Consider the following 117,109-nt stretch of genomic DNA (forward strand, 5'->3'; position numbering starts at 1 on the left):
AGAACTGTGACTGGCCCAAGGTCACCCAACAGGAATGTAGGAGTCTGGCTCACCACATAAGCCTCCACCACTCAGGTGGAAGAGTGGGGCATCAAACCCAGTTCTCCAGATTAGAATCCACCTGCTCTTAACCACTACACTACTCTGGCTCTCAAAAATGGCAACGCTTCCCTTGTTTATTTCCATAACAACTGGCAAGGACAGAACGTTCATCATGTTCCTTCTCAAGCTAAGAGACGGGGTTTCAGGCAACCACAGACCCGGAGCATCGTCCTTGCGAGACCAGCCGGGATGTCGCACCTCCCTCTGAGTCAGATGTTCCTTCACCCCTGATAATGGGCAAAGCTCGTGTTTTCGGAGCAGGTTGGCCAGGTTTGCGCTGGTGCTCAGGAATCCCTGACCGGCCAGTTGGTTCTCATTCTTTATAGCCCCTCCTCACCTGCCTGGTCATTCCTTGATTCACCCTCTGGTCTGGTCCCTCTGCAGTCCATCACTTCCGCACGGCTCTCACTGCAGGCCCATGTGCTCTTGGGTGGTCTCCATCCTCTTTCTCAGAGCTTGCCTTTACAAGGGTGCAAGTCTTAGTTTGGCCCTCCCCCCTCCCCAAATGGGAACAGAAGGCGTAGATGAACAAACCACTGATATCGACAGCAGCGTTTTGCCTGTGTTTTATTTCACAAAAAGTGAAGCAATAAATAAGAAATATTCCGAAATCTTACAAAGGGTCACAAACACAGCACATCACACCTGGATCACACACACCGATCTGGAATGGGCAGCAAATCAACAACTGTAGGTCAGGAGGGCCAACGTGGGGGTCGTACGCCGCGGGAAAGAGGCGTCATGCAACGATTGACCAGTATCAACATTTTTACCATAAAATAGATTTTGCTACCCCGTTAATTCACAAAATTTCAGGTGAAGGAAAATATATAGATTTCTGATACTTCTTGAAAAGACGACATTGAAGCACAAAAATATATGAGCCAAAGGCTCTGGGACATGCAGAGAGGTTTGGTCTGTGAGATGCTGACAGGGAATGTTTCACCGTTCGAAAGCTGCGTTCACCCAATGTCAGAACAGTCACACTCCAATCAATGGGCCCATCCTCACGCAACGGCGGGCCCAAACTGACAGGATGTCAAGTTGAAATCCCCCCCGCCCCAAGCCCCAATGACACAAAACTGTTGAAAAAGCCCTTTTCTAACTGTGGTATTATTGCCTGCCCAAAATGTCACATTAATTTTATATGGATCTTTCAAAATCCTGGCGCATAATTACACACTTTCACATTTCAATGATATAGACCACAGCAGGATCTCCTTCCAGACAGAACAGTGAGGCTGGTTCCGCACGGGCCAAAAACAACAGTGTGAAAATGGTGTGAAAACGGTATAAACCCTTTTACACTGTTTTAAAACCTTTTACACGATTTTCATAGGGGCCACGTGGCATAGTGGTTAAGTGCTTGCGCTGCCACTCACACAGTCAGGAGTTCGAGCCCCCTGTGGGTCAGATATCCTGGCAGCTGGCTCATGGTCAACTCAGCCATCCATCCATTCCTTGGTCGGTAAATGAGTACCTAGCTCATAACTAGGGGGTAAAGAATAGCCGGGGGAAGCAATGGCAAACTACCCCACAAAAACGGCTTGCCTATGAAATCACTGCTCGCAGTGGTACCCCAGGGTCAGACACGACTGAAGGGGAAACTTTACTTTACTTTACACCGTTTTCACACCATTTTCACCCCGCTGTTTTTGGCCCCTGCGGAACCAGCCTGAGACACAGACTATGGAAGAGTGTCACAATTTATACAAATGTAAACATCACGGCTTGTAATTTGGGAAATGCTGTGATTTGTGTTACAAACCCCTAGCCTTCTACAGGCCCCTTCCGCACCTGCAGAATAATGCACTTTCAATCCACTTTCACAATTGTTTGCAAGTGGCTTTTGCTGTTCCGCACAGTAAAATGCAGCTGCAAAGTGCATTGGGAATGCATTATTCTTCATGTGCAGAAAGAGCCTCAGAGAAGTGCAGGTTGAGTGGCTCCCAAAGGAAAGAGAACAATTCTCAAACCAATGTGCATATAAAGTGTGAGGGCAGAATGTGGTCACCTTGAGAAGAAGCCACTCACACAGTGCTAGAAAAACAGGCAGACACCAAGCGACAAAATGGCATTAATTGGTCACATAACACACCTGCTGAAGGACATTTACGTTACCATGGAACAATAAAGCATTGCAAAGGATTCTCGGAAAGGCTGGGGATAACCAGGAAAAAACCATCCCTTGTATGGTGGTTTGCTGGAGAAATACAGCAAAGAACCCTAATAATTTCCCAAGGAACTCAGAATTTACAGCCAGGCTGTGAAGATGCCAATCTTAGAAAACCACCATGACTAGTTGGACCGATGGAGGTCAGCAGAGAAGCTAGGAGGAGACAAAGTCCTTTACTGCAGAAGCAGATGGGATTTGTCCACAAACTAAGCAAGGGAAAGCACGTCTTAGGTCGTTTCCCCACTCACCATTCGTTGCGTGCTACTCACGGCAAATAATCCGTGGGCTTGCTGCATTCCCCACTACCTCAGTGGCGACAACGCAGCGCCCCCAATTCTGCCTCTCTCCTTCCCCTTCATTTCTGCTCCTGGATGGTTGAGCACCTTTTTGAAAACCCCGAGCCAAGTGCAGGGGAGTGGGGAAGCCCGGGGGGTGACTCCGGGTTTGAGTTTCCCGCCACTGCTGGTGACGTAGAGCCATCCGGCCAATTAGGCCACGGTGGGGTGTGCGCAATGCGCGCGCAGCCTGTTTATCTTTTATTTTTAACGCTAGAAATCCACGTCTGTATGTCGTTTTGAGCACACATGGGCATAGACGCATATTGTGTGTGCTCAAATAGATGTGGATTCCTCGGCAAAGCATGGAGACGTTGATTTGTCCTTTCGAAGATTTTTTTAAAAAATCCCGCCCCAGCACAACGCAGCAGCCAATCAGGACACCCCCTGAGCCGATTGTGGGGAGTCCTGCCTGGTTGCTGTGCGGCTGCCGCATTAGTTGGACAAGGGGGCAGAAGCTGTGGTGGGGACCATGAACCCGCGCTCAAAAAGTCCCGCAGCAAACCAAACCGGTACGTATCGACCTCCATTTTAGAAGTGGGGAAACAACCTTATATTTCCAGAGCAATCCCAGTTTCTCACAGTCTGACTTCAGCATTTAAAGTTGTTGCTTCTTACAAACAAAGTCCAGCCAGTGGAATGGATGCGATCGCATTTGGAAAATGGAAACGGTCCAAGGCAGTTTTCACAACAGCCAGGCGTTGCGTTGAAGCAGCAAAACCAGAAAGCGCTGGAACAAGTCGCGGTTTACGCATCCTGAGAGTAAATTGGGCTGGCTTCCACCAAGGCTTCTGGCAACTCTGCTTTGGCCGGGCTACCGATGGCGCCCTCTTCCTGCTCACTAAAGTGCGAGGTTAATGTTGAAATATCCAAACTTTGACCGCGGACTTCACAGGTGGAAGGCTCAGCGTACAGGTGAACAGCACTTCAATGAACAGAGAGGCAGGATCCAGGTCTCTGCAAGTGAGGCAATTCTACTCAGGAAAATGTGCAAAGTGGTCCATATTTAGTGCAGGCAGCGCATGGAGAACATCTCCACAGGTCTGAGGACTATATAGTAATTAAAAAAAACTGGTCATCAAAACAAACCCTGTGCCCGACCCAAACTGCTCCAGTTTCTGTGGCTCTGGTCTTCCATATCAGCCCCTTTCAGATTTCACCGGCAACGGAGCTACTCCACAGCACGCCTCTGCACCAAGTCAAGACTGCCAAAGCTGAGAATGGGCTAACGTCCCGATTTTAAAAGCACAAGACAATCTGGGTGATGAAAGGGCTGCAGAAGCTTGCTCACGCCACAGGGGGGGAAAACGTGATTCTTATAAATTCTATGTGCAAGATCCAAGCATTAGCTTTCAGAATACTTGGGCTGCAACTCTTTTTGGCAAAGATTAAGATTTCAGGAGAAAATAACGCAAGAGCAAAAAGTATCCATGCAAAGCCAGAAGAGAAGGGCTGAATGGCTTGTGGAAATTCCACATGACCTTTGGAACATGGCCCCTGTGCAATTTAATACTCTCTTCTAACCACGAGGACTAGACCCTTTAGTTTTTTATTTAATTGAAGCCAGAACACTGCGCCACTGTTTCTCTGCCCAAAGGAGAGGTTCTGTGCATCGTGACCAGGTACCAGCCAGGGTTCTTCAAAGTACCAACCAGGATCCAAAGAACACTGAAATTAATCCAGGAGTTAATGTTGGAAAAGGCAGGCAGAACATCCCGAAACCTCGGTTTGGTACGTGTCCATTTAACTTCCAAAAGTTCATCCTAAAATCTTATAAATAAAAAGCAGTTTGCTTTTTCAAACGCATCATGAAACAAGTTGCCACCACAATGCCTTAGAAAAATACTATTGTTAAAAAAGGTCTGCGGTGGGTGAGATTGCCGGACTGATAAAAAAATTTCTACTCTTTTTTGTTTCAAGCTTCCCTAAAAATATAAATTAACTCCCTTTGATTTAGAATTGGCAATAAAATGCTTCTGAAAGGCCGAGTGAGGACAGAGGTTAGCTGTCCTGGGGAGAAACGGTGGAAGAAACAGAAGGACGATCCTCCCAGCTCTCTGGTCCAACCCACTCGTTCCCTCTTTTGCTCTCCAAGAGAGCACGGTCCATCCAACTTCACACCCCTCATCATCCCAGGAAGAAAAGACGGAGAGAGTTGATCAGAGGTTTCCCTCCGGCAGGTAGCAAGGAACCCGACTTCTCCAACCCTTGTTGCTTGTTCTACCTACACTAGACCTGACCCACCATCAGGTGAGTCACAGCACCAACGTCACATCACAACTGCGCTGCGTAAACTTCCACACTCAGTGACTAGGGCATGCCGGTGTGAGAAAGGTGAGTTTGAAAACCCGTCAGGCACAGCAGCCCGAGTCTGGCCTAGGAGCATCTTCCAGGGTCGATTCTGAGGAAGGCTGGGGCTACAAACAAAGACGGGGGGTCGGCACCGGGTGTGGTCTGGTGAAAAGGGGCGACTTTGCGAAAACATGCAGGGGGCTCCCAGGGTCTCACTCCAAGGCCCACTCCGCCAACCACTGCTCACACACGGCCCGCTGCTCTTCCGTTTCCAAGCGCCTGGTCTGGCACGGGAGCCCAGGGCCTGGCTTTTCCAGCAAGCCGTCCTGCCTTTCTTCCTCCACCGCACGGACGCTGGATTCTTTCAGCTCTTCAATCACCTCGTCCAGCTGACGCGTCACCCGCTGAGGGACCCAGTTGCTGTCCAGGCTGGGGACGAAAGGGTCCGGGGCGGTCACCTCGATGAGCTCTTTGCCGGTGGGGATTCGCAAATAATAGGCGTGCAGCATCATCCGGTAAGGGCCCCCGTCTTGCTTAAGGCTGTAGGTGAAGTCGCCGACGATCGCATGCCCGATGGCGCTGCAGTGGACACGCAGCTGGTGTGTCCTGCCTGCAGAGGAAGAAGAAGAGTAAGAAGAAGAAAAGAACAGTTTGGATTTATATCCCCCCTTTCTCTCCTGTAGGAGACTCGAAGGGGCTTACAATCTCCTTGCCCTTCCCCCCCCCCCACACCGAACACCCTGTGAGGTGGGTAGGGCTGAGAGAGCTCCAAAGAACTGTGACTAGCCCAAGGTCACCCAGCTGGCCTGTGTTGGAGTGAACAAGCTAATCTGGTTCACCCGATAAGCCTCCACAGCTCAAGTGGCAGAGCTGGGAATCAAACCCGGTTCTCCAGATTAGAGTGCACCTGCTCTTAACCACTATGCCACGCTGGAAGAGAACACCAGCTCAGGAGCAAAGCCAAGGGATGCCCACCGGATGCAGAATCACAGCAGATGAAATGTTTTGTTTGTTTTGCAATGTACAGCAGGGCTATGAGCATGATGCCCTCTGGCACCCGGGCACCTACGAGCCCTGCTCTTTGTGCCGACTGAGCGTTCTTCGAAAGTGGACACGGTTCGGTGAAGCTTTTGCCCACCAGGGTTCTGACTGGCCACTAGAGATCTCACTTACTATTATTGGATTATTGAAATGAAAAAGGGATTCCCCTTGCAGGCCCAGGACAGCTTACAAAATACAATTTAAAATACCCAAAGCAGGTGTGTGATCTTTACCAGTAAGGGGCTGCAGAATCACTTTGGTCACGGGGTCTCCGCTGTACAGGCCATACTCCAGCACAATCATCTCCGACTGGCACGGTTTGGGGTTTTCACAACCTGTTCGAACAAATAGAGAAAGGGAAAATGCTCAGCAGGAAGTCAGTCGTTTCCCCCAAATATTTCTAAGCCATTCACAGGCGTTTTGCAAAGCCACTGAGTCTCTGCGCTCAGATCCCGCCTTTTGCTCAGTTGTCTTCTGGCACTGCTTGCAGACAGTTTCACTGCAAGACCACTCAGAAGAGGGGCACGGAGAACTGGGGTTTTACACAGCATACCACAAAAAGGGGTCAGGCCCACAACTGGAGACACGGCTTTCTGCACAAAACCCCCTCTGGTGACTGAGAACCCCCAAGCTGTTCCCCCACCTACCCACCTTCAGCCAACCAACGCTGCAAATTCCATCCCATGTGCTATCTCTGGCCTATATCGCATCTGAATGTTATTAATTCATGAACATGAACGTGAAACGTCTGTATTCAGCCAGAATTTACACTCTTCTCTGCACTGTAAAAATGCAATTCTCCGTGTGAAGCAAAGTTTTGATAACACAATATATCGACAGCTTCATAGGACCACCGCATTGGTCCGCAGAGGATCAGCTAGGTTCGAATCCAGAAGGACCTTAGATCAAAGATTCTGGGGGTGTAAACTTTCGAGAGGCAAAACTCCCTGCATCAGACAGATGAAGACAAGATTTGACTTCTGAGCTCAAATCCCAAAAATCTTATTGGTCGCTAAGATGCTTCAGGTCTCAAGTCTAACAATATGTTGGTACCCGCCTAGAAAAGAACCCAGGAAGGCCCCAGGGGGGTGGGGGAGGGAGCAGCAGTGGCGGGGGAGGTTAAGAGCTCGTGTATCTAATCTGGAGGAACCGGGTTTGATTCCCAGCTCTGCCGCCTGAGCTATGGAGGCTTCTCTGGGGAATTCAGATTAGCCTGTACACTCCCACACACGCCAGCTGGGTGACCTTGGGCTAGTCACAGCTCTACGGAGCTCTCTCAGCCCCACCTACAGGGTGTTTGTTGTGAGGGGGGAAGGGCAAGGAGATTATGAGCTCTTTCGAGTCTCCTGCAGGAGAGAAAGGGGGGATATAAATCCAAACTCTTCTTCTTCTTCTTCTTCTTACCCTCTGTCCCCTCGATGCACATCATGTGGGTGAGCCCCTCCGTTGTATTCTTCCCGATGGCGTAGCGGATTGTCGTCTTCAGCTCTTGAACATGACCCCTCACCTGCCGAGCACAGGAGAAAATTTCTGCAGGAGCAGCCGGAAGCACGACCCAAAATACCAACCACCTTTTCTCATTTGTACAACGGGAACAATCAACGTGATGCACGTCCCGTGCATCTGAAAAAACACTACCTAAATATGCAAACCAGCACATGTTTCAACCTCCCAAGTGACACATTTTTTAAAAAGCTTCACTCGAGGCACGTTCCTAGGCCTCGTGGAGGTTTCCAGGAGACAGAGCCTGCAAAGGAAGGATGGACCACAGTCCTTCAAAGACTCCAGTGCTCAGCAAATAAGATTTCCAGCCCAGGCTGCAGAGCAGGGTGGCTCCTCAGAACCAGGCTGGATGAATCCTCTGACTTCCACAGAGGCTGGGAAAATCCGCTTCATGTTTGGGTCTGGAAAGATTGCATCTGCTAGGCCTGTCTTCCGGAGAGATTCTGCATCTGCCAAGTTCTTTCCGCCTTCATTTTGGAAGAAGAGTTTGCATTTATACTCGCTTAGAAGAGGAAGAGTTTGCATTTATACAGGACTTACCAGGGCGAGGTAGGCCTTGGTCACCAGACGTTCCTTGAAACACTTGTAGGCGCTGCCGGCGGCGGCTTTGTTGAGTGCCACACAAAGGGCCCCGCTGGTGGAGAAGTCCAGCTGGTGGCAGAATCTGGAAGCGAGAAAAGAGCGATTCTGTTGCTGTTTCAGGACCACTAACAGCAACGCACGTCTCTGCCTGTTCTCCGAGGCCCCTTCCGCACATGCAGAATAATCCACTTTCAATGCACTTTGAAGTTGGATTTTACTGTGCTGAATAGCAAAATCCACTTGCAAACAATTGTGCAGGTGGATTCAATGTGCATTATTCTGCGTGTGCAGAAGGGGTTTACAACTCTCTACAGTAAATAAAAGCACAAAACTCCCTGACCTATCTGGACTCTATCCCACACGACTTCCTTTTGTTAAAATCACAGTAATTTTCCGCTGTTGGGTTTTCCCCTCATTGCTTGGTTTAAATTGCAAACCACTTTGCATTCTTCAGCTTATGAGTTCCCACAACGCCCCTGTGAGGTAGGCCATTAGAATCACCATGTGACAGGCACACGCACGTCTGAAAGTTGAAGCGATGCCTCACGGTGGTCTCAGCTAAGCCAGGATGATATCTGGGATCTCCCCAGATTCTTATAAAAGACTTCCTTGTTATTGTCACTCACCGGAAGCCGTAGTAGGTGTCCGGGTCAGCGAGTTCTGGGAAACGGTACCTGAGCTGGCTCTGCAGGGTGAGCTTTTCATACCACATCTTGCTGTCGATGCGGACATCCCAGTGTTTGTTGACTACAATGAAGTCTGAACTTTGGTACAGAATGGACAGGTTGTCGAGGCTGACCGGCTCCATAGCGGCAAACCTTTTGAGAAAGGAGACACGTGGGGATTCGTTTTCCAAAGGATAAGGCCCAGGCGGGATTCACACTCGCCTCTGCTATAGGGGCAGGCTGGTTGGGGCGATTCTGTGGGATCTGAAAAGAACTCTACACATGTTCAGTGGTACAGTAATTACTTCACAAAGCCAGGGCTCAGCTTGGTCATGGAAAAGGAGTGTTCCAGCCACGAAGGGAAGGGGGCAGGCAGAAATTTGTTTTCAAGAAACAAATAAATATTAGACCACTGAGGACCAGTCAAACGGCAGACACATTTTAAGTGAGGACAGATGGGTGTGGCAGCTCAGAGACTCAGCTAAGAAGCTCGGAGTCCTCGGTTCAAATCTGACTTCAACCACAAACTCATTAGAAGTGCTAGATTTGAGTTCACCTTGGAGAAAAAAAATGATATTCAGAGTAGGAGCCTTTTAGAGTCAAGCTGTCTGGGTATTTGACCAAGGTGGTTTTGACTCTCAAAAGCTGATACTCTGAAAATCTTGTCAGTTTCTACAGTGCGGTACCGGATTCAAATCTAGGTCCTCTACTGCAGACCAACATAGCTACCCTGTGAAACTATATCAATGAACTCGATAGGGAGTCTTTAGCAAATCATTTCTCTGTCCCCTTTGGTATAATATGCTGGCCTACCTCAGATGGCTGTCGTAATCATGTTTTCGTGAACCCACTAAGGTAGACTAGTGTATTGTGAAGAAGGGACTATGGCTAACCATAATTTGTGCCAAGAGTTTTGGATGCCCGGGGTAAATGTGGGGAAAACCGGCTGTGTGATCCTTCACAGTCGCCATTCCGAATGATTCCATCACAAGCAGAGAGGTGAGAAACCATTTGCCCAAACTGCTAGGCTTCAGGGCCACAAACTCACTTCACCAACTAGCAAAACGCAATATTGCTTGGGAAGACTGAGGTCCGGGAAGGTAAACTTTGTTCAGTTCAGGTGTGCTCCCAGGATCTGATGCTGGCGACGGCCAGACCCGGGAGGGATGCTGAGTCCGGACTTCCTGGCTTCTGATTGGCCAGTCTGGAACCAGGATGCTGAAGTGGCTGGACCATCACCCGATGCTCTGATCCACAATCCGGTTGGAGCAGAAAGCATCCAAGCAGCCACTTGCGAGCCAAGGGAGACTCACCGGGGCGCAGAGATTGGGACCACCAACCCCCCACCCCTGATTATTTCCCTCCCAGCTAGCGGCCAAGCAAAAGGCGGACAGTCCCCTCTAACCTCCATCCCAGGGCGTGACTCTTCCTCGTGCCCCCGCGCCGGATCATGCCCCTCCAAGTCAGCAAGCGCCTTGCTAAAAGGGGTCCCCAAAAGTGCCAGGCAACCCCACCCACGCCCCGCCCCCTATTTCTGCAGGATTTCCCAGGGCCCTGCAAATTTGCAGCCAGCCATGCACGCATGCATGATACACGCTCCGCTCCCAGCCTGCCCCCCCCCCCCCCCCCTGCAAGAAATACGCCGAGCCGGACGGACGGACCCACCCACCTTCCACTTTTTGCGAGGGCTCGGCGGAGCCATGGAAAGGTGCGCGCGTGCCCGCCGCGGAGCGCGACCCCGGGCAGCCAATCAGGGCCCGGCAGGGAGCGAGCGCTCAACCCGGAACAGCAACGGGGGCGCGCGCGCGCACGCCCTTTTAGCGCGCGTTGATTTGCAAACCGGGCAAGGAAGGGGGCGGGCCGGGCAGTCCTGCGCGGTGGTTGCAATTGTGCAAAGTTGCATGTGAACATTTCTTTTGCAAAACAAACTGTGCAAGGAAGAGGCTCTTATTTTTATTTATTTTATTTTATTTATTTATTGTTTAGGCTTATATACCGCCCTATCCCCAAAGGGATCACCGTTGTTGCAATAATAGAGCCAGAAGAGGGTCGCTTATGGGGGACGAGGAGCCCGAGCTGCACGGCATCGAGGATGAATTCGACCAGCAGTTTGCAGACGAGTTGGATGTCCTGGCTGAGCTGGAAGGTAGGGATGCCAATCTCCGGGAGGGGCAGGGAGACCTCCCGGAATTACAGGAGACGGCGGAGAACGTGGCTGCTCTGGAAGGCGGACTGCAGGTCTTCCCTCCCCCGGCCAAACCTCTTGGTGCCACCCCAAAAATCTCCAGACTGGAACCCCTGGTGACCTTGTCAGGTTGGGCACTGACACCCTGTTTCTGCAGGATTAAGCCTCCCCAGCACCATTCAGCAAAAGTGGCGATTGCAAAAAGTAGGGAGTTTCCCGAGATCTTTTATTTTACAGTATTGTTAATTATTTGTAATAATGCCCTGGTAGATCTACTTCACTCAGGACAGTGTTAGGCCTCTGGAACTCACTGCCACTAGATGCACGGGTGGCCATTAGCAGGTCGCCTTTGGAAACGTGGCTGGATAAAACCACGGAGGGAAAAGACTACCAGGGGCTATTGATTATGATCTCAGAATGAAAACTGCAGAGGCAGCGTACCTTTGAAAACCCAAGTTTAAGGGCAACCGCAAAAGCAAGGTTTTGGGGCTCTGAGCCTTACTTGTAGCCCTTTGAGGGGTATTGGGCTGATCAGTCTGGAGATGACATTTTTGTTCCGCAGTCGGTTTGCAACTCTTCCCCCACCCCTGCCCCTCACAACAACTCCTCCTTTCTTGCAGGAAAACAGCCTCCGGCTCCATCCCATAAATTATCTTCATTTCGAAACCAAAAGAAGAGGACTTTTGAAGAGGCTCTCGCAGCTGGGGATCTGGGGAAGGACTCCGTGGCTCCAGTCCGCCGGCCGCGCTTGAAAAAGGAGTCTTGCAGCCAGACCTTCCCCAAGGAGACCTGTGACGATGCTCCCCTGGAACCCGAAGATGTCCCCACGTTCAACAGGGTTGAGGACGATTTGGGGGCTCTGCTCCTCCAGGAGGCTGAGGGGGCTCAGAGTAGGTCTTCAATCCATGCATTTCTCTTTGGGAGGTTGAAAGCAAGCAGCATCGACTCACGGGGCGCTTTCCCCCAACAATCCTGCGTCCTCTGAATGCGCTATATAAAGACTTGTGTGGGTTTTTTTCTAATCAGCATCACACGTTTGGTTTGGTTTGCAAGAGAGAAAGCTGCCTCAAGTTCCCGGTTTTAAGTTCCCACTTGGGCCTTCGGTATCCGTGCTTTCTGGGGCTATTCACCAGATGCAGTGGGATTCTCTACCCTCTTGGCCAGAGTTGGCTACCCTTCGGACGCCTCCGGGGGTCCCTTCCTCCAGAAGAAAGTGCTGGATCGAAGTCCCAGCATCTTGCTGTGGGCGGCTTGCTTCCCTTCTCTCAGGTGGCCCAGGGGTCCCTTCCGCACGTGCAGAATAATGCATTTTCAATCCATTTTCAATGCACTTTGCAGCTGTGCAGAATAGCCAAACCCACTTGCAAACAGCTGTGAAAGAGGACTGGAAGTGCGTTATTCTGCATGTGCGGAAGGGGCCTGGAATGTGTCCAAATGAGTCTAGTTCTCTTGGTACCTGAAGGGCAAAATGTTTATTGTGGCAGGTGCTCTTCTGAGTACAGCTGTGTCTGGGGCAGAAAAGGGAGAGCAGCCATGGCGTAGTGGTTAAGAGCTCTTGTATCTAATCTGGAGGAACCGGGTTTGATTCCCAGCTCTGCCGCTTGAGCTGTGGAGGCTTATCTGGGGAATTCAGATTAGCCTGTGCACACCCACACACGCCAGCTGGGTGACCTTGGGCTAGTCCAGGGGTCTGCAACCTGCGGCTCTCCAGATGTTCATGGACTACAAATCTCATCAGCCCCTGCCAGCATGGCTAGTCACAGTTCTTCGAAGCTCTCTCAGCCCCACCTACCTCACAGGGTGTTTGTTGTGAGGGCGGAAGGGAAAGGAGTTTGTAAGCCCCCTTGAGTTTCCTACAGGAGAGGAAGGGGGGGATATAAATCCTCTTCTTCCTCCTCCTCCTCCTCCTCCTTCCTCTTCTTCATTTGTGGAGGCAGCAGATAGTTGAGCAGAAACAGTGCCTCTCTGTTTTCTTTCTCCTTCACCAATATTTTATATGGTTTTTCAGCCTTGCCCAAGGCACCAAAGTAGCACCCTGGGAAATGTAGTTTTTAGAGGGCCTGCTGCGCAGACTTCTTTTTTCAGAGTGCACCGTTGCTGTGCTCAGAAAGAAAAGCTCAAGATTCTGTCTGGGATAAAAATCCAAGCTGTAATGCTTGCTTTCGTGTCAAAGGTCAGCATTCTGCACTTTCGACACCTATGCTCTGAGTCCAGGAGTGGTAATGAAAGGATTCCTTGAAGGTGGGCAGTTTGGGGCTTGACTTCCTGTTGTGCTGCTTAAGAACTTTCCCCTGTGCTCCGGCAGCTCCCAGGCCAAAGCGACGTTGTCTCGAAGCGGTAAAGAAGCTGGACTTTGGAGTGAAAGAGAAGACAGCCCTTGAAGTCCGTCCAAAGGATGGAATTGCCTCGCCTTCAGGAGCCTGTTCTGAAAGCCAAGAATCCAGGTGATGAGAACACATGTTGCTGTTCTTTAGTTCTCTCAAAATTTCAGGATTAGCCATGCTGGCATTCTTGAGCAGCATTTATATAGCTAAGGACCTAAAAACAAAGAAGGCATGGTTCAAAACTCACAGCGTCGTCTGGAATCGCAGCAGACCGAAGGGGCTTTATCAGCACTTAGGCAGGGGTTGGGCAAACTGGAGAGGGTCTCCCCACCCCCACCCCCACCCCTGCGCAGTTCTGAGGGCTTTCCACAAATCTTGGGTTGGGCTCAATCCCGTGGGGCAGGGACAGACTATAGCAGCAGTGCCAATACATCTGTGAGTGTTTCTTGCCTGCTGATGGGCAAAGCATGTCCAAAATGTTTTAGGAATCAGGGTTGTGCTTTTGGGTTTCTTTTGAAGGACTCCGAGGCGTGTGGTCCTAGATAGCTTGGGGGAGAGCGACATGCTTCTGCTACAGGCCACACCGCCAGAGGAGGGCGCCCCAAGAAAAGTGCTGAAGCGCCCGCCCATCCTGGAGGACTACATCAACGTGACTTCAACCGACGGGACTCGAGTCTTCATGGTTGTGAGGGAGAATTGCTCTTGGACAGGGGTGCAGGTAGAGTATGCAGAGGGGTGGAAGCTCTGCTCTCCAAAAGAAGAGTTGGATTTATATCCCCCTTTCCTCTCCTGTAAGGAGACTCAAAGGGGCTGGCAATCTCCTTTCCCTCCCCCCCAACAAACACCCTGTGAGGAGGGTGGGGCTGAGAAAGCTCTGAAGAACTGTGACCAGCCCAAGGTCACCCAGCTGGCCTGTGTCGGAGTGCACAAACTAATCTAGTTCACCAGATAATCCTCCACAGTTCAAGTGGCAGAGCTGGGAATTAAACCTGGTCCTCCAGATTAGAGTGCACCTGCTCTTAACCACTACGCCACGCTGGCTCTCTAAAAAAACTTGCTAGGGTGTTTCTTTTGGAGGTCTCTTCTTACCCCAGCCTGGCTGAAAGGCACCCTGATATCCGTGCAACCAGCATCTCAAAAGTGGGTTTTCTTTCTGGTTTCTGCAGCCCTCCAGTTCTCTAGGATGGAACAGACAGAGACCCCTTTATTTATTGGGGATGCCTTTCTCCTACCTCAAAGAACAGGTGGCTGAGGAGGTAGGTCTCTTTCCCCTTCCTTGCTCAGCATCCGGTCCTCTCTCTGACGTAGTGGGGGTGGGGCGGTATGAGTGACCTCATCCATGTCTTTTTGAGCTTTTTGTTCTTGGCTTCGCTCTGTTTTTATATTCCAGCGCCGGAGGCGGATTCGTGAATCTTCACGGCGACTGACGGAGATTCTGGACAGGTGGGCCTCTCGATATTTTGCAATTGGAAGGGACTTCTAGGCCACTGAGCGTTCCTTTACCTGAGTCCGGGTGGGGGGTGGGGGATCTGGCAGCCAGTGGGCAAACTCTAGCCCAGGGAAGATGCTGGATAGTCCTCCGTTCAACCGCATGTTTAACCAGAAAATGCTCTGATGCTGGGGGCATGCTGTGATCCCACAGGTGTGGCGAAAACTGACAGGTTCTGAGAATCCACTAGGTGCCTCGTGACCATTCTCGCGGGGGGCTTTTGGGTTTCTGCTACGATCGATCTGTGAAAGGCACCGTCAGATCCTCTTCCTGTTCAGCGCAAGACTGACTCTTTGGCCACTGAGCAAACTGACAACATCTGAGGCTTTTTTTGCAGCTGTCTTGAAGATGAGAGAATCGAAACCGAGGCCACAGAGCCCGGGGAAGAAGGCGGCAGCGGTGGTGCAGTGAAAGAGGACGAGTCGGCCACGGGGTCCCTGTGGGTTGACCGTTTTGCTCCCAAGGACTACGTGGAATTGCTCAGTGATGTGGTAAGAACCACGTCACTTTGGCCTGCGGTCATTTCTGTGTGTAGCCGGCCATCACTGGGCACAACTGCGTCCGCTTCCGCACATGCAGAATAATGCGCTTCCAATCCACTTTCAAGGCACTTTGCAGCTGTGCGGAATGGCAAAATCCACTTGCAAACAATTGTGAAAGTGGATCGGAAGTGCATTATTCTGCATGTGTGGAAGGGGCCTCAGAGGGGAATCTTGGTTTCTTCGTAAAATTTAGGGTCCATTTGGCCACCAAAATAGTTTCAAAATTATTTTCCCAGGGGCAGAAGCAGCAGTTCTGTCAAACTGTGCTGGTTTTCTGTCCGGATAGCAGCAAAACCAAATGTGACAATTATTGAAAGTACCAGGAATTGGGAGGGGAAATTCCCTGTGGTCAAAAAGAAGGGAAGGCGGATAATGTATTATCAAAGGCTCTCACTGCCTGACTCAACTGGTCATTGTGGGCTTTCCGGGCTGCGTGGCCGTAGTCTGGTAGATCTTATCCCCACCCTGGGACATGGACAATACATACCCCCTAGACATTCCCTTCTCACTGGACAACAGGGTGCAACACACTTCTCTCTGTGATACCCCTCCGAAGATGCCAGCCACAGATGCAGGCGAAACGTTAGGAACAAGATCCACCAGACCACGGCCGCACAGCCCAGAAAACCCACCACAACTGGAAGGCAGATAGTTTGCTTCCTTTTCCCAAGAGGCAGGTGAATCTCTCTTCCAAACAGCACCTGTAATACAATTTGGCACATAACCAGTTGAGTTCAGTCAACTGGAAATCTGCACATGAAATAATTAAATGGATTGATTTTAAGTCGGGAAAAGATATTCAGAATGTACTGTCAAAGGCTTTCACAGGCAGACTCAACTAGCTGTTGTGGGTTTTCCAGGCTGTGTGGCTGTGGTCTGGTAGTTTTAGCTCAAACCACCAGACCTTTGGCCACACAGTCTGAGACAGGAGTCTGCAACCTGTGGCTCTCCAGATGTTCGTGGACTACAATTCCCATCAGCCCCTGCCAGCATTTCCACTCTGGGAAAATCCACGACAGCCAAGTGCTCAGAATGTTGCCAAGTCACTTCCTGTTGCCAAGTTACTTCGCCTTCCTCTCTGGCTCTCAGTACACGAACCGCTGCCTTCTGAAATGGCTGAAACTGTGGGATGTCGTCGTGTTCGGGAAGGACAAGCCCGCCAAGAAGGCCAAGCCGAGCGCGGAGGCCCAGCCGCCCTCCAAGCGGCCCAAAGATTGGCCGGGCACGTGGAAGACCAAGGCCCAGCTGACGGAGGAGTCCCTGGAGGCAGAACTGGACCAGCACAACCGACCCAAATTCAAGGTGACGGAAATGGCTCTAAAGGGCTAGCGTGGGCTTCACTTTGCTGGGTTCTAGCCTAACGTACTTCACGGTGTAGTTGTGTGGATAAAATGGGGAAGGGAAAACCTTGTATGCCATCTGGCTCTCCTTGGAGGTTGGGCGGTGGGGTGGGACGGATATGTAACATGGTTGTTCAAGAACATTCAAAGGTGTGCCTGTGCTATTGTGGCAAGCCTTACAACAACCCTTTGAGGCAGGCTGGTATTATCCCTGCTTTGCAGAGGTTGCTGCCCTGAATGTGCTTTGGTGAGGTGCCAGCAGCAGAAATAGATTCTGCAGAGTTGTGCGGGGAGTTTCTTCCCCACTAAGCATGTACTGCCTTCCACGCTGCAGAGGAAACAGCAATTCTGTCCATGCCTGAAAGAGGTGGTAAAAGACTGCCTGTCTGCAAGTAAAAGACTGCCTGTTTGCAAGGGCCTTGGGAGTTTTCCTTTCTGTCGTCCTGCCTCCAGGTTGCCCTCCTGTGCGGCCCCCCTGGCTTGGGCAAGACCACCCTGGCGCACATCATCGCAAAGCACGCTGGATACAACGCAGTGGAGATGAATGCCAGGTGAGCTGCCGGGAAGAGCTGTCAGTCTTTCTCTTGGTTCATTTTCCTCTGCAATTCCAGCTCAGTACTCGGCCATTGGGTTTAACAGCTGTAGAGAAGGCCCTGTGGGCTGCCCCCACCCCCTCGAACTCTGAAGGGGTCGCCCTTGCATGCCACCCCTCTGATCTCAGTGCCCAGGCAGGGATTTCTACCTTTCCCTGCACACACGCACACCCACACGCAAAAACCTTCCCTAAATCTAGTATTTTTGTTTCAGTGATGACCGCAGCCCAGACATCTTTAAAACTCGGATAGAAGCTGCTACCCAAATGAGGTCTGTGCTGGGAGCCCACGAGAGGCCGAACTGCCTGATTATCGATGAGATCGACGGCGCCCCCGTGGTAAGAGGGATCTCTCGGGTGGATGGCAAATGCTCCCTGTCTTCTTTGCACAAAGTAGGCAGGAAAGCCTGAGACTTTAGGGGGGCTCTTTTGGGACCCCTCCTCCCCAGCTGGCTCCCCTTCTGTTTCCCAGGCCTCTGTCAACGTGCTGCTGAACATCGTGAACTGGAAGGGCACGGAGGCAGAAGGCGCTGCCGGTGCGGCAAGTGGGCGGAAGAGGAAGCAGGAAGGCGGCGTCCTTCTGCGTCCGATTATTTGCATTTGCAATGACCAGTAAGTCTTGTGGGCGTGTTTGTGTGTGTTCACGGGCCCCTTCCAGCTTTTGTGAAGCTCCTCCTAGCATCGCCCCAAAAGACTGTCGCTGACACCCTCCCTAGGCCCGTATTTCTCGTGGTCTCTGGCTCACCTGACCTCTCTCCATTCTCAAGGTACGTCCCTTCCCTGCGGCAGCTACGGCAACAATCTTTTCTTCTTCACTTCCCCTCGACGGATCCATCCAGGTTGGCCCAGAGACTGCATGAGGTCAGCGTGAACCCAAAACGTTTGGCCCTCCATGAGGAATTTCTCTGTTGCATAAAGATTGCATTCAATCTCTCCTGGCTGGTCAGAACCAAAGAAATAATTTAGGTGTTAGTTAATCTACCTTTTTTCTGTCAGAGGTAGCCTTATAAGGACCGAAGGAGAAGCCTGTTGAAGTTTTACGTAATAAGGATAAGTTTATTAAGTATCCTTTTGTGTCAAGATGAATTTATGATGCAATAAGAACATGTTACAAACACTCTCAACTAAAATCGGAAATTTTCATGGATGTATTCAAATCCATTAAGTTCATTTTCTGACTGTATTTTAACTGTCTTTTCAATAAAATATATTTAAAAAATTTTAACAAAAGAACCATAGAAATGATCCCAACATCTCAGAAAATAATTTTCTGGGGATCAGGATATTGGCAGTTAAATTGGTGTTTAAAATTACATTGAGAGATAGATTATCTGGTCAAAACTTTTGCCTTATAAGGGCGTCACCATAAGTTTGCTGTCACCTGATGTAACTTTCTACCACCAGTATGGTGTAGTGGTTAAGAACAGGTGCATTCTAATCTGGAGAACCAGGTTTGATTCCCCACTCCTCCACCTGAGTGGCAGAGGCTTATCTGGTGAACCAGATGTGTTTCTGCACTCCTACATTCCTGCTGGGTGATCTTGGGAAAGTCACAGTTCTCTCAGAATTCCCTCAGTCCCACCTACCTCAAAAGGTGTCTGTTGTGGGGAGAGGAAGGGAAAGTAGCTTGTAAGCCACCTTGAGTCTCCTTACAGGAGAGAAAGGTGGGGTATAAATCCAAAATCATTATCTTCTAGATGCTTGCTGTTGCAGGAGAGGACCAGTTATTGCTGGGTGTCCAGAGAAAGGAAGTTTGGCCAAAGTTAGCTCTTTTATTCCACTAGGTTACCAGGGGCTAATTTGGCAGTAACACCTGTAGGCTTCTGCATTTCAGATTGCTGTCCAACAAGGCATGAAAGCCGACACAGGAGCACTTCTGGCTTTGTGCGAAAAGACTGAGAACGACATTCGCTCCTGCGTTAACACCCTGCAGGTACGTCGGAGCCTTGGCAGGGTGGAAAATGCTGTTCTTCCCTCATCTCGGGGTCCTGGTGAACGTGCGCATCATTAGAGGGATCCCATCCCCTTCCAATTTGCCATCACCCCCAGTCCATAAGACAGACTCAGATTCCCCGCTGCTGTCTCACCAGTTTCTACACAGTCGGGGCCAGAAAGAGGTGACTGTGCGGACGGTGCAGACCACAAACGTTGGCATGAAAGACCAGAACAAAGGGCTGTTCTTCATCTGGCAGGAAATTTTCCAGCTCCCAAAGATTCAAAGGTGAGAGCAGTGGCGCGTTCGGGAATCCCTTTCCAAGTTGGCCGAGTGGAGCTGATTTCAAGCCGTCTCTGCAAACAGAATTTCAGCACATCTGGCCCAGGGCAGCCCAGTGAATCAGTTTTAGTATCCCAATTTCTAATCCAGAGCAAATAATGCAACCTCAGTCCTATTTGCAGAAAAAGCGCTCTCCGCGTGAGCAGACCATAATGAACAACACAGCAACGGCTACCTGATACAGCTCTGCATGATTTACTCCTTTGGCTTCCAGCCACCAGTTCCAATGCATCTGTTACACAACACGTAGCAGAATAGTCTGCTGTCTTTTGGGGAGGCTGCCTGCCGTGATTCTGCATGAGTTACTGCTCTGGTTACCTCCTTTGCTTGGAATAGCAGCTTATGCAGAGATGCCCAGTTCATGTCAGTCGCTGTCACTCTCCCACGCTTGATAAGTAGAGCTCTTTGGAAGAAGACGACAAGTTTGCTTTTATATCCTTCTTTTCTCTACCTTTGAGGACTCTCAAAGTGGCCTTCCCTTCTCCGCCCCACAAGAGATGCCTTGTGAGGTTGGTGGGGCTGAGTGAGTTCTGAGAAAACTACAATTGGCCCAAGATCACCTGGCAGGCTTCTTGAGGAAGAATGGGGCATCAAAGTACAAGTGTGCCCCCTTAAATTCTTCTTAAATTCAGGATTTGGGGGGAGCACAATAGGACGGAAGAAGAGAGTCATTTTGTCGATAAGCCACTGTCATTTGGGATTTCCTTTTGAGGCGAGGTAGTCTAGAGGTTTGCTGTGAACGTTCCAGCCAGCCCCGTTGATTTCCCCCTCGTGTTCTTGATTGCTGTTCCGCTTCCCTCTGTTTGCCCGTTCCATCCTTCTCGACCTCTGAGCTGAGTGCTTCCTGTTCTTCTCCCAAGGCACCGGATAGGGATGGACGCTTCAAATCCAGTCTCCGTTCTTGTGAGCAGTGGGGATGTCCCGTTTGGCTCGGCCACCGTCCAAACCTCCCTGAACGCCACTGCGCAGAGATTCCACCGCATCTTGCATCTCGGCTCGTCCTCCGGAGAACATGAAAAACTTACCCAGGTATTCATTTCAGGGGCAGGCCCCCACTGCAGACGCCTGCTCAATTCTGGTACCTTTCCTTTGCCTTCCAGTCCTCGAGCTCGTTGTCGCAAATCTCTCCTGCTAACAATGAAGAAGAAGAAGAGTTTGGATGTATATCCCCCTCCTTTCTCTCCTGTAAGGAGGCTCAAAGGGGCTGACAATCTCCTTTCCCTCCCCCCCCCCCACAACAAACACCCTGTGAGGTGGGTGGGGCTGAGAGAGCTCAGAAGAGCTGTGACTAGCCCAAGGTCACCCAGCTGGCGTGTGTGGGAGTGCCCAGGCTTTGTTTGAGTGGGTCTCTCCAACCGTCCCTTAAACAGTTAATAATGACCCGTTGCTTCCGTTTCCTTCCCAGGGCTTGTTCGACAACTTCCTGAACATGAAGGTGAAGGACTCCAGTCTCGGCTCGGTCTGCCTGGCCTTGGAGTGGCTGGGCTTCTCCGATATGTCGCTCAGAGTCGTGCTGCACCGGCAGAACTTCCAGCTGATGAGATACCAGCCCTTTCTCCCAGTGGCCTTCCACATGCTTTTCGCTGCGTCCAGCATACCCAGGCTGGCGTACCCAAACAGCCAGAATGAGGCATGTATCAGGAGTGGCCCTGCGGGGGGTGGGAGGGGACTTGTGTCAGAATCCCAAAAACACACAAAAACTCTTGTTGTAGAACAGCAGCTTTATTGGTTCGGGATCTTCCCTGGCCAAAGCCAAGACTGAGAAAAGCCCGCGCAGACTCCCATAGTTAAAAGAACTGGCAGCCCCCCCCCCCCGGGAAAAGCCTGAGAAAGTGCGCCTAAAAGTAAGTGTAAGGAGATAACAGAAGATGGGCAAGCAACGACCTTGACACCACCTGGTGTTACTCCACATTCTACAGCAACAGGGAAAAGACAGTTAGAAATGCAGTTAACCCCCCCCAACCCCCCCCCCCCCAGTGCAATGAAACAGCAGCATAAGCACAATCCCAAAATACAGCCCTCCTGACAATTTGCCTGATCCTTTTTTTGTGGTCCACCACGTGGCAAACGGTGTTCTGAGGTGGCTGTTCATTGGAGACCTGCCCTCTTCCTCCCTGTGTTGCTGACCTTTGCCTCACTATCTGGTCTCTGTACCTATAAGACACTCCATCTTGCTCACTCCAGACTCTACAGAGCCTTGGAGAGAGAGAGGTCTTTCCCGTCTTCTACTTTCTGAGGAATTGTAGAATCATAGAGTTGGAAGAGACCCCATCAAGTCCAACCCCCTGCAATGCAGGAACACACAATCAAACGACATTTAACTAAGGTTTTCAGGGACTGAACCAGGCACTTGCAGCCTTCAAGGCACAAAGCAACAGTTGTCTCTGTCTGCCCGCTCACTTAGTGCCCACTTGTAAGGGGTTATTAGTTAAACTGACCTCTCACACGTCTGGCAGAAGTTGTGCTGTTTGTTGAAATTCCGTAGCATTGTCATAAAAAGGCTGCTGGATCACGCAGCTCGCCAGCTCTAACGCGCTTTTCTTTTCCACACAGGCTCTGGCTAAACTGACTCAGGTGCAGAACCTTGTGGCTTCGATGATCTCTGGGATCACGCCAAACTTCCGCAGCCGCGTGGGGTCCCAGTCTCTCGTTCTTGAGGCTCTTTGCCTCCTCTTGGACATCATCTCTCCAAAACTCAGACCGGTAAGCAAGTCTCCTCAGTTTCTCCTTCGTCCTGCTCTGATTTCTTATTGGGAGAAGGGACTGGGCACTTTACAGGGTGGTGGATAGCATGCCAAGTGACTCCCGGTTGCCAAGGAAATGTAAAAAGCCATCTATACCGTGTTTCTCCGAAAGTAAGACAGTGTCTTATATTAATTTTTGCTCCCAAAGATGTGCTACGTCTTTTTTTCAGGAGATGTCTTATTTTTCCGCTCCACAGCTGCATGCTCTGGTGTTCTGTTCGACGGGCATGCTCCCAAACAAAAACTTTGCTAAGTCTTACTTTCGGGGGATGCTTTATATTTAGCACTTCAGCAAAACCTCTACTATGTCTTATTCTCAGGGGATGTCTTATTTTCGGAGAAACAGGGTATATACACTCTTGGAAACACTTGTTCTCTATAGGGTCTAGCCAAGGGGCCAGGAAAACTATGTTGACTTCCAGAGCGATGAGACCGAGGCCCCTTCCGCACATGCAGAATAATTCACTTTCAGTCCACTTTCACAACTGTTTGCAAGTGGATTTTGCTATTCTGCACAGCTGCGAAGTGCCTTGAAAGTGGATCGAAAGTGCATTATTCTGCATCTGCGGAAGGTGCCAGAGAGAAGAAATCCCTGCCAGTTCTCCACACTGTTTGTAACTTCAGGTGAACACCCAGCTGTACAGCCGGAAGGAGAAGCAGCAGTTGTCTGAGCTGATCAGCACCATGCTGGCATACAATCTCACTTACCACCAGGAGCGGACCCCTGACGGGCAGTATGTCTACAAACTGGACCCGTGAGTATGGTTCTCTTGCATTTCTGTTCTGCCTTCCTTCCAAGGACAAGAAGAAGAAGAGTTTGGATTTATACACCCCTTTCTCTCCTGTAAGGAGACTCCAGGTGGTTTGAAAACTCCTTTCCCTTCCCCGCCGCCACAACAAACACCCTGTGAGGGAGGTGGGGCTGAGAGAGCTCTGACGAACTGTGACTAGCCCAAGGTCACCCAGCAGGAATGTAGGAATGCACAGGCTAATCAAGTTCCCCAGGGCTCTTCTCGTGCTTGCATGAGCAAAGAGAGCGTAGGTCAGACCTGGGCATTATATGGCCCACGGGCCACATACGGCCCGCCGGATGACCCTGACTGGCCCCCCTGCCGTGCTGGGGAGCGAGGAGTCTTTGAGAGCCCCGCAGAAGACTGTTGCCTTGGCTGCCGGCTTCTGCGGGGCTTTCAAAAGCGCCTTGCCCCCCTGCCTTTTGGCCCGGCCCTCCACAATATTTTCTGTTTCTTATGCGGCCCCATGGAAAAAATAATTGCCCACCCCTGGCGTAGGTGGTGTGTGATCTTTTCTGGGCTTGCAAAAGGTCTGTCTAAAACTGCTATTCAGCTTGCGTGCTGTATTTTTGAAAAGGACCACCCTCAGACTTTCAAGCAGATCTTCACGTTCAGAAGGGACTAGAAAATTTAAGTTTAAAGAGAGAGAGAAAATGCTAAGGTTCTGGCTGTTGTGGGTTTTGTGGGAAAATGATGATATCACTTGGAGAATTCTGTGCCTTCCTTGGAGAATTCTGTGCCTTCAAGTACATTGTGCTTACCTGTTTCAGGTTGTGGCACAACCCACGCGCACAATCCTGCTCACTGCCAGATCTTCTTATTCCAGAGCTTGGTGGTTTGTAAAACACACACACACACATTGTGGAGGTAGAGATATGCAAGTGACTTTTAATTTTTTGAACTTGGGCAGTTTTGGAAGTTAGCCCCCATTCCTGAAGGTTGCACCTCCCATTCGCTCTTTGAAAAAGCTGGAAGCTGGGGAAAACAGCATCCTTAGGGGTTGGAGGAAGCCTTGCATGATGGCTGATAATCAGGGCAGAAAAGAAACGTGAGGATTCAGCTAAGCTGTTTTATCTCTTGGTCAGTGTTTTCTGGAAAGGCACGAGATCTCTTTGGCCACCCTCACCCCTAGCAGATGGCGAACTGACAGCGAAAGTACCCAATTCGTGACTATACCGACATTAAACGCACCATTTTCCTCTTTCCATCAGTGATCTGCCTGCCCGGTTCCCGACCCGGTTGTCTAATCGGGTTTGATCCTCTTATGCCAATCTGTCTTGACTCTTCCCGTGTGTACGTGTGTGCATTTCAGATTCATTTTTTAGAACTTATAGTCACTTCAAGGCATACACCCATTCCCGTTCTTCTATTCTTACCTCTGCCAAAGAGTTTAACAAATGGAGGAGGCCGACCACGTCAGACACAGAAGCCACTGTTCACCTCTGGCAATTCAAAAAATCTGGCAATTCAAAAAATCGCCTTTAGGCGACCAGGAAGGGGGAATCACAGGTCAGCCGGTCTCCAAATGACTCTTATAGGAATGGGAGGTCTGGCAGGATATCAAAACCGTGGTGGAGAAACTCACAATGTGGAAGGGACTCCTATCTGGGGAGCCAGGTTTGTTTCCCCACTCCTACGCGTGAAACCAGCTGGGTGACCTTGGGCTAGTCACAGTTCCCCCAGAACTCTCTCAGCCCCACCTGCCTCACAAGGGGTCTCTTGTGGGGAAAGGAAAGGAGTTTGTAAGCCACTTTGTAAGGGGTTTGTAAGGGCATAAATCTGTCAGGAGTTTGTAAAGGCATAAATCCAAACTGTTCTTCTTCTAATGGGAGCATGGAAGAAAAGTGGCACGTGGATTACGTAATTTTAAGAGTTCCATGTTTTGCAAAAACTTAAGTCTCTTTTTAAATTTTAAAAACAAGTGTTTTGCGCTATTGTTATCCACCTAGTGAGGTACAGGGGTTAGAGCACAGGTGTCAAACATGCGGCCTTCCAGATGTTATGGACCACAGTTCCCATCATCCCCTGCCAGCATGATGCTGGCAGGGGATGATGGGAACTGTAGTCCATAACATCTGGAGGGCCGCGAGTTTGATGCCTGTGGGTTAGAGCTTCAGACAAGGAGCTGAGACTCCCAAATTCAAATCCCTGCCCTGTCATGGATGCTTCCTGACCTTGGTCCAGCCACACCCTCTCAGTTTAATTTACCTCACAGGGTTGTTGTGTGGATAAGATGGAGGAAATAAGAATGCTATCAGGCACTGTAGGTCCTTACTGTCTAGGCATAACTGAAGTAAACAAAGGAAAGGGGAAATATAAGTTACTAACATTTATACAACAGGTTACAATTCATTTGACGTCCCCAGAGCAGTATATTTTGTTTTGAAACATGCTGTTGGAATACTATATCTTTAGACTGGAGCGCATGAGTTGTTCAGAGTGTAGCTGGTGATCTTTTTGTCACTCTTTTGGCCCCGCAAACCCTAGAAACGTGGAAGAAATCTGTCGATTCCCAGACCTCCCTGCTCGGAAGCAGCTGACCTACCAGGCCAAGCAACTCATCGCGAGGGAAATCGAGCTGGAAAAGATGAGGCGGACGGAAGCCGCACTCCAGGCGCGCAACTCCAGCCAGGTAGCCATTCTGGCTTCAATTGCAGAGGCTCGAGACGGACGCGGTAGCTGGTCACCTCTGGAGTCAATCTCCCAGGCAGCATAGCAGCGAGCTGTCTGGTTGGAGGTGTCGGGCATTGAACCTGCGGCCTTCAGGGTGCCAAGCACGCTCTCTGAACTAGAGTCCCTTCGAGCAAGGCTCTCTGTTTAGCCTGGGGCTGGAATACTACCTGTTCCTGGGCCTCATGTAGGCTGGGCTTGACTTAGCCGTGATCCTTCAAAGCCTTATATACACTGAGACAATGATCTTGCTCAATCACCCCTGCTAGGTAGGCCCACAGCAAAACTGACTTTGCTCTACAAGCTTCTGCTCAGTTGATCTTGCCACAGAATTGGGCTATTTTTTCTGATGATTCCCTCGCCAGCTGGCCTGTTTTAAGCTGATTAAAGCTTCAATTCTCGGCCTACTTAACGTGGACACGAGGGGAACGAACTTCCCAGAAAAGCAGCAGGCTATATAAAACCACCCCCCCCCCCCCCCCCCCCCCCCCAAAAGAATCACTGACCTAATATTGTGTAGTTTAAAAGATCTGGTGTCGAGCTGGGAAAGGCTGTCCTCTTGTGAACAGCAGAGATTTTGCTTTCTGCACTGTTAATGTCACAAACCTGTCCCATACAAAATGTGTCCATACATCTTAGCAAGCCTGGGATCCAGTGTCTGGCCCAGAATTCAGACTGCTGGGGACAAGGGTCTCCCTGTAAGGCACATGTGTGGGAGGGGGTATATCTCTAGCAGTGGGGAAACTCTCTTGCTGGAGAATTCACCTGACGTTATTGATTACACTTCATAGATAGGGTCCCGTCCCACCCCGCAAGCCATGACTGTAAAGATTCTATTGCAGCAGTCTGGGGGAAGATTGTTATGTTATAATTGAGGGAAGATTGCGGGTTTTGTTGCTGAGTTGTTCAGTTTTAAACAGAAGATCTGTTTGCTTAACTGTGTGGATGAATCTTGATAACGCCCACATTTCTAGTTCTTGTCTTGTGTTGGAAGACCCCCACTTTCTCCCTTCTCTTAGGAGCTGGCAGGGAGCCCAGTGGCCAAAGAAGCGAGCCAGAAGGCTAGCTCCCTGTCCCAGGCGCGGAACCACGAGCAAAGGCTGGACAAGATTGTGAAGAGAGCCACGTTTGCGGAGAAGGTGATGAACTGTGGGCATCTGACTGGACTGGGGTCTTCAATGTGGTGCCACCAGATGGGTCCCGCAGCGCTTCTGATTGGCCACGGGAGAGCTGCCAGATGAGTTTCTCTGCTAGCTCAATGTGTACACTTGTGTGTAGGCAAAAAGATATCTTTAAACAATGAGTTTATTTTAAAAAGCACTGTTAAGCCGCTCTTCTGCCTGAAATGCTGAAGAATGGCAGTCACACATGACCTCACTCTCTGAAATTGTGTGGCTGGCTCCGCCTCCTGCGACAGCCATTTTGTGATGGGGCCCACCACAGTGTCCAAATCCTAAGACCCTCACTTGCTCAAAATATTTGGGGACCCCCGGGCTAGGCCAACGGATTTCACGTTGTGCTTTTTCCTCTTACAATGCAGACTGTGTGCTATTAGTGGCACTTTTCTACCGTGCCGGTCTAAACACATGGGTAGTTCCCCCCTTTTTGGGGAGAAGGGCGTTCCTTAAGGACTTTGGGGGTCACAGCAGACGTAGAAGGGCAGCTCTTCGTGTGCCAGAGAAGGCTCAAAATTAATCAGCTCTTTTCCGAGCCGCAGAACAACTGCTAGGTTCCTGCTTGCAGCTTCGCTGTCCCAAACATTGGCTCTTGCAATTGACAGAAACGGCTCCGACGCCAGCTGGGCCTCTGCACCCATAATCCTCTCCGAGGGAAATCATTTTAATGGGGAAAGGGGGGTGGGGAGAGAGAGAGCATGCTGGCAGCATTGACAGATGCAGGATAAAAACTTGCAGATCTAAGATACATCTGGACTTCATTTCAATCAGATTTTCCCCCTAATAAAAAGGTGCATTAAAACCCGAATGATACGAACTCACTCGTCCGTGATCTAATTTTTTGACCTGTTCTAGGTGAAACATAAAAGGGGCGTGTGTGTGTTTTTTTTTTGCCCAAAGTCCATGTTCTCAGATGCTCAAAGGATCCGTTCACCCTGAGTTCACATGGTGCGGCTAAGCTCGAGAAATGTCCAAAGGGATGGCAGGACTTGCAAAAGGAACCAAGCGGCGCCTCCTTAAACCATGCGGGGAGAAAACGTCACGTCCTTGTAGTGGTTTCTGCTGACTTTTTAGTACGCAAATAGAAACCCACAAAACTAGCTGGAGACCCAGCTGCAGCCAAAAATAAAATGGCTCACCCCTTCGCCACCCCTTCTTCATGCCTTTTGTTCCTTTCCACAGCCAGAAACCGATTTCTTTGGCCGTGTAATTGTCAAGAAGAATGTGTCTCCTTCAACAGGTAGGTGTGTTTGGGAAAGGGGTGCCCCGAACCATCCTACTGAAAAAAAAAAAAGAATCTGTAGAGGATGGACTCTCCTTTTGTGTGTAGCCAATTTTAAGGGGCCCCCTTTTACTGGGAATAAATTTCAGGGTTCTTTCTAGACAGGATTGGGGAATCCCCAACGGGAAACAGATAAATTAGGAATTCCATATTCCCATCAGCCCCTACTAGCATGGCCAATTGGCCATGCTGACAGAGGCTGATGGGAATTGTAGTTCCTGAACATCTGGAGAGCCGCAGGTTCCCTACCCCTGCTCTAGACCTTTCCCAAGATTCTTGTTGGCTGGAGCCGGCACAGTTACGCAGACTAGTTACCAATAGTCTGGCTGTTGTACAGAGAATCTTAGACCTTTTGGCACTGGATTAGTTAACTGAATATAGCACTGCTACCTTATGATAGATGAACAGATTACAAATACAGTGATCGGGTCACCTGCTTTGCAGTTTGGAATCTTGGGCTCATTCTGCACATGCAGAATAATGCACTTTCAAACTGCTTTCAATGCTCTTTGAAGCTGTGCGGAATAGCAAAAGCCACTTGCAAACAGTTGTGAAAGTGGTTTGAAAACGCATTATTTTGCGTGTGCGGAAGGGGCCTTGTTGTGCATCAATTGAGAAAAGATCCTGTACTGCTTGGTTACAAATCTCGATACCTGCTAACAGATCTGCCCGTATCCTGATGGACTGGGCTGGCAGCCCTGAGCCGTTCTTTCTCCCTGGTTCTTATTCTGTACTACAGAAAACCCCCATTAAAAAAAAAATTTTCTCCTTCTTCCAGCAGACAACCAAAGACCTGAAAAAAACACAAACGAAAAACGAGTCGGGAGGGCCGTTGGAGCGAGCGACGTCTGGTTCCGGTTTAATGAAGGTGTCTCCAACGCCGTCCGGAGGAATATTTACATTAAGGATTTGATCTAGCGATAAAACCTTTAAGATTCGTATATGCAGCCTGTTTGGCCCTGCGCAATGCAACTGGACACAAATCTTACTCTTGTTTGTATCTATATTTTTGTTTGTAAAAAGTAATAAATCCGAAACGTGCATTTAGTATTGCTTTCTTTATTTAATTTATAAACGTGTCTCCTTGCCTTGGCTTGTTTTTTAAACTGCAAAATTGTATATCCTACAAGATACAAAAAAGTATTGAAAAATCACTGAAATGTTTTATAAAAGTCTTGAGTTCCTTTACAAGTTTTCCTTCAAAGAAAGAGACAGACAGACAGATTAGTTTTAACGGAAAGAGAACAATTTTGCAACAACCAGGTTCATGGGGACTCACATAATTCTGCTTATTGTTGCTGGTTCCTCCATCACAACAGACAACCACACCAAGGAAGAATGCTCTCCTCAAATTGGTTCCACCTCCTTGGGCAAGCGATGTAGGGTAGAGGGAAGGTTTAGAGGAGGGTGCATTTTCCTTTCTCCACCCAGGGGTTGCTCTTCATCAGTTCTGGATTCAGGAAAGGGTCATTTGGAATTCCGTCTTCTATCCATTTGAGGAATCTAGAAGGGAAGGAAAATTGAAACAGGCTTTGCTTACGACAAGGTTTTAAGTGTTTATATTTTTAAAAAACACCTTTGGGAGTCCCAAGCACTGGAAGGAAGTCTGGAGTTCCTTGAAGGGAGGCTGGGATATTTAAGAGTGATAGATGTGTATGTGTGTTTGCATTTTCAAGGTGAGAGAAATTCAAAGCCTTTGACAATATATTCAGAGATTGTTTGCTACTGCCTGCCTCTGCATAGGATTTCCTTGGTGGTCCCCATCCAAATATTAACCACGGCCACCCCTGCCTAGCAGATGAAACCAGAATATCCTGGGACATTCAGGTCCATCTCTAGTTTTTGCAGACATTAATCAGGCCTTGCCCCACTGCATGGCAAAGTGATCTTTGCCACCTTGAGGGCTAGAAACTTGCTGAGAGCTTACAGCTAACGACAGCGGAACTGTTCTCCAGGAGCTACAATGATGTATCTTAAATAACTGTGCCCCATGATTTTTCTCCCTTGCTTGTGCGGAATGTAATGGGCCACATGAATAAAAGAAAGGGGAGTATTCCCCAAGGAGGGGGCTTGTGGGAACACTCACTCAGGGATGGTTTTGGAGGATAATTCCCGCTTGAAAGCCAGCTGGTACTTAAGGCTTTCGATTTCCTTCTTCCACTGGGGGGCTTCCCATTCATCCATCGAGGCGTCTCTGGGGGGCTCCTCTTGCCAAGCGCAGAGTGGGTGTGGAGGTCAACCTGGATCTGAAACGAAACTGGAACCATGAGCACAGCCAGAACCTTGAACTCGCATCTCGTACGTTTTTATCCTGACTATAATGTTTGCAATCCTCGGAAACTAAACAGGAGGTGTTGAAATCTGGATGCAACAGCTGGTGCAGAGAGGAATTGGGGTGGGTGGCCCTTTGGGATCTCATGGACGTCCTGACCACGGTCAGCCAAGACATCGGTTGGTTGATACAATCCCCAAACGCCTGCTGTCTCTTCCCCTGCAGCCTCTAAGCTACAAGCCCCACAAAGTCCATTTCCCCTCTGAGGCCTGTTGGAATGCCTTTTCCTCACCTGCATTCTTGTCCCAGTAGAAAAAGCTTTGGAAATCCAGGTGAGGTTCCCTTTCCTATTGTGTATGAGACACAATTTGATTCCCCGCTCCGCCACTTGAGCTGTGGAGACTTATCTGGTGAACCAGATTAGCCTGTGCACTCCAACACATGCCAACCTTGGGCTAGTCACTGTTCTTCAGAGCTCTCTCAGCCCTGCCCACCTCACAGGGTGTTTGTTGTGGAGGGGGGGAAGGGAAAGGAGACTGTAAGCCCCTTTGAGTCTCTTTACAGGAGAGAAAGGGGAGGATATAAATCCAAAACTCTTCTCTTCAAGAGGAACCGATTTCTGTCACCTGGGGTTCATTTGTAACAGTGGCAGGTCTCCAGGCGGCAGCTGGAGGTTGGCAGCCTTGCCTCCACCCAATGTGGCCTCTCCATCTGCAAAGCTTCTCTGAAGCGTTGGGCTTCTGGGTCAGCCGGGCTCTAATTTGCCTAGTTTCTCCGGAGGCTTTAGCATTTGACTATCAAATCCCTCTAAACGCTGCCAGAGGGGAGGCGAGGTGGGGAGAGGCGGCGGCCGCTCTTGACTTTATGGAAATGAAAGATTAAATCTCGATGCACGTTGCTCTTCGGGAGTTTGGACTGGAGCCCGGGTGCCTGCGGGCTCCGCAATCGGATGAAGGGTTCTGGCATCCTCCAAGGGTGGTTTTGGGCCAGCGAGCTGCACTCATTGCCTGGGATCGGGGCAACGCTGCTCAGGTGGTGCTTGGAAGTCACCTGGGAGGGCAAGTATCCTCCGCCAGTCTGGCATCTCCAAACCCAAGCTGTCTCAATGCCCAGCTCTCCCAGAGGACACCAGAGGCGTATCTAGGGAAAATCCAGGGCAAAATCTGAGTTTTCGGGCCCCCCTGCCCCCGTACGAGCAGCCGCTCTCCCCCACTACGAACAGACCTCTTTTTTTTTTCACCTTCCCAGGGGGAAGGAGGATGGGTGTGAGGGCGATTTTCGCCCCCCACGTAACTAAATGGCCACAGCCCAGGGACATTTGACCCTATATGTCCCCCTAGGCGGTACGCCCGGTATTTGGGCTTCAATGGCTTAGAGAGCAGGTCAGTTTCAGAGTGACTGAGTTTTCTGTCATAAACAAAAGTCCGCGCAGAGTCCTAAACCACCTGCTTCACATGGGTCTCTGGCAGGGACAGTAAGTCGTGGGAATTAGTGGCAGGGTGTGCGTCTGTTAGTGGGACAGCAAGCAAGGGAAGGACAGAGAAGGACGTTCTGGCACAATCACACGCCCAAAATCCCTTCCCCAGGAAGAGATGGGTTTCAGGAGCATTCGATCACGGCCCTGGGAACACAGATAGACACTCTTGTGTGAAGCACCCAATGTTAAATGACCGGTCCTTAGCAGAGAAAAGTCTCTCCCCGTCTCTAAGGTGCTGCTAAGTGGAGATGCTGGGATGTGTCCCAAGGACCAGGGCTCTTTCGTAACCCATCGTGCACAGTCTCCTCCACAAAGTTGTTCACGTGGCACTTCAGGCAAGGGAGGAAGCGAGGGCGTGCGGCTGGAATGTCAGCACTGAATCGCCTCCAAGACTGAACCTGTTCAGGGTTTGTACACTAAAGCCACACATCAAGCGGCACAGACATGAGGGGTGGGGGGGTGGGAGGGAGTTTTGTTCTCTTACTTACCTTAGAGCTGCTCTTTGTTCTTTCTGTTTGCCTTTTACCTGAAAAAGAAAGAAGTCAGTTGGGTTCCTCAGCTCAAAAGATCTTGCTAACCTTGGAGGGGTTCTAAAGACCTGGCGGGGGGCAGCAGTGAGAGGGTCAGACCAGGATCTGGGAGAACCAGGTTCAAATCCCGCCCTCTGCTGTAAAAGCTGCCTGGTGATCTGGGGCCACTCACCCGCAGGGTTGTTGTCGAGATACAATGGAAGACAGGAGAATGGGGAATAAATTCATAAATAAATATAGTGCTCTTGGGAGACCAGGAGAGAGTCCAACAGCGTCAACATAAACACCTGTGTTACAATTGGGCTCATTCCGCACATGCAGAATAATGCACTTTCAAACTGCTTTCAGTGCTCTTTGAAGCTGTGCGGAATAGCAAAATCCACTTGCAAACAGTTGTGAAAGTGGTTTGAAAATGCATTATTTTGCCTGTGCGGAAGGGGCCTTGGTTTATTAAATTAATTTGTACCCTGTCTTTCTCACAACAGAGATCCAGAATGGCTTGCAGCATTCTCCTCAATCTGATCCCGACAACAACCCTGCCAGGTAAGTCAGGCTGAGAGGGCGTGACTGGCCCCCGGCCCTCCACTTGCCTTCCGTGGGTTCTGTTGGCTGCTACCGTGTCCAAGCCGAGGGGCAGCCAGGCTGTTTGTCTAACCCCGTATGACGCTTCTCAGTCTCACCTGAGCGGTCAAGATCTTGCCCCCTGGAAAAGGATGCTGGCATTTCAGCCTGGCAGCAAAGGGATTTAACTTTGGCAGGGTGGGTGGACCCTGGCATTCAAAGAAGCAATCACGGGCACGATTTGGTTGTAATTTGCATGGTGCCAGCGCTCTCCAGTTCAGGGCAGGAAGGTGGCATTGTTTTGACACGGCCGGGTTCTGCTCCTCCATTTCATTTCTTGTTATTTCTTGATTCTCTTCTGCCATTTCTCCCCCATTCTCTTCTCCCCCGCCCCCTCTCCTTTGCTTAGGACTAAGGAAGAGTGCGGGTTTAGGAGTGGGAAATGTTTCACATCGTATATTAAAAGTAATAAACTTTAAGAAAAGATCGTTTTGCATTGGCAGGCGCTTGTCACCTGCTGATATTTTTTTGGTGATGTTTCATCGTGGCCTGATGAGAACCCCTCAATATTCTCTTCCCTCAGATTCGACAACCTTCTCAAACCCAGCTCCACCTCGCAATGTGTGAGCTACTTATGACTTTTTAAAAACATATATATCTTTTGTGGTTCCTCAGTTCATCTCCCAGGTCTTGGCTGAGAATTCAGAGAAAGAAAGAAGTCTGTTTATGAGGGGAGTCTCCACAGCCCAGGGGTGGCGAACCTATGGCACTCCAGATGTTCATGGGCTACAATTCCCACCAACCAATTGGCCATGCTGGCAGCTGATGGCAATTGTAGTCCATGAACATCTGGAGTGCCATAGGTTCACCACCACGACCATAGCCAGAGGTCTTCAGGCAGCGGCTAGACAGCTGTCTCTCAGGCCCCTTCCACACGTGCAGAATAATGCATTTTCAATAGCCTGCAAGTGGCTTTTGCTATTCCGCACAGTAAAGTCCAGCTTCAATGTGCACTGAAAGTGGATTGAAAGTGGATTATTCTGCACGTGCGGAAGGGGCTCAGAGATGCCCAAGCTTTGAAATTCCTGCTTTGCGTCGGGAGTTGGACTCACTAGCCTCAGAGGTCTGCTTCCTGCTTCCAACTTTAGGATCCTTCAGAGGGAAGCCGAGAGAGAACAGCAAATGAGCACAGTACAGTTTTCTGGGATGACTTTTCCACACACTCCGTACCTAACTAGTAGCCCTGTTTAGAGTGGCTGGTAACTCTGGGGGGATTGTTGCCCTGCACGACACATTGCTGGAACTAGAGCTTTCCGTTCTTCCCCTTGCTCCCAACACAAGGTCTGGGCCGCCTGGTCAACAGATGAACATAAGAACAAGCCATCTGGATCAGACCAGAGTCCATTAGTCCAGAACTCTGCTCCTCGCTCACCAGATGCCTTTGGGAGCTCACATGCAGGAGGTGAAAGCAAGGGGCTGCTGCTGCTGCTGCTGCTCCCGAGCACCTGGTCTGCTCAGGCATTTGGAATCTCAGATCAAGGAGGGACAAGATAGGTAGCCAGAGATCGACTTCTCCTCCATCAATCTGTCCAAGCCCCTTTTAAAGCTATCCAGGTTAGTGGCCATCACCACCTCCTGTGGCAGCATATTCCAAACACCAATCACACGTTGCGTGAAGAAGTGTTTCCTTTTATTAGTCCTAATTCTTCCCCCCAGCATTTTCAATGGATGCCCCCTGGTTCTAGTTATTGTGAGAAAGAGAGAAAAATTTCTCTCTGTCAACATTTTCTACCCCATGCATAATTTTATAGACTTCAATCATATCCCCGCTCAGACGTCTCCTCTCCAAACTAAAGAGTCCCAAATGCTGCAGCCTAAGGAAGGAGACCAACCGATCTTGAGGCAGATCCTGGGATGTCTGACTCCCTGACTTTAGCAGTTAAGCTGGCGTAGATCCCAGGTACTCTGCGTTCACTCAACCCTTTCCTTCGAGATTGCTCTCAGCTGACTGGCCGCTTCTTATCTCCAGTTAGGCCCCTTCCGCACATGCAGAATAATGCACTTTCAATCCACTTTCACAATTGTTTGCCTGAGGATTTTGCTATTCCGCACAGTTGCAAAGTGCATTGAACGTGGATTGAAAGTGCATTCTTCTGCATGCGCGGAAGGGGCCTCAGTCCCTCTACTAACTTCGATGCGGTTGGATCAGAAGGTGCCTGCACAGAGACAAACTGTGGAAGGGAGAACGGATCTGATGGCCAATTTTGGCAGTTGTCCTGGGTCACTTACAGCTCGAAAACACTCACGCCAAAAGGACAAAATGACGAGGAGGGCGGGGGGAAGGGGGGGAAGGGCTCCAATATTTGTTCACTTCCAACATTAATCCACAAAGACACTGAGGGCTTACACCCGATTAACATTGACGCAAGCGGGATCAGAAATCGGGCCTGCTGCATCAGAGATAACCATGAATTGACTTAGCGCCCGTTTCGGACCGTGGGCTTGTGACCTCGCTGGAAGCACCTGATTGGGCGCAATTCTGTCTACCCGTCGTCGGCCAAAAGCTAAACAGGTTTCTAGCGGTTGCTTTTGGCAGCATCTAATCTCCTCCATAAAAAGGGGGTGCTTAACGCAGAACTTATATTGCTCGAATGGTGGAAGCAGAGACACGCCCACCTCTCTCCTACCCTGGGAATTCATGTTTCCAAATGATTTCTCTCCAATTGTGTCCAAGCGGGTGCAACACGACCAGGAGTGATTGGCCACCGACGATTCCATAGACAAGCATGTTCTAGCTCTCCACAATACAGAAACAAAGAGATATCTGCCCTGGGCTTGGGCTGTGTCATGCTTGTAACCCACCATTCTAAACAGGAGTGATCGATTCAAAACTACATTTCTGCCTAAACTGATATTTCACAATGAATGCCTGACAGTAATCTGGCTATCTGTTTTGGGGAAATGATTGACAGGAGGGCAAAGATAAGTTTGGAAATTTGGGTGCCAGTTATGCACAAACTGTGAAACCTTCCCTGGATCAGTTCTGCCCTTCCAGCTCTCAAAGTGTCTCAATCGCAAACAGCGGACTTTAACAAGAGCCAATTATTATTATTTCTTTAAGAATTCAAGGGTAAAACTGTCTGAATAAGAAAAAGCCAGAGTCGATAAACCCTGTTCATCATCTCCACTAGAGTCCATGAAAATTATATGCAAATTCATAATAAACAACTTCAGATATGAAAACCAGACGCCCATTGATGGTGCTTGAGAGGAATTAACTTCCAGCCCCAGTGGCTTTGACTTCTGATTTTCATACATCACAGAGGATGACGTTAATTTTGATGGTTCTGGGTAGACAGGGGTCTCAAGAGGACAGACTTAGTTGAAGGGCTGCACATACACAGGGCCGCAAAGATAATGCAAATAATTAATAATAATTAGTGCCCATTCATTCCGAGGGACAGACGTCCGTCTCGCACTGAGATCAACAAAACTTCAATCAGGATGAGTTTGATTTTGCCACATTAATAGTTAATAGCACTGTCACAATGAATGCCTTTAATCTACATTATCCTGCACCACTCAGATACAGTGGTTAGAATTTCAGGCTAGATTGGGGAGACCTCCGGCCAGACCCCTCCTCGGCATGGAGCTTGCTGAATAAACTTGGGTTGGTCACACAGCCTCAGCTTGGCCTGCCCCACAGGGCTGTTGTTATGAAAAAATGGAAGAACAATATCTTCAGTCCTACGGAGGAAAGGCTGGATTAAAAAGCTGCTAAATAACAAAACATAGGCTATATACTACTAAAAAGATATTGACAGATGCCAACCGCCACAAATTCCACTGAATGTGTGTTTATACTCGTAGCCGAATCAGTGTTATTTACTGTCCAAGAACCCAGCTGCAGAAAATGAGACAGATAAAAATCCACTTTTATTTTCTGATGTCCTTTTTCCTTCTGCTTGTCCTGCCCTCCTCATCTCAACCTCCTTTCTAAGTAAAAAATTCTGGGTCTCACGGCCTCTCCTGGCATATTTCACCTTCCCACAATTTGAAGCTCTTGGTTCTATTCTGTCCTATCTGTCAGCGTCCTCTGTGAACTTCTGAAATCCCAAAGGGAAAGCTGGGTTTTGCTTGATTGCTGATTAGATGCCTCTCCACCACAACATCCCTGAGCACCAAACATGGCCGCACACAATTAGTATACCTAATCTGACGCGTTCCTCTGGGAACACGCACGGCTGAAAACAAACAGCCTTTCGAATCCCAGATGGACAAACATTGGATGGTGGATTCAAGCTTTCCCCCCAGCCTCGCGGAGAACGCTTTGGAGAACGCTTTCCACACTGCCTTTTTTGCCAAGGAAAGCTTAAGTGAGACAGACAACTCTGGGAACATATCCCAAAGCTGCATCCTCAGGTTGGGTCAGTGAAATTCGAGGAACAGGACTGGCCAGTGGTACCAATCTCACAACTCAAGACCCCTCCAAAGAAACCTCCAAAGAACTGCCAGTTCCCCCAGAATGTACTGACAAATAAAAATGGTTACAAACCAGTTGTCCTCGATTGGCAAAAGTTTCTTAAGATTCCTCTACCCACCTTTTTCTCACCTGCTTCTTAAACACAAACTTCTGTCAGATCAGGAATTTAAATTCCCAGTCTGCATTTATCTGGACTACAAATGAGTGAACGTGAAAAATAAATGCCTTTCCTTAAAAATAAATGCCTTTCCTTAAATGCAATGGAAAAAATATCCAATTTTACCACTTCAGTTTTCCCCAGCCTAAGTTGCTGCATTTCAAGCTGGCCTACCTTCACTGTGTCAGGATTTGTGCAAAAATAAGCCAGCATTGGAATCAAAACCTAATACCTCTACGAGGTTTTCCTCCAGATCTTCCCCTTGAGACCCGTCATCTACCCACGTTTCACCTTCCTCTCTCACACCTCTGCCTCCTCACATGAAGGTAACCTTATATCAAAGTCAGCCTTGTCTAATTTGACCAGCAGTGGTCCTCTATAGTCCCCAGAAGAGACCTTTCATATCATCCATCGTGCAGTTGGCAGATGCTGGGAAATGAACCGGAGACCGTGTGTACGCCAAGAAGATGCTCTTTCGCCGAGCCAGTCCCTTCTCCATGAACCATTTCTTCAGGTTTCCCAACCCCTTGGAAACATTTCCCTCCGGAAATGATCTATTGACTATTACAGTACTTAACAAGCCACTGTGAATGTCTGTGAACATTCCGTGACGTCACAGTAGTTCAGGGCAGGAGGACTGGAAAACAACAAGGTGAGGCCAAAGTCGGTTTTAGACTGGGAACATATCCGCATAATGAGCGAATGTCAGAAGCGTGTGGTTCGACTCAGCCTGCTTTTGCAAAAACCTCAACAAGCGGTTGTTCGGGAAATTGTTGCCTAGGACTGCCACAGATGAAATGGACAGAATACAAACAAGACCACTGCTTTGGAGGCTCTGACCTCATAAGCCTAAAACCAAAATGATGGCAACAAGTAGTTGACGGGCAGTAGATTCAGGCTGGACAAAGAAAATACATTTTCATACTGTGTGGAACTGCCACAGATGTTATGATGCTCACTAGCCCAGATGGTTTTTACAAGAGGATTAGAAAAATTCACCGAGGAGAGGCCCATCCGTGGTTATTCGCCATGATGTCCAAATGGGGCCTCCATGTTTAGAAACTGTATAGCATTAAATGTCTGGGGACGGACAACAAGAGGGAAGTTTTGTGGCCCTGCCACGGACCTTGTGAGGCATCTGCTTGGCCACGGTGTGATACGGGGTGTTGAATTGTAGGCAGGGTCCTGGACTCAGCCAGCAAGAATCTTCTGATGTTCTCAGCGCCATGCTTCCATTTAATAATAATTGCAGCAATTGAAAGCCAGGCTGATGGTTTTACTCCTTAAAAAATAAACCCTGGGGGCTGCCATATGAAACAGCTGGATCGCTGGTCCATGAAGTCCAATGCTATTGAGCTTGGCTGTTGTGACTTTTCCAGGCTGTGTGGCCGTAGTCTGGTTATTTTAGCTCCTAACGTTTCTCCTGCATCTATGGCTGGTATCTTCAGAAGCACGATATACCTTGGAAGATGCCAGCCACAGATGCCGGGGAAGTGTCAGGTGCTAAACTACCAGACCACGGCCACACAGACCGGAAAACACACAACAGCTGTGAAAGCCTTCAGCTATCTAGACTGAGTGGCAGCCACTGCCCAAGGTCTCTGGACGGGCTTCTCTCAGCCCTGCTTTGTTTATCTCAAGTGAAAGTGCTGAAAAGGTGGTTCAAAAAACCTCAGCCTCCAACATACCGTTTAAAAAAACGACAGCCGTTTATGTTTGTGAATTTAATAACCCCGTGATGTAGCCGATCTCCACTTTCCCAAGCATTTAAAAGAGCTTTCACAAACAGAAAGCCCAGGTCCTCTTTTCAGAAACGACAGGCTCCAACACCACACAGGCAAGCTGGATGCATCCCTTTTCTCTCTCATCAAGATGCAAGATTTGTCTGGGTGGATTAAACCAAAAATGATCTTAGGGCCGTGTTCTGCTTCCACTGGTGCAAAGACAATAAGCAACAGCCGCTTCTTGTATGACCCCCCTCTTCCCCAATGCATTTTGGTTCTCAAAGGTATACAATTTCTGTCCATGGAGGTTCCATTTTCACATCGCCCTTAGCAGCATTTCCTGCTCCTTTGACCTCACCGGCAGAAGGAATTACGGTCTCTCAATTCACAGAGGTCGCTTTGAAAACAAATAAAACCAAATCTAGAGCCTTACCTTGGAAGAAGAGGTATTGACTAAAGGTCACCCAGGACACAGATTTTTGGTGGCGGCGGCTGCTTCTCAAAGTGGGTGTTGTTTTCCCTCACAGGTTGTCTCCGCTGCAAAGAAAAAAAAACCCGACAGCTCCCAGCCAGCTCCCCGGCACTTTCCCAGAAGACTGGAGCTCTCGCGCTGTTAACAATCTGAAATCCTGAATGTAATCTATTAATGTACGGCCTGTCCAGCTGCCGGCACCACGGCAGAGAACAGGGATAATGAGAAATCCGCCTCCCCCCCTTTCCCCAGATGCTGCGTTCTGTTTAACGGTTTGGAGTCAAGATAAGCTGGAAGAGAGCAAACCAGAGAACACCCTTTTCTCTCTGGCTCCAGCGATCTCGCCACACACCCGGCAATAGCCAGGTTCTGCAGAAACAGATCCCGGGATCATTAGCCTCATTAAGAGAATCCCAGGGTGGGGGCTGCTGACGTTTGGGCGCCATAGATACCTATTCCCCCACCACCACCCCTGCCAAGGACGGCACCTTCATCGTATCCCTGGGGTTTGGAGGGGAAAAAAACCCCAAGAGGTATCCTGCAAGCAATAACAACGGTAATCACCACTGGTGCGCTCCTCACTGCATTGACTCAGGCCCAATATCGGCTTTTCAAACAAAATAACCACAGGCTGGAGGGGTACAACTCCCACACACGATGCAATTTGTCCGTGGGATCTACAACACACAGGTGAGCAAACATGGAAACTGTGCTCTGGATAGACCCATGAAGCTGTGATTCTCCACACGTGCAGAATAACGCACTTTCGATCCACTTTCACAACTGTTTGCCAGTGGATTTTGCTATTCCGCACAGTCAAATCCAGCTGCAAAGTGCATTGGAAGTGGATTGAAAGTGCATTGTTCTGCATGTGCGGAAGGGGCCTAAGGTTCTTTTGTGGACCACCGTCCTTTCCCTGAAGGAAAGCAGTTTGAAATCCACCCTGTTAGATCCAAGATGGATTCAGAGGTGGACCCAAGAACCCAAGAAAGCCAAACCCGTGTGCACAGGGACAAGACCTCCCCCCCACACACACACACACACACACAGACCCGAGCTCTGTGCCCCTTGGCCAGATGGTGCTCATAGCATCAACCGGCTGCTCCAGCACGGGACCTCAATTTCAGAACGGCCCCCTCCCCCAGCAGCCAAACCTTCGCCTTTCACAAAGGGCCTCATCAATTAGCCAGTCCATTAAAAGGGTGGGTGAGAGCAGAGCCCCAGAAACCGGATTAGCGAGCTGTTTTGACATCAAATGTAACCCCCAAGTGCCGCTCTTCCAAACAATTATCAGAAAGGATTATTCGGGGTTGGGGGCGGAAGGAAGGAAGGAAAGCAACGTTGGATGTGATTTTAGTTGGTTTTCAGAGGCCTGTTAGCAGGGCAGGTAAATGACATGAGTGGGACAGAGAAAACCTGCCCAGGAACCAAAGATAATTCAGGACTTCCTGAGTGACAGCCTAGTAGTTCATTTGCTACTAATTCATCTGGTACCATCTGGTCCTTGCTCATTCTGTATTTATGTATTTAATGTATATACCGCCCTCCCCCGAAAGGGTTATAGAGCAGTGCACACAGTAAACATAAAATCAATAACATAACATCATAAAACATCATAAGCACAACATCATAGACATAGCATCATAAACATAACATTGTAAACCACAATAAAACAGCATTATAAAACATGGCGAGCATCAGATTTTTAACACAAGGCTGGCGTGGTGTCGTGATCAAGAACAGGCAGACCCTAATCTGGAGAACCAGGTTTGATTCCCCGCTCCTCCACACGAAGCCTGCTGGGTGACCTTGGGGCAGTCACAGTTCTCTCAGAACTCTCTCAGCCCCACCTGCCTCACAAGGAGAGGAAGGGAAAGGAGTTTGTAAGCCACCTTGAATCTTTTTTACAGGAGAGAAAAGCAGGGCATAAATCCAAGCTCCTTCTGCAATAGGGCTGTTCAAACTGGCAGAACCTGATTATTATTAAAACTGTGATGCAAAGTTAGATTCACAAACATGCAACCATTAGATAGTTTCAGAGACCGGCCACGTTGTTCTGGAGAAGAGCTAGGTTGTGCAGTGCAGTGATTAGGAGCACTGAATGAGGAACTGGAAGACCTGGGTTCAAATTCCCAGTCGAGCCATAGGAGCTCATTGGGAGACCTTGGGTCAATCACACACTCTCAGCCTAACCTACCTCACAGGGCTCCATGTTCCATATCGGACACCCTTTGAAGAACGCTTGAGAGCAGAATTCAGGGACCCATTGATTTCTGGAGGAACCGGTCTGGCTGTCATGGACTATCAGCTACCTGGAAGAAGAGAAGGAGGGTAAAGATCAGACTTAGGCAAAAACCAGGAACGGCAAAAGCCTCAGAGTGGGCAGGCCTTTCCCCCTCTGAAGGCCCCCAAGCAGAGGTCACCCAGGGACTCCCAGGACCTGAATTTCCTGCCCTGGGCACAGGGCTGATTAGATTACCTTGAGGGCTGTTCGAACATCCAGCTCTACCATTCAAGGGTTCAAGAAATTAAACGCGAACAGAACTGTCATTTCCACACAATGCTGTTTATGTCAATTTTTTCCCTAGCAGCAGGGATGAACCACTGAAAGCCCAGCCAAGAAATTTCTCAAGGACCCAGACAGTTGCCCGCAAAGCTGGTTAACTGGGAAACGAACTTCCATGATTATTATATAAGTGTGGATCACGCGTGGCTAATTAACCTCTATCTGACATATTTCCTCCCTCAGTTAACTCCGGCGCATCTCTACATGAAGAAATGCTCAGCGGTGGCTGTTTTCTAGAGCGACCTACAAATTGGCATCCCAGAGGTCAGCGTGAGCAGAGCTGAAACCACCCAGCGGCTCTGCCTGCTAAACAGAAAAACCGAGTCACAAAGGAAAGCACAGCTGTCGGCGGCCACAGAACATGATACTCACATGCGTCCGTTTGCCATGATGGTGGACCTGCTCCCTTTCTGCTGTGTGAGAGTTGGGATGGAGACAAGAGAAAGTGGTTATCACCTGTTTTTTTGTTTTATTTGACTTTCTCCGCAAGACTTAGGCCAATACCAAAGGGGGATCAAAAAGTAATCCTATAGCACAAGACATCCAATGAACAATGCAATCCAAAAAACTCAAAGACAATCACAGCTACAAAACTACTCCCATGTTTTTCCGGGCTGTTCGAACTTACTACAGTTCTGATCCCGATGTCAGAATGCACCCCCCCCCCTCCACGCCCCGAACTGTCTTGTTTTGCACAGTTTGCTAAATCAAAGCAAAGCAAAGCAGGAATCTCTTGCACTACTTAAAAGACTAACCGGGAGCTTTGGGGAGCGCATAATTTCTCATCGGCATCTGTGCTGCACCGTTAATATCTGTGGGGGGCAAACAGGCAATTTATGAGCGTTGTCTTATTATGTGCCCTGTGCTGCCTTTGTTAAGTGGTTTCCTAATTTTGTAATCCAGGAGCGTTGCACTTTTTGTGGTATATGCAGTCCAGTTTTTCATGGGGCTCAAATCAAATCAAAGAACCTTTATTGGCATAACAATATCGTGGTATTATATACACAGGTCCACTTAACTAAATAAAATACAAAGAAAAAAGAGGGGTATTGTCATGGAATGATGCTATCGCCGTGGTGGTGAACCTTTGGCACTCCAGATGTTATGGACTACAATTCCCATCAGCCCCTGCCAGCATGGCCAATTGGCCAATTGGCCATGCTGGCAGGGGCTGATGGGAATTGTAGTCCATAACATCTGGAGTGCCAAAGGTTCGCCACCACTGTAGCTATCACTACAGCAAAGGGAAGTCACATATGACTGTGAAAAGTATCTTTCCATGACAAGGGGAAAGTTCAGATTTTGCTCCTAGAGCACTGTTTCATATAAGAATCCAAGTATTTGGCAACTGCATCATTTGCGTCACTATTGGGGTTGTCCAACAGAAAGGAAACCTTTTGCAAGTCAGATGCATATTCTTTTTTGAGTAGCAGGGATGACAAATATTTATCTCTGGGTACAGCATAAAGTGGACAATAAAGTAAAATGTGGTCTATAGAATCTACACAATTCCCATTGCATATGCATAGCCTTTAGTGGTAAGGGGTTTTGATAAATCTCCCTGTTGGTGCAGCTGATGGAAGGGCACTACAACAGGCAGTCCAGCTTTTCATGGTGCTGTTTCATAATCTGCCCTGAATCTCTGCAAGAAAGGCAGGCTACAAAGGGAGCTGATAAAACAACACAGTCTACCCAAACTCTTCTCTTTTGTTTGACTTTTGTTTGTTTTTCAGCAACAATTCCTAGAGGTTTGCAGCAGTGTAACTGTTAGGACTGTTAGTTACGGCTTGCGTGCTGCTGTGCAGATTAAGATAGTAAATATTTTGGTTTTCTAAACCAAAGGGAAGGAGTTGTTGCTAGGGAAGAGCAAGGGCGCCATCAAGGGCTGGTTCCTGCAGTTGCAAACCAACATTAAATGCAGCCAGGAGAGAAGGGCCATTTCCACAAAGATCCCTGAAAACATTTGCAAAATGTTTTCTATCCCCCTCCCCTATTTGTCTGCACTCCCCCCGCCCTCAAAACGATTCCTGGCCAACATTTTGTGATCATTCCATTTTTTAAAAAATTATTCATGAAATTGATGCTATGTTGCTTCAAAGCCTCGTGCTGCAATTCTCATCTGTTGCGTGCACAAGAAATATGTGAAATTGCAGCCATGATGCCAAAGAAGAGCGGAAGAAGAAAGCCCTTCATGCTGGATATCTGCCATACGCTGAAGGGTTTTTTGGGGACGTAGAACACCCTCAAGCAGAAGCAGTCTATCCGAGCAGCAAGCTCTTGCAGGAGTCATCCACAATACGTCCACAAGGATCCCTAACTGGCGTTCCTGCTAAGTCGCAGGACAGGCTGGGGTACAGAGATGCCAGGGGAACGGATCTAGCTCAGCCGGATGTAAAAGAAGAGCCGGCTGCCTCCACTTTCTGAGCAAAGTCCTGAATTTCTCTCCCTGCAACTAACACGGCAAAGGGCCACCTCTCTACGTCACACCAGCCATTATTCCAATCAATTGTTTTAATCAGTTGTGTGGGTTAATCTGACGTTTGGTTTGTGCTTTGTGTTTTGGACGGGTCTATTGACTGCAAAGTTCTTGATTAAATTACCCCAATCATATTGGTTCTCGTCTATCCCTTCCACAGGGGCCTCTTCTACCCAGCCAGCCTTCCCCGATTGGATGGCTCCATTCCCCACAAACACACACAGACACACAGTCTTTGGAGAGGCAGGTTTAGTGGTATAAACAGGGCAAGTGGCTGTCGGGTGAAGGCTAATGGGTTTGCTGAAATTGGGTACCATCGAGACCGACTGTCAAGTGTCATTCGTTAATGGCAGACAGAAGCTTTGCAGATGAACCAGAGACCGAGGGGGGAGACTGCAGGAAAGAGCAGTAAGAGCTGGCAAATTGGGGGTGGGGGGTGGGGGAGAATAGAGCGGATGCTGACTTTTAATCTCATCTGTAACCATTCAGAAGTCCGGGTGCCTGGCCAGGCGGGCTGGGTCGCCCGACAAACAACATTCCCCCCCACAACGCGATTTGATTTCCGCCCATAACGCAGATCCATTTTAGTACATTTCCATCCTCTCCTCCTTCTGCACAGAATCTGTGGAGCAGCAGTGGCGTAGGAGGTTAAGAGCTCGTGTATCTAATCTGGAGGAACCGGGTTTGATTCCCAGCTCTGCCGCCTGAGCTGTGGAGGCTTATCTGGGGAATTCAGATTAGCCTGTACACTCCCACACACGCCAGCTGGGTGACCTTGGGCTAGTCACAGCTTCTCAGAGCTCTCTCAGCCCTACCCACCTCACAGGGTGTTTGTTGTGAGGGGGGAAGGGCAAGGAGATTGTCAGCCCCTTTGAGTCTCCTGCAGGAGAGAAAGGGGGGATATAAATCCAAACTCTTCTTTTTCTTCTTCTTCCTCTGTCTTATATTTACGACCCTGCGAGGTAGGCTAGGCCAAGGGCGGGAACAGTCGGTCCCAGTGCATTTCACAGCGAGAAGGGAAAAGGAACGAAGTGCGGAAAAGCATCACAGTCACGGCACTTACGGCTGAAGCGTCTGGGCTTTTTTAGTTCGTTTCACGAGAGATTGATGCTGGATGGTGAAAACAAAACTGGGAATAGAGAAACTTTCCTCCCCTCTTGGAACTTGGGGTCACCCTATAAAACTGCTTGGCAGGGGACTCAGCACAGACCACGCGTGGCCACTTCACCCAGTGGGCACCTGACTTGCGGAAGAAACTGCCACAAAGTATGTTTCTGCCCTTCTCCACCCCTCTTTCACACGGGCACCCCTCTATCCCTAGTGCTCTTGAACAGAGTGGGTTATCACGGGTATGCAGATAACACACAGTTGAAGATCTGAGAGCCAGCATGGTGTAGTGGTTAAGAGCAGGTGCACTCTAATCTGGAGAACCAGGTTTGATTTCCAACTCTACCTCCTGAGCTGTGGAGGATGGTGAATCAGATTAGCTTGTGCACTCCAACACATGCCAGATGGGTGACCTTGGGCTAGTCACAGCTCTTCGGAGCTCTCAGCCCCACACACCCTCACCTTTGGGGGGGGGCAGCAAACCATTTTTCCAACCCCAGCCAATTTATTTCCAACCTCAGAACTGAATGGCAGACGCCTTTATTTGCCCACCTCACAGAGCACGGCAGTGTTTGCTTCTTACGTTTGTGTGTTTTACGCATCCACCTCCCGCAAGCACCCGCCACGCTGAGAAACCGAGCCCAGATTCTTCCGCTTCCTCGATTCGGCGGTCCAAGCCTCCCGGCGTTGCGAGAGGAACAGTCTCTGTTTCGATCTGCGCCTTCGTCCCAAGCACCAACAAACTGGGTTTTGGCAGCTGAGCCAGGCCCAGAGGAGCCGTTACAGGCCCGTGTCTCGGCGGGTGGGAGACGCGTGCAGGTGGCAAACAGCCCTGGGCTGGGGCCCACCCTGCAGGAGGGAGCAAAACCACTCGTGCAGCTGAGACCTAGTCTAGAGGGAGCCATCAGATACATCTCCGGCCCAGATGCTGCTCTTAGCGACAGGTCTCTCTGGTTTCTGACGGGGGGGAGGAGAGTGCAGGCCAGGGGCAGCCGATTCCTGGCCATTCCGCAGGGTTTTCAAGGCAAGAGACATTCAGGTATAGTTTGCTGTTGCCTGCCTCTGCAAAACAGTGCCGAGCGATCCCGCTAAGCTTCTGAGATCTGACAAGGTCAGGTTGGCTCGGCCTGGCCAGGTCAAGGCAAGAAAAGTTCAGAAGTGGGTTTTCGTTGCCTTCCTCTGCACAGTGACCCCGGAATTCCTGCGTGGTCTCCCATCCAAGTAGAAGAATCAGAGAAGAAGAGTTTTGGATTTATATCCCCCCTTTCTCTTCTGTAAGGAGACTCAAAGGGGCTGACAATCTCCTTGCCCTTCCCTCCCCTCCCCACAGCAAACACCCTGTGAGGTGGGTGGGGCTGAGAGAGCTCTGAAGAACTGTCACCCAGCTGGCATGTGCTGGAGTGCACAAGCTAATCTGGTTCACCAGATAAGCCTCCACCGCTCAAGTGGCAGAGCGGGGGATCAAACCCGGTTCTCCAGATTAGAGTGCACCTGCTCTTAACCAAGACACCACGGAGGCTCCATGTATCTATCACGGCTCATCGTCCCCAACAGCCTCCCTCAACTTTATAATATTAGAAAACACAGCATCCCCTTGGTTTAAATCTTGTTTTTAATGAGTACAGCATCCCAGAAATGAAACAAAAAGGGCTCGGCGTCGTTATCGCACAGAAGCTGTTCTAGGATCAGGAGCGGCAAATGGTCATCGAGATGCCTCTTCCATGCTCCCCAACCCTAGCTGTGAACACGAACTTGTCTGGGAAACAAGAGGGATCCCGGGAGCCACCAGCCGGAGAAAGGGGATCAAAGAGCTGGGGGCCACGATCCTTCGATCAGAAGAGAACAGGCAGCCTGGAGTCACCTAAGGAAATTCTGTACAGTCACGACTTGGTGCAAAGAAGTGTTCTGAAATCTTTCCACTCCTGAGTACAAGAAACAACTTCTGCATCTCTTCGCTGGCACCCTGCAGTCAGTTCTGTTGGCCGGGCACCTCGTTCCATCAGAGGTCAGATCTCGGGCTTGAAAACCCTGTGGAGACGCAAAAGAAAAACCCGTGTCTCTTCAAAAGTCACTGTGAACATTTCCTGCCTTTTACCCACACGGGGATTTCTCCTTTTCGGGGTGTGCCGGGCTCCCTGCCCAAGTGCTTGACCCTGCTTTGAGATCTCAGGCCAAACTCACCTACCTTCGCTCCCCCCAAACCAGACTAGAAACTTTTACACAAGAACCCACCTTTGGGATTCCTCTTTAGCATGCTGGACTGCGGTGTGGGACAGAGACGGCCATGCTCTCTAGGATCTGACTCAATCTTAGGCACCCCAGGAAACTGATCTTCTGGCCAGGAGCTCTTTGGTCCCTTGGAGTCCCAGAAGGCTGAACAGTCACTGTGCCTGTCTTGTGCACTTTTAAAACATTTGCAGTGAGGTTTCCTGTTCTGCCTCTTGCGCTTGATGGCCTTTGAGCGCTACAGTTTGCTGTTTATTTCTCCCTCTGCGCCTCTCTGCCAACTGGGATTTCGCATCATGCATTTAACATAGAGACGGGGAAGAGGGAAAATGCTTCCGCTTTTATTAATCTGTGAAGTACCTTAAGACTCCCCCTTTTCTAAGCCCAGCTATCTCGGGGAAAGAGATCGCTGACTGTGTGCCATTTACCTGCTTTCCCGAGAAGTTCCTGGTTGTTCTTTCTTCTGTGCCACCCTCTCCGAGAGCCCTGGGAACAGGGTGGCTTTTTGCCGGGATGCCGGAGTTCTTCCTTGGTGCTGAAGGACACCCAGGAGGGTCCTGACGGCTCGGGTTCTCAGAGAGGCCTGCGGCAGGAAGGCTCTCTTGCCGGCTTTCCTCTTCTCAGGTGGCCCCTGGGACGCCAGGTGAGGTTGCTTCAGCGCAGTCCACGTTTCAGCCTCTGCTGGGTATTGCTGCAACCTCAGCCACGGAGCAGCCACCCTGTTGGTGGGCAGGTAGGGGCCCGCATCCGGGCTCTGCTCCAGCTCCTCCGCCAATGCCCGGCGCCACAGGTAAGGGGACCGTCCGACCCCCATCAGGAGCCCTGAAGCTCGCCCCACGGTGTGGTATCTCGGGCTGGCCACGTGCTTGTACCAAGCCCCCACGGGGCCGAGGACCAAGATCAAGCCCAGGAAGTGGAAGGACCTCCAAGGCCTTAAGATCATCATGGAAAGAAGGACAGCAGCAGCTCCTGCAGGCGCTCGAAGCCCAAGATCGAGAGGACGGGAGAAGACCCCCAAACAAACGCAAAAAGTCTGCAGCCAGGCGGCTCGGGAGACGGCAGAGGGGTCTCTCACTCTCTGCCTCGCTTCCCCATGTCTATATAAACACAGTGAGGGAGGAGCAGCAGCCCTCTTCTCTCTTGCCCCCCCCCCCCAGCTTTGTGGCTCCGCCTTTTTCCCAGCTGGGGTGTCAAGAGCTGAAATCACCAGCAAGCCAGCAAAGACTCACCCCTACCCCCCCCAACACAGGTCCCACCCACCCTACATAGTCATAGGCTAAATGTTTTGTGCATTCCCAGTGGCTTCGGGAGCTCCCTGGCATAGGCAGAGATTCCACAGTTGCAGTGCTTTCCTAGCAACATGTGCTGGGAAGAGATGCCCCTGTTGAATTTCTGCCTGTCGGCCAGCAAGGCTACACAAGCTTCCTTGGAAGACAGCGCAACACACAGCATTGAGTGTATTCACCTGAAAGGAATACAGGTGAATGTAAGATGTTCCCTCCCCGAATTTTACACCCAAAAAGATTTTTATTATTGGAGGTAGCTGTCACTTCTTTGCACATTTAAGAAAACCTCCTTCGCGGGGGGTAGCATATCTGAGGGACAAAAAACAATCTTGCAATTGAGAAAATGTAGTGCCTCACGGAACGGGCACTTAAAGATGACAACCTCCAGGACAGATGCAACCATCTGGGAGACTTTTTTTGTGAGCTCCAAAACCACTAAAGGGCATTTGAACTTGGGCAAGCAACAGGGGAGGTATTAAGGGGGTGGCAGGTTGCCAACTTCAGCACGGGAACTTCCTGTAGATTTGAGGGCCGGGTATAATGCCATAGAGTCGGTCCTCCAAAGCAGTCAAGTTCTCTACAGGAACTGACCTCTGTTGTCTGGAGACCCACCTGGATTTCGGGAGGTCTCCAGGACTCACCTGGAGGTTGGCAAGCCTATCAGAGCCACCCCGTGCAGTCAGAGCCTTTCTTGGAAAAGCAGCCTTCCCAAGAGGAGTGAGGCTCGCTGGCACCCCGGCCCATTCGTCAGGTGCCCCCCACGGAGAAGAGGAGGCACCCAAGGAGACAGCTCACCAAACGCGAGGATGACAATCGCCACCCCAGGGCGAGGGATCAGCCCCTACTCATGAGCGCAGAGGAACGGCAATGCCCGGCCTATAAAACAAGGGGAAGGCTGTGGGACTGTGACTCAGCCCCAGCCGGTTTTCATCTCCCATCGCGGTCCTGATGGAATCGGAAAGCACGGATAAATTGCAGTGATTCAAAGCCAGACGAGCCCCAAGTGAGATCTGGAGGGAGTTGGTTTTATGTGGCTGAAAGACTCCCTCCTCCCTTGTCTGTATGCAGAGAAATGATGTTAACAACTGCACAACGCGGAAGACTGCTCTGCCGGATTGTTCCCACGCTGCTTGTAATCAAACAGGGCCTATCCCCAATACTCCCCAATACTGCAAACTGAGAAATGTCAGACAGAGGTTGTGCTGTACTTTGAATTAGGATCAGACACAAATAGCACAAATCCAGATGCATGGCAGAAGTGGTGGAACCACAAGGCCCAAGAGGCATGCCCACGGATCCTCCACAGCCTCACAGAGAACGCTGCGTCACAACTCTTAGCCGCCCCGAGTCCTTCGGAAGAATTGGCGGGGTATCAATGCAATAAAAAAATAAAATTAAAGGATCTGTGGACTTCCCATCTTGGAACAACACTAAAGGTTATGCCGTCCCCCAAACAGCCACCACAGTTACCTGCAAAGCTGGGCTGGGTACAACTGCATCTTGTTGCAGTGAGTTCCACAAGTTAATCATGCATTGTGTGAAGACAGCCGTTCTTTTCTAGAACTGCCCGTCAGCCTTATCTGGTATTAGAAGAGACAAAAGTTTCTTCTTTCTGACCTCCTCGGAATTTTCCCTTCCAGGGCAAGAAATGAATAAAATAAATAAAGTAAGATGAATGAGGTGTAAGCTACTAGGAAAAGGTGTATGTATATGATAGGAAGGAAAGAATAAGTTGCAAACTGCAGGTTTAGAAGTCTAGGACATACAATAAGCACAAGATAAAACCAGGGAGGGGGGCCTTCACCTGATTTTCAGGAAGTCTTGGAAGACTTTTTTCATTTTGGACCGCATTTGACTAATTTTACTTTCTAATTTATTTCCGGTCCTCATTGAGCTTTGAGATTGCAGCCTTTATAAATAATAATTGTGATTTTGTTTACTTTGTAATGCTTTAATAAGTAAATAAGTCAAATTTAAACGTCATCATGTAAACGGATCATTTCCAAGAGCAAGGCAATTATCAGGCAACTTTTCCAAAGCTAGTTAAAACTCAGCACAGGCAAGGAAACCCAAATCTTTGTTGAGTCCTTGACACAACTTCCGGCAACCGCGACATCCTTTTTGAGATGGGCCAAGCAGAACTCTCCTGCTTTGAATCTCCAGTGAAAACCCAGTTTCACCATTGAAAGAATGTGGGAGAGGATAACTGGGTATTGATCGTTCAAAGGAAATTGATCTGTGAGATTCTCGGGCGGGCCTCTTTCAGAGTATAATCTCAGTCTTCACAGAAGGAAGATCCGTTTGTCATGAAGCATTAATTGTCTGCGAGATTCTTTGATGCCTAACGATCCACAGGCTAATGAGCCAATTATTGACGCAGCGAGTACGAGACAGACACCGTTGTCATAATAATGCTTGTGTGATTAAACACGATGGATGAGTCGGCGTTGGCTCACACAGTGACAACCTGGTGCTTCACTGTCCCCTGTTCATTAGGAAAGGGAAAACAAGTCAGCAAACCAAGGGAGCCACTCATTCTGGTGATCACGCCAGTGTGGGCAAAGAAAGGCCTGAGGGAATGCAAAGAGTGACTGCAGAAGAATCCTGTGAAACTCAAAAGCTTGCCTGCTCCCACACCAAACTGGGCGGTCAAAATATACATAACATAATCCAATGCACAGACTAAAGCATTTTGGGGCATCTGTAGCCTGCCACCCGCAATGTTTCTGCATCATTTCCCCCTTCCCTATCTTCTACCACCAGATGAACGGGCTGGACCTCCAGAGGAACGGGTTGGGTGATATGACAGCCACATCTGTTCCTCAAAAAGAGTGATCTACCTAGACGGCTTGAAGGTCCATCTCCTCCCCTACTGTCCAGATCCGCCTCACTAACCCTGTGTTTGGTTTCCTCACTTTCAGAGGTGACATTGGGTGGTTATTAGAAACAGGGCATTTTGGGTGGTAGCCCCTCACCTTTGGAACACTCTGTCCCTGAGAGTGGCCTAGCTTATACTTTACTTTCTTTTAGGTGCCAGGCCAAGATCTCTCTCTTTACTTTCTAGCTTTTCAATGATCTATTTTATTAGCAATTTCATCCTGTGTCTATGTCCCATGGCACATTTTAATGGCTTACTATTTTTATATTAATAATTTATTATTTTAATGGTCAGTTGCCTCTGAAGAGGGGAGGCACAGAACTCTAAATAAATAAAATATATTCAGAGCGCCGTCCCAGTGAACAATCTCACATATTTCAAACCCGTTAAAATTTCCAAAATAGTCTTTGGGGCAGCCCCACATGGAATGCAGAGCAGTAGTCTAGCCTCAGCGGTTCCAACAAGTGGAAAACTGTCCTCTTTTTACAGGACTGCATCATGACACAGTCCCATTGCTCAGAATTTTGGATTCTGTATTCACAAGTCACGGAAGATGTTTCATTGCTTGGCTGAATGAAAGAATATAAGCAAATCACTGGCGTAATGCCCATTGGGCAAGGTGGGCAGCTGCCCAGGGCATCACCTTGTGGGGGGCATCAAAATGCTGGGTTCGTTTTGGGGTTTTTTAGTGGTTTTCCATTTTTGGCCTGCAGGGGGCATGGTTTTTAGGCTAGCAGCACCAAAATTTCAGTGTATCATCAGGAGACTGTCCTTATTCTACCCCCCCAAGTTTGAGTGAGGGTTTGGGTTCAGGGGAGTCCAAAGTTATGGACTTCCAAAAGGGGTGCCCCTATACCCCATTGTTTCCAATGGGAGCTAATAGGAGATGGGGCTACAGTTTTGAGGGTCCATAACTTCGGCCCCCTAAACCACACTGCACCAATTAGTCTTTGCAGGGGAATTCAGTTAGGGGCAGTCTCCCTGAGTGAGACCCTGAAATTTTGAGTGCCAATACATCAAAAAAAATGCGCCCCTGCAGGACACATCCCAGAAATTTTGCCCAAGAATCTTTGTTTTGGGCCATTGAGTTTTCTGCATTGCTGTCAATGGGGGTTGCAGGCTGGGGGGGCACATTTTGAAGGCACAGTCTCAAAACTTTCAGGGTCTCATCAGGAGACTGCCCTAATGATTCCCCCCAAGTTTGGTGCAGTTTGGTTCAGGGGGGCCAAAGTTATGGACCCTCAAAACTGTAGCCCCCATCTCCTATTAGCTCCCATTGGAAACAATGGGGGATGGGGCACCTCCTTTGGGAGTCCATAACTTTGGACTCCTTGAACCAAACCTCACCAAACCTGGGGGGTAGCATAAGGACAGTCTCCCGATGATATGCTGAAATTTTGGTGCTGATATGTCTAAAAACTTCACCCCCTGCAGGCACCAATGTCCTGGTGCAAAACATTTTTTGGTCTTGGTGGAGTGGCCGCCCACGGTGTGTGGCGGGGGGCGGGGGCATCCAACTCAGGTTTTGCCCAGGGCTACAGTTTGCCCAGGGCTGCCTCGTTACGCCCCTGGAGCAAATGGTGTCTTTTTCTTGATCTCCTTGGCAAGCAAGACCCCTTTCATTGGCTTCCTGGATCCTCAGGGATCAAGCAGTTACAAGATAGCCTCCTCAGCACAGTCCCTCTCAATAAAGCCATTTCTGTTCAATCGCGCCGCTGTAAACAAACATCTAATCTTTCCTCCGCTTAAAAGACACAGACTGCTTTGTTTGAAACTCCATCATTCCCAAAGTGGATGTTTCAGTAACAGGCACTGCAGAATGATCAATCTCCCCAAATTACCCTGCTAAGATTGGATAAATGTCATATACTCAATAGTACAAGCTCACCAGCAACCACTTCCAAAGCAACAGCGCCCGATAATGCTGTGTTAAAAATACATGAACAGTGTCTGACGGCATAACAGCCCTGCGCAAACAGATTGCAAGCACACAACTACACAGGCAGTAGTTATACACATTTATTTTGAGAACTTCGTGCAACACAAGCAATGAAACAGTTGAATGCAAAGAAATCCATTTTTTTTTCTAATCATGGTTTGCCATTTGCCACAGCTAGAAATCAACCCTGGAAGATGAGCTGAAAGAATCCCTATTTTGGGGAGAGGAATACAAAATTTCAGGTTGGGGGTTTCCCACCGACTCTCCAGCCAAGTAAATCTGATCCAATCAAGTAAACTGATTCCTATGAACTGTGTACTGGTATGTAGTACCATTCCAGAATATTTTTCTATCTGTGGCCCCAAGGTGTGAAAGTTTCCAAGATCTTTAGCAGTTTACTGCTGAGGGGCAAAAGGCTCAGGGAAACATAGATGCAGCTTAGCAAAACAAAACAAAAAAATTGAATGCCTGTTGCTTTATTTTCACAGCGCACCGGCGTGCATTAAACATGCATAAGAGTTACTGATGACTGCATTCATCACACCTCTACATCCATCCAAATTTCTGTGCTTTTTTAGTAAAGGAATAAAAACACACGCATCTTACGGGTTATGAATGAAGAATGAATGAGTCAATCCCTGAAGAGATGCTCAAAGGGACCCTTTATGGCTTCCACAACACAATTAAGTCTGAACCTGGCATGAGTCACAACCGGTAATGAAAACATGCTGTACTACCAGGATGATCATAGTTTAGAGGGCTCTGGAGAGAAGGTAAGAAGGACTTTTAACTAGTGGTGACTTCCAGTCTCTCTGCAGATTTTTCAGCGCTCTCTGCCACACTGCCTTCTCAACCGTCTTCGGCAATCTCCTCAAAATGAATTTCTAGCATGCAATGAAGAAGAAACACGTCCAATAACTTGATCACTGCAACCACAAAGCACCTCACTCTAATCAGGGGTGCATCTGCTGCTCTGATCTAACAATCATTTGCACAACGGCTGCAGTTTAACCATTCTATCCCATCCTATACAATAGCTCAGCAGAGTTATATACTCTCTGAGGATTACTGTTGAGCCTCTGGATGAATAACTGTTCCTTGCTTTCCCTCTTTTTTCCAGTCAGAGAAGACTCACGCTGAACAGCCATTCATCGAGAAGTTGGGAGGCTCCCCAGAAGGGCAAATCTTTCCAGAGGCTAGAGCAAACTGCACCTCCCATTTTTAATTCACATTTTTTAAAAAGCTCCCCAGTCCAGGAACTAGTTGAGAAAAACCAGTGGATGAGTTGTAGCTGTTCAAAACCACTCTACTGTGACCATTCGTTACGGACACTGAGAGAAAACACTAGGAAGACATAGTTCGGCTCAAATTGCTTTGCTTGCGCAAGTGCGACAATGAACAATGCCACTTGTGTGCGTTTGTGTGAAAAGCTTAATTACGAAGGCATATTGACAACCATGCATCTGGCGGCCTGATCACTGCCTGTAGGATTTTTTGTGTAGTTCCGCAGACAAGTGACACTTCAGGCCAGCCATTAAAGTCAGCAGCTGCCATCTCATTTCGGGCTAATTGCGCTGCCAAATTGGACCGACGCTCTTTTGACATGGAAAAAAAATATTGCAAAAGTATAATTAATCTGGGGGGAAGATTGAAAGAGGTGGTTAATTATGACTGTGAAGTGTTTTATGAAATAATTACCACCAACTCTCCCAGACATTTGTAAGCACCTCTCTTCCCTACAAACTCCACCTCGATTGCACGAAAGGCCTGACTAGTTTTTTCCTCTGCCTAAAACATTCTCAGAGGGAATATTATAGTTTTGTGTCCTGAAATAGTCCCTAGTTGCTAAAATGTTTATTTTTCCACTTTTATGAAAAAATTTCCTTCCTCCTGTAGCTTCTAGTCCCTTTGTGTTTCGAGATGCTTTTTCACAGGGAAACATATCCCATAGCCCTATGGCCTGTGCCTGGACACGTGAATCTGCTTTATGCTGACTCAGATCATGGGTCCATCAAGGCCAGTATTGTTTGACACAGTTGACAGCAGTTCTCCGAGGTCCCAGATAGGACTTCTTCCACACATGCAGAATAATGCACTTTGCAGAATAATGCAGAATAATCTACTTGGCAGCTGGATTTGACTGTGTGGAATAGCAAAATCCACTTGCAAACAATTGTGAAAGTGGATTGAAAGTGCATTATTCTGCATGGGCGGAAGGGGTTGTAGTAGAGAGTCATTCACATCACCTTCTCCGTGGCTCTTTTAACAGGACAGACAGACTAGGTAGGTAGGTAGGTAGGTAGGTAGGTAGGTAGGTAGGTAGGTAGGTAGGTAGTAGATAGATAGATAGATAGATAGATAGATAGATAGATAGATAGATAGATAGATAGATAGATAGATAGATAGATAGATAGATAGATAGATAGATATTTTTTCCATGATTTTGCACCCCCCCTCCCCCCACATTACCAGATCAGCTGCACTGGGGAATCTGTAAGTAGGGTTTATTTTTGTAGGGCTTATATTTCAAGCATCCTCCAAAAAATCCCAAAAAATCATGCAAGGGCTTATTTTCGGGGTAGGTCTTATTTTTGGGGAAACAGGGTACATATACAGTATATGGGGGTACCATGATCTGTTCAGTGCTTAGGGCTTCTAAAGGTCTTGTTATTATTTTTAATTTATTTTATCATTTTCATTTTATGTTATTATTTTACCAGAGTTGCAAGCCGCCTTGAGCTCCATAAGGAGGCAAAAGCGGCTCATAAATGTTTTAGATAAATAAACAAGGCACACCCGTTGCCAGCTCCCGTCCTGGCAATTCCTGGAGATTTGGGGGTGGAGCTTGGGCAGGGTTAGCAGCCCACTTCAGACAGGTCCCCCACCCCCCCCAAAGACCCCTCGTGAGTATTTGTTCAGGTCAATCACCCCCTGCAAAAACACACCTCCCACTATTAGAGCGCCGCCGCTTGCCTGTGGCCCGGCGGAACTACAACTCCCAGCGCCCTTTGCGAGGGGACGCGCCGGCCGCACCTGGGCGCCACGCCACGAGGCCGGTGGGTGGGCGGGGCGTTCCGGGCAGCGGGCGAGCGAGGCGGGCGGTCCTAGAGCGGCCCGGCGCGGCTCCAGGTGGGCGTCGCCGCTCTAGGCCGCCGTCTCTGCGCGGTTGCTAGGCGGCGCTCGGGGCCTACTAGGCCGCAGCCGGCGGGGGCCGAGGTCGGGCGGCCATGGCGGCGTCGCCTCCTGCTCCCCCGGCGTCGCGGGGCTCGGAGGGCCCGAGCTGCGTGCTGTGCTGCGGCGAGCTGGAGGTGGTGGCGCTGGGCCGCTGCGAGCACCCGATCTGCTACCGCTGCTCCGTGCGGATGAGGGCGCTCTGCGGGGTGCGCTACTGCGCCGTCTGCCGGGAGGAGCTGGCCCAGGTGAGGGGGGGGGGGCGGGGTGTGTGTGTGTGTGAACAGATCCCGCTCAGCCAGGGGATCCGGGAGGAACCCCGCCCCCGCCGGGAGGTTGGCAACTCCAGGAGGAGGCGGGGGAGGTCCCACGGTTTCGATTCCTGCCCGGGGCCTCCTCTGCAGGGCTGGCTGCGGCAAAACGAAACGGAAACCCATATACAGGTGTCAAACTCGCGGCCCTCCAGATGTTCATGGACTACATCATCCCCTGCCACCGTCATGCTGGCAGGGGGTGATGGGAGCTGTAGTCCACAACATCTGGAGGCCGCGCGTTTGACACCTGAGATAAAGGCAGACCCTGAATGGAAGACATAGGCCAGGGATCTGCAACCTGCGGATCTCCAGATGTTCGTGGACTACAGTTCCCATCATCCCCTGCCACCATCATGCTGGCAGGGGGTGATGGGAGCTGTAGTACACAACATCTGGAGGGGCGCAAGTTGGACACCTGTGCTAGACTGTCAAAGGCAGTCCCTGAATGGAAGACATGGACCCACCCATGATCTTATTATTATTCTTGGTGGACATAACTGCCCCAAATCTTCTTTTTGAGGACAGCTCTCGAGGTGGGTATGGGGAGGGGGCTTGCATTTGAGAAAATGCAAGTTTTTTCCCAGGTATGCCCCTCCCCAAAATAAGATGGGGTGTCTTACATACAGAGTTATGTGCATATATAACATAAGAGGGTTTATCTTGCATTCAGGATCGTGTTGCTTTTGAAAAGGTTGAAACCTTTTAAGATGCGGGGTGTGTGCTTTGAATATTGCTGACATAATTCCCATATTATTGTTTCAAACTTGCTTGGGAGCCCATATCTCTCTTTGGCCCCTGCCCCAGGTCTGTATTAAGATGCACTCAGGATAGCTAAGGTCTCCCTACGGCTGTCAGCTGAGTAGAGCCTCCCATGTCCCGAGGCAGTCTACCTCCAAGTGCTGACTGGCGACTGGCGAGGTGGAGAATAACATGCTGCTCGGGTGGGGCTTCTCTTTGTCCAGCATTCTTTCCCACCCACCCCTGGCAGCAGGCTATGTATGTATCTGTGCGCCTAGAAAGGAACTTAGCGGGATTATTTCTGAATAAATGCACGCAAGGGCAGGCTGAGGTTGTGGCCAGGCATCGGTCAGGAAGGATGGCTGGAGGGGAGACAGCCCAGAAAGGGTCAGTATCCCTACTGGGGTCTTGCTGTTCTCTCACCCCCCACCCTGTTCTCTATTGAACTCAATAGATTGAACTCAATCCCTACTGGAAACATGGACCTGTGGCTCACAACACTTCCTGTGCCTGTCTTGTGTCTGTGAGCACTCCTGAAACAGGGACTGCTGGGGAAGGCTTGAAACCCGGCCTCTTCTTGTCAGAGCTAAATAGGGCGTTGGCTGCGTGTGCAGAGGCGGAGGCGTGCCCGGAATTGCCTTGAATCGACACCTTCCGATGTAGGGCAAACTCCTCTCTGCAGCACAAGTGTGTTTGTTTTGCTTTCCCCATTGAGTTCCCTGCATAATGAGCGGGGTGCAGTGCGTAGCCCCTGCTCTCTTTCAGGTGACAAAACGGAGTTGGGGATAGGAAAGGTTGCCCCTCTGCTTGGGTGCCTGAAATAGGAAGCATTTCTTCTGTCGGCTCTCGTGGCCTTTTCAAGCAGCAGCCGGGCAAACGCTTGTTTGGGATGATCTAGGCCAGGGGTAGAGAACCTTTAACACTCAAAGAGCCATTTGGACCCATTTTCCACGGGAAAAGAAAACACTTGGAGCCACAAATAATTTTTGACATTTAAAATAAAGATAACACTGTATATATTGGGGTTTTTTACCTTTTACTTTGCTCATTCTGAGAAGCGCATGGATGCGTCCGCCCTGCTGCCTGCAGGGCAGGCCAGGATGGGGCCAGCGGCTCGACCTCACTGGCCGCCGGGAAAGCACCCGCCCCGCTCCAACGGGGCAGGCGAGAGGGGAAGCCCACGGCGCGGCGCTGCCGGCCGCAGGCAGTTGGTGCACCCGCCCTGCTGCCTGCAGAGCGGGCAAGGATGGGGCCAGCGGCTCGGCTCGTGGAGCCGCAGTGCAAGAGCAGAAGAGCCGCATGCGGCTCTTGAGCCGCAGGTTCTCTACCCCTGATCTAGGCTGATCCTGCATTGAGCAGGGGGTTGGACTAGATGGCCGCTGTGGCGCCTTCCAACTCTGTGGTTCTATCATTCTTCTCCAAGCAACTGTGTTCTGGTTCCCCAGCCATCTTCCTTCAACAGAAGATCTCTGTTGTGTGTTTGCGCACAGAGAAAACTGTCAATCCAAACAGAAGTTTGGTGTGTCGACTACTGTTTTGTGTTTGTGTGCAGAGAAAACTGTCAATCCAAACAGAAGTTTGGTGTGGTCAGCTAATCCCACAAACGTTTCCTCCAGCTTTCGGCCCTGAACTAACCAGGCCGGTTCTGGCTCCTTTTCTGGCAGTGCTGTGAGGTCAAACTGCTATCCTTTCTCTGATACGATTTCCACTTTTCTGCACTGTGTCTGAGTGACCACTTCTTTGTGTGAGGAGAGGTGGGAGAAGGAAGGCCTGTGACTTTGGCTGTTGTGTACTGAGTCGTCTCAGCTGCTTCAAATCCACCCTCTGTTTGAGGAAGCGCTGAAACCAGGTGTGCGTTCCTTCAGCGCACCCTCCTCCTGTCCCCTTTAGCGATGAGCCGGCAAATATAAAGGATGTTCGGTTCAGAAAATCTCCCGACCGTCGGATTGCCCAACATCTGGGAATTCAGGACAGAGTGCTGATGTGTGAACCCAGCTGCTTCCGGCAGGCGTGCCGACAGGGAAGTTCCAGCCCGGGCATGCCCAGAAGGTGCCCTTTGCCCTTCTTGGCCTCCGCCTCAAACCACATGATGTCATCCTTGTTCAGGAAGCAAGGGCACTCTGCCCTTTCCTTATCTGAGTGAAGGTTGGGAAAGCAGGTTGCATGGGGGGCAGTGTGTGTGTGTTCATTCCTGCCTTGCCTGAGTTCCTTTCTCAGTCCAGAGTCTTCGGTGTGGTGCTCGGGTGTTGCTGTCTTGCAGGAATGCAAGAGGTCACCAGTTGTGGGAGGCCATGGTGCGTTTGTTGTTCAAAACGGGACTTTTTGTTCCCGAGTCCAGCAGCAGGAAACTCCAGCTCATGAAACCCTTCTGTGTGTGCGTCTTTTAAACACACACACTGCATTTCCATCAGTGGGTAGCCTGAATCATCACACACGCTCGCACACGTCTTCTTTCCAAGGCTGTGACGGTTTCCATCTTTGGTACATAGCAGGGAAGGAGCATTTTTTATTGCATGCAGCGTCCTTTGCTAACCACACTCGGCATACGAGCGGCAAAGTGTGTGGAAGCAGGTGGTTCAGGATAGCATACTCAGTGGTCATAAAGAGACAGGAAGAAGGAGAGTTTGGATTTATACCCCACCTTTCTCTCCTGTGAGGAGACAAGCTCCTTTCCCTTCCTCTCCCCACAACAGATCCCTTGTGAGGTAGACAGGGCTGAGAGAGTGCAGAGAGAACTGTCACTAGTCCACGGTCACCCAGCAGGAATGCAGAAACACATCTGGTTCACCAGATAAGCCTGTGCCACTCAGGTGGAGGAGTGGGGAACCAAACCCGGTTCTCCAGATTAGGATCCCCCTGCTCTTAACCACTACACCACGCTGGCTCATCTGACTGGGAGCTAGAAGTGTGTGTGGAGCAGCCCACCAGAGCAAAGGGCCTGGCCCCTGCTGGTTCAAGGTGGCCCCTGGCGAGCAGGCCCTGGTTGTGGAGCTAACCAAGGCCCCTGCTGTTATAACTAGTCCCCTTTTGGGTCTCTGGATCAGCTTCTTTGGTTGTGTGTTCCTGCACGGCAGGGGGTTGGACTTGATGGCCCTTGGGGTCTCTTCCAGCTCCATGGTTCTTTGATTCTTCTGGCTTCCTGCAGTCTTCCCTCTCCGTCCCCTCCTTGTTTGGGAACCACCAGAGAAGAAATGGCTCTCTGAACAGGAAGGAGACCGTCAGAAAGAGCAGGAAGGGCTGGAACCTATTGAGCGATGCCGATCGCCTCGTCATCCTTGGCCGCCAGTAACTGTTATCAGCTCAGGGCGTGTGGGGCATTGCCTGCAAGACCTTTCTGAGCCGCAATGTCCTGCCTCAGCCCTCTTAGTCCGCTGGGCCGCAGCTGTAGCCGATAAAACAGCCTGGAATGTGTTGGATGAGACAGTTTTGGAAATATTTCGGGAAGGCCCCAGCAAATCCGGAGCCTGCATTTGCTTGGCCTGCTTTTAGGCATCTGGTTTTAGGAACCACACTTTTCTGGTAACAAGGGGGGATTTCGGTAAGTGCCGGGCCTCAGACCCACAGGCAGGAGAGCACCCCCGTGCTGCGCTCAGTTCAACTGGGGGTTCCCTCCCTCGGTACTTCGGCTTGCCCCCCTCCCCCCCCCGCTCTTCCTTTGGTGGAAGGCAAGAATTTCCACCGTCTTGCTGCATGACTGACTCGCTCCTTTGGGTGTTTCCCCCCCCTTCCCATCCAAGTTAAGTGACATCCTCCGTTTATTCTTGGAGCAGGGTGTCACTAGCCAGAGGCTCAAACCAGTGGCGGCTGTTTTGCGTGTGCGGGGCACCTTGGGGGGGGGCAGGGGGGAGAACTGCACCTCCCATTAATGCCAGCTGACCTTGTGTGGCACAAGTGCCCGGGGCAGGGGGTGTGGCTGGACCCCCACATTTTTTAATTGTTGCAAATGACGGGGATGCCCAGGCCAGCCGCTGCCCTCCCGAAACCCCTGCAGCTCTGGCCACGAAGCGAGATGGAAGAGAATGAGATTTGAGGGGGTCAGTCGCTTGATTTGTGTCTGGTTCAGCCTCCCCCCTCCTGCCAGCCAGCCAGCCAGCCAGCCAGCCAGCCAGCCAGCCAGCCAGCCGGCAGACCTTTGCCTTCCCCTGCGAGGACAGGCAACCGCCTACTTGCCTGGCTGGGGAGCGTTCCCAGCGGAGGCCACTTCTGTCCTCGTGAGCCGCCCTCTCACTCCCCTCGCTGTCTCTTCCACAGGTGGTCTTTGGCAGGAAGCTGACGTCCTTTTCGACGATCGCCCTCCATCAACTGCAGCACGAGAAGAAATACGACATTTATTTTACTGATGAAAAAGTTTACGCTCTATATAGGTGAAAACCTCCTTTGGCTGCTGCCCTCGGGGAATCTGGGCCAGGGTTTGGGTTGCAGGAGGAAAAGCTGGGATTTGCGTTGGACTTCCTTGTGAGCCAGCTCTGTGGCCCACGACTGGTCCGTAGGATTGTAGTGTTTACTCCATTTGGCCTTGTGTGAGCAGCACCCAGAAGGTGACTCCTGTGTGGTGATTGAACTGGGCCTGTGGTGCCCTAAATGGGAGTTTGTGAGCGTCCTGTGATGTAGACTCGAAGGGGCTCACAAACTCTAAGCCAGCCACAAAGCAGGAGGGAAACAGTGCGAAGTTGGAGCTTCAGAGCCCTACCGATGAATAAGCAGCCGCAAAACGTATAAATGGGTGCACGTTTGCATAATACCCAGGTTCCGGAATACCCGCTTTGCATGATCCAAAGCCCAGCAACTGATTGAGCGTCACGTCCTTCTCCTGGATCGGCACTCAGGATAGTTTCCCAAAGAAAATAAGATGCAGCTGGCAGGCCAAACATAGGACAGCACAGTCCAGCCACTGGCTGGGTGGGTGGGAGGCCACTCTCCTGGTATGCCCCCTTCCAGTGTGGTGTAGTGGTTAAGAGCAGGTGCACTCTAATCTGGGGAACCAGGTTTGATTCCCCGCTCTGCCACTTGAGCTGTGGAGGCTTATCTGGGAACTAGATTAGCTTGTGCACTCCCACATATGCCAACTGAGTGACCTTGGGCTAGTCCCAGTTCTTGGGAGCTCTCTCAGCCACACCCACCTCTCAGGGTGTTTGTTGTGGAGGGGGGGCAGGAGAGAGGAGTTTGTAACCCCCTTTGAATCTCCTTACAGGAGAGAAAGGGGGGATATAAATCCAAACTACTCCTCTTCTTCCCCTTCCCAGGGAGAATAGAAACATCGCAGCAAAAGTTGCTGAGAAAGGGAAGCCGGATTCTAACAGGGGACTGAAGTTGTGTGTGTGGCCGTGCCAACCTCCGTCCTCTTTTTCTCTCCCAGGAAACTCTTGCAGCATGAATGCCCGCTGTGCCCGGATGCCAGGCCCTTCGCCACTGTTGTGGAGCTGGAGCAGCACATGAGGAAGCAGCATGAGCTCTTCTGCTGCAAACTGTGCGTGAAGCACCTGAAGGCAAGTGGCCGGGAGCCTTTCCAGGCGTGGGCCTCCGTCACGGGGGCCTCCCGAGTCGTCTGTCCCCCCCGTGTGTCCCCCCCCGGCACTAAGAGGGTTGTCTTCTCTTTCAGATCTTCACCTACGAGCGCAAGTGGTATTCGCGCAAGGACCTTGCCCGGCACAGGATCCACGGGGACCCGGACGACACGTCTCACCGGGGACACCCCCTGTGCAAATTTTGTGACGAGCGCTTCTTGGACAACGATGAGTTACTGAAGCACTTGCGAACACACCACTATTTCTGCCACTTCTGTGATTCCGAGGGGGCCCAGGAGTATTACAGGTGGGTGGCTGGGAGAGTCACTTTGGAGAGGGCCATCCCCCGTACGGACATGGGAGGATCAGATTCGGTTCCTGACTGTGCTCAGCTGTCTGTCGAGTGCCAGAATCCCCAGGGTACCACTCATGCGCTTTAAACAAATCAAAGAAAATGGCGGGGGTACAAATTGATATCCAGATCTTGTTGAAGAGGAGAGGGAGTCATGGCCAGACCCCAGTTTCGTGGGGTTTTTTCCAGAAAGGCCAGCAAGGAGCCAGGGGTCCCCAACGTGGCACCATAGCACCTACTGACACCTTTCCTTGTGCCTGACAATTGTAGCATTATGGGGGGTGGGGGTGTGAGGTGGAGGTTTTGCCCAGCAGGGCTTTTGTCTGACCATGCAGTTTTTTGCTGCCACCGCAGTATAAGGCTCTTTATTGTGTAAGCTGCGTCAGCCATTTTGTGGCTGGCGCCGCCTCCCACTGCAGCCATTTTGTGACTTCACCCACCGCCATGCTCACAGTCTCCGAAAGGTTGAGGGCCCTTGGGGTGGAGCCGCCAGAGGCTCTCTGCAGTCAGAATATCTCTGGTTTTAAGCCTGCCATTTTGACACAGCGAGCACCTGTGTCCTTCAAAAAAAGCTTGCTTTTTCAAATCAGCCAACCCCTCTCTGCCTCCCTCCCCGCACTCTTCTGCCCTTCCTGCAGCGACTACGAGTACCTGCGGGAACATTTCCGTGAGAAGCATTTCCTCTGCGAAGAAGGCCAGTGCAGCACGGAGCAGTTCACGCACGCCTTCCGGACCGAAATCGACTACAAAGCGCACAAGATGGCCTGCCACAGCAAGAACCGGGCGGAGGCCAGGCAGAACCGGCAGATCGACCTGCAGTTCAGCTATGCACCCAGGCACCCGCGGAGGAACGAGAGTACGTGGGCCTGGGAATTGTAGGGTGGGAGTTAAACCCCTCTGTGTGGGTCGGCCCCTTAGCTCAGAATACGTTCCCCTTGGGGCAAGCTGACCAATCCCCTTCCAGCTGTAGGATTTTTGCTTTTGGAAGACCGGGAGGAGGAGAAGAAGAAGAGTTTGGATTTAAATCCCCACTTTCTCTCCTGTAAGGAGACTCAAAGGGGCTGACGATCTCCTTTCCCTCTCCCCCCCCCCAATAAACACCCTGTGAGGTGGGTGGGGCTGAGAGAGCTCCCAAGAGCTGTGACTACCCCAAAATCACCCAGCTGGCGTGTGTTGGAGTGCACAAGCTAATCTGGTTCACCAGATAAGCCTCCACAACTCAAGAGGGAGAGCAGGGAATCAAACCCGGTTCTCCAGATTAGAATGCACCTGCTTTTACCCACTACGTGGCTGGGGTGGGGTTGATTGTCCTTGACGATGTCAGAAAAGCTCAGAAGGCAGAGAAATTAGATTTGGGTTTCTGGAGCCGCTTCCAAAACGGCCGGTCCCACAGTCTCCCCGGGCGGACTGTTCTCACTGGCACGTGTCACTTCATCTGAGTCCTGCCCTGTCCAGCTCTTGGACTGATTGTGGCTGCCGTAGTGGGGAGGAAGGAGGGTGGATTGAGGCCACCAACCAGCCGCGTGTCTTCTCCTCCTAGGTGTTGTCGGCGGGGAAGATTACGAAGAAGTTGACAGGTACAACCGGCACGGGAGAGGAGGCCGGGCGGGACCGCGCAGCGGGCAGCAGAACAGGAGAGGAAGCTGGAGGTATAAGAGGTAAGGAGCAAGGGGTGTCTCTGCAGGTCAGGAAGCCTCTTGGCAGCGGAGTCCGAGAAGCGGCCTTTGTCGCCCGGCTGGTCAGCTGAACACGCTTGTCTGGCTGTTGTCTGACTTCGCATGTCCTGCAGTGCCCTCTCCCCTCGCCTTTGCTCATGACTGCTTTGAAGAAGATTTTTTTGGATGTATATCCCCCCCCCCCATTTCTCTCCTGTGAGGAGACTCAAGGGGGCTTACAAACTCCTTTCCCTTCCTCTCCCCAAAACAGACCCTTCTGAGGCAAGTGGGGCTGGAAGAGTCCTGAGAGAACTGTGACTAGTCCAAGGTCACCCAGCAGGAATGTAGGAGTGCGGAAATACATCTGGTTCACCAGATAAGCCTCTGCCACTCAGATGGAGGAGTGGGGAATCAAATCCGGTTCTCCAGATTAGAACCCACCTGCTCTTAACCACGACACCACGCTGGCTTTGATCCAGAAAGGTGTCACATTAGATAAGGCGAAGGGACTTAGTTTGCCAGGCTGCAGCCCAGAAGCTGCCTCGCCCCTTCTTCCGGGAGTCCCAGATGCCCTGGCTGCCCCTCTCAGCAACAGGAGGGCGTGCCAGAGAGAGCACAGGTGTGGACAGGTAAGGGAGAAAACAGCCCTCGTTTCACCGAGCTTTTCTTTGTTGTGATCGAAACGTCCGCAGGGAGGAAGAAGACCGAGACATCGCTGCGGCCGTCCGGGCATCAGTAGCCGCCAAACGGCAGGAAGAGAAAAAACGGGGGGAGGAGAAAGAGGATGGGCCCCGGGCCAAAAAGGAGGAGCTGAAAGATGCGGAGGCGAGCGCCTCAAAGAGGGGGCTGAACCCCCCCTTGGAAGCCCCAGGTAAGCAAGAAGGTCTGCGGCAGGCCTGGTGGGAGGCGGGCACCTTGTCCCCTGGGAGGATGCTTGCTTTTTCTGCAAGGAAGCACTTTGAGCCGGGCCTGCAACTCTCTTTTCCACCCCAGCGCCCAAAGAAGCGGCGGCAAAGGCCGTGCTGAGCCAGGAGGATTTCCCCGCCTTCAGCTTGCCTGTAGCTGGCGCCACACAGAGGTGAGTCCTTCTGCTCCGAGCTGCAAAATGCACTGTTGCTTCATACCCTTGAGGCAGGGGTGGCCAACCTCTGGCACTCCAGGTGTTCACAGACTACAATTCCCATCGGCCATGCTGGCAGGGGCTAATGGGAATTGTATTTATTTATTTATTATTGGGTTTTGTATACCGCCCTACCCCCAAAGGGCTCTGGGCGGTGCACAACATTGTAGTCCATGAACATCTGGAGCGCCATAGGTTGGCCACCCCTGGCTAAGGCATAACTTGGACCCCCCCCCCCCCCCCCAAAAAAAAAAATCTGGTAGCTGTGTCCTTCCTTCTGCCAGGACCGGTTTGCTGTTTGGCTTACAAAAGCCTTGTGAGCGAATGGCACGAACCCTCCTTGCCGATCTGGCCTCCAAATCAAGTTCCTTCCGTAACATTTGAATTGTCACGTGTGGGAGACTTTCTCGGCAGCTGACGCTCGGTGGGCGTGGTGTGAATTTCTCTTTGCGGCTTCTCTTTTCCTCGCAGCTCTGCCCAGCCGGCTCCGGTCAAGCTGAAGGATGAAGACTTCCCCAGCCTGTGTTCCTCCACGACCATCCCGGTCCCGTCTACCTTGTCCTTGACATACACGGCGACCGCCAAGAAGACATCCTTCCAAGAGGAAGACTTCCCTGCCCTGGTGTCCAAAGTCCGGCCAAACAACAAGACTCTGTCGACCCTCTCTTCCGCCTGGAGCAACGGCTCCGGCAAAAATGTGGTCAGGGCTGCTGTCCCTCACGCAGCGGCGGTGGCCGGTCAGTCAGCCAGGAAGCTGGGGCCCAGCGGCAGAGGCAGCAAGAAGACCAAGGCCACCGGCTCCCTCGACGACGAGGATGACGGTGGGGTCACCAGCCAGGAGATCCGCAGCGCTCCGACGATGGTTGATGTGTCCTCCTTGCTGGTGGCCCCGAACGCCCAGACTTTTGTGAAAGTGGGCAAGAAGAAGAAAGTCGGGGCTGAGAAGCAGAGGGCGTCGCCACCCCCTGCACCCCCGCAGCCGGTGCCGTCCCCCATCCCTTCTGGAGAGGGTGCCCCAGAGGCCGAGCCCCCAGCAAGTGCCCCCGTGAGCACTTCTGCAGCAGAGAGAGCCGCAGCGGTCATGAACGGTCACTCGGAAAAGCCTGCCCCGTGCCCAGCTTCCAAGGAGCCGCCCGGCCTGAAGAAGCCCCTTGCGACCAGCCAGCCCCTCTTGCCTCAAGAGGACTTCCCAGCTCTCGGCAGCTCCCGAACGCCTCCTCCACCAGGTAAGGGGGCCAAGGCCTGTCCTCGCCTGTTTAGAATGTCACCTGCGTTCAGTGGTGCTAGACCAGACCAGGGGTCCACCCAGTCCAGCAGTATGCCACAGGGAACCCCGCAATTAGGATCAAAGACATTTTGCCTCAGAATCTGGAGTGACCACTGGACTCCTGTGGCCTGAGACAATTGTACATCTGTCCTCCCTAAGTCTGTCTGACCCCCTTTTAAGGCCATCGGAGCCAGCAGCTCTCGCAGCTTGTGGCAGTGAGTTCCACAGGTGTGCAGTCTGACTTCCTTTTGCTTTCAGCCCTAATAATGGCCCTGCTTCAAACCTGGGACTTGGTGCACGCAAAACACGTCCTCTGCCCCCAAGCTGTGTTGAATTCGGCTGGCCCGTGGTGACCTGAACCACAACCTTTGCAGCAGACGTTCCCTGCCAAAAGAATCACAACTAAACTTCAAGCGGCAACCCCGCTGCGCTCTGGTATTCACGGCTTGCCTTCCTCCCCAGGTTTCAATCCCCCTGCGTGTGCTTTCTGAACAGTCCGGGCCTCAGCCTGCTGGCTGTGCCTCTCGGCAAACCACCTCCTGGCTTCACCCCAATTCTCCCTGCCGGAGTCTCGGAACTGGCCCCTGCAAAAGAGTGAGTAGATCCCTCTCGGAAGACAAGCAGCCCTTGTGGATCCAGGCTCGGGCGGCTCCCACGCAATGAGAAGGGCCAGGACATTTCATTCACCCTCAGAGGGGGGCGCGCGCGCGCACACACACACACACACAGGAGTGACGGAATAATGCAGGTGTTGCTGAAGTAAGGAGGCAGGTGCAGAGCTGGAGCATGCAGAGCTGCAGCAGGGAATTTCTTTCCTGTGTAGATACTTAGACTTGGTGGAATTAAAAGTATTTTTAATAAACGCATTTCCTGTAGCACGGTGGCTGTTTCCCCCTTTGTCTAGGGCGCCAGCGGGGGTGGGAGACAGGGGATGGGAAGCCCCAGGGAGACAGGATGTAGTTCAGAAGACCATACTTAACAGACTCACCTGCACGCACGCGCACACGCGCACACACACACACATATACACCAAGCATCCTCAGGTTAGTTCCTCCACCCACCCCAGGGAACTCTCCAAGGTACTGAAGACCCCCCCCCCCCCCCCTTTCCTCCCCTCCAGGGCCAAGCCGTGTCTGGGAACCTACTTGATCCTGGAGAACTTCCAGCAGCGGAACACGCAGCTCATCCAGTCGATCAAGGAGTTTCTCCACAACGACGAGTCGCAGTTCAACGAATTCAAGACCTACTCGGGACAGTTCAGGCAGGTGAGAGCCCCCCCGTCTGTCTCTTGGGGAACCCGGCTGAATCAGCCTCCACGTGGTTTTTTCCCACCCTTCCCAGAATACTTCTCAGAAGGGGGTAGAGCAGCCAACCCAGGTTAGGAAACTGAGAGGCTGAAAGCCAGAACATGTGACCCCCACTGAGTCAGCAGACAGGGTAGAAGTGACGATCTCAAGTTGCCCCACCAGCTTAAACTTGGTCCCTTCAGATCGGGCACTCCAGGAAACCCTGTGACAAGCAATAGAGCTGGCTAGTCTCTTTCACAGAACAGCTTGTATGTTTTGCTCCGATGAACTATTCAGCTCTCCCAGGACCCGGCAGAAACAACCAGAAGAGACGGATTTATACCTCCTCTTTCTCTCCTGTAGGAAACTCAAAAGGGCTTCCAAACTCCTTTCCCATCCCCGCCTCACAACAAACACCCTGTGAGGTGGATTGGGCTGAGAGAGCTCCCAAGAACTGTGACTCGCCCAGCTAGCGTGTGCCAGAGTGCACAAGCTAATCTAGTTCACCAGATAAGCCTCCACACCTCAAGTGGCAGAGCGGGGAATCAAACCTGGTTGTCCAGATTAGAGTGCACCTGCTCTTAACCACTGCGCCACCCTGGCTCTCCTGACCCCACCCCACCCAGGCGCTTGGGGACCACGACGTATTGGAGTTGAGAGGGACTGGTTCTCAAGGGGGTCCCATCTCTGTCCCACAGTGCAGGGGTGCCAATGAGGGAATGTGGGAGGCACTTATCGTTCCGGCTTCCCACTTCGCCGATCGGCGGAGCAGCCCAAGTGCGCCTCGTCCTTCTCTGAATATCTCACCCCTTTCCTCTTCTCTTTCCTCCCGGCAAGGGTCTGATTTCCGCCGCTCAGTATTACCGCAGCTGCCAGGACCTCCTGGGGGAGAACTTCCGGAAGATCTTCAACGAACTCCTGGTGCTCCTGCCAGACACGGCCAAGCAGCAGGAACTGCTGGCCGCCCACACCGACTTGAAGGCCAAGGAGAGGCCCGGCGGCCACAGCGGCTGCCCGCCCTTCAGCAAGTCCAAGAAGAACCGGAAGAACGCTTGGCAGGCCGACTCATGCCCCGACCTCCTCGACTACTGCGTCTGCCCCCAGTGCCAGCAGGTGCTGACCCCGCAGGATCTGGTGGCCCACAAGGCCCTCCACCTGGAGGACGAGGAGTTCCCCTCCCTGCAGGCTATCAGCCGGATCATCAGCTAGCCGTTCCGGGCGACCAATAAACCCAGTCTCCGTCTGACCACTCGCGCGTCTCGGGAGGCGGGGCCAGGGCTGAGTGGGGGGGAGAGAGCAGCCAGAACCACGTGGGCTGAAAGGGGGTGGTTGTGAGGCCAGAAGACACGTGGCAGGCTCGAGGAGTGGTTAGTGGCTTGGGATTGTTGTGGCGGCTGGTGTGAGCCCGACGGGCTCGCTCAGCCTCCTGGGACTGCAGGGAAGTGCAGCAGAGTATCTCTGCTGCCTTAACTTGGTTCTGACTTTTGGCACCAATAGGGTGGGTGGGTGGGTGGGTTGGTTGGCCCTTTTTTTTTAGCCTGGGAAAGTTTCACAGTGGAGGAACCCGTGGAAACAGCGGCTGAGCTGCAGGAGGGAGTCGGAGGGAGGCTGCAAAGAGTGAAGGGATCTGGGAACATGGAGCTGGACAGAGAAGGAAGGTGCTGCTTTCTGTACCCTTCCATCCTTCTTGTTCTGTCTCCGCACAGGATTGGAACCTCTTCACACGGGGGGGTGGGGGGGCAAGGGTCCACGATCTGGCTTTCTCGAGCCCTTAACGTAGCCCTCGAGCAGCTCAACAGTTTGTCTGGAGCTTTGGGTTGCTAGCTGTTAATGAGTAGGGAGGAAGGCAACATGTAGACCTCTGCCCTCTTGGCCAGGCTAGCCCCAGCCAGAGCCCTCCAAAGCAGGCTGGCCCCAGGTGAAGCCCTCTGGCCAAGAAACTTGCCCACCCCCCGCTCCAAAAGAGGTTTTGCGCCTACCATTTAAACCTGTTTTTCTGTAAAACCCAGATTTGTTTTCTGTTAGAACTGCACATAGGGGGACACCCCACCCGAAGGCGTTAGAACTGCACATAGGGGGACACCCCACCCCGAAGGCGTTCAGCACTTTCCCCGTCTTCTTACTGTAACTGTTTGTTGATGTAAGTTGGGTTGTTTCCAGTTCTCTGGAGAAATTGGTGCTGGCTGAGAACCACAGGCGGACGGCTCATTAAAACCCGCTCCCCACGCTCACCCTCTCGGTCTGCCGCCTGATGCCTTGAAGCGTTTTCTCCTGTGGGGGCTTTACTGGAGGGAGGCAGAAGTGTGGGCCTGCTTGCTCCCAGAACGTTCAGTGGCCGCCGTCTTGACCCCAGTTGTCCGGCATGCATGTCCACCCAAGGGCCGGCGAGAGGCTCTCTCTTTAAAGCCTCGCGTGCAGCGGAGGCTCTGCTAGACAGGGCCCCCGGAGAGGCCAACTCTTCTGCACCAGTCGACGTATTTAAAACCTTTTGTTAACGTTCTGCTTCTGCTCGGCTGCACAGCTGTGTGCTGCAGGGGTGGCGTTGTTGCCCGTTTTGGTTTTCAGCCTGGAAGTGGCCGCTTCCTCAAATCTGCACCTAGAAACCTAGCCCTTCAAGAGCAAAGCTGAGTTAGATCTCTCGCCTGGTACTTTTTTTCCGTGTTCAAGACGGTGTAGGGTCTTTTTGAGGGCGGGGGTATACCTTTGTCCCTTTACCTGGCAGTAAATGCTGCCATCTGGGAGAGTTTCGCCATTGTAAGGAGCCAGTAGAGAAGGTGGCTGTGAGTTTCTTGTACAAATTTGGATGAAGGGAGTCGGGCAGCCGCTGTTGGGTGGGGGTGGTCCACGGCCTTCTGCTTTCTCCCCTGAGGCCTGGGTTCCTTTGCTCTCAGACAGCCACCTCAGGCTGTGAGTCTTCCACGCGTCGTCCTCTGCTAAGGTCCCTGGTCTGGCCAAGCTTTTAAGCAGGCTGGTTGTTTCTTATCTGTTAGAACGGCTCAAACCGTTGTGGTTCCTCCTCCAGTGTCCCTTCTCCCCACCAAATCCACAGACAGTATCTACCGAAGGTTCCAGATAGTTTTGTTTTAAAATGTTTATTGGAAAATAATGTTGCAGTTGGCACACAAGACAATTAAAGGAACACAATTACAGATCAGTTGAGAGTTCTCACTCTGAAAGGTTATCAGGTGGCGTCCCTCTTGGAGTTGTCCCATTCAGCGCAGTGCTCTCCTCCAGAGCAAGGAAGGCAGAGGAAAGCACTCCGCAGGATCCAGTATACTGGACCTGGCTCTACCGTTTATGTACATACAAAAATTTGTAAAACGTCTTTAAAAACTAACTTTTGCACAATCCACTTTTCTACAACGACACACAGGGCTAACTCACAACTGCAAACCCCCCCCCCCCCCCGTTCCATTTTTGTGAAGTAAGTTGCGTTTGAAGAGAGGTATCTGCATGTTTGGTATCTTATTCAAAAAAATACGAAAAGAAGGCGAGACGAAATGCAAATTGCGGCCGATGTCAGGTTGCGAGGACCGGGCCTTTCCCCTTTTTGGTCTGCAACCAGTCTTATTGATGCGGTGTGAGAACGAGGACAGGTTCCCCCGTCTGTCTATTGCAGGGAAAGGTCCCCTCCTCTGAATTAAAAAGAAGCTGTATTGGAATAACTGAAGGGAGGCAGAGCTGGACTTCCTCCGAGGAGGAAGTTAACCTGTTTCTACTCCGGAGAGATTTGACAAAAGACACACGGGGGGAGTATTGCCTTTCTGGAGTGGCAGTCTGGAGGACGTGACAGGGGTCAAAGGAGTTAAAAGACGCTTTAGAGGTCACCTAGTCTAACACACGTAAGCCAGAAGGACGGCACCCCAAACGGCCTCTGCTCGAAGACACACACACACACACCCCCAGCCTTGAGGTAATTGGTTTCATCCTCGACCTGCTGTCCTTGGGAGCAAATCTCTCCCAACATTCAGACAAAAACCTCTTCTTGAATTTGGCTAACTAGTCTTGCTTCCTGGAACAGCAGAGGCCGAAAGAGGGGGGGGGGGCGTGAAGCGCTGCGTGGAAAGCCAGTGTGGTGTAGCCTTTTTAGTGTTGGAGTAGGATCTGGGAGGTCTGGGTTCGAAACCCTGTACTGCCACTGGAGCTTGCTGGGCGACTGGGCCAGTCAGCCCGACCCGTCGCACAGGGTTGTGATGAGGCACAGTGGAAAAGCAGGGGAAGAGCTGAAGAGCTCTGAGTTCCCGCTGGGAAAAAGGATATAACTGAAGCAAGTAAATAAATAATGACCGCGATGATCTGAGAGAGGGGATAGAGGGAAACCGTCGTGGCTGCTCGCTTTTTGAAACGGGAAACTGCATTTGACTACCAAGCCTTATTTCCTGACTTCTCTTACTGGCAGCTGCTGCATTTTCTCTGGCCAGCTGATGAGGGCTTTCCCGATCACTGATGAGGGCTTTCCCACAACCGAAGGTCACCCTTCTATGCAGGCAAGAAGTTCAGATGGCGGCGTGAGGCTCTGGAGTGATCTCATGCCTGCTTTTAGCAGATTCCCGTAGACAACGGCTAAAGGAGTTGCTATTTTTTTTTTCTGAATTAAAATTGGAGACACATCTTCTGGCTTAAAAGGGGTTAAGTTTTGCACTGTGCAAGAGAAAGGATCATACCGCATTTGGAGGAGCCCATGCCTTCTGAAATGCTAGCAAACCTAGAACAGTAACTCAGGCAGAGCTGCCACAGGAGCTCATCTCCAAGGAGGGGCAAATAAATGGGCAGTGACTCTACAGTGGGGATTTCACAGTCACCAAACTCCCTGGAAACCGAGGTAAACACAGCGAATCTGCCTTTCTGGTGGGTAGATGCTTTAAACTCATAAGAAGTTTGCATTATGAGATTAATTTATCTTCTGTGCTAAAACCAGCCCCTCTCTTTTCCTGTGCCCCCCCAAATTTGGGTACTACTGCTCTAAAAGACATTGAGATGTGCTGGTAAGAAGGTTAAATGAGTTGCCGCTCATAATTTTGTGCGTGAACAAGGAAGTCATTGTTTCCTGGAGGCTTGGAGGTACAGGCAACACTGTGGTTCAATCCCAGCTAAATAAGTGTTACAAAAATCCCACCTAACAGGTAACTCTGTTTGTTCCCTCTGGGCAGACAGCTACTGAGTGCCGGCCAGCATGAATCGAAAGAGACAGGCGCTGTTAGTCCCAGCCTAGCTGCTCGCAGAGTTGTCATAAGGATGACACAAAGGAAGGAGAAATGTGTCCACTGTCCTCAGGGAAGGTAGTTGGCCGTCGTGTCTCCTGCTTTGGACACACCACCAAAAAAGGATCAAATGTCTGAGCAGGGAGCTTGTCTCTGGCTAAGCCACCAGGCTCTGGAGTGCTACAAACGGGGCAGAGGTCTGCCCTCAAGGTACAATCCACCGGAGTGGTCCCCTCTGCCGGCTGAACTGCAAAAAAAGGACTCTTCTGGCGCTCCCAACTCCGCTCACCAAAATGCCTGCAGGGCTTTTCAGAAAGCGTTAATTCCAACAGTGTGCCATCAAGTCTAGGAAGGGGTGGGATCGGTTTGGGGGTGGGGGGGATAAGAATAACTATGTAGGCATGAGCAGTGCGTACATTCAGAATTGTAATATAATAGCACGGTAACACCACTGACCAAGACATTTTTTAAAAACCAGTTAGACAAATGCAGCCTTTCCCCTCCCCGCCCCACATTGTTTTTCTTTATACAGTTAGTACAAGGATATTTTGGAATGGATTTCTTTATAGTTAGAAAAAATACACTGTACCGAACAGACATTTATTTCACATATACAATCAATTTAAGGAAACACTTAAAATTTAATGATAGGATTCCATCCCTCTCCCCAAGAATATTGAAACACAATTTTATTTTAGTTTGTGCTGCTAAGAGGCCAGTGTTCCCTCTAAGGAAAAATATTGCTACAGTTCTGCTTTTACCCTGTATTAAATCCGTCCTCTGGCCGGGACCGGGCATTTCGGGGGGGGGGGGGGCAGTGGCGGCGGTGCCAGGTTTACTTCAGCACGATCCGCGGTTATATTTGAAATGCAGCTGAAGGAAGATTATCTCTGTCAGTCAGTTTAACCGTCTCTGAAAATATTTTGTAGGCATCAAACCAATGTAGCGTATCTGACTCTTCAAAGGACTCTGTTCACGGGCAGCTGTCTGAGCTCGGAATAACAGACTGATTTGCAGCAGAGAACTCTAAAGACAAGACTGGTTGATTTTAAGTTAGTTGCTGCCTGTGAGAAAAGATGGTTTAAAACTTTAAATTTAGCAAGCATTTTCTTCCCCTGCCCCTGCGGAGGAGCTCCGATTGCCTGGAGAGGCTTATGCCCGGGGGGGACAGGGATGTGCACACTCATCGCTGGCTGGATAAGGTGGGTATAAATCTGTGCGTATCAGTGGAAGGATGCCATCCGCCTGCACTGAACAGTTTTAAATAGGGTGCACAGTCAGAAGTGAGTCCCCTGTGCTATTTTAGGCCTATGGATTTAAGCCAGCGTTTAGGCCTATGGATTTAAGCCAACGTTCAAAGACTTTCAAGTACACCCCACTGGTTAGGGCAGGGCTCCCCAATAAAGTGTCTCTGGGCACCGTTCCTAGCACCCACCAAGTAATTTTTAAAAAATGGATGGGGCCAAGTGGGGGTTTTGCACAGCTCAACTTCTGATTGGATATGCAGATTAAAAGACATCCTGTTAAACGAGCCATCTGTTCTATTTGAGTTGTGCACAACCTCACTCCCTGCCATTTGGTGGTTGGCTCCACCTCCTATGGCAGCTACTTTTGAAGTTGTGTACACCACACTTGTCTGGATCCCAAAGGTCTTCTCGCAGGCACAAGGTGAAAATGCAGGTGCTCAGGGGAGCCAGATGGGGGCAGCATCAGATAGCTGGTCACTATAGGGCACCTGGGTTGCCCCACGGGACTCTCCATTCGGCCAGCGCTTCAGGTGAGCGTTGCAGAATGCGTGGGGACACACCCTGCCACTGAATCAGGACCCGTTTTCTGAGATTTAGCCTTTGGGTTTGTTTCTGATCTTTACTGGCCACCAGTATGAAATGCTAATTTTACTGGAACGTCCTTTACCATAACAGGAAGCGATGCCCAAACAGGGTGAAGTATGATGAGTTTTTTGGGTGTGTATACGTGTGTGTGTGTTTTTTTTTCCAGATTATAGGGCTGAAAGGCAGACATAAAAAAAATCTTTAAAACTAGAACAGGAATAACATCCAGCCGCCGTAGACTCAGGAATGTCCGCATTAGGCTAATTTAGTTTTTTAAAAAATATATCGATGTTCCTAACTGCTGTTTTAAATTGCGGTCTTTTGCGTATTTTTTAATCGTTTGCATGGTAAGCCGCCTTGAGTGCTGCAAGGTAGAAAGGTGACTAATACAAATATTTTAAATAAAAGGGGAGCATTCTTGAGCACTTTGAAGTGATAGTCTACCCCTTATGGAAATGAGGTAGGCAGGGACATCTAAATTCCTGCTGCGTTCTCTCTGTTCCACTCAGCCCCATTTCCTGACACACATACATACTTCTTCACTTATGCGGCCAAATGGATTCAAAACTACACCTTTCAGAAGGCAAGTGGATATTTGCTTTTTTTTCTTAACCCAAGTCTCCTCTGCCACAATTGTGACAGGGCTTTTCACCCACCGTCACCCGGTCCCTTTTCAGACAGCAACAACTTTGTTCGACTCTAAAGTCGCACGAACCTGTTTCCACTTCAAAGCGCTCTGAATAAGCCCTTCGGCCCAAACGGCTACCGCAAAGCTAGCCTGCGGACCCTTTCCTAAGGGTTACCTACAAACATGTGCGCAACGGCATGAAAATAAAACAGCCCTGATTTTTGGCAGTAAAATTTGGCACGTTGCTCGGAATGCCCTTTCGCAGGGGAGGAAGTAAAAAACAGAAAACGGACCGGGTGGGGAACGAAAACTCATGTAAGCCGCATTCTGGGCTAGCTCTGGAAGCACAAGGTGAGCTTTTTGCTCGCCCAGCTAGCCAGCCTGTGGCCAGTTCTTGTTTGTGGCAAAGCACCCGCCCCGCCGGCCTAAGCTCACGAGTAGGCAGGAGTAGCAACCTTCCTAGCGTTTTGCACTTAAAGAGAACACTGTGGGCTGTCTGGGCTCCTTTCTTTTTTTTTAGTTTGTTTTGTTTTATATATATCTATATATATAAAAATACCCTTGGACAGGTAAAGACGAGAACCAATTCACTGTACAGAGTTCACTGCACAACTAGCTAAGAGTAAGTTTAACTCAGCACATTTAACTTGCCACGTTTGGGGGAGGGAGGAAAGAAACGGTACTCTTGAATACATTTGCAACCAACCAGTGGTCCTATGCTGCCTCACAGAAGAGGACGCGGCCGGTTTCCCCAAGAGGGGTCAGGGGTGTTCATTCCTGCTTTCGGTACGGCCTCCTGGGAGCCTCTGCCCTTTAGTATGCCGGCACCTGGTAGCCTTTCGGACTGGTGTTCAGGGTCTCAGCGAACGGCGGACTCTGGTAGGTTTCTGTGCTTTCCACACCACTCCCTGTGGGGTATCCGGGATACCCCGCGTTGGGGTCAGTGGGAAACTGATCCGTGGCAAAGAGAGACATGTCAGTCCCCAGGCGGTATCTTTGGAGGGCCTTGATGGTCAGGGCGACCTGGAAGGAAAAAAGGAGAAGGAGATATTGTGACGGATTTGCAACTGCTTGTCTCGAAACAGCTGGGCTGCCAACCGAACGGAGTGGCCCTCGTTTTCTGCCCGGCTTCTCGTCTGCCTGCTGCTACTGTGGCCTTTTGCAGGGGAATCAGGGCCCGGCTTGGGGCGGAGGATGTACAGGAACAGTGGGGGGGGGGGAAACGAGCCCTCCTGCCCAGCATGGCTTACAGAACAGCAGTCTGGGCTAGCTGCTCCCAGGAAGTGCAAGGAAACCACATCTAATATTCTGGCCGTAGCTTTAGAAATATCCACCCTGTTCCTACTTCAACACCTCTTTCAGAAGAAGAGGAGGAGGAGTTTGGATCTATACCCTCCTTTTCTCTCCTATAAAGAGACTCAAAGGGACACCACCTTCTCACTTAGACACAGTGTGCAACAGACTTTTCTCTGTGATACGCCTCTGAAGATGCCAGCCACAGGTGCAGGTGAAATGTTAGGAACAAGATCTACCAGACCACGGCCACACAGCCCGGAAAACCCACCAGAACCAGTTGAATCCGGCCGTGAAAGCCTTCGACGATACATTAGACTCAAAGGGGCTTACAAACTCCTTTCCCTTCCCCCCTCCCCACAACAAACACCCTTTGAGGTGGGTGGGGCTGAGAGAACTCCGAAGAACTGTGACTAGCCCAAGGTGACCCAGCTGGCATGTGTTGGAGTGCACAAGCTAATCTGGTTCACCAGATAAGCCTCCACAGCTCAAGTGGCAAAGGGAGGGAATCAAGCCCGGTTCTCCAGATTAGAGTGCACCTCCTCTTAACCATGACACTACGCTGGCTCTCACACCAGTTAAAGAATACCAAGACTTTAGAGCCACATGCAGACAGCTATGGGGTTGAGCGGGTGCATCCCAGAAGACACCTGGGGAAGAATCAGGGTTTGCCTTGGATCAAAATGATCCCCCAAGCAATGCTCTTAGCAGAGAGAATCCCTTCCTTCCTCTTGCAGCGCCGAGGCCATTTTGAGAGCTGGACGGGCCAGAATCACTAAGGGAGGGGCGACCTAAAAGCTCCTCCAGGGGTTGGTCAGAATGTTTCAGACTAACAAAAAGGCAGCCTGCCATTGGTGGGCACAGGTGCAGGCGCCCCTTTGGATCCCCAGTCCGGGCAACTGATGACGTCAGAGCATTGGGAAAGGGCGGGGCAGCCCACCCTCTGGCAGCGATCCTTCCCTGCACCTCAAAGAGACGGCAGCAGCCACGTGACATGATTACAGGAAACATAGAAGAGGGAAGTGATGCTTACCCAGGAGATGATGGAGAAGAAGGAGAAGGCAATGGCTGCCCGGGCTGCGTCCCCCGCTTGCTTCGCCCCTTTGCTTTGCGGTGTTCGTTGCCACTGGTTAGCCAGGAAGCAGAAAGCCACAAACCACATGAAGGACCAGAAACCTGAAAGGCACCAAAGCCTGTTAGCACTGCGGGGGGGGGGGGGGGGCTCACGCAACCAGGTTCACCCTGTCCTTTGGGGCATCTGTTCATGCATGGAACTGCTCTGATGCAGCAGGGCGCCTGCATCTAAAGGGGGAAACGGGACAGGCGGCACTCCTGTGAAAGGCACTGTGTGTTTCCCACACAGAAGGCCCCCGGTCCAATTCATGGCATCGCCAGTTAAAGGATCTCAGACGGGGGGGGGGGGGGGGGGCAGAAAAGACCTTTCTCTGTCTAGGACCCTGGACAGCTCCACAGCAGCCGGCATGCAAGCAACTCCGCTGTGTTTGATTTTATGTCCTATATTTATAGTCTGCATTTCTCACGGTGACTCAGAGCAGACTATTAAGTCCAAGCAGTCCTGCCGCATTGATTATTGAGGGCCGGTCTGTCCGACCAAATTGTTGTTTAAGATTTTGCTGTCTGCCTTGAGTCTCGTCAAGGAGGGTGTGTTCTAAAGGAAGCCCGATGAAATGAAATGAAAAACCGAAAGGTAAAACTGGACGACAGGGACAAGGGCAGGAAATGACAAGGCTAGTTGAGATGGACAGCAACAGGATGTGATGTCTAATAAGCAATGTAGTAGCTCTAAGATTACACAGATCTGAACAAGTGTAGATACAGAATGAACACATGAGGCTGAAAGAGGGTGTTGTAGCAGTAGCAAATAATGCGACAGTATTATAATGTGTACAACAAACAGATCTGGCATCCTACTCAAAGCAGTACAATCCACAGCCCCTTTCCTTTTACAAAACACCTTCCTGAACCATTCCTGAACTGAAAACAGGGAGAAAACAGTGTCCAAATCACAGCCTCCAGAAGTGGGTGGAGGTACCGTCTGTCCTCATTAACACACACATTTGAAGGTCAGGAATCAAAACCTCAGGATCCGCATTTTCTCCCAGGATTCCTTTGAGCTCAGTCAGAACCACACAAATTTGTCCCACAATTGTGGCCCCTTAAGGCTGATTGATGCCCTCAGCCAATGCTGCATGCACCCCGCCCCCCTTCCGTGCAAAACCTACCCGAGAAGCCGAGGTCCACGAGAACCGCTCGCTTGCGATCCTTCACACTGCTGATCTGCTGGAAATAGAGATCCACCACCAGAAAGATGCAACAGGCCAAGAAGGCAATGAGGCCGATGGTAACACCATAATTACAGGCCCCCTCGTGGTTGTTGTAGACGCACTTCAGGATGGGAGACTTTTCAGTGTTGACGTAACCCTCGTTAATGATGGAGCCAAACACAATGATGGAGAAAATCTGAAAGAGGGAGACAGAGGAATAGGTTGATTTGGAAGAACCATCTCTGGTCAGCAAAAGGGTCCTCAGCGTAGCGTCGTGGTTAAGAGCAGGTGGATTCTAATCTGGAGAACTGGGTTTGATTCCCCACTCCTCCACCTGAGTGGCGGAGGCTTATCTGGTGAACCAGATGTGTTTCTGCACTCCTACGCTCCTGCTGGGTAACTTTGGGCTAGTCACAGTTCTCTCAGACCTCTTTCAGCCCCACCTGCCTCACCAGGTGTCTGTTGTGGGGAGAGAAAGGGAAAGGAGCTTGTAGGCCACTTTGAGAAAGGTGGGATATAAATCCAAACTCTTCTTCAAACTCTTCTTGAAGGAGAGACTATCACCAGCCACAACTCAGAAGGAACCCCACAGAGTAGGTGAAGGTACAAGCAAGCAGCAGTATAAACAAAGTGGGGGGATGGATTATCCTAACTAAAAAAGGTTACGTTTGGGGGGATTATATTTTTTTAATGATTCAGAGGGAGAAATATAAACACAGATCGTGACAGACAAGAGTAAAACCTTTTCTTTTTCTATTTTATTTATTTATTTCATACTTCACAGACCGCTCAACCCCCAGAGGGCTCTGAGCAGTGTACAGGGCCCATAAACAAGGCTGATAAAACATTAAATATAAACATTAAAACCCTTAAAAGTTTACACAGCAGGATCCACATAAAATTGAGTTGGAGTGACATTATTTATTTATTTATCTATTTATTTATTCTATATTATTTATTTAATCTTATTATTTATTTATCTGAGTAGCTCTTTGGCTACTCAGCATCCCAGCTCACAAAGCCCCACTGACTGAACTATTGCAATGTCATGGAATGTGCACAAACATTCCAACTTGTCTGTGTGTATGCCCGAGCTAGGAGGCTTAATGATCTCTGTATTGTTGAAGTCTCTGTACAGCCCAGAAACCACACAGCACCCTTAATGAGCTCGTTTGAACTAACAGTCTGTCTTAGACTCTAGTTAGGCTAGCAAAAAAGGGCAGGCACGCTTTCCCTTGACATGTTCAATTGCCTTGTGTTTCCAATGAAAGCAGATATGCCCCTGAATGTTCCCAGCACTCAATTAGTTTCTGCTATCAACTGCTAGAGTCTCAGTTCTCAGCCAGGTTGAGTGACGTTATCAGAGCCGCTCCTTCATGATCACTCCTTCGTGATCACCCCTTCATGTTGCCCAGTCTGCACCACCCAGATACTAATCTCTTCCAGTCAAGTGGATGATTCCCGTCCACACCCACACCTCCCGTCCACACCCACACCTGCCGTTCACAACAAAACACACCCAACTGTAATGACAAGCAGCAAGAACCAGGGAGCCAGCTCAGCACTGTCAGCAAGGAGCCAAAATACGAACACGCTCTTCCTCTCCCCCCGCCCCCCCCCCCGTCCCTGGGTTTGCCTTCTAATCTCATTCATAAATAATGCAAAAACTAATGTTTTCTTTTTGCTGTTGGATGCCTCTGACAGCACTTTAAGGAAAACACACAGCCTGGCAGCAGCACGGCGCGATCTGGCAGCCAGACGAATCGAGAAGAAAGCGAATGTGCAGGGTAACGTAGCCAAAGGGTCCGTGGACCAAGAGCCTCCTTCCCCGCCTGTCTCCAAGCAGCCCCGGTGTCCCCACAGTGAATTGGAAAGCAACATCCAGTGGACCTGGTCGATTTTTAATGCCTTTGCAAAAATGTTGACCTAAGTACATACTGCATTTTTCCCTCCAAGGAAGATCCTGACAGGCCCAGGGGGAACCAATCAGCTGTACAGCTCAGGGGCCATTTTGGAAATGGCTGTAGTTTAGTGGAAGCGCCTCCGCGTTGCATGCACGAGATCCCAGGTTGGAACCCCGGCAGCACGTCCAGTTAAAAGGACCAGGCAGCAGGTAATGTGAAAGACCTTTGCCCAGCACCTGCTACTAGTCTTCGTAGACAAGACTGACCCAAATCATATGGAGGTAGATCACTGAGACAATATCCCAGGACAGCCAATGAGGTGCGGTGGTTAAGAGCTGTGAACTCTAATCTGGAAAACCGGGTTTGTTTCCCCTCTCCTGCACATGAAGCCTGCTGGGTGACCTTGGGCCAGTCGCAGTTCTCTCTGAACTCTCTCAGCCCCACCTGCCTCACAAGGGGTCTGTTGTGAGGAGGGGAAGAGAAGGAATTTGTATGCCGCTTCCTTCGGTTGACAAAAGCAGGGTATAAGTCCAAACTCTCCTCTTTCAAGCCTAGAATACTTCTTTGCAGCAGGATTTCAGCCAGGTGTGTTTATGTGTAAGCTAGAGAAAGCATGTGTGCATCTCACCAATCCTCCATTTCTCCAGGCTGGCAACCCGAGCTGCAAATTCTCTTTCCCTGCCTCCTCACAATACAAACCCTCTCCAAGCACAGGGTGCCTGCAGCTAAGTGGATTTGCCCTGTGGCGGGAAGAGCAGGAGGAGTGTTTTCCTACCCCGTCATTTAGTGCTTCACTTACAAGCTAGCTGAGTGCTTTCAAACCTTTTGTCCCAAGTGTCTGCTTTGAGGTGAGGATGTAGGGAAAAGACTTCTGCTTGCTTGTTTAGCCCAGCATACGAGCAGATACCGAACACATCTGGTAGTCAGGGCTGCTCACACGCCACCTGTCTTGCCAACAAACAGCCAAACCTGATGAAAAAACCAAGCTTATATGCATATATTGTCAGGTGACGCCATCACACTGGATGGCCCAGGCTAGCCCAACCTGGCCGGATCTTAGAAGAAGCTAAGCAGGGTGGGTTTGGGCTAGTACTTTGGTGGGAGAGGATCAAGGAAGTCAGGGGTTCCTGTGCAGAGCCTGACAAACCATTTGACCTTGCCAAAGGCAAAAGCAACAGGTGCAGAGGAGGGCAGCCAAAATGGTCAAAGGTCCGGAGTCCATGCCCTACCAGGAGAGGCTTAGGAATCTGGGAATGTCTAGTTTGGTGAAGAGAAGGTTAAGAGGTGACATGATGGCCATGTTTAGATATTTGAAGGGATGCCGTGTTGGCCAGGGAGCAAGGTTGTTTTCTGCTGCTCCAGAGAGTCATGGGTTCAAGGTGAAGGAAAACAGAGTCCACCTAAACATCAGGAAAAACTTCCTGACAGTCAGGGCTGTTTGACAGTGGAATGCACTACCTCGGAGGGTGGTGGAGTCTCCTTCTTTGGCGGTTTTTAAAGAGAGGCTGCCTGGCCGTCTATCAGGAGTGCTTTGATTGTGTGTTCCTGCATTGCAGGGGGTTGGACTGGATGGCCCTTGAGGTCTCTTCCATCTCCATGATTCTATTATTCTGGTGGCTGGGTATTAGTCACAGGAAATAAACAATGGAAATAGACAAGACTCTACTTTCTTCTCCTGTCCCCTTTATTAATGCACGTTTGATACTGAAGACCTGATGAAAACCTCCGCTCAATCTTCTGCTAAAATGGGGCACCATCCACCATTTTTTTCCACTTCAATAAAGTGACCAGTTGTGCTAGAGAAGAGCTCTCACCCAACACTCATTCACATCAGTCAGGCTTGTGCAAGAGAACGTCCCCACAGATCCCAGCCCCCGACATCCTCCCACTACTAATGGAAACGGTGCTCTCACAAAGCACGTGGCTCAGGCTCCCCGTCCTTCCTGTCTCTGGTACCAGATGCAGACAAACACAGGCATGATGTTGGCCGTCCTCCTGGTCGTGATTTCACCGCCGTTTCCCAGAACGGCTTGGCAGCCATTTACAGCAAAAAGTGGAGGGTGAGAAGCCAGTCAAATTGCTCAGCGAGAATGAAGAGCAAAGCGGCAACGTGCTAATAAAAGATTATAAGGGTTTTTTTTCTCAAGGGTGAGCAGAACACAAGCCTCCTTTGGGAGAACAAACATACTCCCACGGCTGTTAATTGAAGGGGCAGGCCCTCACTGGAACTCAGTGGGTCTTCAGACCTGCGAATTGTCTAAACGCTCAATGCAACTCCCCTTCTTCATACAAAGGCTGCAAGGAAAGCTGTCTGGCCTTGCCTTTTGTGCTGACAGCTTTCCAGGTAGAAGGGAACTGTTTTGTTGCACGGGGCATTCAACAAGATGAGTCCCCACCTCAAAGCGGTACTAACTTATCGTCTGGAGTGTCCAGCCACTAATTTAAACTTCTACTAGTCAATAGCACAGATCTGCCTTGCAGCATTGACGTAAGGCCAATACTAGCAATGTTAGTATCTGGCATGGATGGTCCAATCTCATCAATTCTTAGAAGCTAAGCAGGATTTGTCCTGGTTAGTACTTGGATGGGGGACAAACATGGAAACCCAGGGCTGATCTCTCCCCTTGAAAGCTTCTTGAGGGGTTGCCAGAAACTAATTGTGACTTGATGGCAAGTAGGAAGTAGTCTGTGAATGGCATTTACCATTCCTACAACACGAATGATAATCTAGTTTGTAGGACACTTCCGTATAAATCGAGAAGAAGAAGAGTTTGGATTTCTACCCCATCTTTTTCTTCTGTAAGGAGACTCAAGGTGGCTGACAAGCTCCTTTCCCTTCCTCTCCCCACAACAGACACCTTGTGAGGCAAGTGGGGCTGAGAGAGTTCAGAGAGAACTGTGACTAGCCCAAGGTCACCCAGCAGGAATGTAGGAGTGCGGAAACACCTCTGGTTCACCAGATAAGCCTCTGCCCTTCAGGTCGCCTGCTCATAACCACTTCACCACGCTGGCTCTCTAATATAGACTGTTACAATAAACCTCATACACTGCGAGGCAGGCTTGTATTCTTGCGTCCCTGATGCAGATGTGTCTGTAGAAACAGTGAGTTGCAAAGAGCCCACCTAGGCAGAACCCTCAATCTTTTGGATCACAGCTCATTAGCCATCGTCCCCATTCCAGCGCAACCACACCCTGGTTTCAGAGGCCAAAAAATGCATCTTCTTGGGTTCCTAACAGGATAATGCAATTCCCGGTCACTTCCAATAAGCAACATCGACGTTAAGCCAATTAGCCGCTTCCTTTTAAGTCACAAGATTCGGGCTGGAGACCAAATAGCCTCCTCTGAAGACACTCACAGAGAACAATTTTGAATCTACAGTGCCAAGAACTCCCGATATGCCCCGCTTGGCACGCACAGAAGCCTGGGTACCGAGCCCTGTTTTTCAAAACATTTTGCAAAGCCTGTTTTTTTTTTAATCCTGATACTCTGTGGATTCTCCACTTAAATAAGGGGGAACACCACACACACGCACACAAACACACACAGCAAATCCTATACATTCTCTTATGCTATGACAAAAATACTGCTGCAACTTTACACACCGCTTTGAGACAATTACTTTTCCCTTTGCAATTCTTGCTACCCAAAATGAGCATAATTCACATGTGTTCATCCCTTGAGACTGCAGGTGGAGCTCAGGGAGGGCTGGGTTTGGGGAGGGATCACAGAGGGGTGGAGGGACAGAGGATCAACTCTCTCCACGTTGCCTCCAAGGGGAGCAATCTCTGCTGCTTGGAGATTGGGGGTAATTCTCGAGGTCTCCAGACCCCACCTGGAGGATGGTAACCCTATTCCTTTCTCAGGCCTATTCTGGCTCCCCATTTGCTGATATCTCATGTCCCCATCCCAAGGCCCCCCCACCCCCGACCACCAACCTATCCTTCCCCTCCCCTCTTTTATCTTCTCTTTCAAATTTATCCCTACAATCCATTTGGGCTTCTCTTTACCTGCCTGTTCCTTGAACGCTGTCAGCATACATCGTACCCTTGCTTATTTCTTTTTAATGTCAAGACCTTTCGAGACATTAAACTGTGCAAGACGCCAGCCGCTACGGATAAAACCTGTCCTGGATCTAAGCCTCTGGTACACACAGAGAACGCACAGTGCAATCCTATGCAGAGTTTCCCCAGTCTAAGGCCATTGAAATGATTGGGATGAAGCTGGAGTAACTCTCCTTGGGATTGCACCATGAGTTCCCCCTTCCCCCAGATTTACTGGGAGAAAAACTAACTGGCTGGCGTTTCTCTTGCTTCAATGCCCATCTGTTCAAGCTCCAGCCCTGCTCCCCCCCCCTTTCCCTCCTTCTAAAACATCTTGTACCGAACACACAAACCCCAGACAGATACAACACCCTCGGTCCTATTTAAAACATCAAACAAACTCAAACTGCGTGGAAGGAAAGGACTCTCTCTCTTTCTCTCTTTTTGCTTACTATTGTAAGATTAAAAAGGATCACACACTTTCCTCCTCATAAGACAAGGATTTCTATCAGCAGCATCAGTTAAGAACAGGCGCCTGCCTGCCTGCCTGCCTGCCTGCCTGCCTGTTATTGGCTTAACTACTGTGATGTCATGGAAGAGTCAGGGGAAGGTGTCAGTCACAGAATATTGAGAAAATGTGCAGCTTCTGAAAGGAAAATCAACAGACCTCTTGGTTAGGAAAAAGACCCCTACTTGTGCAGTTGTAAATTTGAGAAACAGTAATAGTCAAAAGCTGTGTGCCTTTAAAACAACAACACAGGGTTTTGTCTCACTTCACAAATAAGGCTAAAGTGACCTCGAAGATGCCATCACCGAGAGAAAGCAAATAAGGAACTGGTGTGGCAAAGTGGAAACAGAAATAGACCAGGATCCTAAGCAGTATGAGTTTGAATCCCACTTCTTCCACAACACTTGCTGGGTGACCTTGGGCCCATCACAGCCTGGGCCACTCCGCAGGATTGTTGTGAGAGAACAGAGAAGAGAAAATAGTGCTCCGACTCCCAACTAGGGGTGGGGGGAGTGGGATACAAATAAATAAATGCAAATGAAACCTGGAAACATTCCAGCAGTTGCACAATTTTCCAGGGACCCTTTTTTGGCAAATATAAAAACAATGAATTTGTTCAGCCAAACCCCGCTAGGGTTGATGCAGAGGCCTCAAAACCTTTTTGCTCCAAATCAAGCTTTGGGTGTCTTATACCTGACTTAAAACCAGCCCCTAAGCCCTACCCCCGAGCAGGGTATGGCCTCAGATTGGGGACAGCCATTTACTCTAGAAGCAGCTGGACGTAAACCTTTGTTTTGGACAGACACAGCACGTCTGCGTGCCTCCATCTACTGGAAACAAGCCAGCTCCCTCATCTAACAATCCAGCAGGGTGCATTTGGAAAGGCTATTTACACTCACCTGAATGGCTGCCTCCTCAGCAGGAGGCTGGCTTGAAATGATTACTTTGCTAGGCAGGAACAGGTAAGTTCCTCTCCTCTGCCATCGTATCCAAGATGCCCGTAAACACCATTTAGGTCTCTCTATTTCCCCCACCAATAAAACAGTCAGTTCCTGTTTTGCCCACCTGTCCTCTGAGGAATAAAATCTTTTTTTTAATCACTTGCTGATGGTTAAAGGTAAACTTCAGAGTGGGAGAAGAGAAGGTTAAGGGGTGACATGCTAGCCATGCTTAAATATTTGTAGGGATGTCATGTCGAAGAGGGAGCAAGCTTGTTTTCTGCTGCTCCAGAGACTAGGGCAGTGATGGCGAACCTTTTCGAGACCGAGTGCCCAAATTGCAACCCAAAACCCACTTATTTATCGCAAAGTGCCAGCACGGCAATTTAACCTGAATGTTGAGGTTTTAGTTTAGAAAAAACAGGTGGCTCCAAGGCGTGCGTTACTCAGGAGTAAGCTTGGTGGTAGTCGGTGGCTTTGCTTTGAAGCAACTGTGCAACTCTTCCAACGGGTGAATCACGACCCTAGGAGGGTTTACTCAGAAGCAAGCCCCATTGACAGCAACCGAGCTTACTCCCAGGTAAAGGATCGCGCTTTAGTTCTTAGCATGAAAATCAGTGGGGTTTAACAGCACTTAACAGGGTTACCTACACTGCTTCCCCAAAACTAGGTCTTAGGTTTAATGCTAATAATCGAGCCCAGCGGCTCAGGCCAGCCTAGATATGCGTGTGTGTATGTGTAGCAATTTCCCCCCCCCCCACATGATGGGCTCTGAGTGCCACCCCTGGCACCCGTGCCATAGGTTCGCCACCACTGGACTAGGGCAAGGAACAATGGATTCAAACTGCAAGAAAAGAGATTCCACCTAAACATTTAGAAGAACTTCCTGACAGCAAGGACTGTTCGACACTGTCTCGGGGTGTGGTGGAGTCTCCTTCTTTGGAGGTTTTTAAAAATAGGCTGAAAGGCCATCTTTTGATTGTGTATTCCTTCTTGGGCCCTTGTGGTCTCTTCCAACTCTATGATTCTATGTGGCACTCACATAAAGTTGTGCTGGAAAAATATCAGCTCGGTCTAATTTGCCACAAGATATGTGGGAAGTTCATCGTGTCTTGTAGGGTGGGGAAGCAACTTGCAAAATGGTCCATGCCCAATTTCATGCACAGAAGCCCTTCCTGTGCAAGAATTTCAGCAGCTGGCCTCAGGCACATGAGGCAGGAGCGGCAACTCCAGGATGAGAAATTCCTGGGGAATTGGGGGTGGGCAATTGGGAAGTTTGGGAAATGGGGTGAGCTAACAGAGGCGTAGAGCTGCCATTTCATCCAAGATCTCTGTAGTCAGGATGTAAATTGTTATTTCATGGGGAAGACAAAAGCAGAACCACTCATCTTTCCTGGTCATCCCAGCCTTAGCCAGTGTACGTCTGAAGCTCAAGCAATCCCTTCTCATCCTGGATGGCCAGGGAAATTGCTGTTAAAATCTTCCCGTCAAAGTTCAGAACTTTGTTTCAGCCAGAGAGTTCTGTCCTCTGAATCTTTGCCTTCAGGCCAATTCTGAGTCCTCCTGATATATGGCCTGGTATCATTTCTTTCTGAACCCCTGGACTGCTTCAAGAGGCCCCGGGCCAAGTATTTACCCCTCACCATTCCCTGCCGTCATGGCCCTGGGGCATCTAGACAGACCCCTGGGGTACAGTTCTGCAATTCTAAAAACGGGACCCTTTGGCTCTAAATCAGTGGTTCTCAACCTGTGGGTCGCGACCCCTTTGGGGGTTGAATGACCCTTTCACAGGGGTCACCTAAGACTCTCTGCATCAGTGTTCTCCATCTGTAAAATGGATAAATGTTAGGGTTGGGGGTCACCACAACAGAAGGAACTGTATGAAAGGGTCACGCCATTAGGAAGGTTGAGAACCACTGCTCTAAATCCTCTCTGGAAATTATAATCCAAGCCGAGTTGCTGGTTCTGACTTGGTATAGTGAGAGGAGGTACTCTGTACATGTTCAGCTTCCTTTCCTGTGCCTCTCAAGTTCAAAAGCAGACACTGAAGGCAGTTTCCGGAGCTTGAGCTTCAGACGTACACTGGCTAAGGCTGGGATTTTCCCCTATTTTCAGCCCTTTCTCGGTTGTCCGTTCACCTGGCTGCTCCTGATCTCGGTAGAGATGCAAATTAGAATGCCTGCCTTTAGAAAGCAGGATGTCAAACCCAGAAGGGGTTGGAGGGCCAAATTTCCCCCCACCCCACAATAGATGCCCCCAAATGTTTCCACCTTTTAAAAAACCCCAGTTCCTTTTGAATTATACATCAACTCGCTGATTCTAGTTCATTCAGACAAAAATATTTGGGATATTGGATTATTTGACCTCTGCAGCTCTGGAAAGTTCTCTGTTCTGACAGATCAATGGCTGGCATCTTGTCCTGGGTACTACCCCAAAGTAAGCACTTGTATGCCTCCAAAAGAGCCATCCCAGGGAGGCTACGCATCCCAGAGGACCCTACAAAAAGCACCCAGCCCTTAACTCCAATGATGACCTAATCGATCGTATGAAACATGGCAAAGTGCCCTTTGAGGGCCCTGGGAAACACACACACCCCTCCCCGGATTTGCTGAAGTCTCTGGACCGGACATTCGAGACCCTGATATAACAAAATAAAAACACAGCCTTTTTTCTGAAAGGTTTTTGTCATTTCCCAAATCCGCAAACCCAGTTCAGCCACACGGATCCTGATTTTGCACCCCCTTCGATTCACCAACACACACATACATGTCCTTTGAATCAGGCCGGTCTCGCCCTCCCGACAAGCAGATCTGCAAATCGAAGCCGTTCTCTGCACCACCACCACCCCCATCTGGATCCAGGTGCCCACAAATGGTGGAAGCCAGGCATTCAGCAGTTGGCTGGGTCCTCCTTTTGCCATTCTCAGAACGAGGCTGGCAAAAGGAACAGGTAGAGCCAGAAATCCCCCCCCCCCCGCCCACCATGCAGAAATGGGGAAAAAATGTCTCCTGGCTTAACCATCTTGGCACATGCAAAGCCTGCTGCTATTTGTTTAAAATTCAGAGAAGCAAATCGCCACAGCGGTTGGAGGAGGGGAGCGAGTGAGAAAACCCACCACCACCTTCCGTGGCAAACCCAGCCAGAAGCGGAGAGAAGGCCGGGCAACTCCCCGCCTCCACCCCTGATCTCTCCCGAGGCTTGGGGAAGAGGAGGCAACATAAGAGGGAGAAAAGGATGTCGGTGTTTCAGGAGGGGGAGAAGCTCCTCACACCCTTCCAGATGTGTGGCGGCTGCTGTTGCTGTTGCTGTTGGCATCCATTTGTCCTCCCCTCCTCCTGGCACAAGCCTTGCCCACATTTTGATGGGAGAAAATAAGAGGGTGGGGGCGGGCGGTCTTGAGGCATTCCTGTGACACACTGACAGGTTGGCCAACACCGGGCCAGGAGGCCAAAAATAATAATAATAATAATTGTGTAACCCTGCAAAATATCTAAGGAGGCATCCAATACAGACACGTTTGAGTAGATATAGGTATCATGCACAGGTTGGGTGGGTGGGTGGGTGGGTGGATGGATATAGATAGATAGATAGATAGATAGATAGATAGATAGATAGATAGATAGATAGATAGATAGATAGATAGATAGATAGATAGATAGATAGATAGATAGATAGATAGATAGATAGATAGATAGATGACTTGTACATTTAGAAATAGATCACTGGATGGATGGATGGATGGATGGATGGATGGATGGATGGATGGATGGATGGATGGATGGATGGATGGATGGATGGATGGATGGATGGATGGATGGATGGATGGATGGGTGGAGAGGATGGACAATCATTGGATGGATGGATGGATGGATGGATGGATGGATGGATGGATGGATGGATGGATGGATGGATGGGTGGATGGATGGATGGATGGATGGATGGATGGATGGATGGATGGATGGATGGATGGATGGATGGATGGATGGATGGATGGATGGATGGCTCTCTCGCTCCCAGGCAGTCCATGGGTGCAGGCTGGCTAGTTGCGCCATGGCAGTGCCCATCTCTGCCCAGGGGAGGGGAGGGAGGGGGAGGGCTGGCGGGCAGGGCGCCCTGCCCCTCTTACCGCCGAGACGAGGCGCAGGATGGTCTGGGGCCGCCGGAGGAACTCGAGCGGGTCCAGCGCCCCCCCGGCGCGCCCTGCTCCGAAGGAAGCGCCCTCCATGGTGGCTCCTGCAGCAGCTGGGAGCCGCCACCGGCCGCCGCCTGCCCGGGCTGCTGCTGCTGCTGCTGCGGCTGCGGCTGCTGCTGCCTGCTCGGCCGGCGGCGTCTTGCGCGCAGCCTCGCCGCCGCCGCCGCCGCCGCCGCCTCCTCCTCCTGAGCTGCATCCCAGCTCGGGCGGGTGGGCGCCCCCCTCTCCTCCGCCGCGCTGGGCTGCGCCGCCGCTTGGGCCAGCCCGGGGAGCAGACGGCACCATCGGAGGGAGAGGGGTGGCGCGGAGTGGGCTGCGCGGGGCTGGCGCGCTCCTCCGAGGAGGAGGGATCGATGACATGGCCTCGGGGGTCGCCTTTCCACGCGGCACGGCGGGAGGCTCCCCCCACCGAGCGCAGGAACAGGGCTGCCCCCCTTCCCCACCTGTTCTTTGCGCGCGTGCTTTCACACCTGCCTCCAGAGGGGCTGGGGTTCCGCCCTCTCGACTGCATCGGCGGCCTGCTTGCATTGGGGGTGGGGGCAGAAGGGGCTTCCCTTTCGAGGACCTGAAGCAATTCGCGGATGCCAAGAGAGAGATGGGAGTGGCCTTGCCAACTTTGGGTTGGGGGATTCCTGGATATTTGGGAAGGGGAGGGAATGAAATAGGGATGCGATTCCCTAGAGTTGCCCCCCTCCAAAGCAGCCGCCACCCCCCCACCCCCAGGAAACTGATCTCTGTAGTCTGAAGATGACTTGTAATTCTGGGCGGTCTCCAGGTCTTACCTGGAGGTTGGCATCTCTGCTGGGACAGGTGGGTGGAGCGCCCAAGGATTATTTGTTCTGTCACACCAAACCTGGAGCCAGCGCTAAATTTAAAGCTGTCAGAGTGACAGATTAGAACTGTGAAGATCCACGTTCCAAACAAAAGTAGCATTTCTGGGTAAAGAGGAATTAGCTTGTGTAACTCCCTGCCACAGGATGTCAGGGATCATTAGTTTAAGATAGCTTTCAAGGGGGATTGGAAACAGTCATGAACGGGGAGGTCCGTTTGTGGCTGAAGGCCATGCTGATCCTACAGAAACTCAGTGTTCGGAGTCAGCAACTGGGGAGGTTAGTTCTAGACCTCTAGGGAAAACAGAGCGCGAAATCAAATGCAGGACTACATGGACCACTGGTCCAGGGGCAACCTAGTTTGGAGGACGCACTGAGCTTTTATCTCCCTGAGATTATGCACAAATCAAGCCCTGTCTGTATCAATACATAATTTTTTAAAAAAACCCTCTCCCTGCAGCTAAAAAAATAGCATCTCAGGGGAAAAACTTTCAGCATAGCCTTTGCATGTGGAAAGGGGAAATTTGGTGGGGGGACGTAATCCCTTAGCTGCAATCTGAAGGGTTGCATTTTGGCCTCCCACCGTGGGCCTCAGCCACCTCAGTCCCCCTGCCTGAGTGAATCCAGCCTTGGGTGTCCTGTGATGTAAACTCCTTAGGCAAGCTGATGCCAGCCCCCATGTGGAATACGGTGATCACACTAGTCTACCTCACAAGGTTGTTGTAACACATGACGATCTCTCCCTGCCCTCAGTGCAACATGAACACCAAGTATTATTATTGTTGTCACTATAGAAACCAGCAGAGTTCTGAGAAAACAGGACCACACCCCTTCAAGGGAGGAGAGGAGATAATATTTTCCAAATGCCTCCCCCATATAAAAACACACCACACACTAAGTGAAAGCGCACCAGAGACAGAGTTATCCTAGCTTATCTTACCCCCTGCTGGATTAAAATTCTCTTTGGGGGGTTGTTTTCCTAGGGAAATATTAAAAACATGATCTCCTTTCAACTTGGAGCAGTGCAGCCTGGTTCACATGTGGCAGCAGAGCCTCAAAGTGGGAAAATAGGCTCTGGACTACAGGCAGAGGATCCCAATCTTGAATATCGCTTTGCTGCTGACGAAACAACAACAACACACTCTGCAAGCAGAAAGCTAGAATGCCAGGGGAGAAAGAAGGCGGCACACAGTTTTACAAAAGGAATCCCCTCCCTTTCAGACTGCAGGCTCGCCTCCGGTTGCCCACCTTCCCCCTCGTGATGCTGGGTTTAATTTGTGTGCCATAGATACAGATGCCATGACAACTATGACATCATTTCCGTGGCCAGGACTGAGAAGCAAAACACGCACAGAGGTTGCACCCAGGGTGACGGTTCCAAGCTCAGTTCCGTCTCCCCCCACCCCATTGGCCAGACTTGTTTGTGCTTTTGCAATATGCAGTCTCAGCATCACTCACACGCACGCACACACAGAGCCCACAAATGTCACATATTCTAGAAAAACTGACACGCAACACGCTCCTCTGAGGATAAAATGTCTTTTAAAAAATTAGCTGCTCCTTAGCTAGACGGCTCTAGTTGTTGCTCCCTGAGTGTGAACTGGGCCATAATGGAGGGAGGAGGTTGGAAAATGTCACTCTCAAAGTATATTATGATGCCGTTCACCCACCCACCCCTCTCAATTACAGGTTAGTCACTGTCCCTCTGTGTCTATTTCTGACTGGCAGTGCGAAAGACGGGATGGAGAGTTTAGTTTAATTCATTTATATCCCACTTTTCTCCCCGGTGGGGACCCAAAACAGTATTTATCATTCTCCTGTCCTCTGTTTTGCCTTCATGACAACCTTGTGAGGTAGGTTAGGTTGAGAGAATGTGATTGGCCCAAGGTCACCCAGCGAGCTGCCATAGCACAAGGGGGGATTAGAACCTGGGTCTTCCTGATACTAGTCTGACAACCACTACACTATGCTGGCACATTTGAATGGATTGCTGGTTATGGGAAGAATGCCCCTGCCTCTTGCAGGAGCACAGATGGGGTGGAAGTTTCTGTTATTAATTCATTTATTTAAAGCATTTTTGTACAATTTAGTCAGCACAGTTGCATTGGATGCACCGAATGAAAGAAACTGTGTTTTCTCCCCATGTCGTTAAGCTACAGAATGTGGCCATTTCCAAAGAGTAACAGGGTTATAATAATCCCAGATGTGATGTTATTTCTATAGATTGCTGCCACATGAATACACACACGAAAAGACCTTCCTCTTTGGTTCAGAAGTACAGCCTGGCTGCCTCAAAGAACAGACACCCCAGATCACCCCCCTGACTAAAAACTGACTTCCTCCTATTCTGGGAAAAAGATGCACCAACTAAATAGCCCTCCCAGACTCTGCAAGGTTTACCTGAGAAGCCGAGATACAAGAGAACAACCTTGACAGGTTGACCTGCTGGTAATAGTCCACCACCAGAAAGAAGTTGCAGGTCAACACTGCAGGGAGGACATTAGCAGGAACTGTCTTCCACAGACACAGGGTAGGTAGAGAAATTGCAGTGGGAACCCCAGAGGTTAAATGCCGCCAGAGGTCTTCAAGGCAGAGGCTGCACAGGCATCTGTGCACACTCAGGTGCTGGATTTCCTGCATGGAAGAGCGGGTCAGACTAAATGACCTCAAAGATGCCCTCCAGCTGGAAGATCCTTGGTGGTGCTTGGGCCTTTCTGATGGACCACACAACAGCAAGGGTGACTCTTAGCTTACCCGCCCAGCTCACTTGCTTCTGGAGGCTGCGGTGTGCCCGCTAGCTGCACAACAATGTTGTGGCAGAGAAAAAGTCATGCTTACACTCTCCCTGCCCACACACACAAACCACTTGCCTATCTAAGTACTAACCTGCTGCCTGTCAGTGGAGATCTGGAGGAAGATGTTATGGGGTGCAAGAGACTGGGTCTTATAGTTTTATTGGTGGAAGCAAGCAAGTTCACATTGAGAGAAAGCCATTCTGTATAGTTGAAATGTTTATGAATATTCTGCAAGGGCTCAATGGCTCTGCCTGTAGCTAGAGAGGTCTCATTTTACTAAAGGACGTACAGAACTCGTACAGTCAAAGCAGCAGGATTTTAAAGGTTGCAAGCGGCCTTCAGTTCATTATTTGATTTGTGTTACAAACTGAGACAGCTACTCTTTCCAGCAAAGCCGTGCTGATAGAGCGCCTTCTTAGTTAAGGGCCCTAAAATATTGTGCAAAGGAGACATGAAGATGGATCTGTTCTCCCCCCCCCCCCCCCCGCCTTAAGGCTATTGGTGCCTGTAACACAAGCTTTTTCTTTTTTTCTTTTTTTAAAAAAGAGGAAAATAAATGAAATGTTTAACTTTATTGTTTTGTCACCAGACAGGAATTAAATACATTTTCAGACACGCTTCATATCTGCCGTCTCATCAAGTGCACTTGAGCAAACAACACCCTTGCCAATAAACTGAAATGCCTTTTATAATTAAAAAGAAAGCACACAGAGCAGTTCAAAATCATTTGTTTGCATTCACAGCCTTTTGTATCTTTCAGGTTCAGGTGGTTTTAGCAAGAGGCCACACAGAATAATCACCTCTGAAGACCCTTAAGTGTAAATAACTTTACCCGGTCCTCTTGTGTCAGGGGAGTTAAAACAGCTCGCAAAATGAATAAATCAGAAGATGTTGCGGAGGCCAAACACACAGGGGAAATGTCGGAAAATGATCCTAGGGGGTATCAAAGACGACTCCCCAGCTCAGCCACAGGGCTTGCTTGTAATAACTAGAAACAGAAAAACTGGATTTCGGGGTGGGGGGGGGGGAGTGTGTCACAAATTTAAAAGCCAGATTAGCGGGACTTTCATCTCTCTTCATTCATGGTTTTCATGTAGTCGCCTCTTAGAGTCCCATTGCTTGGAACCAAAGTTAACCCCATACCTGAACCACAGCTGTACGGATGATTTGCTAGTATTATGTGGACCAACACTGTCTCATACTTGCAGCCCAAGATTTTTATCAATCCCCAACTCTTCAGAGGGATATACGACATGGGTGTGGTTCTCTCCTGCTAGCATCTTGCAGTACTGTGGCCCAGTCATAGCAGAAGGGTTCGCCCAGTCTGGGAGCATGATTATCACCTCTAGGAATCTCTTGCACAGACAGTGAGATCTTTGGCACACATAGGTTCGAGAACTAATATAACCTTCATGAATTTCCCCTCCTGTTTCAACACAGGTGAGCATATATTACCATAACTTTCCTGGACTTACTTCATGCTCCAGTTAGGATTCACCCCTGACCAGAGAGAGGGAGAGAGAAATGCAAAGGATAACATCTGAACCGTTGAAATGAGAGACCTGATCCCAGAATGAAATGATTTTATCTTCCGTCCTTCAGGATTTCAACAAGCAGGAAGATGAATGAAACCCTACAATCCTAGACGTCCTGGCAGCAGCACACTGAGTAACCCATTTTTAAAAAGGTAACACATGCCCTTGTCAGGAATCTGAAATGATTCAATTACCAATGTAGAATCTCCAAGAATGTGATTATGAAAAGTGTTCCAGATTTCAAAGAGCAGGGAAGAAATGGGCAAGAAGGAAGTCTGTTGATCAGGCGCAAAACAAAAGAAAGGGAAAATACTCAGTCCTATGGGGAAAAAAAGGCATAGATATGGGCATCAAGGCCTTTGAGAAGATTATTTAGGCCAGAGTAGGGTCTGGAACAGATGGAATAGAATAGAAAGGCTGGGGCCCCCACTCCCCTGCAAGCTTAGAAATTGCCTAGATTTTTAAGGCAGCATTGAATGGCAATTAAAAAAGATAAAGTTGGGAAACATTCCAACAGCAAGGAGAAAGTTGGGATGAAGACTTCTGATAAAACGACAGGTACTCATTGACCACAAGGGGAGACACATCTTGTAGACTCTGCTCCCAGCCTCAGTCACACTGACAACCCCATCCAAAAAAGTACCCTTCCCAGGACTTCTTGTGTACCTCACTGGTGTGGGTCTTCCTCTTTCTTTCTTTTTTAATTAAAGAGCATTCAATTTTATTTCCAGCAGCGTATCTAATCACAGGAGCCGTCCTTCCAGCCGTCTCGCCAGCGCTCGTCTACGAGGGAGCAGTCAAATTCGGGCTTCCCCAACTTCTTGTTCACTTCATTGTGAAGCCGGCAAAACCACTGGGTCAGGTTCCGCCTGCTGCTGGTGTCAGGGTGATTTCGCTGTATTCTGCACAAAGGAGAAAACCAAACAGAGTGAGGACGTTTACTTCCATGCAGGTTTCCCACCTGTTGCATCCTTGGCTGCCTCCTTTGGGAAGCCGTGGGTGTTTGCAGCCAGGAGGGCTGGTCAGAATCTAGTTCAGAGGTCTGTAACCCAGACACATTCCTGGGATGTGTGTGAAAGCTTTGTCTTACTAGTGCCGACCAACTATGCAGCACGCACCACCAATTACAGCCATCTGGTCCCAGAAAGAAGATCAATGGTTTTTCCAAGTCAAACTGGAAACCAGAGAGCATGTGGGGCTCTAATATTTCTCTCTGTGCGCATTCCCATTCTCTGCACCCAAACCAGGCCTCAAAACCCAAAGTCCTGTCTCACTGGTGACCAAGAGTTATGGACAGCAGTGCCTTCCCCAAAGGAATTATATGAGTGCCTTTGTGTCTCCTTTTCTCATCCACGGTGTAGGTGAAAGAATTAACTTATGCTTAATGAGGCCCATCCCCATGTTGTTGTTGTTTAAAGGATAGGGCCAAGTGCTTTTTGTACTGTTGAAATTTTATTTTGCTTTCATTTCTTCTCAGCCTTTCTCCTCAATGGGGACCCAAAGCAACTAATGTCATTGTCCTGTACTCCTTTTTATCTTCACAACAATTCTGTGAGATAGATTAGACTGAGAATGTGTGAACTTTGGCCCAAGGTGAACAGTGAGTTTCTATGATAGTAGTAATTTGAACCTGGCATCTCAGATCCTAGTGTCCAACACTAAAACCATGATGCTACAATTGGCCCATATTGCACTTAATACAGACACTTATAAAAGTGAGCATTACTTGTAGAAGAAAAGCATGTGAGCTGTTCAAGAAAAACAGAGTTCAGATACATTTTGTTGATTTTGTTTTGTTCCATGAAAGGATTTCCTCTGTTATATACCAAGTTATCATCTGGTGCAATTCTGCCCCCTAGCGAATTTGACAGGTAAAATGTCTGCATGACTAGCAGAGCTATAGGAAGAGGGAGAATGGCAGAAGTATTCAAAATAAAATATGTTTGCATAATGTGGAGTAGTGTTTGAATCCCAACTCTACCATGAAAACTTGCTGGGTGACCCTGAACTAGCTGCGCACATTCTCAGCCCCACCCACCTCACAGGGTTGTGGTGATTATAAAATGGACGAGAGGAGAATGACGCAAACTGCTTTGGAGAAAGGCAGGGTACAAACGAAGTCAATTACACAATAGCTGGTTCCAGAATTTCAAGATCAGCAGTTATGCAGTATAAACAGTGTGCGCTCCAGAAAACCAAACCCACCTGTCTGTCGCATCTTCTGCACACTCCTGACAAGGGAAAACCTTAGCAAATAAGTGAATGAATTGCACCATTTCTTGCTGCTGGGTTTTACTAGGTCGGTCGGGGTAATATGCTGCCATCGTATGAAGAAATGCCCACGAGTTTCTCCCCAGTTCTTCTCTGTCTATAGGACAATCAAGGCGTGGCTCCTCTTCAGCTTCAGTTTTCTGGGTTGGAGAAACATTATGCATTATCTAGCAACTAGCTAATGAAACCATGCAAACAGATAAACAGGTTATATCTCTGCAGCAAGTTCACAAACCGCTGTAGTCAAGATGGGATCACATGAGACCCTGCTCACTTTATTCTCCCCCATTCAGGGCTGCCTTCATGCAAACATTTTCATGCAAACATCTTCACACAAACATTTATGCTATCTGAATATGCAGCACTTACGAGAGCCACAGCAAACCCTGATGTCCTATCAGCGGACCAGTTGCCCTGGATTTAAGGCTGCTAGTATGTTTTGTGAGTCAGCAATTTTTGCTCATGGGGACACATAAGAGCCCCACCTGATTCTAGGGCACCTTTAAAAAAAATTTCTCTGTGAGTGTGCGCGCGCGTGTGTGTGTGTGTGCATGCTAATATGCTACAAAGTTTCTCTGACCTCACTTTGAATGGGATCGGGTCAACGAAGATGTGGAAGACCCAAAATTCCTGCAGAGCTGCTGCCTGCCAGAGAAGACAAGATAAACTCTGGCAAACCAAAGCCCTGATCTGCTGTAAAGGAAGTCTCGTCCCCAAGATCCCAATTGTCTTAGATAGGGAAGGAGGAGAGAGATGGAATTCTACGATGTGCAGACAAACTCCACTGAGTTGCAGAGGGCAGTTTGTGGACAAGTCCCAGGAGTCTAAAAATGTCATTGTTGCAATAGCCTCGGTGCTTCTAAGTATTGACTTAGCGAAGGTAGAGATGTTTGCTTCCTGTTATGATTTGCAACCACATATGTTTGGGGTCTGCAACCTACGGCTCTCCAGATGTTCATGGACTACAATTCCCATCAGCCCCTGCCAGCATGGCCAAGTGGCAGTGGCTGATGGGAATTATAGTCCGTGAACATCTGGAGAGCCGCAGGTTGCAGACCCCTGGCAACTTTAACCCATCTCTAGCCCTCCCCCTCCTCACCGACGCCTTCTTCTGGTCGCGCATCCAGCTCTTGAAATCCGTGCAGGCCCGGCAAGGGGGCTTCTTCCTCTTGGGGGGCTCGCCCTCCGCCCCCTCCCCAGAATCAGGCAGCGGGAAGGGGAAAGCAGGAGCCGGCCGTGCGGGGCTCGCCCTGGGCGCCGCCATCTTGCCCGCGCGCACAGCATGCTGGGAGCCGCATGGTTCCGCCCGTGGGTTGCCACGGCAACGCCGGGCTGGATGGGCAGGAACGAGGGGGCTTCCTTTGCACCTCAACCTGTTATTGCCACATGCACGTGCACGCAATATACGCACCCTCCCCTTTCTTGGGTCTGCAACCTGCGGCTTTTCCCGATGTTCATGGACTACAATTGGCCATGCTGGCAGGGGCTGATGGGAATTGTAGTCCATGAACATATGGAGAGCCGCAGGTTGCAGACCCCTTCTAGTCCCAAAAGGCACCCCCAGAACTTGTATGTTTAACAGTGAACGTGAGGATCGAACAAGTTATGGGCTGGCTACACACACACAGTGAAGCAGTCACTTGCTATGCTCACACACACACACACACACACACGTGTGTAACAACTGCCAAACCTTCAGCTCCATCTAAATAAACCCTGCAAGTATATATGGATGCTGCTGAAGGTTTGTATGTATACACACACACACACACACACATATACATATGCCTTTCATATCTTTTCATGCCTTTCATTTGCATTGTTTTATTTGTATGTATGGTTTTACGTTAGGGTTATTGGTTCCATCTGCAAGTTTTAACTTATTGCGTACCGCGCCCAGAGGGTGGGCGGTGTATATTAAATTTAAATAACAAATAAATAAATATCTCTGCCCTTTTGAGCACATTTTACTGAAGGTTAGCAAAAACTGTGTACGCCCAGTCCCCACACGCCTGCAATCTTCAAAATTTTCCCCATTATGTCCTATTGTGCCACATTGTTCAATCACCTGGCACAATAACAAAACCAGTAATTTATTCCCACTTCAAACTTCAAAGCCTTTATTGGCATACTAAAACTAACAGCTAAAATCTATATAAAAATACATATAATATAGACACAAGAGAAAAAAAAGATTACAATTAGTACAGTGCCCATAAATACAGCGCTACTATTTCATTAGCTCTATCAGCTCTTGTTAAAAATTTTGCAATCGCTTTACAAAACATAAGATCACAATTATTCAGTAAAGATGGGATTGCCAATATATCAGCTGAATCCTCCTGAAACAACGGAATAATTGTGGCATTATTTTTCTTGAACTTTGACAAATCTGGGACAATGAAAGAAAATATGTTATAGTTTCCACTTGTCCCTGATTACAGGGGCAAATTCTCTCAGCCCTACCAATTTGCTGGATGGGAGTGTAAAGCTGTGGGCATTATATTAAATCTCGCTACTGCTAGTGCCCTCTGTTCGGGATTATACATGTTCACTAGATAATTGGCCATCTGTCCTTGTTCAAATGGGATTAATAAATTTAGAAGTGAAATTATTCCCACTTACTAGTATGACTACTATGTAATTATAAAATAACAAGCATAATTATTTTTTAAAATATTTATTGAATGATAAATACATAAACATGAAGTAGCAATTATAAATATCTTGCTGTTTTTCTTATAAGATTACAATAACATCATTACAATCAAAATGTCTAAATATAGCATTTTAAGAACTTCAAAAATTATATGTTGACATTTGGATTGAAGGTGGGTAACAAATAAAACTTGTAATGTAAGAGAGTGTGCAATATATGGAAAGATAAAGGGGAAAGAGTATGTAAGAAGAAGGGAAGGAGAAAAGGAACGGGGTAAAACAGAAAAGGGAAAGAGAAGAGAAGCACAGCTAAAAGAGAGAGAGAGAAGTAGATAGTTAAGAGAGAATTTAAGAGAAAGAAAGAAAAGAGAAGAAAAGAGAAGGGAAGGGAAAGAGGGAAAGGAAAGGAAAGGAAAAGATAATTGATGACTTGGCTTTAATAATGTATGTACACCTTACCAACAATTACAATTCAATATTAACTTATCAACATTGCAGATACAAAGTCTTATATTCTTTAGTTTGCAGAAATTTAACTATTGGTTGCCATACATCTAGGAAATTTTCTATGAAATTGTATTTTAGTAGACTTGACATAGGCAGCAAATTCGATTAGTTGAGTCAGCCAATCCTTTTTAGAGGGAGTTGAGAACATCTTCCATTTTTTGGCGAATTGAATTCTCGTCGCCACTAACATGTGTAAGTGTAAGGAATTCCATAGAAGCAGAAATAAAAGGCTTTTGGGGTAAAAGTCCATTTATTAAGACATCTTAGAAAGCTCAAGTACACGCAGTGGCAGGAATGACACTTCCCGCCAGAAGCACAGGTTATAATACCAGTCACCCCATCCCCCCTTCCTGCTTCCCATGGGAACAGAGGCTTCATCTCCCGCGCAAAGATAAAGTCTCCGCCGATGCATCTGGCCCATCGCCCGGGCTGTGGAATGCACTCAAGGTTACTTCACCATCAACACCATTGAATCCTTTACAGTAAGAGTAGATTTTCAGCTTTTCTATCTTAAACTTGATTATATTTAATAAGAACATTTCTGGTTTAAGCATACATTTTATACCTAAGATTTCTTTCATAATACAATATACAATGAGGCAGAATTCCTGGCTGACTTTGCATTGCCACCAAAGGCGAATAAAGGTACCAATCCCTGGCCCCTTGATGATCTGAAGCTGTAGCCTTCCACGCTGGCCCATTGACCCGGGCCTTTACAGCCCTGGCCCACAGCCTGGTGGAGACAGCTTCTTCCACCAGCTGTCGGGCCCAAGGGACCTTATGGAATTTCGCAGAGGGCCTGTAAGAGGCCGGAGCTGTTCGCGGGCTTTTGGAGGTACTCAGCCCGTTGATGGTGCCCGCTATGGCCATACATCTGGGCCTTATCATCTTGGGATTGCTGTCCTTCCCTCCGGCAAGAGGGTTTGAAATTGAGACTGCGGACGCCATTCTATGAATTAATTTAACTATTATAGTTAGTTTCCTATTTTACTGCTGCTTTTAAAGGTTTTAGCTGTTTTTAGCTGTACACGGTGGTTACTGTGTTGTACACCGCCCAGAGCCCCTAGGGGATGGGGCGGTCTAAAAATCTGAAAAATAAATAAATAAATAAATAAATCCAAGAACATAAGAAAGAGCCTGCTGGATCAGACCAGAGTCCATGTAGTCCAGCTCTCTGCTACTCGCAGTGGCCCACCAGGTGGCTTTGGGAGCTCACAGACAGATGTGAAAGCAATGGGTTTGACACTTCCATCATCGATCCGAATTATATATTTTAGCTAGCTTGCTTGGAGATAAGCACCATCCATGTAGCATTTTGTAACAATGTTCTTAATCTTACTGCATTTGTGAATTTTAATTTCTTTACCCATACTCCTTCTCATGTTTCCAGATTGATTTCTCTATTCTAACCATGCAACGTCTGATTTGTTCGTCTACCAATTCATTTTGTAAGATAGTTTTATACAATTATACAACTGTATACAATTTACTAACTCCTCATTTATCCTTTTTTAGCGTTTCATCAAAAAAAGTTCTTCTAGTTCAAAACCTTTAATTTTTATCACTTTAAAATTTTTCCATCAACTGCTGGTATTGAAACCATTGGCATTCTTTACCGTTTATTATGTTATCTTGTCATTCTATATTCACCCCTCTTCTTGTAATCAAGTTATTATATCTAGTCAAGTCATTATTATCTTCAAACCTCATTTTAATAGCTTCTTGTGGTGAAAGCCAACATAGTGTTTAATGTTTTTCCTTTTGTAATCTTCTCATATCTTAAAGGTAGATTTCCTAATCACGTAATTGTAAAGATCTCAGTGGTGCTGAATCTCTTCACAGCCGTTTGGCCTTGACTGAGTTCCCTGGCACGGGCGACGGGCCAGAATCCGCAGCAACCACACTGTTAGAGGGCTTATCTCATAGAGTGAGATGAGAATTCCGTTCCCACGAGAATGGGACTGGAGACACCGGGAGGGGGATGGGACAAGGGGGTTATATTCTGTAGTTTAAGCGGGAGGCCCCATTCCAGTCATGCCGTATTGTATGGAGCTTTCTAAGATGTCTGGAATAAATGGTCTTTCAAGCCAAAAGCCTTTTTATTTCTGCCTCACGTTGGAATTCGCTTACATTATGACTTTGGAATCTATACTTTTATTTTCTTTTTTTAACACTCAGTGATGGGATCTCTGGTGTTTTTAAACATGCAGAATTGAATATTCCTGAAACGTGAATGAGGCGCGGTAGCTCCCCATAGAGGGTTCGAGCCTTCCCTTCTGATTCTGAGGAACCAGTGGGGAAACGGGTCTAGCTTGGTGACTCCTGCTCCGTCTTCGTTCAGCATGAGTCTTCCCCTGCGCCGTTTGGGATGAGGGATCGCGGATGTGACCATAATGGATTTGCATTGAGTGGTTTGAAGCTGTCTATGGATCGGCGCCTGTGGATCGGATCTCTACCGTTTCGCAGGGAGTTACAAGAGCCCAGATTTGGCAACCTGTTTGGAAGAGATGGGTCTGACTACACTTCATATACAGCCACCTCAGGGAGTCAATTGAGACGCATTTTCCTTGACTCATATGCGCCGATGATGCTCCCCAAGCGATCCCCGGCATAACGCTTACGGGCCCGTCCCAAGAATCCACAATCGAAAACGGGCGTTAGCCCGCAGATCAGGATGTTCGGTGATCGGGAGAGGGGTTTCGTGCGGTTCCACACTCGATTTCCAGTTTCCCGGGCACCATGTAAGCAGTTGGTGTGCGGAGAAACTTCCATGGAGAACCGTCAGAAGCCGTCCGGAGGACTGGAGGAGTTACACCATCGGAGGAGGTGAGATCGAAGAAGACCTGACTCCCCATCCAGATTTATTTCCTCCTCCCATCCAAGAAAGTTGGGACGATAGAGTGAGCGGTGACTGCAGCGCCATGCTAAAGAAGGCATGGGACGGGAGCGCCAGACTCTGCAGGAGGAGAGCGCAACAGCTGCAAAAGATCGTGGAATGCCTGCAAAGGGGCCCGAGAACAACGCGCCAAGGGCGATCCAACTTTCGAGCTGAACCGGGCCAAAGAAAGCGCTGTACAGCGAAGCAGTATCAGCAGAACTTATTGGTCCATGACGGAGTCTTGGATCTCACTCAAAAGCTGGGATCTGGAGCGTAGCCAGCGAAAGCATTAAGGGGCCATTCAAGCGCCAGAAGCGAAGTTGACTCTGCGGCCATTCAGCGTGATGAACAAGCAAAACTGGATGCGTTGAAAAAAATGGCCTTTACATGTGCATCAAGATGCGCTTAACTTCGCCAAAGAAAGAGAATTGGCGGCTGCCTTTGGAGCAAAGAGCTGAAGAAGGCAGCGGGATACGTCATGGCAAGAGGAACCGGTCGGTTAGCTTACACCTTTACCAGAGCGCTACCACGCTCCTCCTGCCATGGGGCTCGACGCTGCTGAAGGTCCTACTAACCTCAATTCCGGCTGCCTCGCTGCAAAGCGGAGAACGGCCGATTGCAAGATCGCTCGCTTATCCTCCTCAACCGGCGGTAACTCAGCGGCCGGCCTGCTCTCCCAGCCCCACCGCTAAGCCGTTGCAACCCACAGCCCCAGCCAGTCTCCAAGAGCTGTTGAAAGAAGTGATATTATAGGCCCCCCATCCCTGCCACGTTTTAAGTGGACGGACCGCCTCTAAACTCCCTACTTCATCCTGCAACTGGACGCCTTTCATATAGGAGGGAATTTGATGATTTGTATCGTTCTGAGCGTGAAAGAATCTGATGGACATCGGGTCCGTCTTGGATGAGGTAACGGCTGCTGACTGGATTTGTGACTCTTTATGAAGTGCAAGCTGATGATACTTCTTCGCTGATGGCGGTTCTCTCCAGAAGCCTTCCACGTGCCTTCGCTTTCCAAAGATCCGGATGCTGAAAGCAGAACGGCCATTCGGTACCATAAAGAATCCATTCAGCAGAACAACCCGTTCTTTTGCCAAATTCTGCCTGTGGAATTTAGATGCAAGGCGGCTACTAAACTTCCTCCCTGATGACTGGCCTGAACGCAGATGAAATGTGGAAGAATGCTTCTTCGAAGGCTATGAATACCAAACTTGGGGAGACAGTTCTCCCTCATCCGCATCCAGGGCGCACCCGTCGCTGAGAGTGGATCGTGATCTGGGGATCTACAAGTAGCAGCCCCGTCTAGAATCACGCTGCGTGCGAAGATGCCACGTCGAAAAACCACCGCGTTTGCTGGCAGCAACTTTCATAAACCAAAGCCATTCAGCCGTCTCCACGGAGACTTACATCTGAAACGCCCGCCCGTGGATTTGGGATTATGCCTCTATTGCGTGTGGTCACCAGGCCATCCTGGCTGCCAACTGCCCCAAAAAACAGAAGCCCGCCGTTCGGTCTCACGCACCCCTCTGCCAAGCCTCCACGGAAAGTCTGGGCCTCCACCCCCAGGCTTCGATCCAAAAGCTGCTATCGAGGACTTGAGGACCCGAGGGAGGGGGAAGTGAAAGCGGTTGCCTATCTTCGGCGTAGCCCATGGACATGGGTCCTACTCCAGATTACGGTGAGAGTGAAGGCAAGCAGCGCTACCATTACTATTCAAGCCTCTTTAGCCAACCCTGCCAAGCATACACGCATTATTATAGCCTCGCCCTCGTTGAAGTTCTGGCTGCTCCCGCACTGTTTAATCTTGCGGCCGCAGGTAGCTCGAGGAACTTAGCTTGGGCCGAATTCCCCTGAGTGAAGCCCAATATCTCCGTTTACTCAAATGGATGGCGAAAGCCCAGCGGGCTGGAAGGCCCGGCCCGATTCAAAGCGCCCAACCTGTTTTGCTCAATTCGTCATAAGCTTTTACCATTGGGAAAAAAATTAGTTTCGCTTCTTGCTCGAGTGGCCGGGAAACGCTCCATTGTCTTGGGCATGCCATGGTTGTTATTACATGAGCCAAATATTATTTGGAAGAAGCCGAATTCCTAGAATTCGCACTGACCCCCCCCCTGCGGGGGGAGCACATGAAGTGGGGGAAAACCAGCCATTCAAATGACGATTGAACCGGCTGGCTTCCGCCCTTACACGTGGGTGACTTCCTAATCCCACCATCGATATCCCACAAGCTTATAAAGATCTGGCCAGGGTGTTTCAGGGAACAGAATCGCGATCAGTTGCCCCCCCATAGGGAAACCGGTTACGCGAAAAATCATTTTGCAGCCAGGAGCTCAACTGTCTGCCAAGGGTAGAATCTATAAAGCGCATGAGTCCTTCCACAGAAGAAAAAAAGGAGTCTCCGTGCTTTCTTTGGATAAGAATCTGGCTCGCAGTAGATTCATAACTGACGAGCCGCCAAACTACACCCATGTCCGCTCTGTTCTGTTTTGTAAAAAAAAGAAAAAAAAAGATGGCTCCTTGGACAGGACTTTTGTACTGATTACCCGTGAGTTAAAAATGCTGTTTCCATGTCCAATAAATATCCGCTTCGCGCCTTAATCAAAGACCTCAGATGCACTGGGCAAGGGGCGGATTTTGCCAAGTTGGATTTAAGAGAGGCCTATTACAGGGTCCATCAGAATTAGGGAAGGCTATGAACATTTAACAGCGTTTAATGCTAATATTGGTGGACAATATGAATGCCCAATAATGCCATTTCGGTTTGGCTGGAGCCCACGGAGCTTTTATGGCCCACTAAATAATTGAGGTTTTGCAAGATTTATTGTATAAAGGGTGAGTGGGTATTGCTTAGATGATGTCCTGATTTATTCACAAACTATGGAAGAGCATGAAGCCCTGGTTGGGGAATTAATTTACAACGCGTTTATGACAATAGCTCTCTCTTACGTAGAAGTTGTCAAAGTGTAGCTGTTTTTTCATCAGTCCATCCATAGACTATTTAGGCTATGCTCGGATCCTCACCCGATGGCTTAAAAATGGATCCTGCCAAAGTAGGCAGCGGTAGCTTCAATGGTCGGCCCCCACCAACAGAAAGAATTGCAATCCTTCCTTGGTTTTGCTTGCAATTTCTATCGTTGGATTTTTTATATACCCCAATTTGCTAAACTGGCCCTTCGGCTCACAGATCTCTTACGCACCAAAGGCAAAGTTGCACAGGCTGCTAAGCCGGGGCTCCCCTCCCTTGGTCTACGCAGTGGAATGTCAATCGGCATTCCAGCATCACAAAATCAGCTTTCACTACAATGGAACCCGATTTCCCAAAACACCCCGGACCCGACCTTTCCTTTGTATGTTCGCGTGAATGCATCGGGACCAAAATTTCGGCGCTAACCCTCTTTGCAGAGAAATAAAGATGAAGGTAAACTTGTGCCGTGTGCTTACTTTATCCAAAGAAAAGTTTTTTCTGGCCCTGAGCTCAACGGCTGGACCATTAGGGGATAAAGGAAGACTGCTGCTATCAAGGTGGCTATGCACAGAGGCGTCACTGGCTTGAGGGGGCCAAACACCCCTTCTCAAGATTTGGTGGGATCATAAAATTTGGCAGCCCTCTCTACCCCCCCTCAAAATGTCAACCGGAAGAGCAGCCTTCGTTGGAACGTTTTTTCTCCCGCTACTCCTTCACGATCCATTTTTTCCCCTGGAAAAAAACCAATAAACTGGCTGATCGGCACATCTGCAGCCTTCCGGGAGGGGGCGGTTCTTACCGTTCTGAGATATGCAGCGCGCACCGTGCATCTCCCCTCCCAGCTGGAAGTATGGCTGTCACTAGGTCACAGACCTCTCCGCTTCCTCCTCATAGCCCATTCCGAGTAGTCCGTCTCTCCCTTCCTCTTTGGGAACTTCGAGGAGAAGGAGCTCGCCGAACTGGCGGAGTGAAGGAGACTCCAGATGCAACGCTTGAGGGATGGCGTTTGGAAGCGGGGGGGATGTTGAGTGCGATGCCTCCCCCCCTCCGCGAAAGCAGGTTCACCGAAGCCTGCCACGCATGCCGAATTAGGCTGGACATTTTGGCTTCCTCAAAAGCTACATCTGGCCCGTCGCCAGTTCACGGTGGTTAGTGCCATGCGCCAAAGACATTGAGAGACCTCTATATCAAGGGGATGTTAGGATGAAACTGGAGGCCAGAGTCCATTCGGGAAAACCCCACTGACCTTTTTAAAGGCCTCTCCCTGTTTGCCTCCCGCGTCCCTGGGGAGTTGTCCTATTTCACGGATTTTATTAATACCGGATTTTGCCGGAGAAGTTGCCAGGAAACACTGTTTTATGGGTAGTAGAGTGGACCTGTTCTCCAAACAAGCACACATTTTTTTATCCCTGCAACCACCATTCCCTCTGCCCCTAAATTGGCTGGCGATTGTTTATTCAACATATCTGCTCGCCTCACACTCCATACCTCCAAGGTGGTGTCGACGCTTGGGCCTGAGTGCGATCTCCAAATTTTGGAAGGCTTTCCTGGACCAGCTTGTTGGGAACCACCCGGCGGTTGTCAGCCCTACCAAATTAATGCGTTCAAAGTGGACGGTTGAATCAGAGAGGGCTTAACGGGCAGAACTTCTTCAGAGCAGTATTTACGTTGTTACACTAACTACCATCAAGACAATTGAGTCGCGAAGTTAATCCCATTTGCAGGAAATGCAGCTTACAACAATGCCATTCATAGCCTTTAGCACACAGAAAGCCCGCTTTAGAAATTGTGTCTGGCCAAAGCGTTTGTTTCCACACTGCCTTTGCCCCAAGCTTTCTTACGAGGCGCTACATCCTCCAGAGTTCAAACAATGGATTACATCCCTGGCTGAGGGGTGGAAGACAGTGAGACCGCTCCTTTACCAACGAGCCAGGACTCACAAAGTTTCCAGAAGCGGATAAACATATGGTTCACGACTTCGCTACGTTACCGTGGGGGCTTGGGTTTATTTGTCTACTAAGCCAATCTTAGAGATCGTTCACAAATATTCAAAACTGGGCAAAGAAATTACGTGGAGTCGTTTAGAATTACAAAAGTGATCAAATGATGTTTTCTGCTTCGTTTAGAGCTTTACCGCTCAATTCCTGCTAAGTAATATCCATCCCGTCCTTTCATCTCCAGTTTGCTCAAGGAGGCTCCCGCTTCCGATGCCTGTAGCCGCGACCACTCCGGAGAGACCCCGCCCGACCATAATTGATGGACCCACAAGCACTATGAAATTGACGCTAGGCTATTCTGGACTCGCTTTAATCGCAATAAACTTGCTGGTAATACTTTGCGTTTCCTGGGGTGGGATATTCCTCCGGCCATAATCAATGGAGTCTATTCCAGGAGAAAATATCATGCCCTCGCCTTATTTTCTTGCACGCTTTCATCGTGCTTTTCCCACTGAAACGGGGAAAGGGTTCTGCTTTCTTAGAGAGGCAGGCCAGTGTAAAAGGTGTTCGTTGCTGCGAATCTCTTCACAACCCGTTTGGCCTTTGACCCCAGGTTCCTAGCACTGACTGAATCGTGAGCCAGAATCCGCCAGCAACCACACACTGTTAGAGGGCTTATCTCATAGAGTGAGATGAGAATTCCGTTCCCATGAGAATGGGACTGGAGACACCGGGAGGGGGATGGGACAAGGGGGTTATATTCTGTAGTTTAAGCGGGAGGCCCCATTCCAGTCATGCCGTGTGTATGAGCTTTCTAAGATGTCTGAATAAATGGTCTTTCAACCAAAAGCCTTTTATTTCTGCCTCGTTGGAATTCCTTACAGTAATCCCTAAATTCCCTAAATTCCTTACCCTGTGCATACCAGATATAGAAATGCCATCCGAAAAATGTCAGAGCCCTCTAAATTAAGCAATTCTCTGCCTTCTAGTGTCAACCATTCCCTAAAACAAAGTAAACCTGCAGCCTTATGATAAAATTCTAAATTTGGTAAACCCAGTCCACCCCTTTTAATGTCATCGCATAGAACCCTATAACTAATTCTTGGTCTCCCCTTTCCCCAAATAAATTTACTTAAATCTTTCCTACGTTAATTAAAAAACTTATTCGGGGTTACAATGGGTAGATTTTGGAAAAGAAAATTCATTGTGGCAAAGACTGTCATTCTGACCAACGCAATTTTGCCCAAATATAACAAGCATAGTTAGTGCTGCAATCCTGGCCCTTGATTCTGGGGCCAGCTCTGGGGGCAGTGAAAAATGTTTCTCTGTTTTGGGATGCCTCAGCCTGCCATTAACTGTGGAACTGGACCTGATTTCTTTTGGAATAAGTGACTGCCAAGGGTGGGCTTCATACAGTGAGTAAAATATTTATTTATTTTATTTGTTGGATTTATATCCCGTCCAATCCCTAAAGGGGATACATATCTTCCTCACCTCTATGTTAACATCAAGCGATAGCATACATTGGTAAATATATCCCACTGTTGAACCAAGCGGCAGATTTATCCCCTTCCAAAATCAAAATATGTAGGATTTCCAGATGTGTCCCCCTGCATGGAAGAAGTCAGGGTTTTGTCCCAGCTGTTAATCCTAACTATCGACAGTCTGGAGCCCAGCCCTTACCTCACTTTCTATTTCTGTTGCCTTTGCTTGTCTCCTTCTCTTGCGACCCTTATAGGATTTCCTACCAGCTTGTCGACAAATGGCAGCTGTCAGTATTTTTGAGTGAGTTCGCGCTTCCCGTGGAGGTAGTTCCCTACGCCTCAAACATGGCATAGAATCGACAGACTGGGTTTTGCTCCTTGTGGAATAAGGGGAGCTATGGGGGGGCTTGCTCGCAGAGGGCAGAGAAACACAAAGTCCAGGCGGTGTAGGGCACAGTTCCTTTGTTCCAGCCACCTTCTTAATCCAGAGGAACACCAGCGTGAAGCGATTCTTTTTCCTTCTGCATTTTTTGGCCACTGAAGTCTTGGCTTTACACGGACGGGCCATGAGGCCGAGATGTGGAACTGGGTGGAGATTTCTTCAAAAATGACCCTTCAAAATGGAAAACAAAAGCTCAGCTTCTAAGCAGAAACAGAATATCTCCCATGAATGAACCAAGTCCAAGGAAACATTTGGTCCTGGAATCCTAACTCTATCAGAAATTATCAAAATCTGAAATTTACAAGAAGCTGAATTACAGTCTTGATATGGACATTGAACATCTCAGAGAAGTTACTGTGGCAACCCCATGACATGTTCAACACATTGAAATAGCTTAGGTCACAAAGAGGTTTAGTAATACGCAGCTGCTGAACATCCCCCCACCCTCATTCATGCTACTGATAAAAAGAAAAAGGCACAATAAATTGTACTTAATGCATAGGTGCACCTCTAACGATGTATCTACGACTAATGGCCGTTTCAGCACGCATTTCCTGGAATATTCTGCTTTTGGGATTGCAGGTATGGCGAACAGAACAGGTGCAAGATTGAAATGTTCCCTACCTCAAAATCTCAAGAGGGAGAAGATAATTAAGAAAGGGCATGATAAAGGTTAAAACAACAGTATAAAGGGAACATAAATACTTCTGCCTCATAATACTAGAACAGAGGGTCACCCATTAAAATGAATGGCAGTAAATTCCTACAACACACTCTTAAGTTACAAAATTTATAATGGGGGAAAGTATTGCACTCCTGCCTTCCTAATGGGCATTTTGCTGGGCCATTGTGGGGGAAAGGGGTTTTGGACCGAGATGGGCCTTTGGCATGATCCAGCACTTGCCTTGTGAGATGGTATGGTAGAATGCCTGGAACTCTGCAAGAGTAGCTCAAGACAGTGTATATTTATTTGTCTTTCCATCTTCCAGTAGGTTTGTTTATGAGAGACACAATCTAAGCATCTCAAAAATGAGACCCTTATAATCCATATACCTGGCTCTTGTGGGTTTTCTGGGCACTGTGGCTGTGGTCTGGTAGTTTTAGCTCCTAACATTTTGCTCAAAACCATGGCTCACATCTTCAGAAGCATATCACGGGAAGATGTGATCAGTATACTGTTTTTCCTCTGTATGAGTACAAACTAACTAACTCAGTTGCCTGAAATTATTCCACAAATCTTCTGCTTAAACTGCAAAAGCTACTGCTATTTGTTCTGACTGGTGCCAAAATTGAAGAGCAACCCAGATTTCAGAAGATAAAAAGAGAAATTAAAAAGGCCCTGTGAAGGCCTGAATTCCTATAAAGATATGCCATGCCCATGATGCTCTGAGTTAAAAATGTCTTTTCTGTGGAGATGTGCTTGCTGGAGCCATGAGTATGTTTTAAGAAGGAAAAGGGTTCTTCGGGGTAAAATTAAACTATTTTGAAGATCAATTGAACAAAGCCAACAGGCTAACAAACAAAATAGACTGCATTGTAGCGGATCTCCACACTTCAATAAAAAATCATCTCCAATAAGCAATCGACTCTGCCATTTAGGGCAAAAGAAAGAAGGCACTAACCCTTTGTCCTGCCCATAGGGCAGATACCTAGAGTCTCCATTATACACCAACATCGCGATATTTCTCTTCTAGGCTCCATGAACAGAATTCACCTTGGCCGGTGGAAATCAAATCAAGTGAGAAATCAGGAATCGATGGGCTTGAAGCTGAGATGGAACACAAGTGGTAGGTCTGCTCTGTAAGGAAAAATCAGGTCCCAGCCACAGAGGCACACAGTGTAACGCCCTTCTCTCTGTGCTACGCCTCTGCGGGTGTCGGCCACAGAGTAACACCGTGTAACGCCTTTGTCTCTTTGCCATGCCTCTGTGAGCAATCCGTTTTAATTTTTTTGATTTTTCACATTTTGGCCTGCAGGGGGTGCATTTTTGGACGTATTGGCACCAAAATTTCAGGTTATCATCAGGACAATCTCCTGATACCCCCCAGGTTTGGTGCAGTTTGGGTCAGGGGGCCAAAGTTATGGACCCTCAAGGGGGGTGCTCCCATCTCCCATTCTTTCAAATGGGAGCGAAAGAGATGGGGGCTATCCTTTTGAGGGTCCATAACTTTGGTCCCCCTGAACCAAACTGCACCAAACTTGAGGGGTAGCGTCAGGACAGTCTCCAGATGATACCCTGAAATTTTGGCTCAGATACGTCAAAAAATACACCCCCCTGCAGGAACATCCCAGAAATTTGCCTAAGAATCTTTGTTCTGGGGTGAGTTTTCTGCATTGCTGTTAATGGGGGATGCAGGCTGGGGGGTGGGGGGGCACAATTCTGAAGGCACAGTCTCAAAAGTTTCAGGGTCTCATCAGGAGACTGCCCTGATGATACCCCCCAGATTTGGTGCAGTTTGGGTCGGGGGGGGGCAAAGTTATGGACCCTCAAAGGGGGTGCTCCCAACTCCCATTCTTTCAAATGGGAGCTAAGGAGATGGGGGCTACCCTTTTGAGGGTCCATAACTTTGGCCCCTCTGAACCAAGCTGCACCAAACTTGAGGGCTAACGTCAGAACAGTCTCCAGATGATACCCTGAAATTTTGGTGTCGATATGTCTAAAAATGCACCCCCTGCAGGCACCAATGACCTGGTGCAAAAAAAATTTTTTGGTCCTGGTGGGGTGGCCGCCCATGGGGGGGCCCCCATCCAATTCAGGTTTTGCCCAGGGCTCCAGTTTGTCTCGTTACGCCCCTGATTTCATCCCTCCCCAGACCTCAAGAATCTGCACAAAGAAAAGAGCAAGCCAAAAGCCACACACTTGCCTACTAGGACTAATGGAAAGCATGCTTGCCCGTAGGAAATACAGCTGTCCCTTCCACATTGCTGGGTTTAGGGGTACAGCACTCCCTGCAATTTGGAAATCCTCATAACATTTTTGACCTTCCCGTTGCACCACAGAAGTAGTCTAAATGTACTCTTTTATTTTAACTTTTTTTAAAAAAATTGTTTATATTTATGGTATTAAAATATATGTTGATATTATACAATACTGTGCATATTTTAATGCATTTCTGAGTTTCTAAACCTTTTCTGTGTCATCTATTGGTGTTTGCGTGTTATCTACAGCTCCTGCAAAATTTAAAAAAAAAATCCCATTTAATTTCTTATGCTGACCCATGATATATCAAAACCATGATGGGGAAAGTCACAATGTGGAACGAACAACTATGATGCTTTCCATTGGCAATTGTACTTTCCATTATTCCTTATGGGCAATCATGCATTCTCTAGAAGCAATCATGTATTGTCAATGGTTTCAGTATGTCTCCTTAATAAAAGAAGAAGAGAAGAGTTTGGATTTATATCCCCCCTTTCTCTCCTGCAGGAGACTCAAAGGGGCTTACAATCTCCTTGCCCTTCCCCCCTCACAACAAACACCCTGTGAGGTAGGTGGGGCTGAGAGAGCTCCGAGAAGCTGTGACTAGCCCAAGGTCACCCAGCTGGCGTGTGTGGGAGTGCACAGGCTAATCTGAATTCCCCAGATAAGCCTCCACAGCTCAGGCGGCAGAGCAGAGAATCAAACCTGGTTCCTCCAGATTAGATACACGAGCTCTTAACCTCCGACGCCACTGCTGCTCCTCCTTAAGGTGGATCCTCCTTAAGCAAGCATGAGCTCTGAGCCTCAGTTTTTGGTGAATATCTCCCATTACACTTTTCTGAACATAATTTAATGGGCTGAGTCAATTAATACCTGTTACTTTGAGTTTCTATTATGCTCTCAGGTTTACTGGCAAAGCTGCAATTTTGTGTTTGTCATTTATATAGCGAATGCTAGTAGCAATTATGTCAAACATCCATGCCCAAATGGTAAAAATACATAAGGAGAGGTGTAGGGATGAGCCGCTGACCCGGCAGCACCGTAGGCAGAGCGCTGGCATGCTGGCCCAACTACGGCCTTCTGGTCGCACCCGCTCCCCCATCCCCCACCCCCCGGTGAGTCACAGGTCATGAACTGCCTGGCTCACAGCCACCAGGTGTCCCAGACAAAGGGATAATTGGGCCCTTGCCCCCAGGTGTGGATTAGGCCCAGACACGGACGGCTTCACTCCTCGCGATCGTACCAGCCCGATGAGCGATATCATGCATCACCCTGGATGATCTCCCGTTCTCCCGTTCATCCCGATGCCTCCCGCCCGATCCACCCCTTTGCCCGCCCCCAGGCAATCCCTAATAAAAGGTGCCAGGGAACTAGCCACTTGTGGCAGAGTTGCCAGGAT

At 49.5% G+C, this 117,109-nt stretch overlaps 7 protein-coding genes across 13 annotated transcripts; 2 read left to right on the plus strand and 5 right to left on the minus strand.

The window, feature by feature from the left end:
- Positions 1–1,642: 1,642 nt before the first annotated feature.
- On the minus strand, positions 1,643–10,444 carry RPUSD1 (RNA pseudouridine synthase domain containing 1). Its single transcript, XM_048495293.1, has 6 exons — positions 10,366–10,444; positions 8,658–8,849; positions 7,990–8,113; positions 7,351–7,453; positions 6,180–6,281; positions 1,643–5,515 (listed from the first exon to the last, which is right to left on the minus strand). Exons 2-6 carry the CDS (start codon positions 8,837–8,839, stop codon positions 5,118–5,120), a joined length of 909 nt encoding a protein of 302 aa, XP_048351250.1. The 5' UTR covers positions 8,840–8,849; positions 10,366–10,444; the 3' UTR covers positions 1,643–5,117.
- Positions 10,445–10,505: 61 nt separating this feature from the next.
- CHTF18 (chromosome transmission fidelity factor 18) lies at positions 10,506–29,152 on the plus strand. 6 transcript variants are annotated; one of them, XM_048493491.1, is made up of 22 exons: positions 10,506–10,842; positions 11,502–11,771; positions 13,187–13,325; positions 13,725–13,923; positions 14,372–14,461; positions 14,596–14,648; positions 15,032–15,185; positions 16,326–16,538; positions 17,030–17,127; positions 17,384–17,507; positions 17,641–17,780; positions 17,936–18,029; positions 19,003–19,101; positions 19,259–19,389; positions 20,304–20,628; positions 20,849–21,073; positions 21,997–22,146; positions 22,812–22,942; positions 25,466–25,610; positions 26,668–26,787; positions 28,006–28,063; positions 28,884–29,152. In XM_048493491.1, exons 1-22 carry the CDS (start codon positions 10,752–10,754, stop codon positions 29,021–29,023), a joined length of 3,189 nt encoding a protein of 1,062 aa, XP_048349448.1. In that variant the 5' UTR covers positions 10,506–10,751; the 3' UTR covers positions 29,024–29,152. The 6 variants fall into 6 exon arrangements, with proteins under 6 accessions (XP_048349448.1, XP_048349449.1, XP_048349450.1 ...); XM_048493492.1 differs by having other exon boundaries at positions 28,887–29,152; XM_048493496.1 differs by having other exon boundaries at positions 10,507–10,842; positions 20,304–20,472.
- Positions 29,149–42,077, minus strand: GNG13 (G protein subunit gamma 13). 2 transcript variants are annotated; one of them, XM_048493502.1, is made up of 5 exons: positions 41,979–42,077; positions 39,743–39,846; positions 32,343–32,380; positions 30,192–30,351; positions 29,149–29,608 (listed from the first exon to the last, which is right to left on the minus strand). In XM_048493502.1, exons 4-5 carry the CDS (start codon positions 30,287–30,289, stop codon positions 29,503–29,505), a joined length of 204 nt encoding a protein of 67 aa, XP_048349459.1. In that variant the 5' UTR covers positions 30,290–30,351; positions 32,343–32,380; positions 39,743–39,846; positions 41,979–42,077; the 3' UTR covers positions 29,149–29,502. The 2 variants fall into 2 exon arrangements, with proteins under 2 accessions (XP_048349459.1, XP_048349458.1); XM_048493501.1 differs by lacking the exon at positions 41,979–42,077 and having other exon boundaries at positions 39,743–40,150.
- A 5,510-nt stretch (positions 42,078–47,587) lies between these two features.
- Positions 47,588–49,138, minus strand: NPW (neuropeptide W). The gene is made up of 2 exons (XM_048493499.1): positions 48,585–49,138; positions 47,588–47,958 (listed from the first exon to the last, which is right to left on the minus strand). The coding sequence occupies exons 1-2, from the start codon at positions 49,100–49,102 to the stop codon at positions 47,937–47,939; spliced, it is 540 nt and encodes a 179-aa protein (XP_048349456.1). The 5' UTR covers positions 49,103–49,138; the 3' UTR covers positions 47,588–47,936.
- An 8,227-nt stretch (positions 49,139–57,365) lies between these two features.
- On the plus strand, positions 57,366–71,897 carry ZNF598 (zinc finger protein 598, E3 ubiquitin ligase). The gene is made up of 12 exons (XM_048493503.1): positions 57,366–57,678; positions 62,734–62,846; positions 63,839–63,968; positions 64,082–64,293; positions 64,977–65,194; positions 65,879–65,996; positions 66,686–66,864; positions 66,987–67,071; positions 67,585–68,385; positions 68,876–68,974; positions 69,501–69,645; positions 70,504–71,897. The coding sequence occupies exons 1-12, from the start codon at positions 57,487–57,489 to the stop codon at positions 70,873–70,875; spliced, it is 2,664 nt and encodes an 887-aa protein (XP_048349460.1). The 5' UTR covers positions 57,366–57,486; the 3' UTR covers positions 70,876–71,897.
- An 845-nt stretch (positions 71,898–72,742) lies between these two features.
- On the minus strand, positions 72,743–92,785 carry SYNGR3 (synaptogyrin 3). Its single transcript, XM_048493498.1, has 4 exons — positions 92,423–92,785; positions 80,864–81,101; positions 79,654–79,796; positions 72,743–78,350 (listed from the first exon to the last, which is right to left on the minus strand). The coding sequence occupies exons 1-4, from the start codon at positions 92,771–92,773 to the stop codon at positions 78,141–78,143; spliced, it is 942 nt and encodes a 313-aa protein (XP_048349455.1). The 5' UTR covers positions 92,774–92,785; the 3' UTR covers positions 72,743–78,140.
- Positions 92,786–96,666: 3,881 nt separating this feature from the next.
- Positions 96,667–101,217, minus strand: GFER (growth factor, augmenter of liver regeneration). The gene is made up of 3 exons (XM_048493500.1): positions 101,019–101,217; positions 99,854–100,059; positions 96,667–98,550 (listed from the first exon to the last, which is right to left on the minus strand). Exons 1-3 carry the CDS (start codon positions 101,181–101,183, stop codon positions 98,388–98,390), a joined length of 534 nt encoding a protein of 177 aa, XP_048349457.1. The 5' UTR covers positions 101,184–101,217; the 3' UTR covers positions 96,667–98,387.
- Positions 101,218–117,109: the final 15,892 nt, after the last annotated feature.

The sequence above is a fragment of the Sphaerodactylus townsendi genome, linkage group LG04, assembly GCF_021028975.2.
Source record: "Sphaerodactylus townsendi isolate TG3544 linkage group LG04, MPM_Stown_v2.3, whole genome shotgun sequence".
Classification (NCBI taxonomy): domain Eukaryota; kingdom Metazoa; phylum Chordata; class Lepidosauria; order Squamata; family Sphaerodactylidae; genus Sphaerodactylus; species Sphaerodactylus townsendi.

Coding starts and splice junctions, on each gene's coding strand:
- CHTF18 (XM_048493491.1), top strand. CDS start 10,752: ATGGGGGACGAGGAGCCCGAGCTGCACGGCATCGAGGATGAATTCGAC. Junction 10,843..11,501: donor TGTCCTGGCTGAGCTGGAAG/GTAGGGATGCCA, acceptor CCTTTCTTGCAG/GAAAACAGCCTCCGGCTCCA. Junction 22,147..22,811: donor TCTCTCCAAAACTCAGACCG/GTAAGCAAGTCT, acceptor TTGTAACTTCAG/GTGAACACCCAGCTGTACAG.
- ZNF598 (XM_048493503.1), top strand. CDS start 57,487: ATGGCGGCGTCGCCTCCTGCTCCCCCGGCGTCGCGGGGCTCGGAGGGC. Junction 57,679..62,733: donor GCCGGGAGGAGCTGGCCCAG/GTGAGGGGGGGG, acceptor TCTCTTCCACAG/GTGGTCTTTGGCAGGAAGCT. Junction 65,195..65,878: donor GCACCCGCGGAGGAACGAGA/GTACGTGGGCCT, acceptor TTCTCCTCCTAG/GTGTTGTCGGCGGGGAAGAT.
- RPUSD1 (XM_048495293.1), bottom strand. CDS start 8,839: ATGGAGCCGGTCAGCCTCGACAACCTGTCCATTCTGTACCAAAGTTCA. Junction 8,114..8,657: donor GACACCTACTACGGCTTCCG/GTGAGTGACAAT, acceptor TCTCGCTTCCAG/ATTCTGCCACCAGCTGGACT. Junction 7,454..7,989: donor CCAAGGCCTACCTCGCCCTG/GTAAGTCCTGTA, acceptor TGTGCTCGGCAG/GTGAGGGGTCATGTTCAAGA.
- GNG13 (XM_048493502.1), bottom strand. CDS start 30,289: ATGGATGAATGGGAAGCCCCCCAGTGGAAGAAGGAAATCGAAAGCCTT. Junction 29,609..30,191: donor TCCTCCAAAACCATCCCTGA/GTGAGTGTTCCC, acceptor CTTCCCTTCTAG/ATTCCTCAAATGGATAGAAG.
- NPW (XM_048493499.1), bottom strand. CDS start 49,102: ATGATGATCTTAAGGCCTTGGAGGTCCTTCCACTTCCTGGGCTTGATC. Junction 47,959..48,584: donor GGAACTTCTCGGGAAAGCAG/GTAAATGGCACA, acceptor GCGTCTCCACAG/GGTTTTCAAGCCCGAGATCT.
- GFER (XM_048493500.1), bottom strand. CDS start 101,183: ATGGCGGCGCCCAGGGCGAGCCCCGCACGGCCGGCTCCTGCTTTCCCC. Junction 100,060..101,018: donor GCGACCAGAAGAAGGCGTCG/GTGAGGAGGGGG, acceptor TCTCCAACCCAG/AAAACTGAAGCTGAAGAGGA. Junction 98,551..99,853: donor GCAGAAGATGCGACAGACAG/GTGGGTTTGGTT, acceptor TCCTTTGTGCAG/AATACAGCGAAATCACCCTG.
- SYNGR3 (XM_048493498.1), bottom strand. CDS start 92,773: ATGGTGCCGTCTGCTCCCCGGGCTGGCCCAAGCGGCGGCGCAGCCCAG. Junction 81,102..92,422: donor TCCTGCGCCTCGTCTCGGCG/GTAAGAGGGGCA, acceptor TCCCTCTTTCAG/ATTTTCTCCATCATTGTGTT. Junction 78,351..79,653: donor TCTTCTCCATCATCTCCTGG/GTAAGCATCACT, acceptor TTTTCCTTCCAG/GTCGCCCTGACCATCAAGGC.